The sequence below is a fragment of the Aquarana catesbeiana genome, linkage group LG01 (assembly GCF_042186555.1).
Source record: "Aquarana catesbeiana isolate 2022-GZ linkage group LG01, ASM4218655v1, whole genome shotgun sequence".
Lineage (NCBI taxonomy): Eukaryota > Metazoa > Chordata > Amphibia > Anura > Ranidae > Aquarana > Aquarana catesbeiana.
The window spans coordinates 105413271-105557449 of NC_133324.1; the positions used below are offsets into that span (position 1 = coordinate 105413271).

Here is a 144179-nt window from a genome sequence, read left to right on the forward strand (position 1 = left end):
TCTCAATGAAATACCAGGGAACTGTTAAGCTCTCCAGGTAGTTCATTGTGTCTTCTTGCTTGTACGAGACACGAGCAGACAGCTTACAGACAGTCTGTAGGAGCCCGAGACTGCACCTGCAAAAAAAAATGTGCATTCATTTTTTTTTTAGAAAGGTGAATTTATCTTTTAAAAACTTAGATTGTATATTCCATTTGTGTTAGCAAATCTATCTTCTTGTGGGCTGGCAGACAAACTCAGATAATGATGCATTACCAATACAACTACAGGTTTATTGTGGCATGAAATGTGCTTTAACTACTACTGATGTACAACAGGTATTTGATTTGATCATTGTAGACTAGAAGTACTAAATAGTTTTTTTGGTTGGGTTTCTCAATTGATAAAGTTTCACATGCAAGCCAAGAAAATGTCTGATCTAAACAAACAGGGATGAAATGAATGTATGCGATGCTGTATCAGATAATAATTGCCATCTTTCTCTTGTACACTGCTGCTGTCAACATGCATTGTGTGTGCTGTCATCACAATGCCTTTTCCATAGATAAACAGCTCTTACCTTATCTTACATCCTGTCTAGACTTCTGGAACACCCTCCTCTGTGCAGTTTTATTGAAGAGATTAGACCTTTTCCAATGTATTATGAAGACCGATGCCAGGCTAGAAATGGTACTCCAGCCAAAGCAGTTTTTTGTTTTAGATGGCATGAGACAGGGCTGACTTGTATTGCTGCCTGTATCCCTGCTGGGGAAATATCCCTTCAGATACTATTTCAAGGACAATGGTCTTTGACATAGGAGGATAAGGAAATCACCTGAGTGGTGGCAGCAAAGTAAAAAGTAAAGTAAAAACTAACATCAGGTTTTAATCTTGTCCCATATTGTTAAAAAAAAGTTTGAAATTACATAACAAAAATTACATCATAACAAAAAGGTGTGCAAAATTTTATGATTCATTTTTTTTAGAAAGCAGCCACAGCCTGAATAGAGAAGCTGCCAGCATGCTGCAGAGAAAGACCCTTTCTATCAGTGCTCTCTTTGCAAACGTGTGATATGCCCCTGCTTTGCAATCAGTAAAACTTGTGTTCTTGCTGATTAGAGAGTTCTATATCTGACTCAGCAGCGGTTGGTTGGACTTCAGCAGAGAGACCACATGGCTTTAGGCTGGCCATAGATGGTTCGAATTTCGGCTGATTCAGCAGGAACTGGCCAAGATTCGATCCATGTATGGGCAGGCTGAATATACCAAGTTGATCTTGGGTACAGCAAGCCAGCCGGATCTTATATGCGATTATCACTAGTGGCTGGTATAGCCGCTAGCAATAACAAATGCCTTCTTGAGGTGGGGACAGCTTCCCCCCGCTGGAAGAATGCGACTCGGCGGGAGGGATTCCCCTGTCTACACTGTCTGTGGTTGCAGGAAAGAAATTGCACCTTTGTATGGTTGGCTTTAAGATGCCTATACAAAACATACACCAATTGTTTAACAGCAGTGTACATACAGTATATATCTCTTTCATGACTAAGCCTATTTTTGACATTTGGTTTACAAGTTAAAATCCATATTTTTTGCTAGAAAATAACTTAGAGCCCCCAAACATTATATATATTTTTTTAGCAGAGAATCTAAAGAATAAAATGGTGATTGTTGCAATATTTTTTATCACACGGTATTTGTGCAGCGGTGTTTTAAACGCAACTTTTTGGGAAAAGGGACACTTTCATGAATTTAAAAAAAAAAAAAACAGTAAAGTTAGCCCAATTTTTTTGTATAATGTGAAAGATGATGTTACGCCGAGTAAATAGATACCAAACACGTCACGCTTTATAACTGCACGCACTCATGGAATGGCGACAAACTACGGTACCTAAAAATCTCCATAGGCGACACTTTAAATTTTTTTTTACGGTTACCAGGTTAGAGTTACAGAGGAGGTCTAGTGCTAGAATTATTGCTCTAGCTCTGACGAAACCTCACATGTGTGATTTGAACACCGTTTACATATGTGGGCGCGACTTCTCTTTGCTGCGCGAGCTCGCGGGGACGGGGGGGGGGGGCGCTTGAAAACATTTTGTTTTTCTTATTTATTTTTATATTTAGAAATTGTGTTTTTAAAAAAAAAAATGTTTTTGATCACTTTTATTGCTGTCACAAGGAATGTAAACATCCCTTGTGACAGTAATAGGTGGTGAAAGGTACTCTTTATGGAGGGATCGGGGGTCTAACAGACCCCCGATCTCTCCTTTGCACTTCAAAGTATTCAGATCGCCGAAAACGCTGATTCTCAATACTATATATTTTTTTTAAAAACGGCGCCATTGGCAGCCGAGTAAACGGGAAGAGACGTCATGATGTCGCTTCCGCGTTTACAATTAGAAGGCTGGAACGAAGCCGCTCACGGCTTCCTTCCAGACTGTGAGCAGCCGCCGGAGGCGTCGGATTGGGGATCGGGTCTCCCAGTGGATTGGGACATTAACTTTCTTTCAAAATGTTTTTTTTTTTCAAACGCTTCGAAATGCAAACGTGGCTAAACATGGCATGTAAACGCAGCAAAACGGACGTTTTAAATGTGGGTTACTATCTGTCAAGTTAAATCGTTCAGAAGAGGTTGTAAAAACGTCCCGTGTATATTAAGCCTTATAGTGGACAGGAACACAAAGCTCATTCACCCTGTGTTTGTAGGAGGCGTGCAAACACCCACAGCAACCAATACCCAAAGAGAGGACATCCTCCTAAGGGTAAACACCTTGTGGCCATCTGCCAAAATTATAGCTGGTGTCATGGCGGAACCTGAGTACATGGTGTAGCTTTACAGACTAAATGAAATCTGCTGTAATACTCCTGGGAAGACTAAGGTGTGCCTACTGCATCATCCCCCACCTGTTTGCGCTCCCTCCCTGGTATCTGTTGATGATGGCACCTGGGAATACTTACACAACCACCCTATAGCTGTCCATTTAGGGGGACCTGCAGCATAGCAGGCTGCATTCTGCCCTGGCTTACCACAGTTCACCTGCCTCAGCAGACAAGTGCCCCTCTCCCCATCTGGAAGTAGTCAGGGACTCTGGATGCCTCTGCTCCAGCCATGCAGTACTCCCTCCAAAGAGATTTGGGGAAGCCATCGGCCGTGATCCATCCATATGATCAGCAGCAAACATCGGGAGCTCAGCCAGCTAATGAAGATATGGTGGTTGACCAGATGTGAGTAAGGGAGGGCTACCTAAAGCCTCGGTTCCCACAAGGCTAGCTGCTTCTCCTCCAGCAGAGAAGGAAGCTTTGTGAAAATTAAGACAATGTTTGCCATTTGTTTATCAGCGCTCTCTAGGAATCCTTTTAAAGAGTGTTGCAGCACTGAAGCTGGTGTCCAGGCAGTAGATAACCTGTACTTGCAGGCTGTGCATCTGTCCCTTAGGCGGTTCCCCTTTTGCTCTCATCCCTTGACCTACGGAGAGAGGAAACAAGGTGGTATGAGCCTTGTACAAAGGAGAGACAGGGTGCGGACGATCAACCTATGACCAGCAGCCAGCTACCTAGGAAGACCCAAATGAAGCCCCACCACCAGTAGGCCCCACCACCTGCTGGTCTGACGATAGTACAGAGAATCCACACAAAACCCCTTGTGTCCCCTAAACCAGGGAGTAAGAAAAGAGGGACCCCCATTTGCCTTTCTTACCTTAGGGCCAGAGTCTGCAGGTGTCCCAGACCTGCTTCACTGCATATAGTCTCCTCCCTGGTGACTTACCAGCATAGGACAAAATGGCTTACACCATCCTCTCTGTAGTCCTGAAAGGTCGAGCAGTGAGGATCCCCAGTCTGGCACTGTGGATTGGACATCCTCCCCTGAAACAGTGATGAAGCTTGTAGCCCCGGCCATCTGATCGGCGTTTTCCTACTAACATGTCTGCCCTGCAAGCATCAGGACACCATGAGTCTGCACTGTCCCCTGGAAGACTCACCTGCATCCAAATCCCACACTGCCAGTGTACCTGAGCCTAGAGGCATCTGCCGACGAGAGAGAGAGAGAGAGAGAGAGAGAGAGAGAGAGAGAGAGAGAGAGAGAGAGAGAGAGAGAGAGAGAGAGAGAGAGAGAGAGAGAGAGAGAGAGAGAGAGAGAGAGATATCTATATATATATATATATATAGAGAGAGAGAAGGTTCATTGCCCCAGTTTTGGGATGCTGTAGCCATGAGGCCCCTGCCGCCTAGCACGAAGGTCTAGATAAAAAAATAAACTTCTTCAGAGTTCCCGTCTGGCCGAAGGAAACGCATATACTGAGGGGCCATGGCATATGGGCAGTCTTTCATAATGTGGATCATGTGTTCCCTGTGCTAGGTGGGAGAAGCCTCTCTGTAAGCCGTCTTGGAAAATGACTGGGAAAAGGAAGATGTAAGGAAATACAGTGCAGACACTTCTGTTCTGTTGCAGTGGATTTGCACAGAGCAGCCCTGATCCTCCTCTTCTGTGATCCTGGCCCCTCCCTCCTGTTGAGTGCCCCTACAGCAAGCAGCTTGCTATGGGGGCACCCGAGCCGAGTCACAGCTGTGTCTGTCCATTCAGACACTGAGCCCCTCCCCCTCTCTACCCTGATTAACTAACTGACTTTGACAGCCGTGGGAGCCAATGGCACCGCTTCTGTGTTTCAGCCAAATCAGGAGGAGGGTCCCAGATGGCTAAGACACTCGTGGACATCGCTGGAGAGAGATGGGGCTCAAGTAATTAGGGGGTGCTGGGAAGGCTGCTACACACAGAAGGTTTTTTATCTTAATACATGCATTAAGATAAAAAAAAAAACTGACTTTACAACTCCTTTAAGGCTTTACTTTTCATGTGAAAAACAGAAATACTGTTTTTGTTATCTGAGGTGCACAAATGGAATCAATGCCTGGCAGCAAAAGTGTGAGAAGAAACCTGTGCTGTAAAATGTGGAAACTGCCATTGCTTTGTGCTGAAAATGCCAATTGCCTGGTTGTCTTGCTAATCTAGGCCTTTGTAGTATCGGAGCCAGATCACATCTGCATGGTGCATCCTCTGTGGGTTTTTCATGCGTGTATAGGCTAGTCACCATTGCACGGTGTACATTTTGATGAAAGCACATCAAATCTGCAGCATGGAGGGCATTATTTTAAACCATCGCAGCTAAAACACCCAGGGGTGAATGGGGCCTGAGTCACTGACCTGTAAAAAGCATGTAGCAAATACAGTCAAGTATTAAATGACATTATGCCAATATAACCAGAGAACTAGCAGTTTCAGGAGAGTTCAGCAACAGCAGAATTCACCCTTTTCTCAGCATCAGTTAATTCCAAACCCTCAAAATATTTTTAGTTCTTTCATGTAGCCTAGAAAGCACAGCACAATACACATGCAGCAGATGGTATTGGTTAACTTATTAATGCCATAGTTGGATTTGAAATGGAAGAATTTGAGAGTTGCGCATCCAATAGGAACTTTAAGGTCAACTGTTGCTGGGAGTGAGCAAAAAGTAAACCGTTTTATCCCATTACTACAACATGCAGGGGCAACATTCCTACAATAATTATATTTCACTCCACACACAAAAAGCTCTATTAAAGAAACAGACAATAAATTAAATCTCTGGATTATTCAACAATGAAACGTAATTCTGAAAGTTTTGTTCCGTTTGTGAATAGTGCAGTAACCTGAAGTAAATCAACTGCATGAACAGAAAACTCCAGACAGCACAAATTAGGTTATGGATATGGAATACACAGCATGTGCCAGGGTGTATACACCATCACCCCCCCACCAAAAAATATAGCTGGTTCACACCCATTTGATTATTGGAAAATCTGTCTGCGTGATCATGAGATTCATATGCTTGGAACCCTTTATTGCCGCTCTTATGTTAACTCCTACGTGGCTTATTCATTGCACAAAACATTGCTGCTTTGCCCCTCCTCCTACCAGCCCACGCCTTTGAAGGGCAACTCCACTTTTGCGGAAAAGAATATAGCACATAAATTAAAAAAAAAAAAAAATGCATATACAATTGCAATGCAAGCCATATTGTAATTTAAGGTGGTATTGAAAGAGAAGTATGGAGTTTGAAAAAAACAAACCCACATACTCAACTAGGTGGGTGCAGCATCGATCTGATGCTGCATCTGTCCCCTGACACCGCTAAGACCAAGAATTGAGAGACCGAAGACCACTGATCGCTCGGTTCTTGGTCTTGAGTGAGCCGGTGGCTATCAGTCACCGGCTCTCTGCTCTGCTCCTCCTGTGCTCTCTGGAGCATCAGCCTGTGGAGGGGGTGGGAGTGGCTGGCTCAGGCTCTCAGTGGTGCACTGAGAGGCTGAGCCAGCTGCTGCTCATGCATGCGGTTGGATCCCAAAATAAGAGTCAGGATCTCTCCAGAGTCTGGACTGGCTGAGTGACATCCGCCAACAGAGGACTTGAGGCCACTCCTGTGACCTACAGAAAAAGTAGAAACAAAAAAGCTTTGGGCCTATTTCACCTTTAAACCCAAAAGCAAACATTTATTATATTGCAGCTTACTAATGCTTTGATTTGATGGTTACATTCATTTTTCTTTTTAAACTTTCTTCTGGGTGACCTGGCCAGTACCCTGTTTCCCCAAAAATAAGACCTAGCGTGATTGTCAGTTATGGCTGCTGCAGGTTGCCGAGTTATGTAACATTGAGTCCCTAAAGTCCAGCCAGGCAACTAGCATTTTAAGAAGCAGAGTTAGGCAATTGAAGCCAACAGATTTCTTTCAACACAGATCCTGCCTAAAACCCAACTCGATCACCAACACCTTTTTTTTTTTAATTGCTGTATATGTGCTTTTAACTCTGCAGTGATTTATCCAGTCCAGTGATATCACAGGTCCGTCCTAGAGGTCGTCCGATAAGGGTTTTTCTCCGGCCGATGCCGATATTTAGAAATCATGGCGGCGGATGGCCGATATACAATGCCAATTTTTTTGGACCGAAATGTTAGGCCGATTTTTTTCTCCCCCCCCCCCCCCCCCCCTTTTATCTCATAAAATCTAAGTTAAATAATAAGTGAGACAGAAAATTTCTTAAATTAAACATTCATTAAAACACAAGCCTCTAATCAGTGCACTTGTATAATTTAGATTAACCATAGCTGGCCGCCCACTGTCATATGACTGTGGGACGAGGCAGCGCTCGTTCTGGGCGGACGTCATATGACGTGACCACCTTCCCGAGCCACTAGGGGGGCGCGTGCGCTCCCGCCGCATCCCTGGGGACCCGATGCGCGTGCCCGGCAGCCACGATGTCCGTCGGGCACCCGCGATTACCCAGCAACCGAGCAGGACCGTGGATCTGTGTGTGTAAACACACAGATCCACGTCCTGTCAGAGAGGAGAGGAGACCGATGTGTGTGCCTTGTACATAGGGACACCGATCGGTCACCTCCCCCAGTCAGTCCCCTCCCCCCACAGTTAGAATCACCTCCCTAGGACACACATTAACCCCTCGATCACCCCCTAGTGTTAACCCCTTCCCTGCCAGTCACATTTACACAGTAATCAATGCATTTTTATAGCACGGATCGCTGTATAAATGTGAAAGGTCTAAAAAATGAAAGCTTATTGCGATTTTTTTTTTACCAAAAATATGTAGAATACGTATCGGCCTAAACTGAGGAAAAAAGTTGTTTTAAAAAAAAAAAAAAAAATTGGATATTATAGCAAAAAGTAAAAAATATTGTGTTTTTTTTAAACTTGTCCCTCTTCTTTTGTTTATAGTGCAATAAAAGGTGAGATGAGGTCATAAGAGGTGATCAAATACCATCAAAAGAAAGCTCTATTTGTGGGGAAAAAATGATAAAAATTTCGTTAGGGTGCAGTCTAACATGACCGCGCAATTGTCATTCAAAGTGCGACAGCGCTGAAAGCTGAAAAATGGCTTGGGCAGGAAGGGGGTGAAAGTGCCCTGTATTGAGGTGGTTAAAAAAACTAAATATCTTAAAATATTAAATACACAAAAAACAGGTAATCAAAACTTTGATGAAAAAAATGGGCCAACTTTACCGGTTTTTTTTTCATTCAAAAGTGTATTTTTTTCCAAAAAAACTGCGTTTGAAGGACCGCTGCGCAAATACCGTGTGACATAAAATATTGCAACAACCGCCATTTTATTCTCTAGGGCAGTGATTGCGAACCTTGGCACCCCAGATGTTTTGGAACTTCATTTCCCATGATGCTTAACTACGCTGAAAAGTGCATGAGAATCATCTGGGGTGCCAAGGTTTGCCATCACTGCTCTAGGGTCTCTGCTAAAAAAAAAAATATATATATATTATATATATATATATATATATATATATATATATATATATATATATATATATATATATAATATGTTTGAGGGTTCTAGGTGATTTTCTAGCAGAAAATACTGGATTTTTACTTGTAAGCAACACGTCAGAAAAGATTTAGTCTTTAAATGGTTAAACTATGATCTTCTATACACCAGAGTTCAATCCTTTGATAAGTAGAAACATTGGGGTTGATTTACAAGTGCAGTCGCTGTAGATCTGAGGGGAAGCTCTGAAATGAGGGGAAGTTCTGCTGATTTTATCATCCAATCATGTGCAAGCAAAAATGCTGTTTTTTATTTTCCTTGCATGTCCCCCTCAGATCTACAATGACTGCACTTCCAAGTGTACTTGCAGTGCAAAGTGGATTTACCTTTAGTAACTAACCCCCATTGTATATCTTTGCTTCTTTTATCAGCAATATTCTCAGACTTGATGGGCTGCTCAGATAGGAGAGGGACGCAAGTCGCTCCAACAGGGAGACTTCAGGCGACTTGCATTGACTTCTATTACAGAAATCATTTGCAAGTCGTGCTGAATCGCCCCGCAAGTCGGATCGCCCCTGTGTGAACTGGCTAGTGCATAAATTAATCGGCCTAATTTGCAGCACAATCGCTGGATGAATTCAAAAATACCAAAAATCGGCTGACCTCTAGTCCTTCCTCCTGCACTGAACGGTGCTCTCTTAACCACTTAAGCTCCGAAATGTTTTACCCCCTTCATGACCAGGCCATTTTTTGCTGTTCAGCACTGTGCTACTGTAACTGGCAATTGCGCGGTCATGCAACACAGTATGCAAATTAAATTTAAATAGTTTTTTTCCACACAAATAGAGCTTTCTCTTGTTTGCATCTGTTCATCACAGGGTTTATTTTTTAATTATATAAACAAAAACAAGACACAAAAACAAAAACAAATTTTGAAGGAAAATCAAAACAATATTTTATACTTTGTTATAAAACATTTTCAATAAAATCTAAATTTCTTCATAAATTTAGGCCAAAATGTGTTCTGCTACATGTCATTGGTTAAAAAAAATCCTAATAAGTGTATATTAATTGCTTTGTGTGGAAGTTACCGCACCTGCAAACAATGGTATATATCAGTGATGGCGAACCTTGGCACCCCAGATGTTTTGGAACTACATTTCCCATGATGCTCAATTACACTGCAGAGTGCATGAGCATCATGGGAAACATAGTTCCAAAACATCTGGGGTGCCAAGGTTTGCCATCACTGGTATATATAGTTGAAAATGTATCAGTCCTGATTTCCCGACTGCCCACCTAATTTCTTAAGGCCTTCATGAGGTTTATGACAGCACCATCATGTGACAGGTGTGAAGGTAATCAGGAACAGTGATGAAAGTATGTAAAAGAACAATAAAAAACTTTTTTTTTAAATTTTTCTTTTTTTGCAATTTGTTTTTGTACAGCCAGTCATCAGAGTAGTTTAGTGTTTCATGTATACAATTGTGTTACTAGCTGTGACCATGTGATTAGCTGTGGCCAATTACAGTAATACACAGTGTCTACACACGGTCATTTAGTAAAAATATATATGGACTTTACTGGATTATTTATGAATGCTTTTAACACATTATTATTTACAGTTTTTAATATATATGAAGGTTTACTTGATTGTTATGAATGTATGCACTTTATATTGATAGCGCAACATGTTCTTTAGTATATTATGTGATATGTCTTAAAGGGGACAGCACAACATATTCACTTTATAGATTTACTTTTTTGTACTTGGTTTTAAAAGGGTAAAACAAAGGAAAAAGTGCATTATTGCAAAGATGTACAGCATATTTTTTTTGCCTTGACATATTCTTAAAAGGGTTAGTTCAGCTTTTCATAAAAAGAAAAAAAAAAAATGAAAATGCAAACTAACCCATAGCGCCCTTTCCACACCCCCAGTGTTTGCTGCACTTACATTTTTCCAATGATCATCCTCTGCCACTTATGGCAGCCAGTGTAGCAGTCTGTGCATTTGAAAATTACAGTACACAAAGGGGTTGATTTAATAAAACTGGAGAGTGCAAAATATGGTGCAGTTCAGCATAGAAACCGTTCAGCTTCCAGGTATTTTTTTTTGGCAAAGCTTAATTGAACAAGCTGAAGTTAGAAGCTGATTTGCTACCCTGCACAGCTGCACCAGGAATTTGCACACAGTTTTAATAAATCAACCCCAGCATGTACGCTGTGTAGAATCACAATGCTAGCAATGAGGAGTGAGCAATGGTCAGTAAGGATGAGCTCCGGCATGTTCGCACAGCCTACGTGCAGAGCCTGCCAGGAAGTCAGCACTGCGCTAATCACAGGCAGTGAGACATTTTCCGATCTCTGCAGCTGCGCATCAGGACAATGTCTCACTGCCTGTGATCAGTGCAGTGCCGACTTCCTGGCGGGCTCTGCATGTGGGCTGTGCGAACACGCTGGAGCTCATCCTTACTCTGCACGTGGGCTGTGCGAACACACTGGAGCGCATCCTTAATGGTCAGTGCCTGCATGCGACTGTTGACCAATGAGAATCTCGTAGAGCCCTCTTAGTTCTGAGATGCCATCCCAAAAGAAAGAAGGGTGCAGAAAAGTGCAGTTTTTAAATGCCAGGACCACTTCATTAACCAACATGGGCAGTGAAATTTAATCTTCCAAAGAGAGGGATGGGGAGGGTGTTGCGAGTTACCTTTTTTTTCTTTTACAACCAAAGCTTTCATTTATGATTTCCCATTTTACATGTTTTGTTATAAACACTACAGTTTTAAACATTATAAAAAAAAAAAAAAAGTCTAAAAAAAAAAAACGTCTAAAACACAACTCCTAGAAAAACTGCATATCATGTGACTTCTTAGTCAAGTACAACAAGTGCTACAAACGGAAATTCTACTATAATTGTTGTCAGGGAATAGACAAATGAAAATAGAGTTCCAATTGAGCTCAGCCATTGCGGCATACTATTCCCATGACTCACAATCACAAGTTTTAATCCACAGGCATCACTACTATATTTCATAAAGAGAGGCAGGTTATCCTGTAAAATAAGATGTGAGCTCCATCTGCTGTTTGCTGGAAGAAATGAAACACAACGGAGGTTTTTTTTCCCCTTCTATTTTTTTATAGAACACTATAAAAATGAACATTATCTTGAATAAATAATTTAAGGCTGAAACTGTATTAAAGGCTGCCATGTTACAGTTTGCATTGAAAGAAGTGTTAAAAACAAATGCCTACAAGGATGAATAGTTCAATAGAACAGAATACAGAAAGGTCTTTGCAGCAGTGCTAATACAATTTACATGATTACAAACACAATAAAACAGGAGTAGGTATGAGGGGAATGACAATAGGACCTGGCTCACTGGGTGCCTCAGTGCAGAAATCTCTAAAGCCTTCTTCACATGGCCAGTTATCTGCATTCTATGGATTTCAGCGATAGATTCCTAAGGGTAGAATGACCAGTTCATGTTAATAGCAGTGGCCAGTCAGCCTATATAAACTAATTACTGGATCACAGTGGCTGCTGATGTTCGCATGTAGCTGCATGCCATGCAGTCAGCTGCGTCCAGGCTCGGATTTCTGCAGGAAAACGCATGGTGTGAATATGTGAACAGCAGCGACCACTCTCAGCCTGTAACTAGTTTATATAGGCTGACTGGCCGCTGCTATTTACATGACCTGATCATTCCACCTGCAAAAGTATCGCTGGAATCCAGAGAATTCATCCAGATAACCAACCATGTGAAGGAGCTCTAATGGTCACTTTCCTCATTGTTAGTGGTAATTCAAGGTACCTGCAGGCGAACACCCCAACATTCCAAGATTTTAATTTTCTTGCCAAAAACTCAGAAAACTTACTGACAGACCAAGTTTACTGGAAACTCCACAATAACCCATAGCACATACCAATTCACCAATATTACTTGTACCTCACTCAGATATTTAGAGATTTCCTCAAAATTACTGCCCAGTGACAAAGGTTTTACTAAACAGGAAGTAATGGAAAATCTGCAACCAGTACAAAGATAGTAAAAATTTTTTTTTGGTGTCAGAGACCTTCTTTCATTCCTGTTCATTGAAATGGCTGTCATTGGGACAATAAGTGAGGTTCAATTTCTTTAATGGAGACCCACAGATCAGTAAAACCAGACGAGGGTTCTTACTTTTCCCCACCAACATGCTGCAAGATTTCTCTAGAGACCACGGACATGCTGCATCCGTAATATGCAGACCCCGGTCATGCAGCATCCAACAAATTGAGACCACGGACATGCTTGCATCAGACGAATAGAGACCACGGACATGCTTGCATTGGACGAATAGAGACCACGGACATGCTTGCATCGGACGAATAGAGACCACGGTCATGCTGCATCGGACGAATAGAGACCACGGTCATGCTGCATCGGATGAACAGAGACCACGGACATGCTTGCATCGGACGAATATAGATCACGGACATGCTTGCATCGGACGAATAGAGACCACGGTCATGCTTGCATTGGACGAATAGAGACCACGGTCATGCTGCATCGGACGAATAGAGACCACGGTCATGCTGCATCGGATGAATAGAGACCACAGTCATGCTGCATCGGACGAATAGTGACCACGGTCATGCTGCATCGGACGAATAGAGACCACGGTCATGCTGCATCGGACGAATAGAGACCACGGTCATGCTGCATCGGACAAATTACGTGCAAATTAAACTGCAGCGGTGCAGAATGAATATTAAAGTGACAGTGCTAAAAATGTCAGTCTTCTGAAACAGATGTTTACCAAGCATTGAAGCAGCTAGCTCAGGACATATAGAGGATCAATGCACAAATGATATTATTTTTACCAGAAACTGTCTGTAACCAACACACTTTGTCTAATAATCTTTTTAGAACATACAGTGCTAAAATCTAGTTTACAACTTATAGTGATCTGCCAGCACAGTACAGACATGGTTAAATACGGCACACATTTACTCCCCAAACCCACTTTGTATTCCCATGGAAAATTCAGTTCTCGAGTAAAATGTAAGGGCAAGTCAAAAGCCAAGCAGCCATTTTTTAACGTTATACTATGTAACTGTGAACATGTAACATATATATGTTACCTCAATATAGCTACAAAAGTGGAAAATTTAAAATTAAAGTGATACTAAAGTCTCTTTTTTTATATAAAAATAAAAAACATGTAATACCTGCTCTGTTGCAGTAGTTTTGCACAGAGCAGCCCAGACCCTCCTCTTCTCGTGTCCCTCTTCAGAGTGCCTGGCTCCTCCCTCCTGTTGAGTGCTCCCCACAGCAAGCAGCTTGCTATGGGGTAGCCGAGCAGTAGCTCCCTGTGTCCATTCAGACATGGAGCAGCGGTTCGGCCCTGCCCCCTCTCCCCCCCCCCCGATTGGCTGACTGACTGGAGCCAATGGTGTCGCTACTGTGCCTCAGCCGACCAGGAGGGAGAGTCCCGGACGGCTGAGGCACTCATGCACATCGCTGGAGAGAGAGAGACCTCGGGTAAGTATTAGGGGGGCTGCTGCACACAGAAGGTTTTTTATCCTAATGCACAGAATGCATTAAGATAAAAAACCTTCTGCCTTTACAATCGCTTTAAGACCCCTGACACCTTACTAATTACCAGATGATCTTTCAACAAAAAAAAATAAAATACAGTAAGACATGCTTTGATCTTATTCTTCAAACTCACAATATTACCAGATCGATAGTTTATGTACAGCACAAAATATTTTATTTGTGCAGTAGTGCTGTCCAATCGCTATTGAAGATGTAAAAGCACGTAGTGATTAAGGCCTGACGGCCATAGAAAGTCCTGCAATCACATTAGGATCATAAAATAAATAAATACATGTCAGTAGTTCAATGTTCCAGCTATCAAAGCAAATCAAACACTTTAAAAAACCTTCATGTGAAACATCAACACAAACCTGTCAATAGTGGCATTAAAAATGACATGGCACAAATATTTATCAGCGATGTGCAGTCTGTTATACAAAACAGTCATTTAGTAGTCCAATACCAACAAAGAGGTAGCATGAAAAATGACTGCTAATCTGAGCCCCCGTTCACACCGGTGAGGCTTTGAAATCACACTACTTCAGCACGATTTCAAAGCTGCACATCAGTGAGACTTGCACTGCCAATTTCAGAAGTCTATGCAAGTCGCATTGAAACTGGCAAAAAGTAGTGCAGGAACCTTTTCAAAGTCTCTGCAACATAAGTCGCAACAATTTGAATGGTTCCATTGCCGATAATGGGGTGTGACTTGTCATGTGATTTGGAACTGTCAAATCGTACAAGTGTGGATGGGGGCAAATACACACACACACCAGTATGCAGACACCCTGTTTTTCAAAACATAAAAGACAAATACATACGATAAAAGTAGGGATGCACTGATACCGAGGATTTGCACGAGTACTCGTGCAAATGCTCCAGTACCCAAAATCGATACCTTTGTGGTGGGCTCAAATCACACTGCAAAGAATCGTATACAATTTAAATAGGAATGTAGTGTGATTCCTGTTCGAATCGCATGCGGTTTGCTGCATCGCTCACGTGAACCCATGCTTGTCATAGTGACTTCAGCCTGGGTTCACACAAGAGTGGTGCTGGAAAGCGCACAGCATTCCTGTTTAAATCACATGCAATTCTTTGCAGTGGGATTTGAGCTCATTCATTATTTATGGGTTCAAATTGCACTGCAAAGGTAAAAAGGTACTTGGTATTGGCAAGTGCTTGACCGAAAATATTGGTACTTGTACTCGAAGGTTAAAAAAAACAATATTGGTGCAAACCTAAATCAAACCTGGAAAATTTTTTAGAGGCCTGATAGCCGACACATCTAAAAAAAGCACAGCTGACTTCTCTATTTAAGGCAAACGCATGATGCTGATTGGCCTACAATAATCTATTGACTCCTAGAATGGACCGACCGCCTTCTAAAAACTACAGTAATGTATGCACCTTGTGAATATAATGGCTGTTTTGGTAAATACCAAAAATATACATATTTATAAAATATATTAGTATAAAAAAGTTTAAATGAGTACTGTTTGTTACACCCAATACTGATTATTTCTAAGGGTGGGATTTGTTTTTCGGCAATGTTGTATCATTTCTGGATCCATCTGCAACCAGGTCTTCTGATCAGTGTTGGCACCAAATGACGGAGCAGAATTTGCAAGTAAATGGCCATGCCTGGGTGGCAGCAGTGGGCTTGCAGAGCAGTAATCATTGGGTTTTTGTAGGGGGGTTACAGTCACAGTTGGCACAGTGGTACTTCTCTCCATGTATGGTGAAGGAACCTGAGGAACCATGCTGTATGAGTGACTTCTAACATGTGGTGGAGCCTTTTTTTCCCTTCGTTTCTTAAGAAGAAACCAAACAATAAAAATGACGACCAGCAGCAGGACAGCAACAACGACCAAAGGGATTATGATTGAAAGGGGATCAGTTTGGCTAGGCTCTGCTTTAGGATCATCTGTAGTTTGTTTAATTGTGGTTTTGTGACCAGAAGAACTTGTGGTTGCTATTTCCAAAGGAAGAGTTGGCTCGTCATGTCTTTGATTTCCCCATCGATTTTGATTGCCAAATCTCCTTATGGGAGCTTCTGTAATATTTCTGTGCAGCCAGTGGCTGGTTGTCTTTTTCTCATGGCTCAGGCTGGTGTACAATAGAGCAGCTGTGGTAAATGAAAAAGATTCTGCAGTTGGAGAAGAGTCCACAAGTACTGGATCATATGGAACCACAGAATAGGCAAAGTATCCCAGAGCAGGAGGCACATTATTAGCGTTTAACATGAAAGCAAATGAATCGTTGATCATTTCCTGATCTGTCACATTGGCGTCAACATCCAACAGTATTTGTCTGGCTTCAATGTCGCTATGTGTGAACTTTTCAATCTCTTCATACTCCTCTTTTTTAAACGTCTTTCTTCTTACAAGTTTACCATAAGCTGGTGCATCAACAACATAATATTCTGGGTCACTGCTGGTCCGATTTGCTAGCTCTGTTGCATTCAGGTCCCCAGTTTTTAGGGTGTACTTTAAGCCCGTTGGTATTTTTAATCCAATAACGACATTTACTAGAGGCTCCACAGTGATGTTCAGAACCTGTCCTGTCAGATTACTTTCTGAAGTAAAGACCATTAATTCTAAACTGTCTTGAGATGCAGTAAAGTTGTTCATGTGATATACTACTTTGCCAGACTCTATTTCTCTCTGATCAAAGTTCGTCACCAGTGTGTTGTGAACTAAAATCCTGCCAAACATGGGTGTCTGCGAGATCGCATAATGAATCACTGGGCTTTTTCCATCTGTGGTAGCTGCTAGATTTTTTGTTGTAATTGTGGCATAGGTCTGTCCTTGGACAAGGACAAGATTTGTTTTGTTAACTAAAGTTATGGAAACAGGGGTAACATCTAAATTAAAAAGTTTATATAATGGTTTGTGTTTGCCATCTGTCACACTGAAATAGAACACGCCTGAGCTTGGGCTTCCATCTGGTACAAACCACAGGTCGCCATTATTAATATCTGCTTGTGTAAAATGCTGAATGGATTCATTAAGGTTGTCCAATTTGGCTAAGAAGCCATTATTTGGTGCGCTTATAACAGAGTATGTTATATCTTCTGGTGGATTATCCAGATCTTCAACATTCAGGTTCTCTGGGCTAAATGCAGCAATTTTTCCTTGCAGAACTCTCAGATTGGGCCGTTTTGTTTTAAGCTCCGGTGGTTGGTCATTAACAGGTATTACAGTGATATTAAACATCTCCTCTAGAATATCAAAATCTGGCTTAATAGCAGATTTACTTTTTAAATTGAGCCATGTGGCAAAAGTGAAGTTATCTGTAGGGGACTCTGCTCCATTGTGCGCATAGGTAATCCCAAATTTATTGACGATGTACTGGGAAAAGTTGGGCTTGTCTTTCGTAATATTCCTGTCTCCAACTATGATCACGCCATGTTTGGGTAAAATTGTCACCTGGAACCAGACTTCATACGCAGCTCGTTGTGTTTCTGGCAGCCTGACTAGAAGGTTGGAGGCATCCAACTTTGTTTTGTCTATTTGAATTTTTTCTCCTTCCAAAACAGAAGCACCTATACAAAATAACGAAAAGTAAATTAGAAGGTGGACAGCTTAAAAGGCAATACTAAAAAGGTAAAAATGATTTAAAAAAAAAAAAAAAACAAAAAACCCAAAATAAAAAAATAAAATACATGTTATACTTACCTGCTCTATGCAATGGTTTTGCACAAAGTAGCCCGATCCTCAGGTCCCTGCCAGTGCTCCTGGCTCCTCCCTCCTGCTTGGTGCTCCCATAGCAAGCTGCTTGTTATGAGTGAAGTCCTGCATGCTCGCTCCTGAGCCCCACTCTATGTCCATAAGACACACAAAGTGGGGCTCGGTCCTGCCCCAATCTCTTCACTGACTGCGATTGAGAGCAGCGGGAGCCATTGTGTCTGAGCCAATGAGAAGGGAAAGAGACTCTAGAGCAGCTGCTCTCGTGCACATCCCTGGATTGAGATCGGGCTCAGGTAAGTATTGGAGGGGCTGGGGAGAGAGCTGCAAACCGAAGGTTTTTTACCTTCATGCAGAGAATGCATGAAGGTAAAAAACCTCTAGCCTTTACAATCACTTTAAAAGCAGAATTCCAGGCAAAATGACAACTGTCTTAAATAGTACACCCCACCCCCCCTCATTTTTGGATGTGTTTTTTTTGGGGGGGCTTTTTGGTACCTTTTCTGCTCTTTTTCTTCTGGACTTCCATCCTATGTCGCTGTGGCGAGGTACGTCATTTCCGCGATTGCATAGTACCCTCCTCCTTCCTCCTGCTGCCTTCTGGGACCTGTGTGTGTCCCAGAAGACGGGACCATTCAGAAAGTGCCGCACGACTCTCACATGCGCAGTAGGAAACTGGCAGTGAAGCCTGAAGTTTTCTCTGCCGGTTTCCTTTACTAGCAATTCAGGCGCCGGCACCAGGAGCGGATGGACTGATTGGCTTGGGGTGCCCACATCGTAGGCTCCCTGGACAGGTAAGTGTCCTTATATTAAAAGTCAGCAGCTACAGCTAAAGTTTTTTTTCTCCCCAGGCTGGAACTCTGCTTTAAAGAAAGACCCCACAAGAGGTCATATAAATCACACAGGAAATACAATACAGGTAAACCAAGTGCCTTGCAAAACTGAGAAGAAAACCAAGGGCCTTTGAGCAGATAATTCTTGAGAACCAAAAAAAAAAAGGCAAAGGAAATGCAAGGCTACAGAAGAGAAAAAAAAAAAAGAAAAAAAAAATGAAAAAAAGAAGGAGTTCTTGTTTTGAGCTGCATGCCCATTTCTTTTTTAACTCTGTACTTCTTCTGTGACCGTCTTAATTGAATAAAATTGAAACAGGCTGAGGAAACTTCGCAAATAAACATTTATTGAAGGAGGCCTGATTTTAGACACAATCAAGGTGGTGAAATATTTTCTATCTGGTTGAAGAATACCTTTGAAAAATATGAAACATAAAAAGTTACCAGTATTTGCAATGAGACGGGTTGGCCTGTCCGGATCGTCAATCTCATATGATATAGTTATGAGGAACTTCTGGTTTTCTAGAACAGCTGGAGGTGAAGAGACTGTGAAGGAGAAGGAATCCTGTGTACTCCAGACCAGAGCTTCTGTATCTGTATGTTCATAGAAGATCACCGCGTTATCCACCTGTACAAAGACAGAAAACATCTTTTCAAATGAAAGGTAAATGAAACAGCATTGTCAAAGAAAATCATTGTCAAAGCAATACTTTGTCAAATGACAGTAATCAAATGCTTACAACGCAGGATTGCGTATGTACAGTATGTGACTATAATGGAGGGAGATAAAAGGGATAGAAGGGTTCCTCCACCAATACAAATGTTGCCCCTTACCAGCTCCTTTGATCTCTTGTTACGGAGATCATACAGGCGTGTGGCTATCTAACCAGCCTCGGGTCTTGGTAAGGAGGGATCCCAATGTATCTCTCCACCATAGATCTTCTAAGCAATGGTTGGGCATGCTGAGCCTCTGACCTAGAATAAAAGACACGAGCTGTACATTCACTGCACTTTCACTGGCAAGCTGAAATGAGGCCCCGGGGTTCTGCAGCCTCATAGGCAATCAGGGGAGAAAGAAAACTCCTCCTACATGCTTTAACCAGACACTGAAAGAAGTCATAAGACTCCTCTAATTGCCGATGAGAAAAGTTAAATGGATACAATCACTGGGACTTAAAACAAAATGTGCAGCCCCATATTTATGGCTTAATGGGGAGTTGACAACACGAAGATGTGTGTGTATAGGTACACAAGATGGGGTTATCGTAACATTTCAGCTTGCCAGTGAAAGTGCAGTGAATGTACAGCTCGTGTCTTTTATTCTAGGTCAGAGGCTCAGCATGCCCAACCACTGCTTAGAAGATCTATGGTGGAGAGATACATTGGGATCCGTCCTTACCAAGACCCGAGGTTAGGTAGATAGCTACACACCTGTATGATCTCCGTAACAAGAGATCAAAGGAGCTGGTAAGGGGCAGCATTTATATTGGTGGAGGAACCCTTCTGTCACCACGTTCTTCTGGGTGTCATAGTCGTATTACTCACATCGCATGGATGCTTGTCTCACCCATCTCTGAAGGAGTGTTCTGCCAGTGAACTTTTTCCCTTCCCTTTATACTTTTGAATGGACTCAATTCTCTCATTTTTCCATGTTATATTTATTTTGTTTGATGTGGTTCAAATAAGTTTTCTCACTATTTGTCACTACATATGGGTGTATAACCCTCACATTGAGAGGTGACTTAATTGTTTCATCCTCATTCATTATTTAAGCTTTTCAGCGCAGCTACTTTTGATTATTATAGTGTGGGTGTCTCACATTTTCTAGTTGCAGCTTTGTGTTATTTGATTTCTTATACTCTGTACACTTGTTGTATACAGGTTTTATGGGGATAGCGCAGTAATTTTTTTTTGACATAGATAAAAGGCATAGCTCCTTTTGGAGGAGAGTTTGGTGAATATCTGCTATAGCGGCTCCAATGGTAGGGTGACCTTTAACCACTTCAATACCGGACACTTTCGATCCCTTCCTACCCAGGCCAATTTTGAATGACAATTGCACGGTCATGCAACACTGTACTCCTATGAATTTTTTACCGATAGAGCTTTCTTTTGGTGGTATTTAATTACCACTGTTTTGTTTTTGTTTTTTGCTAGACAAACGAAAAAAAAAAAGACCAAAAATTTTGACGAAAAAAAAAACAACATTTTTTCTTGGCTTGCATTGGCAAACAAGTAATTTTTCTTCCGATGGGACTGCACTGATAATCAGTATAAATAATGTACTGTCTGTTTTTCTGCTTAACAGCTCTCCTTTCCTCACACAGACACACACACACAGCTTGAGGAAAGGAATGCTGATAACCAGCAAGTCTGTATACATGTGACCAACTGTGATGGGGCACTGTGATTGGCCCTTTACCGTGATCAGCTGTGTTCAGAGCGTGCTGGATGCATGCCCCAGGGGGCGTGCGGGAGGTGGGGTTCTGGGAGGATGTCCATGTACGCCCTCCCAGAACTGGAAGCATGCGCTGTAGCTGTCTTTTGGCTATAGTGTGGGCAGGAAGAGGTCAATAGGGCCACTGGGGAAGAATGCTGTTCAATCTGGGCCCATAATTTATATTGTGGCGAGGTGCACCACATCATAACCCTAGACAAATATGAGGCCATATAATAAAGGGAAAGGTGAGGAAGGCCAATGCCGCTGTTTATTTTAGGGATAGTGAGGAGAGCAAGTCTCATCCAGGCTACTTGGTCTCCCCATATAAACTTGATTAACATGGTGCACAGAGAGACAAAAAACGATTGTATATGGATAGGTAACACTTGGATTAGGTTAAAATTTTCAAGCAACTATGTAATTTTGTAGGTGTTACATCAACTGAACCAGGAGAGAGTTAGGCCCTGCCATTTTCAAAGAACTAATCTTTTTGTCAGCAGGGGGCTTTAGTTGGCCTCATATAGTGCAGACAGATTCTAATTATCGTTGATGCAAACGTATCTCATGGCGGACAAGGTCCAATGAAATGGGTAAGATTTCTGTAAATGTGCCACTCTATACCGAGTGAATGTTATATTCAAGGCCTCAAATTGATTGAAAAATGTGAAAGTTCCCCATACTGTGAAAACAAGTTACATAATGCTGGTAGGGAGGACTCGGGCTCTGTAAGGCAGAACAGGAAATCTTCTGCATAGGCAGCAGATGGGTACAATTATCCCCCCCCCCCCAAATCTCCCCTTACATAAAAGCAGTTCAGGAGTCAGTATAAAAATTTAAAAAAAAAACAAAAAAAAAAAAAAGGGACATCCCTGTCAAGTCCCATTGGTTTAGATCAGGTTTCACTGATCTTCACTAGGGCTGTAGGGTGAGAGTACAGTGCCGAGATCCATGCCATTATGTGACTGCCCAGGCCTATGTGAGCCATAATGGATCATTATGAATTGCCAGTCCACCCGATCAAGGGCCATCTCTGTGTCAGTAGGTTAGTCAGTTAGCAGTTTTATAAACCTGTAAATATGATTAAATACTATAATAACTTAAAAGAGAAGTATGGGGTTTGTGTTTTTTTCAGATTCATACTGTTCTGATGCTGCATCTCTCTCCTGCCAGCTCTAACACTGAGAGCCAAGCAACCAAACACCGGTGATCGCTGGGTTCTCACAGCACTCTGCTTTAACCCCCCCCCGACTCACTGGAGCGCTGGGCTGTGGAGGGGGCAGCTCAGGCTCTCAGCAGCTCGCTTAGAGGCCGAGTCAGATGCCAGTCCAGGCATAGGCACAGATCCTGACCATATGGCCGCGATCCTGCCCAAGCCTGGACCGGCTCAGTGATGTCAGCCAGCCCGCTGTCCGCTGAAAATGGGTCACAGGAGTGCAGAATGAACGACACACCTGTGATTCACAGAAGTACAGCCTAACAAGCTGTACTTCTCCTTTAAAGCAGTACTAAATACCAAAAAAAAACAGGCAGCTTAAGTCATAAAAGACTATTATGCACCGCATATTAATTAGCCCATTATGACAGACTTGCCTTAAAAACGAAGCCCTCCAGCAGTGTGATGTTACCATTGTTGCCACTTCCAGCTTCACCGTTCTTCTTTCTGTGCTTGTGTTCTCCAGCTGTTTAAAATGGCTGGACCACAATTACGTCACTCCTGTGCATGGGAGGCAGTCACCATTGTTGCCACTTCCACTGTTCCCAGTGTTCTCATTCAGAGCACAGTGCGCATGTGTTGGTGATGTCATCGGCCACTACAAATGTGAATATCTCCTAAACTGTACACATTTAGGAGATTTTCACTGTACCTACAGGTAAGCCTTATTTTAGGCTTACTTGCAGATACAAGTCATAAAGCAGAGTTTACTACCGCTTTAAAATCATGTACACTAGGCTGTACATGTTCAATGCATCGCTTTGCACCACACTGCATAGTAACACAATGCTGCTTGTATTTTTATTGTCTGTTCCTTCTGTGTTGGCAGCCAATTTATATTAACGAGCAACACAAGAACAGCAAACTGTTAATGGGTCTTTGTATAAGGGAAAAAAAGACTAGATCATTTAAACCAAGTTCAACAGAAAAACAAACACTCTACTCAAAACTCACCAATAATTATTGGATATTCGATTTACAACCCGCTGATCATACAACATACTTTAATCTAAAGATAAAAATTTTTCTGCAGAGGTTTTCTCAACCAAAAATTTTGAGAGTTCATTCAAGGCAAAAAGCCTTTGAAAAATACTAGAGTCTATTTAAAATACTAGGGTAAACAAAGCAAGAAAGACAGATTGAACTAAAAGTACATCCCATGATAGTTGACAGTTCGTCCATGACAGTTAAAATCTAGTTCTCTAAACTCAACAAATTGGATGGGCTGATTTCAGAAAGAACTAACTTTTCATTATCTCTTTTTTATATTCAATCAATAACGAACAGTGATTAACAACAGTGGTGTTGTCCCATACCAACAAATCAGATTACACCAAGGAACAGGCGAAACCAAGGAATCTGTATGCTATTGGCAACAGATCAATTTCTGCTCCGACTTTATTTTAACTTATTCCTCAAAAATCACCACCATGGCCTGACGTGTTTTCAGATCAGCTTTGTATTTTTTGCCCCCACAATAATGTCTTTAGTAGAAATGGCATATAAACTGTTACTTACCATTGACTGGGTAAAGGTTGCCACTTCTGATGTTGCATTTTCCTGTTCCAATTTTAGGATTCGCCCGTGTTTAGGAGGGCTGGACACTTGGAACGTTATTGTCCTGTTATTTATGTCACTCTGGTCATTGGTTACAGCTTTCAACAACCCTGAAGAAAGGACCCTTCGTGTTCCTGGACAATGTAAAAAAAAAAAAAAAAATCTATGAATCCATGCGGCAGTACGTACAACAAAAAGGTAGATGAGGACAAAAGTAGTAAACAGATGAAGCACAACAATTATATAAAACACAAAGAAATTTTTATCTATCCCTTTCAAGACCGGATGTCATTAAAGCTTAGACACCCAGGCCAAAATTTAGCAGCATCCGTCAACTTGACTATAGCTCTATGGCTATCTGTCAGTGAGGTCTGAGAACTATACTATATATAGTGGGGTCGTGAGATCAGCTTCTGTTAAACAAGGACCTGTATACACGGGCCAAATGTTGGCCGGTGTCTATTGTACCGGCTGATTGCGAACAATATTCCACCCATGTGTATATGGCTTAAGACTGCCAGATTAAATGTTTTAGCTGGACCTACTGCTATTAGTCTTGAACTGAATCCCCCCCCCCTTTAAGATTATTTGGTCCTATGTGCTACATAATTATGATAAATAAATATTATACATTTAACAGAACATAGCCTATTGTACTATCCAGTACTAGCAGTAATGAGGTTAAAGCAGCCAGACATCTCTCCCCTGGATAGCTGGTTGCAATGCTCTTCGGCTTTTAATTCCCCTCATATACTAGGAGGCTCGAGACCATCTGGAGTTACATCTCCCCTGTGTACAGAGATCCCCCATGTGCACCCCTCATACTAGGGTACTGGCGTCTGTGGTAATCCTCACAGGCTTGGCTTGCGCCTATCTGCACCCCTCGGCGTAACAGAGCGGATTGAGCCACCACTGAAGAGATTGTTTGACCAACCGAGGGACAGGAATGGACATTTCTAAGGATGATGGATCACCATCCCACTGGGTAAAAATGTGATTCTGTAGAGACCTCATGTGGAGCTGTGCCCAGGTGATGGCAGGGATCGAGGACATCATCAGTCCTAGCACTGCCTCGTTCTTTTCTTCCGTATGGAGGGTTTTGGTTACTCTGGCGTCTAGTACATAAACCAAGTATACCACCTCTGGCTTGGGGTCAGCTACAATTTTTCTGTATTTACTATACACCCCAGGTTTTGTGGATAGGAAATACCTGCGCAGAGGTTGTTTTTTAGGTTCTTTGCTGTATCTGCAAAGAACAGCAGATTGTCTAGGTATGTTATCACGCCTATGCCTTGCTGTCTTAGGCCCTTTAGCGCTTCTGCTATAATCTTTGAGAAGACTCTTGGCACAGAAGAGATGCTGAAAGGCAAAAGATGTGTGCAGCAGATGCAGGGTGGCCACCGGCCCCTGGATCGTGAACCTTCGGTATCTTTGATGACTTTTCTTTATGGGTACATACAAGTATGTGGAAGATAAACCAGATAATTTCTGCGCTGCTCACAGTGTTTAGCAGCTAACACACCACATTGAAAAAATGGTAAACAAAACTAGTATATCAAAGTGTAGCGCTGAAAAATGATGTACCCTAGTGCAATCTGGGCACAACTCAAAAATGACACTAAAATAACAACATGTATATACAAAATATGATGATATACACAGTCAAAAAATAAGTCCATAAGTAATGATAGATGTGAATCTATTCGCAATGGGGTGCGGAGAAATCTTGTAGACAGTGAATATGTATACACTTGTGAAGAAAAACCACCACCGGATATAGGGAAGGCTTACCAGATCCCCACTGCTGCCTACATTGATTTACAGCGCTGTTTTTACGTATTTCCATGTGAGTTTTTTTTTTATTCTAAATAAACGTATCCTTGTTTTATGGAATTACGCTATAGTCCTTTTTCGTTTCCTTTTTGATATTCTCCATATGCCTATGGATTTTTGAGCTTCGATCTGCCTGTGGTACTACATTTCCCATGATTCCATCTGACTGCCATCCACATACATCTGTTTGACGGTATCAACCCATGGTGCATCCATTATATATCAAGCCTGTTTGACACACAGAGCGTATGCTCTAGTGTGTTCAAACGATCTGGTAAGCCCTCCCCCTATATCCGGTGGTGGTTTTTCTTCACAAGTGTATACATATTCACATTCTCCGCACCCCACTGCGAATAGATTCACATCTATCATTACTTACGGACTTATTTTCTTGACTGTGTATATCATCATATTTTGTATATACATGTTGTTATTTTAGTGTCATTTTTGAGTTGTGCCCAGATTGCACTAGGGTACATCATTTTTCAGCGCTACACTTTGATACACTAGTTTTGTTTCCCATACAAGTATGCGTCTTGCAATTCTATTGTGGCCATGTATACCTCCGTTCTTCTGTTGAGCAGCTTAAATCTCCTGGAATGACAAAAGGGCGCCTTCCCCTGCTTGTTTTTTGCTTGGGGGGGGAACCCTTTGTTCTTCGCTGCAGTCCTGTCCAGGACCGTTTACAGGTCTGGCTCGAACAGAAAATTTCCTGTGAATGGGATCCCACACAGCCTATTCTTGGAGGCGATGTCCCCTCCTATGACTTTCAGCCACAGGGCTCTCTTCCCTAAAACCGTGGCCCTAGAAGATATACCATTTCAGCCGAGGCATCTGCTAGAAAAGCTGCCACTCTGGTTAGTGTGGGAATGGTCCTCACTAATTCTTCCCTTGGCGTGTCTCCTAGCAACGCTTGCCGTTGAGACAGCCAGCTAATAGGGTGCGAGCTGTACCGGTGGAAGCCATTGCCGGATTCAAAATCGCCTCCCCTGTTTCTCATGCTCCGCATCATCAAAAGCCAAGTCGAATTTGTTTGCAACTCTCACAAGGGAGACAGCCACTTTGGGACATTTTCGCCCTAGTCTTGGTGTCTTCCTCTGCAAATGGAAACCTGCGCTTGACCGCATCTGGTATAAAGAGCTTCTCCTGGGTTTTCTGGGCTGCAACCCCTTGTATATTTTGTCGTGCAGGGAAAGCCCTGCAGCTTTTTGCTCGTTGATACCCAGTGTGTCTGCTATAGCCTTTAGGCTAGGTTCCACTATTGCAACCTGAAAGTCGCATGATTTTTTGATGCAATTTTGCCGCGATTTTGATGCCATGTCTTGAAACCATGTCTGTGTATTATTGAGGTCTATGGACCTCAAGTCGCATCAAAGTGGGACCAAAGTAGTGCAGGGACCACTCCGAAGTCGCACAGACATGAACGGCACTCACTGGAAGGAACGGGGTATGACCCGTCATGTGACTCTACAGTTCCAAGTCGCATCAGATGAGACCGAGCCTTGGAAAATTATCTGTGTCTTCTGAGGGAAATAGGGTGCCCTCTGATGCCGAGTCAGCCTCCTCGGAATCCCAGTATAAGCCGTCCTCTGAGTTTTGTTTGGAGTCATCCGAATCGACTAGATAGGGTACTGTACTGGCTTGGCTAGAGTTTGCTGGCACCTCCAGCTTCTCTACTGCTGAGTGCATTGGCCCAATAGTGCTCTTTATTTCCTTTTTGAAGGAGTTTAGCATGTCCTTAAGGAAGCCTTTTTACTCCTTAGCCACCATTTTATGCATTTTTGGCATAGTGGCTTTTTTCACTCAGGGAAAAAACGGTGATCGCAGAAGGCGCATGCCTTGTTCTGGTCTGCGCCCTTTTTTCCTCTGGGGCCTTTGCCTGCAAGTAAGCACAAAGGGCCTGAGTGAGGTTGGTGGTGTACAATGCAATTGTACGGTTTGTAGGGAGGTAAAGACAGAGGTGGCTCCAGAGTGCTCTGGCTTACCTTGGAGCTGTCCTGACATGCAGGATCTGCAGGGCAGGGTGGAGAAGCGTCCGACCTGGCCGGCCACTGGGATCCTCTGTTTAGAGAGCCCTTTCTGCTTCCTGCTTCTGCTCCCCATGCGGGTTGGTGGACACACCTGTACCTGCCACGTCCTCTCTGGCGTCCTCCTTCCTAGGTTTCCAATAGGGAGGGGGCACATTAAAGGCCTTTTCCCTGGAGGCTCCAGCCTCCACCAAGATGGCCGCTGACCGGACGATCAGAAATGATGCGCCTGGCCTCTCTTGCCATACCTCCCAGGCCCGCAAACGAGAGAATCTTGCAGAGATGCTTGTGGGATGCGAGCAGAATACGATCGGTGAGCAGGAGGGTCAGCGGCCAGGTCGCCTGCACAGCGAGGGAACCTCTAAAGCACCTGGAGTGCAGGGCTCAGACAGATGGCCCTCCACCATCGAGGAGCAGTAGCTGTGGGGAAAAATGCCGGCGGCATGTAGTGCAGCTGTGGGGATAGTTACATACCCCTCTGTAGGGGCGAAACGTCAGGCAGAGCCTTAAGGCTCAGATTGCTGCCCCTGCTTGCCCTCCCAAGGCTCCCTGGGCTGAATAAGATGCTGGTCAGGGAGTCCCCAGCACAGAGACTGGATAAAATAACAAACGTTTGCAGCTCCTGTGGGTCCGGAGGAAACCCAAAACAACTGAGGCACACAGGTGAGACTAACAAATTTATAATGGTGGACTAATGCGTTTCCTGTTGCAGGAAGGAGGAGCCTATCTCGGATGCTGCCCTGGAAGATGATTGGAGAAAATAAATATAATATATATATATATATATATATATATATATATATATATATATATATATATATATATATATATATATATATATACACACACATACACATACACACATACATATATATATATATATATATATACACACACATATATATACACATACACACACACACACACACAGTGGGGACGCAAAGTATTCAGACCCCCTTAAATTTTTCACTCTGTTATATTGCAGCCATTTGCTAAAATCATTTAAGTAAATTTTTTTCCTCATTAATGTACACACAGCACCCCATATTGACAGAAAAAACACAGAATTGTTGACGTTTTTGCAGATTTATTAACCACTTCAATACCAGGCACTTAAGACACCTTCCTGCCCAAGCCAATTTTCCGCTTTCAGCGCTGTCGCAATTTGAATGACAATTGCGCAGTCAAACACTGTATCCAAACAAGCTTTTTTATTATTTTGTTCCCACAAATAGAGCTTTCTTTTGGTGGTATTTGATCACCTCTGCGTTTTTTATTTTTTGCGCAACAAATAAAAAAAGACCGAAAATGTTGAAAAAAAAAAAAAACAAAGTTTTTCTGTTTCTGTTAAAATTTTTTGTAAATAAGTACGTTTTCTTCAATGATATGGCTGCACTGACGGGCACTGATAAGGTGGCACTGATGGGCACCAATGAGGTGGCACTGACAGGCATTGATGACGGTCACTGATAGGTGGCACTGATAGGTGGCACTGGTATGCTGCACTGATGGGCACTCATAGGCGGCACTGATGGGTACTTATGGGTGGCATGGATGAGCACTGATAGGTGGCACAGATGGACACTGATGGGTGGCACTGATGACATTGATGGATGGCATTGCTGGGCATCACTGCTTTATAATGGTGCCAGTCAGTGCCCATTTGTGGGCACTGATTGGCACAGACTGGGCACATGTGGATGGCCATGGGGTACATACCTGGCCATCCACATGTTGCCCGCTTCCCCGGTGGTCCTGGTGGCTTCCCTGGTGATCTAGTGCAGGCATCTGAGGGGGGGCTGCGCTGATAAACAATCAGAGCAGACTCCCCCTGTCAGGAGAGCCGCCGATCGGCTCTCCTCTACTCGCGTCTGTCAGACGCGAGTGAGGAAAAGCCAATCAACGGCTTTTCCTCCGCCGGAGGCTCTTTACCAAGATCGCTGTAGCGGTATGTCAGACTGACACACCGATCGCCGTGGTGCGTGCCCCCTCGGGCGCGCGGCGGCTGTTATCCTGAAGAAAGTCATATGACGCCCAGTCAGGATAACTGAACCACCGCCCGGTCATCAATCTGCTATAGGCCGGGCGGGAAGTGGTTAAAAAAGAAAAACTGAAATATCACGCGGTCCTAAGTATTCAGACCCTTTGCTGTGACACTCATATATTTAACTCAGGTGCTGTTCATTTCTTCCGATTATCCTTGAGATGGTTCTACACCTTCATTTGAGTCCAGCTGTGTTTGATTATACTGATTGGACTTGATTAGGAAAGCCACACACCTGTCTATATAAGACCTTACAGCTCACAGTGCATTTCAGAGCAAATGAGAATCATGAGGTCAAAAGGAACTGCCTGAAGAGCTCAGAGACAGAATTGTGGCAAGGCACAGATCTGGCCAAGGTTACAAAAAAAAAAATTTTGCTGCACTTAAGGTTCCTAAGAGCACAGTGGCCTCCATAATCCTTAAATGGAAGACGTTTGGGACGACCAGAACCCTTCCTAGAGCTGGCCGTCCGGCCAAACTGAGCTATCGGGGGAGAAGAGCCTTGGTGAGAGAGGTAAAGAACCCAAAGATCACTGTGGCTGAGCTCCAGAGATGCAGTCGTGAGATGGGAGAAAGTTGTAGAAAGTCAACCATCACTGCAGCCCTCCACCAGTCGGGGCTTTATGGCAGAGTGGCCCGACTGAAGCCTCTCCTCAGTGCAACACATGAAAGCCCGCATGGAGTTTGCTAAAAAACACCTGAAGGACTCCAAGATGGTGAGAAATAAGATTCTTTGGTCCGATGAGACCAAGATAGAACTTTTTGGCCTTAATTCTAAGTGGTATGTGTAGAGAAAACCAGGCACTGCTCATCACCTGTCCAATACAGTCCCAACAGTGAAGCATAGTGGTGGCAGCATCATGCTGTGGGGGTGTTTTTCAGCTGCAGGGACAGGACAACTGGCTGCAATCAAGGAAAAGATGAATGCCAAGTACAGGGATATCCTGGATGAAAACCTTCTCCAGAGTGCTCAGGACCTCAGACTGGGCCGAAGGTTTACCTTCCAACAAGACAATGACCCTAAGCACACAGCTAAAATAATGAAGGAGTGGCTTCACAACAACTCCGTGACTGTTCTTGAATGGCTCAGCCAGAGCCCTGACTTAAACCCAATTGAGCATCTCTGGAGAGCCCTAAAAATGGCTGTCCACCAATGTTTACCATCCAACCTGAGAGAACTGGAGAGGATCTGCAAGAAGGAATGGCAGAGGATCCCCAAATCCAGGTGTGAAAAACTTATTGCATCTTTCCCAAAAAATATCATGGCTGCATTAGATCAAAAGGGTGTGTCTACTAAATACTGAGCAAAGCGTCTGAATACTTAGGACCATGTGATATTTCAGTTTTTCTATTTTTATAAATCTGTAAAAATGTCAACAATTCTGTGTTTTTCTGTCAATATGGGGTGCTGTGTGTACATTAATGAGGAAAAAAAAAATTATAATATATATATATATATATATATATATATATATATATATATATATATATATATATATATAAATTTATTTTTAATACTGGTAGCTGCTCTAACCTCATTACTGCTAGTACTGGATAGTACAATAAGATATGTTTATTCTGTTAAATGTATAATCTTTATTTATCATAATAGCATATAGCACTAAATAATCTTAGCGGGGGTGGGGGAAGGTTTCAGTTCAAGACTAATAGCAGTAGGTCCAGCTAAAACATTTGATCTGCCAGTCTTAAGCCACATATACATGAGTGGAATATTGTTCCCAATCAGCCGGTACAATAGACACCGGCTGACATTTGGCCCGTGTGTACAGGTCCTTGTTTAACAGAAGCCGATCTCATGACCAGCTTCTATCAAATGCTGGAAAACCAGCAGCTGATGGGCATCTGATCAGTGCTCTTTGCCAATAGCTGGGAGCACTGACTGGTGTGTTTTGGCAGGGAGGCATTCCCCCTCTCAGAACACAATAGTTTAGCGGGGAGATCGCTGTACTAACATTGCATCGCTAGTACAGGACCTCCTTGCAAGCTCCTCAGTTCTTTTTTCTTTCAGCCCAGTGGGGTTTATACTTACCGTGTGTACCAGGGCTTTATAGTACGGTGATACAAATACAGGCAGTCTGTTACTGTTGGTAATGCAAAAATCTTTTAGCAAACAGCTTACTAATATGCGGTTTTAAAAATCTAACAGATTCCTTCAGCCATGCTTACAGCATGGATTGATAAATCCCTTCTGCTGGGCAATTGCATTCTGACTGCTGTCACTGGCAGTTGTCAGAACACCTGAACAAGAGATGCATCCAATTAAATAAAGCTGCTGTTCGGCTAACAATTTTCCATGCAGCATCTTCAATTTTTGAAGGATGTTGGGTGGGAGGGGCCTGAACAGGGCCGGAGAGAATGTCAGGAAATTCATTGAGAACTGACTAAAATTCAAACAGCTTATGGTTTTTAATATCAATATATATCAGCATGTCAATTTGGAGGATATAAGCATGTATTTGAGAGGGTGAAAAAGGGTCTGCTAAGAATCCAACCACAGAAGTGCCACCCATGATTATCTTTAGACAACCAAAACATCAGAAACCAGATTTCTATATTAGTGCATCTGTTTTAAAATGAAAAAAAAAAAATAAAAATAGGGGGACATCAGTCCATCCAGGTTGAACCTTACCAACTATGATAATATGCAGTTGCAGTACTTACCTGGAAATACAGCAAGACCTTTATTTACTTCCAGATTTATAACCAGGGTTCTTGCAGTGATACTAAAAATTTGTCTAGGTGCAAAATTCAAACCATCTGTAACCTGGAAGTTGAATCCACCAGACATTGGTCCTGAAACAAGACCATCAAAGAGAACAACATCAGCAAGGGTACAACACTACCTGTTTTACTTCCAAAATAGGATTCAGTAGAACATGGGGTTGATTTACTAAAGGCAAATAGACTGGGCACTTTGCAAGTGCAGATTCTCCAGAGCTTAGTAAATGAGGGGAAACTCCACTGATTTCCATCATCCAATCATGTGGAAGCAAACACGCTTTTTACATTTTATTTTCTTTGCAAAGTGAAGCTTCCCCTAATTTACTAAGCTCTGGAGCAACAGCACTTGCAAAGTGCACAGTCTATTTCCCTTTAGTAAATCCACCCCCATGACCATTTCTACACTGTAAAAGGGACTGTCACATCTTTCTTAAATTTCCACTAAATTACATCTTTATTCTCCAAAAATAATTTACACACGTTAACTCGTTAATGACCCTACAATCTATTTTTCATGAAATAGTCTCTTACCATGTTTTTTGCCACCTCTGTGAGCTCATGAACCTCTGCTTTTTCCCCTCTTGTTTGGAACAAGCAATGCAAGTTAGTTGCACTGCTCAATGCCATAATGCCTAGTCCATCTCAGAAGTGAGCAAGAGAGGGTGGCTATGTTCCTACATGCAGTAAGACCATGGAGAACAAACGTAAAATATAGACATATGTCCTATAAAAGAGTGGCACTCCTCAAATGCTACTATGCTTGTGTAACCAATATTTCACACTATAGGACATGCATGTCCCTGTAAATCCAGCATAAATTAGAACATTTTTTAAATCTTCATTTGCTCACCATTGTGTACAAACACCAACTGTCCATTATTTATGTGCTGCTGGGTGAAATTGAGAATGCTCCGATCTGGATGGGATTTCAGTGAGAGGTGGCCATTGCTGGGGGGAGTGATGAAGAACACCAGATCAGCTGGTGAGGTGTCCTTATCTTCAGCCAACAGATCATTAGAAGTCACTTCAGTCACAGAGCCAACCCAGACCTAAAAGACACATGAAACACTTTAATGCAAGGCCAGTCTTTATGGATGAATGGCACGGAGATTTATAACCTACTGTACTCTTCATATTACCAGAGGATTGCCTTTGTAGAAGACATTAAACTGATTATGCTATAATCAATTCTAGTATGATTCTAGTAACATTTAGTTATGCTTACTTTTATTAGGCAATCCATTTTTTTCTGAATAGATTCTACCATGTTCTTAATTTTATTTATTTTACTAATGAATGGTAATGTTTTAAAAAGCTTGTTTCTTTGATCATTTTGAAAATAAATACTGTATGTATATAGGGGAAGCCATATTTCTTGGACACGGATTATCCTTCGCTGTTCTAAAGTCTGTCCAAAAGCAATTAACCACTTCACATCCGCACTATGGCCGAATGACGGCCACAGCGCGGACCTGAATTCCTGAACGGCCTCCCCTGTGCACGTGCCCTGCGCGCGCCGAGATCACCGAGTCACTGAGACTCGGGTGATCACCGATCTAATTAAGGGGCTGGTCCCGGCCCCTTACCATGTGATCAGTTGTCAGCCAATGACAGCTGATAAACATAATGTAAACAAAAGATCAGTAGTTGTTTTTTTTTTTCTACTCACGCTGACAGCGTGAGTAGAAATAAAAGCCGATCACTGGCTGGGATGTGAGGGACATCGGTCCCAAAGTGGAAGAGGCACATCTGCCTCATCAGTGCCACCTAATAGTGCCACCTAACAGTGCCCACAAGTGCCAGCTATCAATGCCCACCTGTAGTGCCAATCAGTGCCACCTAGCAGTGCTGCCCATCACTGCCACCCATCAGTGCCCATCACTGCCGCCTCATCAGTGTACATCAATGAAGAAGAAAAATTACCTGCTTTAATTTTTTTTTATAACAAAATATAAAAATATAAAAATTTTTTTTTTTTTTAATTCAGTTTTTACATTTTTTTAACAAAAAGTAAAAACTGCAGAGGTGATCAAATACCACCAAAAGAAAGCTCTATTTGTGCTGAAAAAATGATAAAAATTTCATATGGGTACAGTGTTGTATGACCGCGCAATTGTCATTCAAAGTGCGTCAGCACTGAAAGCTGAAAATTGGTCTGGATAGGAGGGGGGTTTAAGTGTCCTGTAAGCAAGTGGTTAAAGCTGAGCTCCACCCAAAAGGGAAAGTTCCACTTTAAGCACTCCTCCCCCCTCCAATGCCACATTTGGCATGTCTTTTTTTGGAGGGGGGAGCTGGTACCTAGTTTTGACAGGTACCTGCTCCCACTTTCACTCGGGCCTCCTAGGTGACTCAAGCTGAAGGTCTCCTCTTACCCTCCCTGCAATCTTCTGCGACACGTCACCGGTCCCAGAAGATTGTCTGGCCATTGAGGAGGCGCAGGCCATTGGTGACACGCGCATGCGCACCCAGCTGTGAAGCCGCAAGCAGTCGAAGCTGGGTGCCCACACTCGTAATGCCGGCACCGAGGCGAGGGTTCGGGCGGCCGCATTGCTGGATCTTGGGACAGGTGAGTGTGCGTTTATTAAAAGTCAAGAGCTACACTTTTCGTAGCTGCTGACTTTTAATAAACACAAAACCGTCTATAACTCCGCTTTAAGTGATGGGTCTACCCTATATCTAGTTTCCTCTAAGCTAACCTCTCTCAAACATCAAAACCCCAGTAAGAATAAAATTCTCTATAAGTGATGGTCAGTTTTGCTAGTCTAGATGGTTGCTTTATTTTTTTATAATATTTTAAATATAGCTTTATACATCACATTTCTTTGAAAGGGCTCTGCAATTTGGTTCTCTGCCACTAGATGGAGTATGTGTATTCCCTCTTTCTCGTACTACCCAACCTATGTCCCTCTTTCATGCTACCGTATAACTCATGGACCCAATAACGCTGGACACATACCAAAAATAATCAGGTCCTGCACCCTTAGGGCTTGTATCTGCACAACTTTGTTGGGTATCAGTGATTGTCCTTACTAATTCAAGATATGTGGCTGTTATATTGTATATCGTTTGGCTTCATTGCTACCTACTTGCACCTCCGGCGCTGCACCCCTGATTTAAGGAGCTATTGTGCTTTAATTTTTCTTTTTGTCAAACTTATCCTGTGACAGGATTTTCCTTTTATATACAGTATTTCTTGTACCTGTTCTCTTTCAATAAAATATTTAAACAAGGCGTATATAAAGATTTATTTAGTTGTATATATACTGAAATTGATTAATTTTTAGGCATTTCATACTTTGCCATGACATTTTTAGAATTCTTTATAATGCCATAGGCATGGAATTCCGGATAACATATATAAATTTACTTTTTGTACATTTTAAATTTTATTAATAGAATTTAACTCTTACTGGGGTTTGATGTTTATGATTTATAAGATTATATTTTGATGTATGATTTATTTGTTTCCATTGTAGCAGAGCGTCCCAGAGAGCCAGGAAAAGTCCTGTTCGGGGTTTATACATCTCCCAGGCTCCTCTCATACACGTTCAGGGATCTCTGATTCATGGTCCAGTTCAGGTCTTGGTCCTCTCCCCCAGGCTAATTTAAGCTCACCTGAGCAGACAGCCTTTGCTCTTGGCCTGGGAACCTCAGACAACTTCTGTGTAGGAGAGCAAAAGGTTGGTGGAAGCTATTAAGCTTTGAATGTGGAAGCTGACAAGCTGTAGGCTTGCTCAGCCTGGTAGTTAGGATCTGTAAATATTGTGTAGTTAGTGCCGAGACACGGCTAGGTTTTGTTTTGGCTATTTTTTGTTCCTATTTGTTTTTGGAACACTGTACAGCACCTGTATATAGACATATATATCACAAATAAACACTGCACTGTTTGTCACTACTTCACTGGATTTGGTATCTGTGCCTGAAAGACTTCTCATCCCAGGGAGCTTTGTACCTGCTACCTGTCCCCCAGGTTACATATGGTGGAGACTGCGACCAGCTGTAGTAAGTTACTACTTAAAAGGCCAGTACCTAGAGTGACTAAAAATGGAGGAAATCCTAAAACAATTGGTGATATCCAATGCTGCACAGCAGCAAACAAACGCTATCGCACAGGAGCAAACCAAGGCGCTGTGCCAACAGATTAGTGCTGTGCAGGAGCTATCGCAGAGGCTGTTTGAACAGCTAGCCGCTGATGCAAAAGAAGAGATAAGAAAACCCTGGCTGGGGTTGTGGAGACGCTAGCACAGTGGCCACCTGCTAAAGTTAATGTTGTTGGAGACAAGCCCTCAGCCATCCATGTGGGTCGCTTTCTTTCTAAGATGACTGCAGATGATGATCCAGAGGCCTTTCTCCTACGGTTTGAACGGACCTGCTGAGAGGGAAGGTTGGCCAAAAACCCAGTGGGCAGGACTGGTCGCCCTCTTGCTGTCTGTAGAATCGCAGAAGGCCTACTATGATTTGGAGTCAGCAGAAGCAGGAGACTATGAGAAGGTCAAGCGGGAAATCCAGGCGCAACTTAGTGTCACCTTGGCAGTTCGAGCACAGCGGGTCCACAGCTGGTTCTTCCAAGACGAGAGGCCCCCAAGATCGCAGATGTTTGACCTAATTCACTTGGTGAGGAAATGGCTACAGCCGGAGTCCCTGTCTGGGCCACAAATAGTGGAGCGTGTGGTCATGGACCGGCTCCTGAGGTCACTACCAGTTCCCCTGCAGAAGTGGGTGAGTCAAGGAGACCCCAACTCGACGGACAACCTTGTGGAACTCATTGAAAGGTACTTTGCTGCAGAGAGCCTGGTCACCCCCCCTACAGCCGCACGGACTTTCCACCCAAAGCCATGGTCTCCCCAGGCAACCGGTAAGACTGTTCCAGGGGAAGTGGGTGGTAAGCATGGCAAGGAAATAGGGGGGAGGATTTTTGGTGCTAGGACTGAAGTTTGGTGTCCCAAACAAGGGAAGCTACTGCCTGTCAGCAAACCAAACTGAGGAAACATCAGGATTGTCAATCCTGTCCTGTGTGTCAGATGTCAGCCCCACTACAACATTTCCGAAGTCCTTTAGTGCCCTTGCCCATTATTGAAGTGCCCTTTGAGAGGATTGCCATGGACCTTGTGGGTCCACTCCCCAAGTCTGCCTGAGGTCTGCCCGAGGTCATCAGCATATTTGTTTGTTTGCTGTTTGCTTGCTTGCTGTTTGCTTGCTTGCTGTTTGCTTGCTTGCTGTTTGTTTGCTGGGTTGCATTTTTGGGGCTTTTCCTTTTAGTTTTTAATTTGCCTTTTGCTGTCACTTTTTAAATAGCTTTTTTTTTTTTTTATTTCTTTTTTTTATATATGCGTTCCTTGATCATCCGATCGAGGGCGAATACTGCTGTGCAAAATGTAAGCACATTGTTTCCCTGGAAGCCCAGGTTCTAAATCTGGGGAAGCAACTGTCAGCACTGAGAAGTCCCTCCATACTAAAGGTGAGCCAGGAACGTACACGGCAGGTGCCAGCACAGAGGCGGGTGGAGACAAAGAGGTGCAGGCACTAGCAAATGTACATGGGTGACAGTCAGGAGGGGTAGAGGGGGAAGTGCCAGAGAGGCCGATCCAGGACTGGAGCATCCCAATAAGTACGCTCCATTGAGTGACATTGGTGAAACCAGTCAGGGACCAGCACTGCTGGAGATGAGGGACTCTCCTAGCTGCCAGGGGAAGAACTCCTCCAGTGAGAGTGGGGGGGCAGCAAAGGGAAAGGAAAGACAGATTCTGGTGGTAGGGGACTCAATTCTTAGAAGGACAGAGAGGGCAATCTGTAACCAAGACCTGAAGCGCCGAACAGTATGTTGTCTACCGGGCACCTCGGGTTCGGCACATCACGGATCTTGTGGACAGATTACTGGGAGGGGCTGGGGAAGACCCGGCTGTCATGGTGCACGTTGGCACCAATGACAAAGTCAGAGGCAGATGGAGTGTCCTAAAGAACGATTTTAGGGACTTAGGTGCTAAATTGAGGAAAAGGACCTCCAAGGTAGTGTTCTCAGGAATACTACCGGTACATCGAGCCACACCAGAAAGGCAGAGGGAGATTAGGGAAGTAAACAAGTGACTGAAGAGCTGGTGTAGTAAGGAGGGGTTTGGGTTCCTGGAGGACTGGGCCGACTTCTCAGTCGGTAACCGGTACTATAGAAGGGACGGACTGCACCTAGATGAGGAGGGTGCAGATCTGCTGGGAATGAAGATGGCCAAAAAGTTAGAGGGGTTTTTAAACTAGGCGATGGGGGGGAGGGTCCAGAGACAGTGATAGCCAGCGCGGAAGATATTCCAGAGGGTAGTATTGGGGGCATTAGTGGTAGGTTAACCAAAGCACAAAAACACAAGGTGAGTATAGTAGCAAGTCCTAGTTGCAATCTTGAAACACCCAATACGAGGACAATATGCGACCGGTCTAAACTATGTGGCATGTTCACCAATGCCAGGAGCATGGCGGACAAGATGGGTGAACTAGAGATACTGTTGTACAAGGAGGATTTGGATTTTGTGGGAATTTCAGAGACCTGGTTCAACAGCTCTCATGATTGGCTGGCAAACATTCAAGGGCATACCCTATACCGCAAGGATAGAGAGGGTAAAAAAGGGGGAGGGGTATGCCTATATATCAAGAATAATGTACAAGTGAATGTGAGAGATGACATCACTGAGGGAGCTAGGGAGGAGGTGGAATCCTTATGGTTAGAGCTCCAAAGGGATGAAGCTAAGGGGAAAATAATACTGGGAGTATGCTATAGGCCCCCTAACCTGAGGGAGGAAGTGGAGACGGATCTCCTATCACAAATTGGATTAGCAGCCAGGATGGGAAGTGTTATCATAATGGGGGATTTTAATTATCCAGACATAGACTGGGCGGAGGGAACCGCGCATTCATTTAAGGCTCGCCAGTTCCTTAATGTCTTGCAGGACAATTTTATGGGTCAGATGGTAGACGCACCAACTAGAAATAAAACATTACTGGATCTACTGATTACCAACAATACAGACCTGATCACAGATGTGGAAATACGGGGCAATTTAGGTAACAGCGATCACAGGTCAATTAGTTTCAGTATAAATCACACAAATAGGAAACATGAAGGGAACACAAAGACACTGAATTTCAAAAGAGCCAACTTCCCTAAACTACAAACCTTGCTAAAAGGCATAAATTGGGATAAAATATTAGGAACAAAGAATACGGAGGAGAGATGGGTTTGCTTTAAGGGCATATTAAATAAGGGCATTAGCCAATGTATCCCATTGGGTAATAAATTTAAAAGAGTGAACAAAAATCCTGGATGGCTTAACTCCAATGTAAAAATGCATATAAAAGCAAAGGAGAAGGCCTTCAAAAAATACAAGGTTGAGGGATCATCCTCAGCATTCAGACTTTATAAAGAATGCAATAAGAAATGTAAGGGTGCAATTAGGACGGCTAAGATAGAACATGAAAGACACATAGCGGAGGAGAGCAAAAAAAATCCCAAGAAATTCTTTAAGTATGTAAACAGTAAAAAAGGGAGGACAGACCATATTGGCCCCATAAAGAATGAGGAAGGACATCTGGTTACAAAGGATGGGGAGATGGCAAAGGTATTGAATTTTATTCTTCTCCCCAGTATTCACGAGTGAATCGGGGGGCTTCAGTAACCAAAACTGCAGTGTTTATCCTCATGACACAACAGAGGAAGCACCTACATGGTTAACAGAGGACGGAATTAAAATTAGACTTGAGAAACTTAACATTAATAAATCACCGGGACCAGATGGCTTGCATCCGAGGGTACTTAGGGAACTCAGTCAGGTGATTGCCAGACCGTTGTTCCTAATTTTTATAGACAGTCTATTGACTGGAATGGTACCAGCTGATTGGAGAAAAGCCAATGTAGCACCAATATTTAAAAAGGGCCCAAAAAACATCCCTGGGAATTACAGACCAGTTAGCCTAACATCAATAGTATGTAAACTCTTGGAGGGGATGATAAGGGACTATATACAAGATTTTAGTAATAAGAATGATATCATTAGCAGTAATCAGCATGGATTCATGAAGAATCGTTCTTGCCAAACCAATCTATTAACCTTCTATGAGGAGGTGAGTTGCCATCTAGATAAAGGAAGGCCCGTAGACGTGGTGTATCTGGATTTTGCAAAAGCATTTGACACAGTTCCCCATAAACGTTTACTGTACAAAATAAGGTCCGTTGGCATGGACCATAGGGTGAGTACATGGATTGAAAACTGGCTACAAGGGCGTGTTCAGAGGGTGGTGATAAATGGGGAGTACTCAGAATGGTCAGGGGTGGGTAGTGGGGTTCCCCAGGGTTCTGTGCTGGGACCAATCCTATTTAATTTGTTCATAAACGCTGGAGGATGGGATAAACAGTTCAATCTCTGTATTTGCAGACGATACTAAGCTAAGCAGGGCAATAACTTCTCCGCAGGATGTGGAAATCTTGCAAAAAGACCTGAACAAATTAATGGGGTGGGCGACTACATGGCAAATGAAGTTCAATGTAGAAAAATGTAAAATAATGCATTTGGGTGGCAAAAATATGAATGCAATCTATACGCTGGGGGGAGAATCTCTGGGGGAATCTAGGATGGAAAAGGACCTGGGGGTCCTAGTAGATGATAGGCTCAGCAATGGCATGCAATGCCAAGCTGCTGCTTATAAAGGAAACAGAATATTGGCATGCATTAAAAGGGGGATCAACTCCAGAGATAAAACGATAATTCTCCCGCTCTACAAGACTCTGGTCCGGCCGCACCTGCAGTATTCTGTCCAGTTCTGGGCACCAGTCCTCAGGAGGGATGTACTGGAAATGGAGCGAGTACAAAGAAGGGCAACAAAGCTAATAAAGGGTCTGGAGGATCTTAGTTATGAGGAAAGGTTGCGAGCTCTGAACTTATTCTCTCTGGAGAAGAGACGCTTGAGAGGGGATATGATTTCAATTTACAAATACTGTACTGGTGACCCCACAATAGGGATAAAACTTTTTCGCAGAAGAGAGTTTAATAAGACTCGTGGCCACTCATTAAAATTAGAAGAAAAGAGGTTTAACCTTAAACTACGTAGAGGGTTCTTTACTGTAAGAGCGGCAAGGATGTGGAATTCCCTTCCACAGGCGGTGGTCTCAGCGGGGAGCATTGATAGCTTCAAGAAACTATTAGATAATCACCTGAATGACCGCAACATACAGGGATATGTAATGAAATACTGACACATAATCACACACATAGGTTGGACTTGATGGACTTGTGTCTTTTTTCAACCTCACCTACTATGTAACTATGTAACTATATCCTTGTAATCATGGATTATGCTACCCGTTACCCCGAGGCCATTCCCTTACGCACCGCGTCTGCTAAAAACATTGCCAAAGAGCTGTTTATGGTGTTCAGTCGTGTTGGAATCCCTAAAGAAGTCCTTACAGACCAGGGCACCCCATTTATGTCACGAATAACTAGAGAGCTGTGCAAGTTATTTAAGGTGACGCAATTGCGAACCTCGGTGTACCATCCTCAAACGGATAGCTTGGTGGAACGCTTCAATAAGACATTAAAGAGCATGTTAAAAAAGGTTTTTGACAAGGATGAGAAAAACTGGGACTTCCTGATCCCATACTTGATGTTTGCCATCAGGGAGGTTCCCCAGTCCTCCACGGGGTACTCTCCATTTGAGTTGCTTTATGGGAGACACCCTCAGGGACTCTTGGACATAGCCAAAGAAACTTGGGAGGGGGAGCAGACACCCCATAAGAGTGTCATTAAGCATATCGCTCAAATGCAGGACAGGATTGCAGCAATCATGCCGATGGTAAAAGAACACTTAATGCAGGCCCAAACAGCTCAACAGAGGATACACAACAGGGGGGCCCAACTCCGTATTTTCTCACCTGGTGATAGGGTCCTGGTGTTAGTTCCCACTGTTGAGAGCAAGTTCCTGGCTAAGTAGCAGGGTCTCTTTGAAGTAATTGAAAGAGTTGGGGAGGTCAATTACAAAAGTATATCAACCAGGAAAAAGGAAACCCGAACAGATTTACCACATAAACCTGTTAAAGCCCTGGAAGGATAGACTGGCGTTAACTGCGAGGTCCCTCCCGGTAACGCCTAAGGGTACTGAGTCCCCTCTGATCCCTGAGGTCACGATTCCAGACACCCTGTCATATTCCCAAAAGCAGGAAACTAGAGAATTCCTGATAAGAAATAGAGAGAAATTTTCAGAGTTACCTGGCACGACTTCAGCAGTTCAGTATGATATTGTTACTGAACCTGGGGTCCGTGACAAGCTCAAACCGTACCGAATTCCTGAAGCGAGGAGAAAGGACATCAGCGAGGAAGTTAAAAGAATGTTGGAGCTAGATGTCATTTAGGAATCCAATAGTGACTGGTCTAGCCCCATCGTGTTAGTCCCAAAACCGGATGGCACTTGGAGGTTCTGTAATGACTTCAGGAAGCTTAATGCAGTGACAAAGTTTAACACGTACCCAATGGCCAGAGTGGACGAACTTATAGACCGACTTGGCAAGGCTCGCTATCTGACCACTTTGGACCTGACAAAAGGTTATTGGCAAATACCCCTGACTGGTAGCGCCAAAGAGAAGACTGCATTTGTGACCCCGGAGGGTTCCTTTCAATATAAAAAAATGCCTTTTGGGTTGCAAAATGCCCCCTGCGACATTTCAGAGGGCCATGGACAGGACTCTAAGACCCCACCGACAATATGCAGCAGCATATCTAGATGACCTAGTGATACATAGCATTGACTGGGAGTCTCACTTGCCCCGTGTCCAGGCTGTCCTTGATTCCCTCTTCAAAGAAGGTTTTACGGCAAATCCAAAAAAATGTGCCATTGGTTTAGAGGAAGCCAAGTATTTGGGCTACACTATTGGCCATGGTGTCATAAAACCTCAAGTGAATAAAATAGAAGCCATCCAGGAGTGACCACGTCCTGCAAACAAGAAGCAGGTCAGGGCCTTTCTTGGCATTGTGGGGTATTATAGAAGATTTATCCCAAATTTTGCAACTATAGCTGCCCCACTGACAGACCTTACGAAAGGGAAAGACTCTGTAATGGTGAAATGGTCCTTAGTATCAGAGGAATCTTTCCAAGTCCTGAAGAAGGCTCTTTGTGCACAGCCAGTACTGTACTCCCCCCGATTTTTCCAAAGATTTTTTGGTTCAGACAGATGCGTCTGATGTTGGTATCGGGGCAGTACTGTCACAGGTACACAATGCGGAAGAATACCCTGTGGTGTACCTAAGCAGAAAGCTCAATGACCATGAGAAAAGGTATGCAGTCATTGAAAAGGAGTGTTTAGCCATAAAGTGGGCCGTGGACGCGCTCAGGTACTATTTGTTAGGGCGTCAGTTTGAGTTAATAACTGACCATGCTCCCCTGAAATGGATGGCCCAAAAGAAGGAGACTAATAGATAGGTGAACCGGTGGTTTTTGGCTCTACAGGATTACTCATTCACTGTAAAACACAGGCCAGGTGTTGAGATGGGGAATGTAGATGCCCTGTCCCGTGTTCACTCCTGTTGGGCTACAGGTGTTCCAACCCTGGGGTTGAAACAAGGGGGGAGGATATGTAGCAGAGCGTCCCAGAGAGAGCCAGGAAAAGTCCTGTTCGGGGTTTATACATCTCCCAGGATCCTCTCATACACGTTCAGGGATCTCTGATTCATGGTCCAGTTCAGGTCTTGGTCCTCTCCCCCAGGCTAATTTAAGCTCACCTGAGCAGACAGCCTTTGCTCTTGGCCTGGGAACCCCAGACAACTTCTGTGTAGGAGAGCAAAAGGTTGGTGGAAGATATTAAGCTCTGAATGTGGAAGCTGACAAGCTATAGGCTTGCTCAGCCTGGTAGTTAGGATCTGTAAATATTGTGTAGTTAGTGCCGAGACATGGCTAGGTCTTGTTTTGGCTATTTTTTGTTCCTATTTGTTTTTGGAACACTGTACAGCACCTGTATATAGACTTGTATTTATCAGAAATAAACACCGCACTGTTTGTCACCACTTCACTGGATTTGGTATCTGTGCCTGAAAGACTGCTCATCCCAGGGAGCTTTGTACCTGCTACCTGTCCCCCAGGTTACACCATGTTAAGACTATCAGCAGCGTGATATTTTTTAATTTATACAAAATTGGAAACTTTACTGTGGGACAATACAAACAGTTTTGTATTAGGGTGCAGCCTCTTCTCTATTTTACATACTTACTAGAAATATGTTGCTGGATGTTATCACTGGGTATTCATCATTTATGGGTATAACAGACACAAATATGGACCGCGGGAGACTTTGTTTGGAAACTTCTGTATTATTCAAAATTATTGTAAAATTATCCTGCAAGGTTTCACTACCATCATGGGCATAATAGATCAGTTCCTGCTCCACCTTTAAATAAACAAAAAAAAAAATAAATTACTTGTGTATACATACTAAATGGCATACTACACAATACATTTGTGATAAGTAAACCATAGTTCAGTTATATATTCCTTCAAAATCATTTAAAGAGGGAGTAAACCCCCCTGTATTGTTTGCACCTATAGGTAAGCCTATATTAAGGCTTACCTATACTGTAAATATCTTCTAAACTTGCACCGTTTAGGAGATAATTACTGTATATGCCGCCGATGACGTCTTTCGACGCATGCGCTCTGAAGGAACGGCGACCAATGCCGTTTCTTCAGAGCCCTGTGCCGTGACCGGCGGCTCGCAGAAGTGATGATACACGGCTTCGGCCAGTCACACAGCCGGAGTCTGCGGACCTGGAAGGAAGACAGGCAAAAGATGGATGCGGCCTCCAGCGGTGACAATGAGGGCTTCGTTTGCAGGCAAGTTTCACATAATGTGCTAGTATGCAATACATACTAGCACATTATGCCTTTACTTTGCAGGAAAAAAAAAAAAGGCAGTGTTTACTTCCGCTTTAATATTTTTTAGATATTACTAAAAGGCACAGTGATTTTACTAGGTTCAGAGGTGTTCGTGTGCCTTTTTTTCAGACAGCTGCAGAAGAGTTTAGTTTTTCCTACAAATATTACAGCTCATGCTGTAACTAAAGCCTGGTACACACTAACTTTTTTCGTACAACCCAGTGGGATGAATGAAAAAAAAAAAAAAAAAAAAAAAAAACAGACTTTAGAGCTCAGAAAGAGATCCTGTACTAACAATTCAATGTTGGTAAGCGATCTCCCCCACTGAGCTTTCGTGTTCTGACATGGGGACGGCCCCCTTGCCAGAACCCCCCTAATCAGCGCTCTCATGCCCCTTCGACAGGCTTCTGTTGGATCTGCTGCTGTGTACACACAGGCCAGATGTTTACCATTTTCTATTGAACCAGCCAATGCCGCCTGACATTAGGCCCGTGTGTATGGCCCTTAAGGCCCACTATGGATAGGAGCAGTACAGATCTCTTAAGACACCAGCCATGGTGTCCCTTCTCCATCTGGCCATTCACAAAATGCACATCCGCAGACTGTTGTGTGCCAACAAGATGCTTGGAGTACCATTCAAAATTATTGGTATCGCGATGCATCATTTACTGCTCATAACCGTAATGCATTTCAGTACATCCTGCCTTAAGGATTTAACATAAAACGGGGTCCTATGTAGTCTTGCAGCTAAATGCTTCAAGTTAAGGTTTTAAAAGAGAATTCCAGGTACAAATATTTTATATTGTTACATTGGTCCAGCTTGGATTAATGTAACTATGCATACCTGGCTGATGCCCCCGGAAGCAGGAAACCAAATCATTAAACACCGCTACTCCAGTGATCTCCACTTGCTTCTGGTTCCTGCGCCGAGCTGCTGCCTTCTGAACACAGGAGGTTGGCTGCTCGGCAACATTCAGAGAATGTTTAGCATTTTCTGAATGAATGTAAAGCATTCTCTGACTGGAAGAGGTGGAGAGCGTGACGTCACCATCCCGCCTCTCAAATGCAATTCGCAGATTTACTAATATGCCAAAAATTACCAAAATCCTGTAATCAAAATTTATGAAATTAAGTAGACATTGCACTCTTAACAACCAATTGGATTTTTTTTTCCACTACTGAAGACTCCAATAAACTGAAATCCGATTGATTGTTGTGGGTTAGGGCTGGTTCAGTTTTACATTTTAAAAACGCTTTAACGTTTTTCTTCTGTATTATTCACCCATCTCTGCATTTATTTTATAGGATGGAGGTTACTTACTGCATTGTAGAAAGTTTTCAGTTTGCATTAGTCAATGGCTAAAATGGTACAGTACTACTGGACTTTCTGCATTAGAATGATTTAGTCCTCTATAATGCAGATGTGTTTTTGTGAAAATGCTGCCCAGGTGCTCTTTACAGGACTTTGAAAACACAGTGAATTTATAATGCTCATATGATAATAAACTATTAAATTTAATAAACTATTACATCTTAATTTTTCTGTGTGGAATTCTGCTTTAAAGGCAACATGCTGAGGTATAAAAATACAGTTGCACGTCTGTTTTTTACTTCTCTATTTTCTAAGGGACCTGAAACACCCAAGCAGCAAGTGAAGTCATAGCTCCTGACATGTAGACTCTTTCAAGTCAGTGACTGGGGAAATACTGAATCCACTGGACTGGCATGACACCTAAGAAACTCTCCATATTTTTTTTTTTTTTTTAATTACACCAAAACCATGAGCTTAGAGTTTCAATTTGGAAATTACCTGTTTTTTGGTGAAAGTGGATAACTTGATTCCAGGAAATCTAGTGTTTTCAATGTAGCCATGAGCAGGGGGGTCAACCAGGACAAACGCAGAATTGATATTCTGGAAATGTTTGCTAGGTATACGCAGGTATTCCTCTGTCAATGCTTTGGATGCCCCTTCCTTGACAGTAATATTTTGAACCTCCAGTGGAATCTGGATTGGGATTATGTCTACAGACACGGTTATACCCATTATCTCCCGTACACCGTTGGTCACATCTAATGTAAAGTTGTCTTGCAACTGACCAGCCTCAGTTTGCACATACTGAATGTCACCATTGTTAATATCTTCCTGTGTAAACACCATCACAGCCAGGTCATCAGGAAAACGGTGCACCAGGGACTCAAATCTGCGTATATATCCATATCTCGGAGGGGTGACCACAGTGAAAACTATTTCACCGGGTGCGTTATCTTCATGGACAACCTGAATTAGAGAAAATAAAAATATGAAAATCAGAGCTACATAATGTCTGAATATACTGTACTTCAAACCAAAGATTTTAAATTTAGACGCTAATAAAAAAAAAAAAGACTTGCAATCAATGAAGCCTTGTGGAGTGTTATTTATGGCCTGTGTCAATGAGGTTTGGACTTCTGCAAATACGACCTGCTTTCTGATACATAGGGGTTGGTTTACTAAAGGCAAATCTACTTTGCACTACAAGTGCACTTGGAAGTGCAGTCGCTTTAGGCTGGGTTCACACCATTGAGAATTGGATGCGGAATCTCTGCATCCAATTCGCAATAGCAGAAGATTTTGACCGGTTCTCTATGGAGCCGGTTCAAATATCATCGCAGCAGGTCCAGTGCGTTTTGCAGATCTTTTGGTCCGTTTCAGGTGCGAATTCAGCCCAAAATTCGGGCTGAAATCGGACCTGAAACGGTGAACCAGCACACACCGGACCCCTGCTGTAAGACGGATCCATCTTAGGTGTGAACCGAGCCTTAGATCTGAGTGGAAGATCTGAAATGAGGGGAAGCTCTGCGGATTTTATTATCTAAACATGTACGAGCAAAAATGCTGTTTTTTGATTATTTTTTTTATTTTCCTTGCATGTCCCCCTCAGATCTACAGCAACTGCACTCCCAAGTGCAAAGTGGATTTGCCTTCAGTAAACCCCCCCCCCCCCCCCCGTTACATAGTCTGGTTGGAAAAAAAAAAAAGAAAAAAAAAAAGACACAGCCATCTAGTTCAACCAAAAAACATACAATCCCATATCCACAGTTGATTCGGAGGAAGGCGAAAAACCCCAGCAAAGCATGATCGAAATTGCTACAGCAGGGTAAAAAATTCCTTCCTGATCCCCCGAGAGGATATTCCCTGGATCAACTTTACCTATAAAATGTTAGTACCCAGTTATATTACGGTATGTACACCTAGGAAAAAAAACAGGCCTTTCTTAAAGCAATCTACTGAGCTGGCCAGAACCACCTTTGGAGGGAGTCTATGCCACATTTTCACAGCTCTTACAGTGAAGAAACTTTTCGTATTTGCAGATGAAATCGCTTTTCCTCTGTAATGACCTTAAAGTGAATAACTCAACACCAAGTTCACTATACGGACCATTTATGTATTTGTATATGTTGATCATATCCTCCCCCCTTAATCTCCTCTTAAGAGAGAATAAATTCAGTTCCGCTAATCTTTCCTCATAGCTGAGCTCCTGATACAGAACTCTTGCATCTGAGATCAGTTTCAGAAGCTTCCGAGATCATTCAGAATTTGACAGGAGAATTTGGCATAAAGTTCATCTGATCTGCATCCGCATGATTCTGATTTTACCTCAAACACCAAATCACCAAATGGATGAAGGTGCTAAAAGTAGCAACTGGGAACCACAAAAAGAACCATGTGCTTGAGACAAATTACTGGCTTTATGTTTGGTAAATATAGATTTTGCCATCATTTAATATCAATATATAAATAATATACGTATTACTAAACCCACATCATAGAAACCTATCAATAAATGGTGTATTTACATGCTGTTCATAGTCAATCACTATTTTTCATTTTCTGTATTCTGCAAAAAACGTGGTTGTTCCTGCTGCTCTCTACCTCCACCTTCTGTTCAAGTCCCCAATTCAGCTAGAAATTTTGCAGCTGTGGTGGCAAATCTGCACATGCTCAGATTTCAGTTAGGGAGGAAATGCTCAGCATAGAAACTATCACATCTGAGCAGCCCATGTGACTATAGAGTCACACGTGGGCGTAAACACAGTGGTAAATGACAGCCCACTTCCTCCCTCCTCCTCCATGCCCACTAACCAGCTGAACGCATAGGGGATGGGATATTATATGTAGATTAATGGAGGCTTTACCTCTCTCATTCTAAGACACAGATTGGAGGGTCGCGATACAGCATGTGACTGGTCGAAATCCACCCACACCATGGTATTTCCACAAAATAATAAAGATTTGATTTCAAGTGTATATTTGTATGCCAATTTAAAACAGTTTATTGATATTTTTTACCCTGTATTCCAAAGGCTTTTTTTTTAACCAGCAGCAGAGGACTAAAAGCTCCTCCTGCTTAGGTTTCCCTGTAGACAGGCTGGGAAAGATCTGGGTCTTGTGACAGATGTATATCGATTAGGAAAAAAGTACTTAGATTTTTTGTTTTGTATTAAAATAATTACAGTGCCATCATCCACATACAGAAATAGAAAGGACAATGTAAATTAAACTGTGCGTTTAGTAACCGTTTAGGATAAAATATACTAATCCCACAGTCCAACTTCAACCCAATGTGCCTGTGTTAACTTATATTGCATGTAAAAAAAACAAACAAAAAAAACCACCCCATATACATATCCCTAATGCTTTTTCTTAAGCTCTGGCAATTATGTTTACACCAAGCTACATTACTCTTTTCCACCATGTGATACACAGGAACACACACCCCAGGAATGTTTATGTGTATCAGCACTGCAGAGATATATTTCACCCCCTCTCCTATTTCAGGAGAACAACAGCTTATTGGGGGAATAAGATTTGGTTAGACTGTTTTTTTCAGCAGAGTACTCCTTTAGAGCAAAATAAAAGGAAACATCGGTCTGGCCAGCAACAGGAGCTTTATTGTAAATCAAGCAATTAGAACAGATCATCAAGCCTTTGTGTGATGTCTGCTGACGCCTGTGGTTTGAGCTATAATAAATTCCTTTTCTTATGTGACTTTTGTGGACCATTTTCCCTTTTTTCACAGTGTGTCTACAGCTAGGCAAGGCTGAGGCCCTGCAAGTTCTTTGCAAAGTGGCTAGTGGGCAAGTATATATTGGTGGTAACACAAAGTATTTTACACAAGCCCTGCTTCAGGGCACTAAGCCCAAGATAACTACAAAATAGTGGAAGTGCAAGTACACTGCAGGTACGTATGGTCGGATCCAGATGCAAAAAGCTGTTGACTCAGAACTGATTTTTTTTCTTAGCTAGAATTTGGAAGGAGGAGGATTCACCCACACTCTTCTTTTCTCTCCCGAGGACTGTGGCAGAGATATTTTTTCGAGTTCCGAGCCCTACCCACACACCCACTCTCATCATTGCAAAGGGATCTCCAGATGGATAATACAATAACATCACTTAGGAGGAACTGTTCTAGGACAGAGATGCTGCTTGCTGCATCCTAACCACTTGCCAGTCCAGCGACGTACGGATATGTAGCTGGATTGGAAGGATGATGTTGTGGACATCGATGCAGCAACGATCGAGATTTTTTTTACGGCTGGTGATTCCCATCAATGTAAAAGTAATCCTAGCAGCTAAGAAACCACTGGATTGCTTTTACAGGTGGCAGAACCACCCCACCCCCCCTCCCTTTACCAGGCTCTCCCATTTGATCAGGGAGCCTGGTAAGAATGTGACTGGTGGCATCCGGTTCATGGGACATAGTGAGAGGGAATTGATGTTGTACCTCCCCACTGTATGACATCAGAAACCTGAAGCAACAAGGATTTAGTCCGGTTTATGTCTCATGTAAACAAGCCTTTACAAGCATCTCATCAAAACGATCTTTGATCAGATGCTTTAGAGAGCAGAGGAGAGGTCTGGACCTGTCATGGCCCATGCTATCACAAGAGATGTTGTTCATCCCTTCTGACAGCAATAGATGATTAAAAAAAATAAAATATAAAAGTGCCCCTTTACGAGTCCCTCTTAAAGACATTTGTGTGGGGAAATAACAGGCATAAATTGGCATGGCAAGCCCTCAAAAATCCAACTGATCTAGGTGGCACTGCTCTACCCGATTTTAATCTATACTACATTGCAGTACAGTTATCTCAGCTTTTTCATTTAGACAAAACCGACAGTGAGAGGTTTCTTACGCTCATATGCCCCAAATGGGCACAATACACCAAAGACCCGATATATGCAATAGCGACGGGCAAGGGAGGGACGGAACTAGGAGATAGAAGACATACCATACTACACCACTACAGGAAAATATGGAATTTAGCAACCTCTAGACTTGACATCTCACAGTTTAACGATTACACACCGCTATGGCACAACAAAAATCTTCAGGAATTTAATAAAATACAGGACACATCTATATGGTCCACACAGGGAATATTTTACCTACATCATATACTAAAAGATGGACAACTCAAAACCTTTGACTTACTCAAAGAAGAATTTACAATACAGGATCAGATGTTCTATAGATTCTTACAAATCCGTCACGCAACACAATCACAATTCCCTGACTCTTGCCCAAGTCCTACACCTAATGTACTTATTGCCATAATTAAAAGTACAGACTCTCAAAAATTGATCTCTGCATTCTACAACTTGCTCTTAACCCCTATAGCTGCTAAAATAGCATATGGGCTTAAACCAGGATGGGAGAGGGAGGTGGGACCAGTGGGGGATGAGGAGTGGGGGGAGGCATTGGAGGCCTGTAAAACTGTATCCCCTAAACTCTCAGATCGTTTGACCCAGCTCTATGTTCTCCATAGGGCATATTTCACGCCCCTCAGAGTTGCAAGATACAAGCGCACACAAAACACCACATGTCAAATGTGTGGGAGAGAGACAGGTACCTTTTTCCATCTCATATGGGCATGCCCTAAAATAAAAGGCTTCTGGGAACAAATTGTGGCATTTCTACACGATACGATGGGCTCACCTTTAACCCTAGACCCCAAACAGTGTCTCTGGGGTATAGTTCCAGATATAACCGACAAATATACGAAAACCTTCTTGCATGAAACACTCTTTGCAGCAAGAAAGGTTATAGCCAAAAAGTGGATGAGACAAGAGGCCCCCAAAATTGTGGAATGGAAGGTGGAGATAAACAATACATTACCATACAAGAAATGTATATATATCAATAGAGGTTGCCCAGCAAAATACAGTAAGATCTGGGATAGATGGCTTCAAGAATCTTCTACCTGTGTCTAATGCAATTGTATGACCGTACAGTGATATATAGGTATAAGTATGGTTGGACAGCATTAAAAACAAAATATGTATACTTTGAAAGTCAAGATACGCCAGAAATGTTTAAATTTAATGATATATAGATTTTTTCTTTATTTTCTTTTATTTTCAATGACAATAATTACAATACTGTTATAGTATCAACATGACAACGTAATCTTTAATTTTTCTTCTTGTATGCACTGAATATTCAATAAAAACCTTGGTTTATAAATAAAAAAAAAAAAAAAAAGTGCCCCGTTACCACGTGCTCACACACAAATGCAAAATGTAGGTCTCACATGCATATGTAAGGCCCCTTTCACACTGGGGAGGGGTCGGTGGTAAAACGGAGCTATTTTTAGCGCCGCTTTACCGTCGTTTTAGCGGGAAAGGGTCAAAATCACTGCAAAGTGCTGCTGCAGCAGTGCTATGCTGGCGGTATAGCCATGCTGCCCCACTGTTTTCAATGGGCAGGAGCGATGTATACACCGCTCCAAAAATCAAAAAGCAAGTGCAACAGCACAATACTTTGACTATTTTATGTTTCTTTATGCATCCCCAATGATAGTTAGGGGGAATACCCTGTAACATGGCAATACAGTATGCAACTGTCTTACACCTGACATTTTATGATATTTTAAAAGAAATCAATATAATAAAAGAAATGTACTTCACTTCAAGCAGAACAAAACCCTTCCATCCTTTACAGTTAAAGGCAATGTCATCTTGGCCTCTATTTAGATGTGCAGTTGCCATGTACTGTACACATGACCATCTATGACACTGAGCATCTGAGGGCTTGAAGTTCCAGTTGAGAGCGGACATATACGTGAACTGGCAACTGTGACAGTTATGACCAGAGGCATGCATTGAAAGTAACGGCTTTGTGAAACACCTAGGTTTTGTTCTTTTTTAATACTATCTATTCATAAAAGCAATGCGGTATCTACAAGTGGTACCAGTTCCCTCTGTTCTCCAGTGGTCCAATGCTCCCTGGATATCTAATGGTTAGAGTGGTGAGGGGTGGGATCTGTGTGAGAGAAGCACTGACTGGCTGCCTCTGCCAAAAATGCAAATCAGTACCACTCCCACACACAGATCTGCACTCGTCAGAGCTATAACTGTAGAGGTGCTTGCAGGGAAGCATTTTACTGCTACTTATTTTTATGAGCATTTACCAAATGGGAAAAAGAGGTTGACTTTAGGCCACTTTACAATAACCATCCACATGTTTTTATGCATCTCCCAAAGTCTTTCACAAAATGTACTTACTTGCAACTTGTCTTTGTCTATTTTAACCGGCCTTCCTTCTTCGACCATAAGGGACTTGAGGTTTTGCACTGTTGGAAGTCTCTGATGACTTTCTAAATAGACTCGAACTTTAATTTCAACTTCTACAGACATGGTATCAATTTTCACAGTGACAGTAAACGCGTCAGATAGATGATTGCCGTCATTGTGCTTATAAGCCACATGTCCATTTTTCAAGTCTTCATGTGTGAACGATGTTGAAGCCTGTTTTCCTCTAAAAATCTTTCCATGTTTTGGTGGTAGACTTATGCTATAACGAATGTCACTCTCACTATTTACATACATGTTTGTTGCAATGCTAAAGTTGGCTGTTGTTATTACTTTATCCTTTCCTTTCTGGACCAACAAACCAGTATTGTTTATTATTTTAATGAAGGGCTCGGATGCTGTAATTTCTAGCAGCGAGGATGTGTAATGTTTTCCATCAGTTACAAATAAGACAAAACGGCCATAGGCCCCACCCTGGTGAGTGAAAAGGACGCGTTTATTCTTCAAGTCATCCTGGGTGAACTGGTAAAGCTTTTTAGAAGTATCATCAGATGAAACAAGATCTCCATTTGGAATACCACGCCTTGTATATAATAACTGTGCATCGTCAAAATCAGTATCAGGATCATGGTAGCACAAATCTTCCAATGTTAGCAACCTCTGACCATTTCGGACTACATGAAAAAGTTTATCAACCACACGGATAGGCTTCTCGTCATTCTTCAACTCTATGGATATGTTAAAAGTAAATTCAATCTGAATTGGATTAGCAGGGGTTTCTGATTCAGAAGAAGCAAGAACAACAAAGCCATCTGACAAGGTTTCTGAATCGTCATGGACATACATGAGGCGTTCACCCAAGATATCTTGTGTGGAAAAGACAGTGATGTTATCATTGCTCGTTAGAGAAGTGGAAAAATTAATCAATTTGAGTTTACCATTGAGTGGACTCCTCAAAACCTTGAAAGAAAATGTTTTATTATTTAAAGTTTGTGCAAACAGCTCATCTTTTGTTATAAGTTTTGTCTCACCCTCTCCTAATGACAATCCTTTGTTTGTTAGAATGATGCTATTCAAGTCTGCCGTAATAAGTATTCTAATATTATATGTCTTTGATTGGGCATATTTTGTGAATATAATCAACTTGAAGGAATCTTGGGCATCTTCACGAGGTTGGTCATTTAATTTGTATTCAATATTTCCCTCTATAATATCAATCTGACTGAACACACTATTTTTACTTAAAACCTTATTTTTACTTAGAATATTTCCTTTAGTGGGCACAGATTCTAATTTAAAAAAAATGTGTTTATCATCTATACGAATTCCCTCTACTATGGCACGTAGGTTGTCAACACCAAAAATAGTCTTCTCTGTGTTCTCAATCTTCAAAGGAATATTTTTAAGCAATGTATATTTAAGCCACTGTACTTTAATTGGAAATATTAATTCTTCGCTAGACTTATTGGCTACTGTGATTTTAAATTGAAACTTTTCAATCACATCAGCTTCCTGGATCTCTTTGTATGTATTAAGGTATCGTATTCTGTCTCGTTCCAGAGAACGCTGAGTAAAGGAGACTGCTGGCTTCCATTCATTTGCAGAACTTCGTCTCTGGATTTGACCAAACTTTGGCATTTCTGTAACATCAAACTTAATTTCTATGTCCTGGTTTACTGCATTGGTTTTCACTGCCAAGTTTCTTGGTTGAATTAAAACATTTCCCCCTTGAATCACTTCAATGCCAGTGTTATTTTCCACTTTAAATTCTAGGGGTATGGCCAAAATTCTCAGCACGACTGTATTACTCACTTTATCACCATCGCTAACTCTTAATACAAGTCTTGAGTTCTTAACTCCACGGTGGACATAATATATGTGGCCTTCAAGCAAATCAGAATAAGAAAATGTGGTAATGGCTTTTTCAGGATCTTTAACATTTTCTAAAAATCCAGCATCTACATTCAAGTTACCGAGGATTACCAGATGTAGGTTCTTTGGCTCAGAGTCCACATCGGAAATATTTATCAGATTTCCAGTAAGGCATTTCTTGGAGTTTTCCAGTAGGGTGAACAAATTTCCTTCTGGCAAAGAAAGCTCTGGAGCATCGTTAGAGGGTGTCACAGTTATATTGAGAACGTACAATGTTTCCCCACGAAGATAGGGAGGCATCTCATTCTTGCTATTTGTAGTAACAGAAAAGCTAAACTGATCGCTTGATCCTTCGGTGCCATCATGAGCATAGGTAATTCTTCCATGCCACAGATCTAGCATGGTAAACATACCCTTTTCTTGTGAAGAGACATCAAACTTTAACTGGCCATGTAGTGGGTACTCAACAACCTTAAATAAAATTTGAGACTGACGAATACCAAGCTCCTTAAAATTTAAATTCAATTTTATGTGTTTAGATTGCAGAGTGCTTTTACTACCTTCCTGTACCACCAAATTATTCAGGGTGAGGAAGACATTTTCATTTTTCTTGGTTACTACTGTAGGGACATGAGAAGTAATAGGAGCTAATGTCAAAAGAACAGTTTTTACTTCCAGTGTTGGAACGGTGCTCAGTGCAGCTTCAGTTTTGCAACCAGGTGAAATATCTTTAGTGGATAGAGCATTTCTATATGCAAGCTTACCTGAATTCACCTTTATGTTTTTAATACAGCCTTTAAATGATCCTCCTTTTGAATGCTTCCCAGAAAGTGACGTCAGACGCAAATGCTTTACATGTTCACGTGAAACATCACTGACACCACCCACATACATGGGACCATGAGTTTTAACACGGGATGGGAGCAAAGCTTTCTCAGTCTTCTCCCCTACTGTAAGATGAAAATGCTTTGATGTGATTGTGAGTTTGATGTATTGCCATTTATTCTCTGTGATTGAACTTGGGAAATCAAGATGTGCTATATTGTTCCCCTTGCCAATGCTGGCTCTTACAACCCAGTCTATTATTTCTAAAGAAATATAATATTCGCCTTTTCCCGATTGATACATTAACAAACCTCTTCCAACTGAAGGCTGAAGAAAACATTCCCAGACAGCATCATCCTCCATATTCCAGCGTGGGAAAGCCAAGTATGATTTGGAACTAAATAAACTGATAGGATCCTCTTCACTTATAAAGAACTCATCACTGCATCCTAGAGATACCTCATGAACATTTTTCAGACCAGCGTATGGCCTAAGGTTTGAGAGTAGATCATATTCATTGAATATCACATCATCCAGACATCCCCTGAAATAAGCATGCATATCTTTTGCATAAGGGACTTTAAGGCTGCCAAATCCACCAACATAGAGACCATGTATGTTGAATGTATTGGATCCACCAACAATAATATCAGATTTGACATGCGTATCCACTGTAAGGGTAATATTTGTGTCTTCATGGCTTATTTTGATTAAGTGCCACTCCAAGTCATCTAAATGTGTGCCTTGGTCAAAAGAGAGCACCAGTTCACCCTTTCCAAAATTCATTTTAACCTGCAAAACATAAGGATATTGTTATCTCATATCTATGATCAGACATGCTTTCATATTATTAATTCATGATATACAGTAACTAATCACTGTTCAATGGATGGATTACAAATATATAGATCACAATGCTGTGATTATTACAACAAATTTTGAGAATAGCCAATAAATAGAAAAGCAGGTACTGGACCACTGGAGGATAGAAAAAAAAATTCACAAAAAAGGCATCTCATCTTACTGTCAAGTATAATACGTAGAAATCTACCGCTGCATAATTTTAGATAAATTATGATTGCAGCCAGGCTATGGAAATGTCATTGTTACATAGTCTTAAAAGCGTAGATGGGTTTTAAAACAAACCCTCACCGGCCTCTGCAGCTGCAGGCATTGTGGATTAAATTCTCAACATTGACATCAGAAGCATTAAAGTCCTTCTCTAAGCCTGCTCAGCTCACCCTGCTCCTCGCTCAGTAGTAAACTGACAGCCTTCCAGCTTTCCAATCCGTTACGTGAATACAGAGCAAGATGGGGAATGGGGATGGGTAAGGTCTGATGAGATGCTGAGACAACTTGAACAGCTTCTGCATTGAACTTTGAGAATAAATTGCTCCACAGCGCCTGCAGGCGCTGCAAGTTCAGGGAAGGGTGGTTTTTTATTAAAAAAAAAAAAAAACACAAAACAAAACAAAAAGGGGTTTTTTTTATTGCAGAAGAAACATACAATGGGGTTGATTTTCTAAAACTGTAGAGTGCAAAATCTGGTGCAACTCTGCACAGAAGCCAATCAGCTTCCAGTTTTTTTTTTTAAAGCTTAATTGAACAAGCTTAAGTTAGCAGCTGATGGGCTACCATGCACAGCTGCACCAGATTTTGCACTGTCCAGTTTTGGTAAATCAACCCTAATGTCTCTTCTGCAATAAAGACTTACCTTATTGTCCGTAATCTTCCTTAATGTGCACACACAGCTGCGCATGCAGAATTAAGTGTATAATCCTGGCATCTGTGAGGGGTAGGGATCAATGAACTCCTGTGCGCATGCATAGGACCTGCTGCATCCTGGCTGGCAAATCATAATGGCTGAAGATGACGAACCCAGAAGGAGCTGGGTAGAAGATATTTCATCGCTGAAGAGGAGGCGAATATAGTTCTGCTTTAGGCTGGGTTCACACCTCCGACAGATGCGGCTCGCAGCAGGGGTCCAGTGTGTCCCTGTTCTCCGTCTCAGGGATGAATTTTTGCCTTTATTCAGCCCTGAAACGGAGCCAAAGACACACACTGTTCCTGTGCAAGCCACAACAGAGATATGTGAACCGGCTCCATAGAGAGCCGGTCACAAACTCCTGTCATGTGAATTGGATGTGCGGAAACCCACATCCAATTCGCATAAGTGTGAACCCAGCCTTAAAGTTAATTTACTGCTTAAGGGTGTAAATACTTCAATGTTCATAGCTTGTCCACAAGTTCACTTTAAGGTACAGTAAAATATCAGTTCAACAAGCTGTACGAGTTATAACCAAGTTTACCATTTTACATCATGTTTTTTTTGTCATCAAAATGTTTGATTATTGTCCCTAAATATTATCGGGCTTTATTTGAATTTTTTTTCCAGTATCAACATTTAACCTTGCAAAAAGTTTACTCTACGCCTTAGTGCACATTAAGTGGCTTAATTTTCTCTACTCTTTATCATGTCAATGAACCTGACAGCGAATATCAATAACGTAACAAGAAATAAAATGCATGCTGTAAATAAATCTGACTGCGTAATCTGTGCGAGTAGATAGAAGGAATAATAAAGAATCACATTTTTAAAAACATTTGCTTGTGGAGAATGAATCACTCCCTTTTAAAACACATGCACCTGGATGTTTGTGAAACTCAGCTTTATAAATAGACCTCTAGGTCATAGCTGACATTGTGAGCCACTCTGATTGGTTTCTGATCCTTGATAAAAGGACCAGAGCTGTCAGTGATAGCCGGATCTGACAGCAGCCACGCGTACTGTGAATACGCAATGTAGGTTTACAGTAGATACCATAAGCATGGGGCATTGTGCACAGAAACTTTAATCTACAGATTGTGGAAAGGAAGGTTCAATATAAAATCTGTGATGTTTATAATATCTTACCTGTACACGACCTGCATGTAATCCAACCAAAAAATAATCATTCTTCCCAGCTGCCAGAAAAAGTAGTCCATCTGCCTTGCTGGTTCGGAACCGTAACTGAAGAGATATCTTTGAGAATGATTCCACCTTCTTCAATTCAACATAACTTTCACCATAAAAAGAAGCTATGAAGGAGAAGAAAATAGACAGTCAATCAAAATACAAATATCACCAGAGACACATGCTCAAGATTCATTAGATATTAGACAAAAGCTGCAGGAGCATTGTAATCACAGATGAGTTGCAGGGCTCTTTAGGAAAAAACGCTTATGCCCCGTACACACGGACGGAAATTGATCGGACATTCCGACAACAAAATCCATGGATTTTTTTCCGACGGATGTTGGCTCAAACTTGTTTTGCATACACACGGTCACACAAAGTTGTTGGAAAATCCAATCGTTCTGAACGCGGTGACATAAAACACGTATGTCGGGACTAAAAATGGGGCAGTAGCCAATAGCTTTCGTCTCTTAATTTATTCTGAGCATGCATGGTAATTTGTGCGTCGGATTTGTGTACACACGATTGGAATTTCCGACAACGGATTTTGTTGTCGGAAAATTTTATAGCCTGCTCTCAAACTTTGTGTGTCGGAAATTCCGATGGAAAATGTTTGATGGAGCCCACACACGGTCGGAATTTCCGTCAACAAGGTCCTATCACGCATTTTCCGTCCAAAAATCCGACCGTGTGTACAGGGCATATGAATGGGTCAAGAACTTAAAGTCGTTTTGTGCACTCTGTCCGTTACTAAAAATGCCAAGTTTGTTTTATTCCTACACTATGAGAAAGCACTGTTTGACCTTACCCTTGTGGAGGTCAGACATGGAGGTGAGAGGCTTTATTGAGAGGTGGTGGATCGCACTGGTGGAACATGTTTTTTTGTGGAACATTCACGGCATGTATGTTTGTAAATGGATGCATGTATTCTTACAATAAAAACACATAATTTATAAAAGTCAATTGCGGACTGTGTTGTTTTTGAGAATCTGAGTTTCATATTGATTATTTATTCATTTAGTGATTATTCATATTTTATGGATTGTTGATGTTGTTTGTTACGCACACATACTGGAGATTTGGGGGAATATTGCATTTTGGTGATTTGGCACAGTAGGATCATATTAGCATTTACTTGTTGCACTGTACTTTGAAGGTTTATATTATTTTATGAGGTGTGGGAATGCATGACAGTAACAAGCTGTACAATATATAATCTCAGACAGTTTTTGTTTTATCCAGCTGTATTTACTAGTGCACCTTATAACATCGAAGTGAAAGATATAAACACCAACATGCCAGAAAAAACAAAAGTTATTCAAAAACAGAATCACTAAATAGGAAAAAAAAAAAAAAAAAGAGAGAGTCTACCCCGTCAGTATTTTGTTGAACCACCTTTTGCTTTAATTACAGGCTTTAGTCTTTGCAGAACTGCTCAAGTTCAGTTAAATTTGATGGTGACAGTTTGTGGACTGCAGTCTTCAAGTCAATCCACAGCTTTTCAATGGGGTTTAAGTTTGGGCTCTGACTAGCCCATGCAAGGACATTCATCTTTTTCTCCTTAAACCACTGTGTGGTCATGGTCATGTTGGAATTTAAACCTTCTCATTGACAACTTTATGGCAGAGGGAAGCATATTTTCCTTAAGAATTTAATGGTATTTTGCCCAATCTGTTTTTCTTCTATCCCGACAAGTGTTCCAGTCCCTGCTGCAGAGAAATACCCCCATAAAAGGATATTACCACCTCCATGCTTTACTGTAGGAATGGTGTTAATTGGATGGTGAGCTGTATTGGATTTCTGCCAGACATATTGTTTGGTGTTGAGGTCAAATAATTCAATTTTAAAGTCTCATCTAATCATAACACCTTTTTTCCATGTGGTCTCCAAATCTTCAAGATGCATTTAAGGTGGTCAGCTGAGACTAAAATTGAATTTTTTGGCCTCAACACCAAACATAATGTCTGGCAGAAATCCAATGCAGCTTTTTTTAATATTTTTTTTTTTGTTGGTCTGGCCAGTCCTCAAACTGCTGCCCTTGCCACCCTGTGTACGGGTGTCCACTTTAGCTAGCCAGCTGCTAAGGAGACGCTTGTGTGTCCACACTCCTAGCTGGGGCTGTATGTGACCATTGAAACAGCACCTGGTAAGCCACACCCCTGCCCCCTCCTTTCATAAAAACTTCAAATGCAGGAGACTATCGCATCGCTACCCTCATTGTCTACAACCCAGAAGTTCGGGGAATGGCGCAGATCGACCCGGACCCAGTGGTGGTGAAACACAGTAGCATTTGTAGTGGCAGAGCAGAGTAGGACTGGCTAAAGATTGATTAGACGCAGTTGGCCAGCTTAAACATGTATTGCAATAAGTGTGAACTAAATATCCCTATTTTTTACGGCAAAGTTTGCTAGTAAGAGTATAGCAGAGTGCAGAGGGTTTATCCAATATTTTTAGATGCAGGAGCCTATCACATCCCCACCCTCATTATCTACAACCCAGAATTTTGGGAATGGTGCAGATCGTCCTGGACCCAGTGGTGGTGAGTAGTGTTAATTTTGGCAGCAAATTTTGATTTCGTTTTAGTTTAATGCCGCGTACACATGAGCGGAATTTTCGTCGGAAAAGCCTTGGATGGCTTTTCCGACGGAATTCCGCTCAAGCTTGTCTTGCATACACACGGTCACACCAAATTCCGACCATCATGAACGCGGTGACGTACAACACGTACGACGGGACTATAAAACGGAAGTTCAATACCCAGTGCGCCACCCTTTGGGCTCCTTCTGCTAATCTCGTGTTTATCTCGTGTTAGTAGAAGTTTGGTGAGAGACGATTCGCGCTTTTCAGCCTCGTGCTTTTCATTCCGTTACTGCTCTTCAGTTTGTGCTTGTGGGTTTTTGTCTGTTTTTCAGTGCGTTCTTGTCCGCTCGTTTCTGATTTTCAGCTCGCTCTTCACAGGCCTTTTGGTTCTTCAGTGCGTTTTGTTAGTTCGTTCTGACCAGCCGACCGTTTTGAAGCCATGTTGCGGGCACCTACTCATCGTAGAGTTCGTGCTATGCGGGGGCCTGGTGTTGGGGTTCTTGCTTTGACCCAAGCCCAGTCCATGAACAGGGTGGGGAGGAGTTCATGGACCAAGAATTGGTTACTCCAGCGTGACCAATTCTCTTATATACCTTTGCTGCGTGAGATCCAGGAGAATAATCCTGATGATTTCAGTAATTTTCTCCGAATGACGGACCCCGTTTTTCACAGTCTGTTGGCTTTGCTGTCCCCTTGTTTTTATCGCTGATGAAGCATTTGGTCTGGGTGATCACCTGATGAGGCCATTCCCCCAGAGGACCCTCACTCCGGAGAAGAGGGTTTTTAATTACCGGCTGGCCAAAGCCAGAAGTGTCGTGGAGAATGCCTTTGGGATAATGGCCAGCCGGTTCCGCCTATTTCTTATGGCAATAAATATGGCGGACAAATTGAACCACATAGTTCTAGCATGCTGCATACTTCACAACAACTTTTTAAAAGAGAAATACTCCGAATTATGTTGCCTCAGGACTTCCAGAAAATACAATGATGGCCCTGGAAGCTGGCCGTCCTGGCTTGCCCCCCCAAAGCGCCCGTCAAGTGCGTCAAAAATATTTTGATTTACTGCTTGTGTTTCTTTTAGCTGTCTCCTAGTGCACTTGTAGTGCCAAGTGGTTTTTCCATTATTAAATAACACCCACTGTCACTGTAAACACCAACTTAATACAAAAACTGGTATTAAGCCTTGAAAGAAGAAGCCACACATTGTTGAGTATAAAACCTTTTACTCCATGCACATTCACATGTGCGTTGTAAAACATTTTTTGTTTAAAAAAAAAAAAAAAAAAAAAAACAAACACATCTTCGTTTTATAAAGTTTTACCTTGAAAATATTTTTTTAGTACATAAACAGGCATGTTTCAAAACATAACATACACAACTCAGGAACTTACAAAGTTCAACATTGAAAACTGAAGGCAATATCAGACATTATAGTGTCAAAAATCCGTTGATATTGCTTTCATCAGATGGGGTAATGTCACCCCTGTAAAAGCCAAATTTTGAAGATGCACACAAATTGTGAGTCAAACTGGGGATTTCCCTTCTGATCCAATGCCTAATGTCAACATGTGCCATCTCCCATCATGGGGGATCAATGGATGTGTTTTGGGGGTGCAACCACATCCTCCCACCAACTTGAGTTACGAGGAAGGGGTTGCACCCACAAAACGCGTACATTGATATCCCCTGATGGCAGATAGCACATGTTGACACACTGTGTGCATCTTCAAAATTTGGCTTTTAAAAAGCATCAAAAATTTTTAAAAATTGGTCACAAAAAATATAAAATGGTGTCATTTTGTTGTTATTTAGATTCTTCCTAGTACATCAATCATGTTCTTCAGTTTTTGTTCAACCTCATTTGGTTTTTGCTTGATGATGTCTAAATCCTGACTACAAAACATTATGTCCTGGATTAGTCTTTGTGCACTGTCACTGGTGAAATGAGGAGATTGTTCTTCCACGACATGCACATCACCTAAAAGAAAAAATACACACCATGTATTATAAATATGCAGGCTATTACCTGAATCTGTGGTCTCGGACACTCACCTGTTGTGGTGACAAATTCAACCACCTCTCCTTCCTCCACATCCTCTGGTTGTGGTGTCCTCTGTTCCCCTTCTTCAGGAGGTGGGGGGTTCCTGGTGTCCTCAGGCGTCCCGAGTCTTCTCTCCCCTATGAGAATGAAGCAAAAGGTATACTTAGCACACTGATATTTGAGGCCAGAAATAGGAATATGTAACATTGCTTGGAAGTGGGGTACAATTGTCTGTTTAGGCTAAGTTCCAAGCTGAAGACATGATTTGTTTCCTTTATCAAAGCTGGAATACTTACCTTTTTTGGACAAGTTTCACACATGGAGACACCCCAAGTATCCACTGGAGTTTGTTCCTGTGTCCCACACTAGTGCTCCTGAGTCCAGATATGTAAACAGCTGCTGAGTGTCCTCTCCTTACATTACACTGAATCAAGTTTGCAATTCTTTGTAGTTTCAAACACATCTAGACAACAAATGTCCTAAACTTCTTTTAATACAAATTGGCATGACCCAATGTAGTTAACCCAGTATCTGCCAAAAACATTGTATTTAGTTGGCAAACGAACAATGTTTACTGCGACCGATTACTGTGCCCACGAACATGAAAGTAGCCATTTTAAACTGTACAACAGTAAAGAAAAGCACATGGAGCAGCATGCATTTCATAATAACAATAGGAACACACGACAACTACTTACTTTTTAGAAGCACTTTCTTGATCATTCTGTACTGATCCTGCTCCCTCAATTTCAGGTCTGACCAGCGTTTCCTCAACTGCTCCTTGGATCGTCATACCCCAAAATTCCTGTGCAGACTCTTCACAACTTTAGACATGATCTTGGCCTTTCTCACATTTGGGTTTAGGTAAGGTCCATACTTTCCGTCATAGTCGGCCCTCTTCAAGATGTCCACCATCTCTACAAAGGCCATATTTGATGCCTTAAATCTCCTGCGAGATCATGACGTTTCTGGCTCTGGGCTTTCCTCTTTGTTACTGCTATTATGCACCTGCTGTGTCTCCGCCATGTTCCTCTCCCACTGCGACAAAAGAGAAGGGGGCAGGGAATATTCTAGAAAGAACGTCAGGGGCGACGCGGGCAGAGTTTCACGCATGCGCAGTGTATATAAAAGCTAACACGCATGTGTCGTACGTACGATCTGTGAGTGGAGGAAGTGCCGATCGTGAGAACGAAGGTAACATTTTAACTTGGGACATCAGTGGCCTATACTGATTCGAGATTGAGGCCTATATTGGGATAAGATTAGGAGAGTTTAGCCTAATATTAGTGTTTTTGTCTTGTGTTTTGTCTTGCAGCAAATATGAAACAATTCAAAGACCCAGAATTCATAGACCAATACAGGGTTATGAGAAATTTTTGGGAGGTTAAAAACCCCTTATATCGAAATAAACAAGCTAGGAAGGCATCGTTGGAGAAGCTGCTGCAATTTGTGAAGACGCAGGTCCCCGGAAATATCGAGTTTGTGGATAAGAAAATTGGTAGCTTGAGAAGCACAAATAGGAAGGAGCTTAAGAAGATCAGGCTTCCATGAAATCAGGAGCAGCAGCAAAGGATGTGTATGTACCCAGTTTGTGGTACTGTCTACAACAGGATGCGGTTTCTGGAAGACCAGATTAAAGCCAGGGAACCACTTTCTACACTTCCATCCACCCTTCCCTCAACCCCAGCTGAGGCTTCTGAGGACCAACCTAGCCCTTCCATCCTGTGTGTGATTGATGAACCAAAAACTAAAACTATGTCCCTTTTTCATACACAGGAAGACTTCAGCCAGGATGAGGCTCTGGAATGTGGCAGACAGGAGGTGGCCAGGCCCAGTAGCCTCACCCAATCCCAGGTGTCTCTCCTCCGCCTTACAACAAAAAGGGCCAGGAAGGGGAGTAATGTGGAGGAGGCAGCACTGGGCCTCATTAAGGACGCTAATGCGATCCTGAAAACACCCCCCGACGCTGTAGAGGCCTATGGCTGCTATGTAAATAGCAGCAAACGGGGAAGGGCCCACGCCTCATGTGTGAGAATATTATTTTTTAGGCCCTTCAGAAGGGGTTGAGGGGGCCAAATTAGTGATAACATGCACATATGTGCGCTCGACCATCCTCCTCCTCCTGCCACAAGTCCACCTCCAGAGCCACAGCCCCCAAGGAAGGCTGCAGGGAAGACATGAAAGTGATGGCCTGGGTTCAGTCTGGTCTGACAGAAGTCGCAGGCTGTTGTAGTACCACAGCCTGGGGACATACATGTCATCTGCTGCTGTTCCTGATCTCTGGGAGTCCTGGACCAGATTGTGCTCACTATTATATGGACTTCTCAGGCTACTAATTTTTATTTACAAAGAGTTGACGTGTGCCCTGGGGTACAAAGGCTTTGCAAATTCAAGCAGTTTCTCCAGCGTTGCCTTCCTCTTTATTTTGTTAGGAGCCAGAATAAATGGAGATTTTTTTATATGAAAATACTTGCCTATGTGTTTTTATTCAAAAAGGACAGTTTGTTTGTGAGTAGGCAGGTACATTTCAAAAATACAATGTCAAATTAACAAGGAACAACCAACCTCCCTGAGCTTTAAAAATACAAGATAATAATGTTGTTGTGGAAACTTGACACACACAAAAAAAAAAAATAAATAATAAAATTATGGAGATCACTAGAAAAATATATAAAAATAATAAAAAAAATAATATGACTATAAAAAATAATTATAAACATTATTTTGGAGATCTGGCTTTAAAAACAAAAAAGAAAAATTATTCAGGAGATCATGAGAAATAATAAAGAAATACTTTGGCAGAACTCTGTGTGAATGTCAGCAGCAAAACAAATTCATTCGTCTAGCATTATAAAGAACAAAAGAATGCGCTGCATTAAAAGATCCAAAAATTTACAGCGGGACGAATGTGCTATCTCCATTATGAACGCTAGTTTTACCAGACCGAGCGCTCCTGTCTCGTACTTGATTCTGAGCATGCGTGATTTTTTTTGCGCGTCCGAACTGCATACAGATGAACGCATTTCTGGATAGGAACTTTTTCCGACCAAAAAATAGAGAACTTGCTCTCAATCTTTTGCTGGCTGGAAATCTGCCAGCAAAAGTCCGATGGAGCATACACATGGTCGCATTTTCCGACCAAAAGCTCTCATCGGACTTTTGCTGGCGGAATTTCCACTTGTGTGTACGGGGCATTAGTCTTAGGACTAAAATTAGCATTTTAGTTTTAGTCCTGTTTTAGTCTTCTGCAAGTGTTTTAGTTTTAGTCGTATTTAGTCGACTAAATGTCCAGTTCATTTTAGTGGACTAAAACTAATTTTAGTTGTCTAAAATCTAATGGGTGTAGTTAACCACTTGAGCCCCGGACCATTATGCTGCCTAAGGACCAGAGGTCGTTTTCCAATTTTGGCACTGCGTCGCTTTAACTGCTAATTGCGCGGTCATGCAATGCTGTACCCAAACGAAATTTGCGTCCTTTTCTTCCCACAAATAGAGCTTTCTTTTGATGGTATTTGATCACCTCTGCAGTTTTTATTTTTTGCGCTATAAACGGAAAAAGACCGAAAATTTTGAAAAAAAATGATATTTTCTACTTTTTGTTATAAAAAAAATCCAATAAACTAAATTTTAGTCATACATTTAGGCCAAAATGTATTCGGCCACATGTCTTTGGTAAAAAAAAATGTCAATAAGCATATATTTATTGGTTTGCGCAAAAGTTATAGCGTCTACAAACTAGGGTACATTTTCTGTAATTTACACAGCTTTTAGTTTATGACTGCCTATGTCATTTCTTGAGGTGCTAAAATGGCAGGGCAGTACAAAACCCCCCCAAATGACCCCATTTTGGAAAGTAGACACCCCAAGGAAATTGCTGAGAGGCATGTTGAACCCATTGAATATTTATTTTTTTTGTCCCAAGTGATTGAATAATGACAAAAAAAAAAAAAATATTTACAAAAAGTTGTCACTAAATGATATATTGCTCACACAGGCCATGGGCCTATGTGGAATTGCACCCCAAAATACATTCAGCTGCTTCTCCTGAGTATGGGGATACCACATGTGTGGGACTTTTTGGGAGCTTATCCGCGTACGGGGCCCCGAAAACCAAGCACCGCCTTCAGGATTTCTAAGGGTGTAAATTTTTGATTTCACTCTTCACTGCCTATCGCAGTTTCGGAGGCCATGGAATGCCCAGGTGGCACAAAACCCCCCCAAATGACCCCATTTTGGAAAGTAGACACCCCAAGCTATTTGCTAAGAGGCATATTGAGTCCATGGAATATTTTATATTTTGACACAAGTTGCGGGAAAGTGACACTTTTTTTTTTTTGTACAAAGTTGTCACTAAATGATATATTGCTCACACAGGCCATGGGCATATGTGAAATTGCACCCCAAAATACATTTAGCTGCTTCTCCTGAGTATGGGGATACCACATGTGTGGGACTTTTTGGGAGCCTAGCCGCGTACGGGGCCCCGAAAACCAAACACCGCCTTCAGGATTTCTAAGGGTGAAAATTTTTGATTTCACTCTTCACTGCCTATCACAGTTTCGGAGGCCATGGAATGCCCAGGTGGCACAAAACCCCCCCAAATGACCCCATTTTGGAAAGTAGACACCCCAAGCTATTTGCTGAGAGGCATGGTGAGTATTTTGCAGCTCTCATTTGTTTTTGAAAATGAATAAAGACAAGAAAAAACTTTTTTTTTTTCTTTTTTATAATTTTCAAAACTTTGTGACAAAAAGTGAGGTCTGCAAAATACTCACTATACCTCTCAGCAAATAGCTTGGGGTGTCTACTTTCCAAAATGGGGTCATTTGGGGGGGTTTTGTGCCACCTGGGCTTTCCATGGCCTCCGAAACTGTGATAGGCAGTGAAGAGTGAAATCAAAAATTTATGCCCTTAGAAAGCCTGAAGGCGGTGCTTGGTTTTCGGGGTCCCATACGCGGCTAGGCTCCCAAAAAGTCTCACACATGTGGTATCCCCGTACTCAGGTGAAGCAGCAGAATGTATTTTGGGGTGTAATTTCACATATTCCCATGGCATGTTTGAGCAATATATCATTTAGTGACAACTTTGTGCAAAAAAAAAAAAAAAAAAAAAAAAAAAATTTGTCTCTTTCCCGCAACTTGTGTCGCAATATAAAATATTCCATGGACTCGACATGCCTCTCAGCAAATAGCTTGGGGTGTCTACTTTCCAAAATGGGGTCATTTGGGGGGGTTTTGAACTGTCCTGGCATTTTATGCACAACATTTAGAAGCTTATGTCACACATCACCAACTCTTCTAACCACTTGAAGACAAAGCCCTTTCTGACACTTTTTGTTTACATGAAAAAGTTTTTTTTTTTTGCAAAAAAATTACTTTGAACCCCCAAACATTATATATTTTTTAAAGCAAATGCCCTACAGATTAAAATGGTGGGTGTTTCATTTTTTTTTTTCACACAGTATTTGCGCAGCGATTTTTCAAACGCATTTTTTGGGGAAAAAAACACACTTTTTTAAATTTTAATGCACTAAAACACACTATATTGCCCAAATGTTTGATGAAATAAAAAAGATGATCTTAGGCCGAGTACATGGATACCAAACATGACATGCTTTAAAATTGCGCACAAACGTGCAGTGGCAACAAAATAAATACATTTTTAAAAGCCTTTAAAAGCCTTTACAGGTTACCACTTTAGATTTACAGAGGAGGTCTACTGCAAAAATTACTGCCCTCGATCTGACCTTCGTGGCGATACCTCACATGCATGGTGCAATTGCTGTTTACGTTTGACGAGAGACCGCCGCTTGCGTTCGCCTTAGCGCGAGAGCAGGGGGCGACAGGGGTGCTTTTTTTTTTTTTTTTCTTTATTATTTTTTTGCTTTTTTATCTTATTTTTAAACTGTTCCTTTCATTTTTTTTTTTTTTTTTATCATTTTTATTGTTATCTCGGGGAATGTAAATATCCCCTATGATAGCAATAGGTAGTGACAGGTACTCTTTTTTGAAAAAATTGGGGTCTATTAGACCCTAGATCTCTCCTCTGCCCTCAAAGCATCTGATGACACCAAGATCGGTGTGATAAAATGCTTCCCCAATTTCCCAATGGCGCTATTTACATCTGGCGAAATTCATAAAATGCTCGTAGCTTCCGGTTTCTTAGGCCATAGAGATGTTTGGAGCCACTCTGGTCTCTGATCAGCTCTATGGTCAGCTGGCTGAATCACCGGCTGCATTCTCAGGTTCCCTGTTTAGACAGGAGAGCCAGAGAAAAACACGGAAGACGGTGGGGGGGGGGCATTCCTCCCACGGCTTGTAAAAAACGGTCTAGAGGCTAATTAGCCGCTAGGATTGCTTTTACATGAAAGCCGACCGCTGGCTGAAAAGAATGATACCAAGATGATACCTAAACCTGCAGGCATCATTCTGGTATAACCATTCAAATTCGTGAATGGCGTACCTGAAGACAAAAAAATGGTTAACAATAAAGCACAGTAAACGGTAAAGTATAAAAAATTGCATACCTGAAAAGCAAACATGATAAAACATAATAACAATAAAACATTGCAGAATAGAATACAGTAAAAAAGAGCAGAACAAGAGAGAGAGAATAGAGAGAGAGAGAACAATAAAACGACAACTATTTTTTTTTATTTTATATATTTTTTTTTTTTTTTTTTACACTTTTTTTGTAACTAACTTTTATAACGGTAACCGGTTCCAGGTTCGGGTCTCTCAAAATGCGATGGCATCTTGGGAGACCCTGTGAAAGTGTGCCTAGTCTGTGCAATGCTGTACCCTACGCTAATACTCAACTAATGAATGGTAGCGTTCAAAACATTCACCAATGCAAAGACCAGGATTGTCAGGACAGGAGGGACAATAATAGCAGGTGTCACGCCTATATCCGCGCTTGCTGCAGACACGACATCTTTTTTGGGGGTTCGTTGGGTAGGGGTACTCGGGAGGACATAAAGAAAATGCCTCTCATGCAGCCGACTGCATTTGGTTGGGGATGTGAATGGGGGAAGTACGGGCGCTGCAGAAGTGGTGGGTCCCCAATTAGGATTGGCGAATGCAGCAGGAAGGGCACTATGGGCACGACGGGCCTGTGTTTGTCTTTTTGGTGGCAGCGGGACACTACTTGTGCTTGCCACCTCACCAGCTTGAACTGCACTTATGGGACTCGCCACGTCACCAAGTGTTACTGCAGTGCTGGTTTGACTACGACCGGGGTGTACTAGGCCGCTGGCGCTTGCCAGTTCAATAAAAAGCTACCAAAAAAACTGTTAGCGATCGCAGGGATCAGGCCTGACTCTGCGAACACTGCAGTTATGCGTTTAGTGTTTTGTAAGTGACAGTGATCGATCGATACTGCACTTGGGTGGGCTGGGCCGGGCGGAGGGGCAAAACGCAGGTGCTAGCAGGTATCTGGGCTGATCCCGCTAACACTGCGTTTTTGGGAACCCTAAACTGCTGGGGACGCTAGTATAGATCTGATCGGATCAGATATTGAACCGATCAGATACTATACCACTAAGGGAGGTGTATGGTGCGTGCGTGGGTGTTAGCGCTACTGGCGCTAACCTGACGCTGCCTGGGGATGGTGCTTGCCAGTTCACCAAAATGCTACCAAAAAAATGTTAGCGATCGCAGGGATCAGGCCTGACTCTGCGAACGCTGCAGTTATGCGTTTAGTGTTTTGTAAGTGACAGTGATCGATCGATACTGCACTTGGGTGGGCCGGGCGGAGGGGCAAAACGCAGATGCTAGCAGGTATCTGGGCTGATCCCGCTAACACTGCGTTTTTGGGAACCCTAAACTGCTGGGGACGCTAGTATAGATCTGATCGGATCAGATATTGATCCGATCAGATACTATACCACTAAGGGAGGCGTATGCTGCGTGCGTGGGTGTTAGCGGTACTGGCGCTAATCTGACGCTGCCTGGGGCGACGCATATCACCACCGGGCGATCAGGGGGCTAAACCTTTATTCGGTAATAAACGGCGGGTGCCCTAACACTAAAAAAAAATAAACAAACTAACCAGCGTCACCCGTAACACTTATACGGTGATCAGTGGTGAAAGGGTTAACTAGGGGGCCATCAAGGGGTTAAAACATTTATTAGGTAGTATATGGGGGTCCCTGTCGCTATAAAACGCTGACGGCGAACCTAAATATTTAGGTCCCTAACTAGCGTCACCAGCGACACTAATACAGCGATCAGAAAAATGATCGCTTAGCGACACTGGTGACGGGGGGTGATCAAGGGGTTAAAACTTTATTAGGGGGGGTTAGGGGGGTATCCTAGACTTACAGGGGGCTAATATTCATTGTCCCAACACTGTAACTGTCACAAACTGACACCAATGCAGTAATCAGAAAGAAAAAAAAAAAAAAAACTGCTGGTGTCAGTTTGTGACAGGGAGGGGGGGGTGATTGGGGGGGGATCAGGGGGCGATCGGGGGGGGGATCGGGGTGTTTTGTGTGCCTGGCATGTTCTACTGTGTTGTGTAGTGTTGGTGCACTCACAGTGAAGTCTTCTCTCCTCGGCGCTGCAACGGAATACCGAGCCGAGGAGAGATGACATCATTTCCTTTGCTGCTGTTTAGCATACAGCAGCAAAGGAAGTGATCTGATTGGCCGGCGGCGATCGCGAGGGGGGGGCCACGAACGGATGGCCTCCCCCTCACCTCTGATCGCCGCTGGACAAAAGACGACCGCCTCGGGCACCGGGGGGGGGGGGGTCCGATCGGACCCCCCACCCGCGGAAGGCAAATCACATATATGTACGTGATTTTGCCTGTCCGTGCCACCTTGCCGACGTAAATCGGCGTGAGGCGGTCGTCAAGTGGTTAAATTATAATGCATTATTTAAGCATTTCTCTACAATTTCCAAACTCATTATATACTGCTGCTGGAGTGAAAAATCAAGTATGTTGTTTTTAATGGTTAGGTCTGAACATGCACTACAGACACAGATTTAGTCGTTATAGAACGTCTTTATTTAAATAAAACCATTTCGTCAAGAATATTGCTGTTTTCACAAAAGGTAAACGAAAAAATACCAAACAAAACCCCCAAAAAATACGAACACTTTGCGTGACTGTCATGCCAACAGTAAAGCATCCTGAGACCATTCAAGTTGTGCGGTTGGCTGCTTTTCAGCCAAGGGAGTGGTGGGCCCACTCACAATTTTGCTTAAGAAGAACACAGCCATGAACATATGGTACAAAAACATCCTCAGGCTCCGAGAACAACTTCTAACCATCTAAGAACAGTTTGGTGATGAACAACAATGCCTTTTCCAGCATGATGGAGCTCCTTACCATAAGGCAAAAGTGATAACTATGTGGTTTGGGGAAGTGGGAACAAAAAACTGAAATTTTGGGTCCACGGCCAGGAAACTACCCAAATCTTAATCCCTTTAAGAACTTGTGGTGGACATGGTCAATCCGACCTCAAGAGGCCGGTGAGGGTGAGGGAACCAAAAAAACCCCACAAATTCTGACAAGCTGCAAGCATTGATTATGCAAGAATGGGCAGTGCCACTGCCAGTCCGGTATAAATGGCATGCAGTTTGTACAGTACACAAGGTGCTGGAGCCAGTGGATGGTGGTCTGAGGGGATGGCCTATAATAATCGACATTTGCAAAAAGGCCTGGCCCTGGATGCCAGTGCCACTGCCTGTCAGAGGAGGCCTGCACTTTTGCACAGGTGGTCGTCTAAGGGCAGTGAGGGGAGGGGGGAGGCCTCAGGCCTGTTGTATGTACCACAATTATGTACTGCAGTGCAAAGTACTGCACTAAGACTAGCTCTGCTGATGTCTGCTCTCTCAGCCGAAGTTCTCTGCCTCTGGGCGGTGGGCGCGGCATCAGGAGGAGTCGGATTTGGGACTAGGGAGTGCTCTCTCTCACAGTCGCCTCACTCACACTGGCGTCGAACTCGTCATGGTGGTGCTGGAAGCGGATTGTGTAAGTAGGCGGAGCTCTGTAAAAAAACGGAAGTTGGTAAACGTCCCTCCTTGCCATTTTCGTCTCGTTGTCGTCCGATAACGAAAACGGATCCAATTTTCATCATAGTTTTCGTCAGTGAACGAAAATGTGCTATGCTTTTCGTTCCGTTATTGTCACTGTAAAAATGCCGCTGACGAAATAGTTGATGAAAACATTTTCGTGACAAAAATTTACACTGGTGGTTTATTTCCTAAAAAAGTTTCTCTTTTAAATGTTATCAATACAAAATGATGGCTTTGCAAAATGACAGTCTAAAAGATGTTTACCACAGTCCAGAGTGCAAACTAATTGGAAATAACACAGTTACTCGTTGATGCCAGGAGTTGCATAAAACTAAAAAATGTAGTCCCATGTATTCACTTATGATCTTTGTATATTCTTTACATTTCCAGAGATTATTTGTTGAATCTTCCAGAAATGCCCCCATCTATATCTAATCACTGTCAGGCATTTGAGTCTGCTGGTGTGATCCTTAACCAGAACAGCTGCCTTCAGTTTGTGTGTAGGCTACACATAGGGGAGGAGGTGGAATGTGCAGATAACTTCAGGTTTTTCAGGGAGAATATAACATCAGACTAGGTTCTCAAACCTGTCCAGAAAGCTTGGCCAGTGTTGTCTGTGGGTCCTGAACAAAAATGACAAATGTTGAAAATGGATTAGAGTGTCATCTCAGGTTCATGGGTTCTAGTAACAACTTTGGGCTCATTTCTCTTTGTTCCCAAAACAGTATTAAAAAAAAAAAAAAAAAAAAAAAAGTAAGAAGCAGCTCAGTACGAAATACAATTTGGAGCTTTCCTCTGCAAGACTTCTTTTCTGCCACAAGATTTCCTCTGCACTGAATGACACCCAGAATCACTCAACCCTAAACAAATTGAACGCTGGCATTATTGGCCTGCCCCAAGAAAATATTTTCATGACACCCTGCAATCACTGTGTACTGACATAATCATGCTAGAGAAGATGGGGGAATCTAAGGGTCCAAAGCATTGTGTGACCAGCCCAAAGACATAAGAAAAAAAAAAAAAAAAAAAAAAAGCATAACATATACACTGGAGGGCCTCTGGGAAGGAGATGTCCTTGGGGTAAACTGAAGTGCAATGTCACTGGATCTTTGTTGCAAGATTTTGTACCTGGACCACCCTCCTTTAGTAATATTACCTTAAGGGTCCTTTCACACGGGACGGATCCGTGCTGATCCGCCCCGTGAACATCCACTTGCTCAGCGGGGATCGCTCCGTGGATCCCCGCTGAGCAGGCAGATGACAGGTCTGTCTCTGCACACTGTGCAGGGACGGACCTGTCAGAGCGCCGCTCTCCCCTATGGGGGATCGGATGATGATGGACCGTAGAGTCCGTCGTCACCCGATCTGATAATGGATGGAAAAGTAGGTTTTTCTTCCGTTACACTTTTTCGGATCGGAGCGGGTCGGATGTCAGCGGACATGTCACCGCTGACATCCGACGCTCCATAGAGGTCTATGGAGGGTCCGTTCAGGTCCGCCTAAAAAACTGACAGGCGGACCTGAATGGATCATCAGTGTGAAAGAGGCCTTATCTGTACTGTTTTTGTTCTGTTTGGAAAACCATAAAAACATATATTTGTCAAAAAAATAATAATTACTGTTGTGCATGACCTGAATGGAGAGATTACATCCACATCTAACAGTGTGTAAAAGTAGGACATAAATTGGTGGAGAGAATGTCAAGAAAGAAAAACAAAAACAAAAAAAAAACAGTAAGGATAAAAACATGAGAGGATCTAACCCTTCATTTTACTGAAAAATGGGTTTTGTTGCACGGGAGATATTTCCCACCACTTCCTGTCCTGACAGAGAGGAGTAATCCCCACAGTGGTGACTCAATGTCAAAAACTAAAAAAAAAATTTGGCTTGAGTTGGCCTCTAACTATAAAACATTTGATAATAAAATGAATAAGTGCTTCAAAATTTGAACCCCTTCACGCCCGCGCTATAGCCAAATGACAGTCTACTGATGTCCTCCCATGATTGTGCACGCCGCAGGGGAGTCCTTCGGACTCAGCTAGTCAAAAATAGGGTTAAAGGGCCAACCACAGAGGCCTTTTACCACGTGATCAGCTGTCTCCAATGACAGCTGATCACGATGTAAACTGAAGCTGGTTATCGGCTGTTCTCTCTTCATGCTGCTAGCGTGAGGAGAGGCGGAGAGCCGATAACTGGCTTGAGTTATAGGGACATCGGACTGATCATCAGTGCAGTCCCAAAAGTGCTCCAATAAGTGCCCACAACATCTGCCAATCAGTGCCACCTGTCTGTTCCACTTATCAGTGAAGGAGAAATAAATTACCCAGTTACAAAATGTTATAACAGACTATGAAATGTATTTTTTTTCCTAAATTTTTGGTCATTTTTCATTTGGTTAGCAAAAATTAAAAAGCCCAGTGGTGATTAAATACCACCAAAAGAAAGCTCTATTTGTGTGAAAAAAAATTATTAAAATGTAATCTGGGTATAGTGTTGCATAACACTGTGCAATTGTCATTCAAAGTGCAACAACACAAACAATTGGGCATAGCAGGAAGGTGGTGAAAGTGCCCAGTAGGCAAGTGGTTAAACAGAGCTGTTTGCGGTATTAAAAACAAATTATACAGTTTGTGCACTGTGTCAGCACACAGGTTTCTTGTTATTTCTAATAAAATTCAAGTGAAAGAAATTTATATCACCTGTTCCCCATCATACTTGGCAAGTTTCTCAAAATATTTATGTATAGTACTTTAACTACTTGACATTCTGTGCTGCAAAAACTCCCCTCTTATGCTCCAGTATTTGTATTGCTGTCTACATGGAGCTCATAGACCAGATAGAGCTGGAACCAGAGAATTGGCTAGGCTGGAATTTTAAAAGCTCCGATTTGGGGATAGCTAAACATTTACAGTAGTTAATAGGACAGTCAGGGCTTGTTCACACTTGACTAAATTTCTAACGCAAAAGCAAATCTCCTATAGCATTAATGCACTTTAGTATGGGCGTCAGAATCATGGTAATGCGCTTTACTCTTTAGTATAGGCGTTAAACTGGCTTTTTTCAAACGTTAATAACGATTTCAAAAACGCTCCTCAAATGCCCTATGGGCAGTGTTGACACATTTCGGGTTAAAACTGCTCCAAACGTTTTTTTTTAAGAAGGGAAGTGATATAATAAACAATTTGAGGTGTGGCTTGTCATAGTGAATGTTTCCTGAGCATACTCCATTAGCAGGGAAGGCAGCTGCATGAATTATCTCATGTTTGGTCTCCTGCAGATGATACTGATGTATGAGCAATAGGCTGAGCAGAGGGTATCCAGGTGCTATTGGGTACATCCAATCTTGTTCTCTGTGAAGAAAACAAATGCCTGGATTAGATTAAGGCTGGGTTCACACTGGTCCGACAAACGCTCCGACATTGGGAGCTCATGTCGCATGACGTGTGAAATTTAATGTTTCCCTATGGGAGCCGTCCTAACTGGTCCGACACAAGTCGTTCCGACTTTAGAAATGCTCCCTGTACTACTTTGGTCCGACTTTGATCCTACTTCAGCCTATTGTCTATCATTGAAGAAGTCGGATCAAAGTCGGATTGCCGTCTTGCATGATCCGACTTTGGCACGCGACTTGTGCTCAGATGTTCTTGAGGGGGAACTCCGCGCCAAATTTTAAATAAAAAACCGGCATGGGTTCCCCCTCCAAGAGCATACCAGGCCCTTGGGTCTGGTATGGTTCTTGAGGGGAACCCCCTACGCCGATAAAGGCGGCGTGGGGGTCCCCCCCAATCCATACCAGACCCTTATCCGAGCAAGCAGCCCGGCCGGACAGGAATGGGGGTGGGGACGAGCGAGCGCCCCCCCCCTCCTGAACCGTACCAGGCCGCATGCCCTCAACATGGGGGGTTGGTGCTTTGGGGGAGGGGGCGCGCTGCGGCCCCCCACCCCAAAGCACCTTGTCCCCATGTTGATGAGGACAAGGGTCTCTTCCCGACAACCCTGGCCGTTGGTTGTCGGGGTCTGCGGGCGGGGGCTTATCGGAATCCGGGAGCCCCCTTTAATAAGGGAGCCCCCAGATCCCGGCCCCCCACCCTATGTGAATGAGTATGGGGTACAGCGTACCCCTACCCATTCACCTAGGAAAAAAGTGTCAATTTAAAAAAAAACACTACACAGATTTTTAAAGCATTTTATTAGACAGCTCCGGGGGTCTTCTTCCGACTTCGGGGGTCTCTCCGGTTCTTCTCCACGCTCTCCGGATCTTCTGCCGGGCTCCTCCGCTCTCTTCTGCTCTTTTGCCGCTCTTTTGCTAAAGCGGAGGAGCCCGGTCTTCAATCTTCTGCCTTCTGCCCTCTTCTCCTGATGTTGACACGACGCTCTCCCCGGCTGGAATGCTCTCTGTGCGCTCTGCTCTGACTTATATAGGCGGTGACCCCGCCCCCTTATGCCGTCACAGTCCCTGGGCATGCTGGGACTGTGACGGCATAAGGGGGCGTGGTCATCGGGTGATGACCACGCCCCCTAAAACGTCACAGTCCCAGCATGCCCAGGGACTGTGACGGCATAAGGGGGCGGGGTCACCGCCTATATAAGTCAGAGCAGAGCGCACAGAGAGCATTCCAGCCGGGGAGAGCGTCGTGTCAACATCAGGAGAAGAGGGCAGAAGGCAGAAGGCAGAAGATTGAAGACCGGGCTCCTCCGCTTTAGCAAAAGAGCGGCAAAAGAGCAGAAGAGAGCGGAGGAGCCCGGCAGAAGATCCGGAGAGCGTGGAGAAGAACCGGAGAGACCCCCGAAGTCGGAAGAAGACCCCCGGAGCTGTCTAATAAAATGCTTTAAAAATCTGTGTAGTGTTTTTTTTTAAATTGACACTTTTTTCCTAGGTGAATGGGTAGGGGTACGCTGTACCCCATACTCATTCACACAGGGTGGGGGGCCGGGATCTGGGGGCTCCCTTATTAAAGGGGGCTCCCGGATTCCGATAAGCCCCCCGCCCGCAGACCCCGACAACCAACGGCCAGGGTTGTCGGGAAGAGGCCCTTGTCCTCATCAACATGGGGACAAGGTGCTTTGGGGTGGGGGGGCCGCAGCGCGCCCCCTCCCCCAAGGCACCACCCCCCATGTTGAGGGCATGCGGCCTGGTACGGTTCAGGGGGGGGGGGGCGCTCGCTCGTCCCCACCCCCATTCCTGTCCGGCCGGGCTGCGTGCTCGGATAAGGGTCTGGTATGGATTGGGGGCGACTCCCCACGCCGTTTTTTCGGCGTAGGGGGTTCCCCTCAAGGTCCATACCAGACCCAAGGGCCTGGTATGCCTCTGGAGGGGGAACCCATGCCGGTTTTTCATTTAAAATTTGGCGCGGAGTTCCCCCCTAAAGATTCATACCAAACACAGTGCCGGCATTGGCGGGGATCCAAGTCGGATCCCCGTTCATTGAAAGTCGGACACATGCCGGCTTCATGTCGCAGGGCAAAGTCGGATCCAAAGTAGGACGGCTGTCGTGTCGCACCAGTGTGAACCCAGCCTTAAGGCTGGCCTGGCCTTGAATTGAAATTTGAACCAACTGCTCTTTGTTGGAAATGTTTTCGAGGTCAGCACTGCAGTCAATTAGAAATCAGAATCCATTTCTGGATGGAGGAAATGGGTCAAGTGAATGCATGGGCTGTTGTACCCCCAACATGCACACACAAACGTGCACCCACATATGTGAACCTAGGGGGGGAGAGAGACACTCAGTCTATTATAATAGGATATAGCTTGTTGGAATTGTACCCCATTTGACAATGTCTGAAGCCTTTAAAAAAATATTTCTCAGATTTGTACAGCGCAGGAAGGTTTTATTTTCCCTAAATTAAAAAATGGCAATGTAAGGCTACTTTCACACTGGGGTAGGGGCGTTAGCGGTAAAGCGCCGCTAGTTTTAGCTTTTGACCCCTGCTAGCGGCCGAGGAAAGGGTGAAAAGCGCCAGAAAAGAGGCGCTGCCAAAGTGCTTTGCAGGCGCTTTTCCCATTGATTTCAATGGCAGGGACGGTTTAGGAGCGGTGTACACAGCGCTCCTGCACCGCCCCAAAGATGCTGCTTGCGGGACTTTTTTTCCCGTCTTGCAAGCACACCGTCTCAGTATGAAAGCACTCGAGCTTTCACACTGGGGCTACAGAAGAGGTCGTTTACATGCGCTTTTCAGGCGCTATTTTTAAAAAGGGGTCCAACTGCGTTTGTATCAATCTAAAAATTAAAAATTCCTCCATGGAACAAAATGAAAGAGTAAAAAAATAAACAGGTGATATCCACATTCCAGGCACTACTTGCTCAGGCATGTATGCAGTTCTCATTTCCTGTAGTAATACACACAGGGAAGAGTCAGCAAATAGAGTAATTTTTTTTACCGTGTGTATTCTACACCATACTGTTGTATAAATATCCAATAGGATTTAAGCTCACTTCACACTGTCTGGAAAAGAGGAGATACAGACAAAAATACCAATATGCAGACACACAGGATGGGCATACAGGCAAATGGACAGGCTGGTTGAAAGCAAGAAAACAGAAAAAAAAAGAAAGACACGAACGGAGGCAGAACAGCAGAAAAATGGAGTGAGAGCCCATTCACATCAGAGTCCACTGTAATATTTTAACAAGTGTTATGTTACAACTCCACCTTTTAGACCAGGTTGTACACATATTTAGGGAGTAATATGTAACATGGTTGCAACCCCCAAACCCCAAGACAGCGGGTGCGGGTTCTTCTCCCTCAAACCAGCTAACACTTTTGCATGGCTCCACATGCACAGCTACGTACAATTCCCTTTCACCACCGCTGCAGATGGACTTGTAGTTCTCAGTGGAACACAGGTGTGGTCATTATTGGAAGTCCACTGACACTTCCTCCAGCTCTCAAAGTGAGGCCGGGTTCACACTGGTGCGACACGACAGCCGTCCTACTTTGGATCCGACTTTGCCCTGCGACTTGAAGCCGACATATGTTCGACTTTCAATGAACGGGGATCCGACTTGGATCCCTGCCAATACCAGGCACTGTGTTTGGTATGAATCTTATGGGGGAACTCCACGCCAAATTTTAAATAAAAAACCGGCATTGGTTCCCCCCCAAGAGCATACCAGGCTCTTCGGTCTGATATGGATTTTAAGGCGAACCCCCTATGCCAAAAAAACGACGTGGGGGTCCCCCAAAATCTATACCAGCCCCTTATCTGAGCATGCAGCCCGGCCGGTCAGGAAAAGAGGTAGGGACGCGCGAGCGCCCCCCCCTCCTGAACCGTACCAGGCCGCAAGCCCTCAACATGAGGGGGTGGGTGCTTTGGGACATGGGGGCGCCCTGCGGCCCCCCACCCCAAAGCATCTTGTCCCCATGTTGATGAGGACAAGGGCCTCTTCCTGACAACCCTGGCCGTTGGTTGTCGGGGTCTGCGGGCGGGGGGCTTATCGGAATCCGCGAGCACCCTTTAATAAGGGGGCCTCCAGATCCCCGCCCCCCACCCTATGTGAATGAGTATGGGGTACATCGTATCCCTATCCATTCACCTGGGGGAAAAGTGTCAATAAAAGAAAAAAAAAAAAAACACACTAGACAGGTTTTTAAAAGGAATTTATTAGGCAGCTCCGGGGGCCTTCTTCCGACTTCGGGGGTCTCTTCCGCGCTCTCCTGCCTCTTCTGCCTGGCTCCTCTGCTATCTTCTGCTCTTTTGCTAGCTGTGGCCCAGTCTTCTCCGTCGTCTTCTTCCCTTCTTCCGATGTTGACACGATGCTCTCCTGCTGTAATGCCGTATGCGCGGTGCGCAACCACTTATATAAGCATGGGGCGTGGTCACCGGGTGATGTCATACAGTGACCCTGCCCCTAATGACGTCACCACCCAGGGCATGATGGGACTGTGACATAAGGGGCGGGGTGACATCACCCTGTGACCCCGCCCCATGCCTATATAAGTCGTTGCGCACATGGCATTACAGCGGGAGAGCGCGTTGTGTCAACATTGGAAGACGACGACGGAGAAGACCGGGCCACCGCTAGCAAAAGAGCAGAAGATAGCGGAGGAGCCCAGCAAAAGAACCGGAGAGCTGGAGAAGAACCGGAGACTGGGAGAAGAGGAGGGAGAGCATGGAGAATAGGCCCCCCCAAGTCGGAAGAAGACCCCCGGAGATGCCTAATAAATTACTTTAAAAACCTGTCTAATGTATTTTTTTATTGACACTTTTTTCCCTAGGTGAATGGGTAGGGGTATGATGTACCCCATACTCACATAGGGTGGGGGTCGGGATCTGGGGGCCCCCTTATTAAAGCCTCCCGCCCGCAGACCCCGACAACCAACGGCCAGGGTTGTCGGGAAGAGGCCCTTGTCCTCATCAACATGACAAGGTGCTTTGGGGTGGGGGGGCCGCAGGGTGCCCCCCTGCCCCAAAGCACCCACCCCCCCATGTTGAGGGCATGCGGCCAGGTACGGTTCAGGAGGGGGGGGGCGCTTGCTCGTCCCCACCCCTTTTCCTGACCAGCTGCGTGCTCGGATAAGGGCCCGGTATGGATTTGGGGGGGACCCCCACGCCGTTTTTTTCGGCGTAGGGGGTTCCCCTTAAAATCCATACCAGACCCAAGGGCCTGGTATGCTCTTGGAGGGGGAACCCATGCCGGTTTTTTATTTAAAATTTGGCGCGGAGTTCCCCCTCGAGATCATCTGAGCACAAGTCGCATGCCAAAGTCGGATCATGCAAGGCGGCGATCCGACCTAAATGATAGTCAATGGGCTGAAGTAGGATCAAAGTTGGACCAAAGTAGTACAGGGAGCATTTTCAAAGTCTTCTGTCGGACCAGTTAAGACGGCTCCCATAGGGAAATATTGATTTTCACATGTCATGCGACATGAGCTCCCAATGTTGGAGCGTTTGTCACACTAGTGTGAACCCGGCCTGAAAGTCCATACCATGGTATGGATAGAGAGATGGAGGAAGAGTCTGCTCTGCAGAAGCTTGTGTATTGCACCCATGATCCAGCAATTGCAGGTGCAATGCTTTGCAGGCTCATTTACAAAGCAAGGAATTTTTTGTAGCAAAGATGATTGCATTTATTATTTCTAGCAAAAGCTGGAGTTAGCCTTTAGGCTCCGTTCACACCTAGGCATTTTTGAGCTCTAAGGCTCAGCTCTAAAAACACCCAACAAGAAAAATCGCTCAAAAAAGTACAGGCTTTTTTTTACATTATTTTACCTTTTAACCGTGAACACGCCTGTACAAAAATAATGCAAAACTGCAAAAACACCAGAAAAAAACTCCGGAAAAAAACAGCAAGGCCTAGGTGTGAACGAAGCCTTAAAGCAGCCTATTCATTTTAATGCACTGCCAATACACCACAGCAGACCAAAAAGAAAAAAGGCGCGAGAGCCTATTCACTAGGGGTGCACTGAATGGAAATTTTGGTGCCGAAACTGAAAATGTAGGATGCTCTTTGCCGAAAAGCGAAAATGACAGTTTTTAAAAAAAAATGTATATTTTTATTTTTATATAAAAAAAAGCAATATTTTTTAATTTTTGCTATAATAAATATCCCCAAAAATATGTATAAAAAAAAAAAGTGTTTTCCTCAGTTTAGGCCGATATGTATTCTTCTAGATATTTTGGGTAAACAAAATCGCAATAAGCGTATATTGATTGGTTTGCGCAAAAGTTAAAGCGTCTGCAAAATAGGGGATAGATTTATGGCATTTTATTATTATTTTTTTTTATTAGTAATGGTGGCGACCTGCGATTTTTATCATGACTGAGACATTGCCGTGGACACATCGGACACTTTTGGCACTATTTTGGGACGATTGTCATTTATACAGCGATCGGTGCTATAAAAATGCACTGGTTACTGTGTAAATGACACTGGCAGGGAAGGGGTTAAACACTAGGGGGCGATCAAAGGGTTAAGTGTGTCCTAGGGAGTGATTCTAACTGTGGGGGGGATGGGCTCACTACAAGACAACTGTTCCCGATGACAAGGAGCAGTAGATCTCTGTCATGTTGCTAGGCAGAACAGGGAAATGCCTTGTTTACATAGGCATCTCCCCATTCTGCCGCTCCATGACACGATCGTGGGACACTGGCAGACAGAGTCCGCAGGACCCGCCGGCGCACCCACTAGCCCCACAAATTAAAGGGGACGTACAGGTATGCCCATTTGCCCACCGCTGCCATTGTGCTGACGTATATCGGCGTGTGGCGGTCGGCAAGTGGCTAAAATATGCATTTATTGTTGGCCATTATTGGCACATTTAGTGCAAGAAAAGCTCAAGAAAAATGCAGTCTGCAGTCTCTGACCAATGTATTGTATGATGTCTGCAATCTCTTAAACACATTGCTAATAGTATTGGCAAAATTTCTATTTGGTGCACCTCTAGCAGACATGGTACAGGAGATGGTCAGAGACTGCAGACATTAAACAAGAGATCAAAAGCAGACTCGCCAGTGCCCATCAGGTGCAGCCCACCAGTGCCCGGTAGTGCAATCTCATGGTGTGTCACAGAGCTGGATCTGAATCGCCCTGCAGCCGTTGTAATGATGTCCTGCCTCCTATGACACATGGCACAACGATTCCCGGCACTGGATCAGTGAGCCATCTATCACAAAAGGCGGTCTAGGAGGCGGGACATCCTTAAAGCGGCTGCACGACGATTCAGATCCAGCTCTGTGACACAGGGTGAGATCGCATTACCAAGCACTGGTAAGGCTGCATCTCATGACACTCGGGAGGAGGGAGGACTCCGACTGGGGCGCGCCAGGATGACATGTGTGGCACCCGGCGGGGTGGCCCAGCCCTTTTTTCGGCTCCATTATCAGCACTTTTTTCTTTTGGCCGTTATGTTTCAGCCGCCGAGATCTCGGTGCACCACTACGATTCACACCAGGAAAGTACATGGTGGAGCATTAAGGCCCCTTTCACCCAGGCCGGATCCAGTTTTGCTCAGCAGGGGATCCGCCTGCCGATTGGAGTGGAGCAGACAGATGACAGGTTCATGTCCGCTCTGCTTATGCAGAGCAGACACGGACATAGCCCATTTTGCTCAATGGGCAGTAGAATGTAAAACGAACCAGTTGTCCGTTTACACCCGAATGCCCTCCAATCCTGGCAGTAGCTGGGTGTAAATGGACACAAGTCCATTACATCCGACTGCCCACAGAGGAGAATGGAGTGTCCAATCGGGTACGACTGAAAAAAAGGGGCCTAAGTCACAGGTTAGTGTGCCTAGAGTCCATTCATTTTAACTCTCAGCAGACCTATATAAAATTGACCTGCACCAAGTTTGCATACTGTGCAGTGCACTGCAGCCACTCAATAAATGGAACACCATCGCATGCAACAATAATGTTATTACAGCATGTAGTGGTAAAGCAGTGCACTGGTGTGAATGAGCCCTAAAAAAAATACACACAAATGGACACAAAGATAAATAGGTAGAAAGGCATACTCTTCAATTCACACACAAACAGGAAAGTAAAAAAGTTGAAAGAGAAGAAAAAAAAAAAAAAAAACCCAAGACCTAGGACAAATGGGAATGAGTTAAGGTTGCTGGATACAAATGAATGATTGCAGACCTGCACTTCTGTATATTTTAAGGGGGTGAATGGGTCTCAGCTGTTGGTATTTAAAGTAGTAAATGACATCTGCTTTCTAATCCCGAACACTCCTCCACACATAACAGCTTTCCCAACATGATCGAGTAACTGCAGTAGCCCCAGCGTCTGCAGATAATCATATGTTTATCAATGCAATGGGCATGTCATGTCTGAGCACACTCGTTTCCAATAATAATGATTATTATACAGGATTTATATAGCGCCAACAGTTGGCACAGCGCTTTACAACATGAGGACAGACAGTGGAGTTCCAATACAATTCAATACAGTAGGAATCAGAGGGCCCTGCTCTTTAGAGCTTACAATCTAAGCATAATGAATATATAGGAATACTGCACCATTGTATACTGTAGAATTAGAATGATTTAAAGTGCCGCTGTATTGTGCAATAATTCAATGTTACTGTTCATAAAAAAAATATAAGTTTTAGAAACTTTTCAAACAAATCTGAAATAGTGAGCAGTGATATTTTAGGTCACATAACTGACTTTCTAACCAATAATTACATATAACAAGTCCATGTCTAAGTAATATCTCAAACAGGCGTTGTATGCTGGGTTACACTAGCCACTGGCTATATATATATATATTTCATTTGTTTATAACTTTTTTTGAAATGCGTTTTTCTGGATTTTTTTGTTGTTATGCTGTCTCTTACAGTTAAAATAAACCTATCGTTAAAATTATAGACTGATCATGTCTTTGTCAGTGGGCAAACGTACAAAATCAGCAGGTGATCAAATACCTTTTTCCTATATATTATACACACACAGGGCTTGACAAATTTGCCTAGAATCTAGGAGCCAGCTGAAAAAGTTAGAAGCCAGTTTTTTAAATCAGCTGCCCAGAACTTAAAGTGGAGTTCCACCCACTTTTACAACTCTTCAGCATCCCTCACTAAACTGTGCACTGCAAACGAATTGGATATTTTTGAATTTTTTTTCTCAGCACCTACTGTATATCTGCTGTATTCATTTTTCACTTCCTCCTCCATGGCCGTGGCTCATCGCATCATTTCCTGTTTACAATGCCTTTTGGGAAGGGGCGGCAACTTCCTCTGACACTGCTGTTGCTATGGAAACCTGACCTGAAACCTATTACACTGCTTGTGCTGCACTGAGCATGTGCGAGATCTGCAAGGATGAGATCCAGGAAGAAATACAGTCTGGCTTCAGATGCCCACACTTAAGATGGCCACGGCCTGCTGTAAGTTTATAAAATAACAAACTGCTGCTATAAACGAACAAAACAGACCTTAGTTTACAGTCTAACTTTACTAGAATACATTAAGCTTGTGTATTATATGGGTATTTTTATTTAAAAAGTGTAATTTTGGCCGGAACACCACTTTAATGTCCAGGGCGTCGGGCAATAATAAGAATTGCTCACACCTGATGTCAAGCGAAAAAAACCCAAAACAAAACAAAAAAAAAAAAAAAAAAAAAACACGGCGCTGATAGGCTGCACTGATCGGCAGCTGTCAAACTGAGAGGATGATGTCAGAGGGTGGTGGGCAGTGAGAGCGAGCAGCGCTCATCACAGCCCCGCCCCCCTCAGGAGGGCGCAGGCTCGCAGAAAGGAGCGTGTATCTCGCTCCAGCAGGCCGCAAAGCCACAGCCTCAATTTTGCCCAGCCCGACCTGAGTCCGCGCACTGGGCGTGTAACCCCAAAGCACAAGTCTCCAGCTGGAGGGCACAGACGAACTGTTCAGCCACGCTGCGGACAACCTGTCAAACTGAGAATCTGACAGCTGCTGCGGCTGGATGGTGCACTTGGTGGTTTGTACATGCGATTGTAGACATTGCATGTGATTTGCACCGCATTTCTATGCGCATCACAAGCACTGTCTGTGCGATGCAAATTCAGCCATACAGTCTGTATGGCTAAAATCGCATCACATTCGCATCAAAATGGTGCAGGTCCTTTTTTTGGTCTACGCTGGAATCGGATTGCATCGGAGTCGAGACCCATGTGATCCAATTCTATCCAATTACACAGTTCGCATTGCATTCTGCGAACCAATTTGGGGGTATCATTAACTTTATATCGACACCCGCAGCAGTTCGCAGAGAGAAGTGTGAACTGCCTGCGAGTCAGATGAGATACGGGATCCCGCACAGAAATCAATGTGGTTCCCACAACGCACCAGTGTGAACCGAGCCATAGGACAGTATGTATCCAGGGAATAGTGCCCAGAACATAAGAAGTCTGCGTTCCAAGCATTCATCCTTGGGTACATACTGCTCTAAATCTACAAACCACCGGGTGCACCATTCAGCAGCAACAGCTGTCAGATTCTCAGAGTTTGACAGGCTGCTGGCAGCGGGGCTGGACAATGCACCTGTGTCTTCCATCCACAACTATACCCCAGAGCCTCACGTGCTGGAACTAAAGGCCTAGTGTGCATGATCCTTAGAAAATTTAAGAGGATTACCATGATCCCCATGCAAAGGCTGCAGTAGCCGTGCAGACATAAAAGTTTAAGGGCCCTTTCACACTGGGGCGAGGTCGGCGGTAAAGCGCCGCTATTGCAAGCGGCACTTTACCGTCGGTATGCGGCCGCTAGCAGGGCGGTTTTACCCCCTGCTAGTGGCCAAGAAATGGTTAAAAACCACCGCAAAGCGCCTCTGCAGAGGCGCTTTGCCAGCGGTACAGCCGCGCTGTCCCATTGATTTCAATGGGCAGGAGCGGTATACACTCCGCTCCTTCACCGCTCCGAAGATGCTGCTAGCAGGACTTTTTTTTACCCATCTGCCAGCGCACCGCTCCAGTGTGAAAGCCCTCGGGGGTTTCACACTGGAGACAAAGCAGTGGCACTTTCGGGTCGGTTTGCAGATACTGTCACGTTAGCGCCTGCAAACCACCCCAGTGTGAAAGGGCCCTAACGTGACAGTATCTGTGTGAAGCCCACCCCTTGGTCACTTCATACTTACTGTACCTCTCCAGTGCATTGCCAAGGCTCCATTCTGTTATGTGAAAGTGTTCACACCCAGCAAGCGGCTGCTAGGTCAAAGCACTGCAGCACATGCTCCCCTATACTTTGCAGTGGCCGTGTTCACAGACACTGTGTCTGATGCAGAAAGCATTGCACCAGGCTGAGCAGTGCCAGCACATTTCAATAGATTACAGGAGTACCATGCTGTCGGTTCTTAATGGGTGCTGATTCTGTGATCAGTCTAATCCTTTCTTTATAAATGAAAATATTGCACAAGGAAGATGCACAGCAAAGTTATATACTTTAAATGTCCAATTACATAATATTCTGTGCATGCTGTTCAGCTGGGTCTAACTCCTTGTGATCTTATGGACTTTGGCACCCTGCTCTCGTCAGCAGCTGTTTCTGTGAGTTCTTGCAGGATCCTATTCACTATTTCCAATGCAGTCTAACCATCTTCAGTGAGATAAAGAGTTTAAAGCAGATCTATAGTTAAAATATAAAATCATAAATTCATTTCCACATTGCATTTCAGTGCCGATATGATACTGACATTTCGACCACCGATATTGTGTGCCGATATCTGTACATTTAACCACCTCCCACCTGGCCAGTGCACATATACAGCAGGGTGGGCACTTCCTCCTTTTGAGTGGACGTTCAGGAATGTCCCTCAGAAGGAGGGGGATCGCGCGTGCTCGCGCAGCGGCACAATCCCGATGCGCTCGTGTCACCAAGACACGGCGCATCTCCGATCGGCAGGAGGGCTCTGTGATTGGCCCTCCTGATCACATGATGACTGTGTCCAATCACAGCCGTCATGTGATGTAAATAGAGAGCCGGTTGCTAGGCGCTCGGCTCTCCTCACACGGAAGTTGTCAGTGAGGAGAGCAGATCGCTAAAGCCAGCCGGTGATCAGTGAGTACGAGCTATTTTTTTTTTTTAAACACACTTATCACCGGCCCAGTGTCCCCACACAATATAAAATCACAATGTCCCCTGTCCCCCACATATGTAACAGTAAAATCATATGTCCCAATGATCATCTGCACACATCTGTCCATGATCACACAAACCAATTATACACTTAACGAGATTTTTTTAAAACCAAAGACATGTAGCAACATTTTGGCTTAAATTTATGACAAAATTAGATTTTATTGGATTTCTTTTAAAACAGAATATATATATATATATATATATATATATATATATATTATATATTCTGTTTTCTGGTATTTATTCACAAAACTGTTTTTTTTTTATTTTTTTGCGATACAAGTGAAAAAAAGAGCAGAAATGTAAAAAGAATATATTATATTTTCTTTTTAAATTTCCGCTCTTTTTTTCGCTTGTATCGCAAAAAATTTAAAAAAAACTGGTTTTGTGAATACCACCAAAAGAAAGCTCTATTTGTGTGAACAAAATGATAAAAATTTCATTTGGGTGCGAAAGTGCCCAGTATTGAAAAAAAAAAGAAAATTTACACTTTTTTTATCACGGTTATTGCTGTCACAAGGAGTGTAAACATCCCTAGTGACCGTAATAGGCAGTGACAGGTACTCTTTATGGGAGGATAAAAAAAAAAATCAGATGGGGAGGAATCAGATGAGCTGGAACTCCGCTTTAACATCATAGATAAAGGGAAGTGGGGTACGTTTTTCTTTTTATCTACATTCAGATTCTGCAGGGTACAAAATGACTTTAAAGCAGAGCTCCACCTAAAAGGGGAAGCTCTGCTTGTTTGTACACCCCCCCCCCCCACTGCCACATTTTTTTGTTTTGGGGACAGGGGAGTCTTCTGGGACATATCACAGGTCCCAGAGGACTACAGGACCATTCACAAGGTGCAGCAAGGCTCGCACATGTGCAGTAGGAAATCAGCTGGGAAGCCCCAAGGCTTCACTTCCCCTTTCTCCTACTAGAGATGCTGTCTTGTCAATATGCCAATTGCACACCTTCCTGGAAACAAGAAATGCAATGATTACCACTGGAGGTCTTAAGCTAGAATTATTGCTCTCGCTCTAACCTTCGTAATGATACCTCACATGTGTGGTTTGAACGCCATTTACATATGCGTTTTCTTCTGCATGCGAGCTCACGGGGGCACTTTAATTAGTTTTTTATTTTTACACTTTCCCTTTAAAAAAAATGTTTTTGATCACTTTTATTCCTATTACAAGGAATGTAAACATCCCTTGTAATGGGGATAGTGCGTGATCGGTCCTCTTTATGGAGAGATGTGGGGTCTATAAGAGCCCTTTCACACTGGGGCGGTTTGCAGGTGCTATTGCGCTAATAGCAGCGCCTGCAAACCGACCCGAAAGTGCCGCTACTTTCATTCCAGTGTGAAAGCCCCGAGGGCTTTCACACTGGAGCGATGCGCTGGCAGGACGGGAAAAAAAGTCCTGCCAGCAGCATCTTCGGAGCGGTGAAGGAAAATCAAAGGGACGGCGCGGCTATACCGCCGGAGGCGCTTTGCGGTGGTATTTAACCCTTCCTCGGCCGCTAGCGGGGGGTAAAACTGCCCCGCTAGCGGCCGCATACCGACGGTAAAACGCCGCTAATAATAGCGGCGTTTTACCGCCGACGCCGCCCCCGCCCCAGTGTGAAAGGGCTCTAAGACTCCACATCTCTCCTCCAGGCTGAAAAGCATCAGATGAAAAAAAAAAAAAAAAAAAAAGTAACGATCTAATGCTTTCTAGCCGAGATCTCAGCTTTGTTTACTTCCGGCGGCCCGGACGCGACGTCATAACTTCGCGCCCGGGCCTCCGAGAGTCATAGAGATTGCCAGGGACCGTCTGTCCCTCGGTTTTCTCTATGACTGCCTTCCGGCACCGGCGGATTCCTTCTTCTGGGTCCCCGATCGCACGGAAGAGCCCGCAGAAGCACCGGAGGGTGGATGTCCCCTCCCATCGCCGGTAAGAACGATCAAGCGGCTGAACTGCCACCATGATTATTCTTATGGTGTAGGGAATCGCCGCCTGAAAAAAATGATAACTTGATGATCATTCAGATATCACCAATGAAAGCCCAGGACATCATATGATAGGCTGCGGTATGGAAGTGGTTAATTAGCACTACTGAAGTCGCTCCGACTTTAGAAAAGGATCCTGTACTACTTTAAGATGACTTCTATCCAACTTGTGCCCACAGACTTTATTGGAAGTTGCCTCCAAGTCGGGTCCTTATATTAATTGATGTCATTTGGATCTGACATTACAGGAAGAATACTTAGACATTCCATGAAGTTGCCTGGTAAAGCCGACTTTCAGGTTGCGGCAGTGTGAACCGCTTCTCCTCTTTTATACTCTGTAGCTCCTGAAGTGCAGGTTAATTTGTTTTATTTTTACAGTACACTTTATACTGTATTTTGTATTACTTTAATAATTTTTAAAGGAATAAATGGTTGTGGAATGAATCATCAGAGTTTCCATTATTTTTTAGGCGGAAATTCACTTTGACATACGATTGCTTTCGATTACAAGCATGTTTCCGGAACGATTTATGTTCGCAATCCAAGGTTTTACCGTATACGCTTAGTTTATTGGGGAAAGTGAAGCCTATTACATGCTATTAGAAAATCGGAAGAACAATTATTCTTTTTGGTTGGCATAATAGTCCCATATCAAAAACAAGAATGCCATTATAAGGTATGAATATTCTCATATGACAGAATACAACTTCAGTCTATGGGGTTGGTTTACTAAAACTGGAGAGTGCAAAATCTGGTGCAGCTCTGCATAGAAAACAATCAGCTTCCAGGTTTTTTTTTTTTTTTTTTTTTTTTTTTTTTTATTGTAATAGCTTAATTGAACAAGCTGAAGTTAGAAGCCGATTGGCTATAATGCACAGCCGCACCAGATGTTGCACTCTCCAGTTTTAGTAAATCAACCCCTATGTCTAGTCCCCTATGGTTACAGTTTGTTTCTGATCATGCAAAGACTTGCTCTTTCAGGTTTTTATAGAAAGAATACTGTTCTAATTAAAGAAAAAAAAAAAAAAATTATCAGACATTACGATAATAAGAACAATTTTCCAACACGTCCCTTCGGAAACTTTCTTCTGAACAGTCCATATTGGCTCTCGAAAGCAGTGTACGAATGAATAGAAAATCAAACAATTTGAATATGGATAATTTCCTCCATTTTTTTAATAGTGTGCATTAGGCTTTATGCTGACTTCCAACATCCAATCATGTGCAAGCAAAAATACTGTTTTTTTTTTTTTTGTGAGTGGGTATTCTTTGCAAAGTGAAGCTTCACCTCATTTACTAATAGAGCACTTGCCCTTGCAGAGTAAACGGTCTATTGGCCTTTAGTAAATCCATCCTGATGTGTACACAGAGGAGGCTCATCCAGAATACATCTCATCTCCCATACTGCAACCCATGTCACTGATAAGCCCCGTCACTGCTCCTCTCATTGTTATTACTGATGAGGATAATGCTACAGAAGAGAGCCGAAGCAGCATATCCTCGGTAATCACTCAGTATATGAACAGATACAATGTACACACCTGATAGTATGGAGGAAACATCTGAGTAAAAAGTAAATGAGTCACACTGTCCTGTCACACTGAGGTCTGGATTGTACACACAGGTACATCTACACTGGGAGTTGGTGGTACAGGGGGCAAAGGTACTAGTTGTTAGGAAGCAGATTCTGCACTGTTGGTTGTTGGAAAAAAGTATGGTAGCAGAGTTGTGCACACTGTTAGTTGTTGGGGAGCAGGGCACAGTGTTGGGTGGGGAGCAGAGCACAGTGTTAGGTAGGGAACAGTGTTGGGTAGGGAGCAGAGCACAGTGTTGGGTAGGGAGCAGAGCACAGTGTTGGGTAGGGAGCAGAGCACAGTGTTCGGTAGGTAGCAGGGCACAGTGTTCGGTAGGTAGCAGGGCACAGTGTTGGGTAGGGAGCAGGGCACAGTGTTGGTGTCAGTGTTCCTCTTACCGGCTCGGACGTGTAGTAGGGCTCCCAGCACACACAGTGCGGTGAAGGTGACACCCGGGGTCATGTCTGCACGGTGTACAGCATGGAGCTCCGTCTATACTCTTCTCACCCTCATCACAACCCCATCCCCCCGGCCACTCTACACTACACCGACCCCAACAGGAGTCAGGACGTAGAGCGGGGTGACGTCACGGGAGGGGGCAGAAAGTTTCCTCAGTCTGAGCCGAACTCTCCGGAGATCTCATTCCTCCCGGGGGGGCGGCTGTAGGGCGGGACAGGGAGGAGGGGAGCAGAGGATTATTCCCTCAGGAGGGAGAGCTGTGTGTGCCATCTACTCCATGTCTACTCTGTACAGGAGGGAGGGAGGCTGTACAAACTATATACACATTATATTACCGGATATATATACCAGTGTACACTATATACACATTGTACAATCTCATTTATAGTTACACCTAGGTACATGTGGTAGACACGTGTTTCTCAACCTTGTTTTTAGTCAGAGAACTTTTAGGCCTCACATACCGGTGTACACTATATATACATTGTATGACCGGATATATACACACCTGTGTATACTATATATACATGTTTGACCGAATATATATAAATCTGTGTACATTATATGACCTGATATATATATATATATATATATATATACACACACACTGGTGTACATTATATGACCTGCTTTATGCACCTACATCTGGGTACATATGGCAAACACATATTTATCAACCTTTTTCCAGTCAGGGACCCTTTAGGCCTCATGCACAGTGGGGCTTTTGTAAACACTTTACTACTGACAGGAGAAAAGCAGCTCCAAGAACACGCCTAAGCCACGTTTTTGCAATTTCATTTGAATGGGCTGCCCTGCACACGATACGCCCAAATGTAGCTCCAAGATCTTTTTGGTTGTGGAGTGTCAGGTATTTTTTTTAGTGTGTTTTTGTATTGCGTTTTGTCGCACTAAAAAAGCGCAACACCGCACATCTGCTACCCACGCTTGTCAAATTATCGGAGCGTTCAGCCTGCTGAATAACTACAATGCACTACGCCACTGCACAGTGCATTGGAATCCTTGATTGGCTGAAGCAATGAAAGCTTTGCCCAATCACAGCACAGAGCACCGTCAGAGCCGTGATTGGAGAAAGTAATGATGACTCTATCCAATCATGGCTCATTACTCTTATAGGGCGTACACACGGTCGGACTTTGTTCAGACATTCCGACAACAAAATCCATGGATTTTTTCCGACGGATGTTGGCTCAAACTTGTCTTGCATACACACGGTCACACAAAGTTGTCGGAAAATCCGATCGTTCTGAACGCGGTGACGTAAAACACGTACGTCGGGACTATAAACGGGGCAGTGGCCAATAGCTTTCATCTCTTTATTTATTCTGAGAATGCGTGGCACTTTGTCAGTCGGATTTGTGTACACACGATCGGAATTTCCGACAACGGATTTTGTTGTCAGAAAATTTTATCTCCTGCTCTCCAACTTTGTGTGTCGGAAAATCCGATAGAAAATGTCCGATGGAGCCCACACACGGTCGGAATTTCCGACAACAAGCTCCGATCGGACATTTTCCATCGGAAAATCCAACCGTGTGTACGGGGCATTAGTCCTGCCACACACTATAATAATATTCTCCCCATTGTGGCCCATTTGCAGTGTGATATTGCTATGGGGAGAGATAGAACAGTTCTGTTCAGCGCTACTAGCGAGTTAGTGTACTATAGTGCGATTCTATTGTCAGTGTAGAATATCAGTTTAGTGTGTATGTAGTGATAGTTCAGTGTAGTATGACCTATCATTTTTACTTTAGTGTGAGTTTAATTTATCACAACAGGTTTCCTACAGTATTTATCAGTGCGTTACTGCATGTTTAACACAGTGTATATCAGTGCGTTACTGCACATCTAACGCAGTATATATTAGTTCATTACTATACGTTTAGCACAGTATATATCAGAGCATTACTGCACGCTTAATGCAGAATATATCAGTGCCTTAATGCATGTTTTACGCAGTATATTTCAGTGTGTTACTGCACGTTTAATGCACTATATATCAGTGCATTACTGCACGTTTAACGCAGTATATTTGAGTGCGTTGCTTTACGTTTTATGCAGTATATTTCAGTGCGTTACTGCACGTTTTATGCAGTATATTTCAGTGCATTACTGCATGTTTAAAACAGTATATTTGAGTGTGTTACTGCACGTCTAACGCAGTATATATTAGTGCATTACTATTCATTTAGCGCAGTATACACTCGTGCATTACTGCACGCTTGATGCAGTATATTTTAGTGTGTTACTGCACTTTTAATGCAGTATATTTGAGTGTGTTTCAGCATGTTTTACACAGTATATTTGAGTGTGTTACTGCTCATTTAACGGCGTATATATCAGTACGGTACTGCACGTTTAATGCAGTATGTATCAGTGCATTACTCTACATTTAACGCAGTATAAATCAATGCATTACTGTACGTTTAACGCAGTATCTTTGAGTGTGTTCCTGCACGTCTAATGCAGTATATATTAGTGTGTTACTATACGTTTAGCGCATTGTATATCAGTGCGTTACTGCACGTTTAACGCAGTATATTTGAGTGCGTTACTGCATGTTTAACGCAGTATATTTGACTGCATTACTGCACGTCTAACACAGTATATATTAGTGCACTAGTATTCGTTTAGCGCAGTATATATTAGTTCGTTACTGCACAACTAACACAGTATACATCAGTGCATTACTGCACGCTTAATGCAGTATATTTGGGTGTGTTACTGCACTTTTAATGCAATATATTTGACTGCATTACAGCATGTTTTACACAGTATATTTGAGTGTGTTACTGCTCATTTAATGAAGTATATATCAGTAAGGTACTGCACGTTTAATGCAGTATGTATCAGTGCATTACTGCACGTTTAACGCAGTATATATTAGTGCATTACTATATGTTTAGCACAGTATATATCAGTGCATTACTGCATGCTTTATGCGGTATATATCAGTGCGTTACACGTTTTACGCAGTATATTTCAGTGTTTTACTGCATGTGTAACGCAGTATATATCAGTGCATTACTGCACTTTTAATGCCGTACATAGCAGTGCATTACTGCACGTTTAATGCAGTATATTTGAGTGTGTTACTGCACGTTGAATGCAGTATCTATCAGTGTGTTACTGCTCATATAACACAGTATATATCAGTGTGTTACTACATAATTAACGCAGTATATATCAGTGCATTTCTGCATGTTTAACGCAGTATATTACGCCACGTTCAACGCAGTTAATATCAGTGCGTTACTGTATGTATAATGCAGTATATATCGGTGCGTTACTACACGTTTTACCGCAAAGTATTTTAATGGGTTACTGCATGTTTAACGCAATATGTATCAGTGTGTTACTGCAAGTTTAGCGCAGTATATATCAGTGCAATACTGCACGTTTAATGCAGTACATTTTAGTGCGTTACTGCACGTTTAACGCAGTATATTTCAGTGCGTTACTGCATGTTTTACTCAGAATATATCAGTGCGTTACTGCATGTTTAACACAGTATATATCAGTGCGTTACTGCACGTTTAATGCAGTATATTTGAGTGCATTATTGCACGTTTAATGCAGTATATTTGAAAGCGTTACTGCATGTTTAACGCAGTATATTTGCGACTGTTACTGCACGTTTAACGCAGTATATATCAGTGCGTTATTGCACATTAACCGCAGTATATTTAAGTGTGTTATTGCAGGGTTAATGCTGTATATATATCAGTGTGTTACTGCATGTTTAATGCAGTATATTGAGTGCGTTACTGCACATTTAAGTATATATCTGTGTTTCTGCACGTTTAATGTAGTATATACAGTATTAGTGCGTTACTGCATGTTTAATGCAGTTTATGTCAGTGCATTACTACACGTGTAACACAGTATAAGTCAGTGCATTTCTGCACGTTTAATGCAGTATAATTAAGTATGTTACTATGTTTAGTGCGTTACTGCATGTTTAACGCAGTATATATCAGTGTGTTACTGTAGGTTTAGCGCAGTATATATCAGTGCAATACTGCACGTTTAATGCAGTATATATCAGTGCGTTACTGCAGGGTTAACGCAGTATATATCAGTGCGTTACTGCACTTTTAATGCAGTATATTTGTGCGTTTAAAGCAGTATATATCAGTACATTACTGCACGTTTACCACAGTATATTTAAGTGCGTTACTGCACGTTTAAAGCTGTATATATCAGTGCGTTACTGCATATTTAACGAAGTATATTTAAGTGCGTTACTGCAGGGCTAACGCGGTATATATCAATGCGTTACTGCATGTTTAACACTATATTTGAGTGCGTTACTGTACATTTAATGCAGAGTATATCTCCATTTCTGCACTTTTAATGTAGTTTATACAGTATAGTGTGTTACTGCATGTTTAACGCAGTTTATGTCAGTGCATTACTACACGTGTAGCACAGTACATATCAGTGCATTACTGCACGTTTAATGCAGTATAATTAAGTATGTTACTCCACGTTAAACGCAATATCTGCATGTTCAAAGCAGAGTAGTTTAGTGCATTACTGCACGTTTAATGCAGTATGTATCAGTGTGTTACTGTAGGTTTAGCGCAGTATATATCATTGCAATACTGCATGTTTAATGCAGTATATATCGGTGCATTACTGCATGTTTAATGCTATATATTTTAGTACATTACTGCGTGTGTAACGCAGTATATATCAGTGCATTACTGCAGGGTTAACGCAGTATATATCAGTGCGTTACTGCACATTTAACGCAGTATATTTGTGTGTTACTGTGCGTTTAATGCAGTATATATCAGTGCGTTACTGCACGTTTAATGCTGTATATATCAGTGCATTACTGCTTGTTTAACGCTGTATATTTTAGTGCATTACTGCATATGTAACACAGTATATATCAGTGCATTACTGCAGGGTTAACACAGTATATATCAGTGCATTACTGCACATTTAATAAAGTATACTTGAAGACGTTACTGCATGTTTAATGCAGTATATTTTAGGGCATTGCTGCATGTTTAACGCAGTACATATCAGGGAGTTACTGCACGTTTAATGCAATACATTTGAGTGCGTTACTGCATGTTTAATGCAGTATATACAGTATCTGTGCGGTACTGCACATTTAACGCAGTATATATATATCAATGCGTTACTGCACATGTAATGTGGTATACTTTAGTGTGTTACTGTGCGTTTAACGCAGTATATATCAGTGTGTTACTGCGTGTTTAACGCAGTATATATCAGTGCATTACTGTATATTTAGCGCAGTAGATATCAGTGCATTACTGCACGTTTAACACAGTACATATCATTGTGTTACTGCACGTTTAGCGCAGTATATGTCAGTGCATTACTGCACGTTTATCACAGTATTGTCAATATCTGTGCATTACTGCACATTTAACACAGTATATATCAGTGTGTTACTGCATGTTTAACGCAGTATATGTCAGTGCATTACTGCATGTTTAATGCAGTATATACAGTATCTGTGCATTACTGCACATTTAGCGCAGTATATATCAGTGCGTTACTGCACGTATAACGCAGTATATGTCAGTGCATTACTGCACGTTTAACGTGGTATATTTTAGTGTGTTACTGCATGTTTAACGCAGTACAGTATATGTCAGTGCATTACTGCACGTTTAACGCAGTATTTATCAGTGCCTTACTGCATGTTTAATGCAGTATATACAGTATCAGTGCATTACTGCACATTTAACGCAGTATATATCAGTGCGTTACTGCACATTTAAATATATTTTAAGGCGTTACTGCACGTTTAACGCAGTACATACAGTATCAGTGCGTTACTGCATGTTTAACGCAGTATATATCAGTGCATTAGTGCACGTTTACTACAGTATATTTCAGGGTGTTACTGCATGTTTAACGCAAGTGTGCTACTGCATGTCTAATACAGTACATTTCAGTGTGTTACTGCCCGATTAGCGCAGTATATATCAGTGCAATACTGCACATTTAACGCAGTATATTTCAGTGTGTTACTGCACATTTTACTCAGTATATTTAAGTGCATTACTGCACTTTTAACGCAGTATATATCAGTGCGTTATTGCACATTTGAAGCATATATAATAGTAGAGTATAATAGTATAATACTTGAAGGCAAAACTGCATGTTTAACGTGGTATATTTTAGTGTGTTACTGCACATTTAACGCATTATATATCAGTGCGTTGCTGCATGTTTAATGCAGTATATGTCAGTGAATTACTGCACGTTTAACGTGGTATATTTTAGTGTGTTACTGCACATTTAACACAGTATCTATCAGTGCATTACTGTACATTTAACGCAGTATATTTTAGTGTTTTTCTGCACGTTTAACGCAGTATATATCAGTGTGTTACTGCACGGTTAACTAAATATATTTTAGGAATTTACTGCACGCTTAATGCAGTACATACCAGTGCGTTACTGCACGTTTAACGCAGTATATACAGTATCAGTGCGTTACTGCATGTTTAACGCAGTATATATCAGTGCGTTACTGCACGTATAATGCAGTATTTATCAGAGCGTTACTGCAGATTTAGCGCAGTATGTATCAGTGCAATATTGCACATTTTACTTAGTACATTTCAGTGCGCTACTGCACGTTTAACGCAGTATATACAGTGGGGCAAAAAAGTATTTAGTCAGCCACCAATTGTGCAAGTTCTCCCACTTAAAAAGATGAGCGAGGCCTGTAATTGTCATCATAGGTGTACCTCAACTATGAGAGACAAAATGTGGAAACAAATCCAGACAATCACATTGTCTGATTTGGAAATAATTTATTTGAAAATTATGGTGAAAAATAAGTATTTTGTCAATATCAAAAGTTCATCTCAATACTCTGTTATATATCCTTTGTTGTTTTCTGTAATGCCGCGTACACACGACCGGACTTTACGGCATACTTTGCCCGGCGGACTTTTCAACGGACTTTACGACGGACTTTCCGAATGAACGGACTTGCCTACACACAATCAACCAAAGTCCGACGGATTCGTACGTGATGACGTACGACCGGACTAAAACAAGGAAGTTCATAGCCAGTAGCCAATAGCTGCCCTAGCGTCGTTTTTTGTCTGTCGGACTAGCATACAGACGAGCGGACTTTTCGACCGGACTCGAGTCCGTCGGATAGATTTGAAACATGTTTCAAATTTAAGTCCGTCAAACTTTTTATAAAACAAAGTCCGCTGGAGCCCACACATGATTGAATTGTCCAACGAAATCCGGTACGCCGGACCAAGTATGCCGCCAAGTCAGATCGTGTGTACGCGGCATAAGTCTTCACAAGGTTGTCACACACTGTTGCTGGTATGTTGGCCCTTTCCTCCATGCAGATCTCTAGAGCAGTAGAGTTTTGGGGCTGTCGCTGGGCAACACGGACTTTCAACTCCCTCCAAACATTTTCTATGGGGTTAAGATCTGGAGACTGGCTAGGCCACTTCAGGACCTTGAAATGCTTCCTACGAAGCCACTCCATCATTGCCCGGGCGGTGTGTTTGGGATCATTGTCATGCTGAAAGACCCAGCCACGTTTCATCTGCAATGCCCTTGCTGATGGGAGTAGGTTTGCACTCAAAATCTCTCGATACATGGCCCCATTTATTCTTTCATGTAAACGGACCAGTCGTCCTGTTCCCTTTGCAGAGAAACAGCCCCAAAGCATGATGTTGCCACCCCCATGCTTCACAGTAGGTATGGTGTTCTTTGGTTGCAACTCAGCATTCTTTCTCCAAACACAACGAGTTGTTTGTACCAAACAGTTCTACTTTGGTTTCATCTGACCAAATGACATTCTCCTAATCCTCTTCTGGATCATCCAAACCTCAGATGGGCCCGGACATGTACTGGCTTAAGCAGGGGACACGTCTGGCACTGCAGGATCTGAGTCCCTGGCGGCGTAGTGTGTTACTGATGGTAGCCTTTGTTACGTTGGTCCCAGCTCTCTGCAGGTCATTTACTAGGTCCCCTCGTGTGGTTCTGGGAATTTTGCTCACCGTTCTTGTGATCATTTTGACCCCACGGGGTGAGATCTTGCGTGGAGCCCCAGATGGAGGGAGATTATCAGTGGTCTTGTATGTCTTCGATTTTCTAATTATTGCTCCCACAGTTGATTTATTCACACCAAGCTACTTGCCTATTGCAGATTCAGTCTTCCCAGCCTGGTGCAGGTCTACAATTTTGTTTCTGGTGTCCTTCGACAGCTCTTTGGTCTTTAGATTTTTTTGATTTGATATGGGATTTGTACTGCGCCGAATGCTCTCCATTAGGAGCGCGTCTACTTTGGTTTCATCTGACCATATGACATTCTCCCAATCCTCTTCTGGATCATCCAAATGCTCTCTAGCAAACCTCACCATAGTGGAGTTTGGAGTTTGACTGTTTGAGGTTGTGGACAGGTGTCTTTTATACTGATAACAAGTTCAAACAGGTCCCATTAATACAGGTAATGAGTGGAGGACAGTGGAGCCTCTTAAAGAACAAGATACAGGTCTGTGAGAGCCAGAAATCTTGCTTGTTTTTAGGTGACCAAATACTTAATTTCCACCATAATTTGCAAATAAATTCTTTCCAAATCAGACAATGTGATTGTCTGGATTTGTTTCCACATTTTGTCTCTCATAGTTGAGGTATACCTATGATGACAATTACAGGCCTCTCTCATCTTTTTAGGTGGGAGAACTTGCACAATTGGTGGCTGACTAAATACTTTTTTGACCCACTGTATCAGTGTTTTACTGCACGTCTAATGCAGTACATTTGGGTGTGTTACTGCACGTTTAACGAGTGTGTCTGTGTAGTGAGTACTCAAGTTAAAGTGCACCAAACACCACTTTCCATTGATTAAAGTGCATCCACATACACATTTCCACATCTTTTTTTTTAAAAAGCGCACCCCCCCATCATGTCTGTGAGGTCAACCAGGAGAGGCAGACGTTCCCATGGCACTGTGAGGGGCCAGCAGCATCTGTGTCCACAAAAAAAACAAAAAGCCCAAAGGCTGAAGCTGCGCTAAAAATAAAACACAAAAATTAAAATAAAAAGTGACTAGCAATGAATAAGTGACATAATAAAATAAAAGCTGCCAGCCCCTGAAAGTCTAGTATCAAACTCCAAAAGTACAATTATAAACACAAAAGATGCAGCGCTAAAAATATGTGAAAAAATTGTGACTGAAGAAAACTAAGGCAGAGTCCCATAAGCATATCAACATGTGATCAATGGTGAAAAATTCATATGAAGCAAAATCTAGTAAACAATGATAAAAGAACATATATGAAACTTGACATATATAAAAAATGCAAAAAGAAAAGTCCCATCAAAGTATTAGTCCATGAATAAACAAGGAAAAAACACCCATCCGTGAAAATGCAAGGAACCAGAACAAGAAAAAGAAAATCGACTTGTAGCTTCACACCCTATGTGAGTATTTTAATCTGCTTACCAGATGGCGATGACTGCTGTTACGGCAGTCTCGCCCAGCTCAGGGAAATCGGTCTCCCCAATACCAAAAGCACAATACCGGAACAGCAGCTAGCGGTGGATAATTCAGATGGCGATGACTGCTGTTACGGCAGTCTTGCCCATTTTAATCTATGACCATTGAACCGTGATCTATGGTGTCAGCAGGTGGATTACATCACAGCACTTTTTTTCGTAATTTTCCTTTCCTGGCCCGTCAGCACAGGACTCCCTCCCTAGTGGTCTGTCGCAGGCTAAGTTATCGAACTCGAAATCTGTGTCCACAGGCAATGGTGGACATGATCCGTCCTCAGGCAGGGCATAATTTCCTCTGTTTAGTGATGTTGCCCATGCCATCCTGCCACAGCATGCAGAGGAGGTGGTGGACTGGCTTATTAAACCATCATCATCCTCCGTCAACCAAGCAGAGACTCATGTGCAATCCACTGCAGTTGCCAGAGCGGCTTATTCTGCCTCCTTGTCCACAGCTACTCCTGCTATAGCCCCAGCAGCAGGCATGAAGAAGGTATGTTGACCAAGGCAAAGGCCACAGAAGATCTGATCCAAGGAGTTTATATAACCAGCAGCTCTAGCTGATGAGCAGGAAATGAAGACCAGGTGAGTCACTGTGGAAGGAAGAGTCTTTGGCAATTAAGCGGCAGCTGAGCACAGAGCTCTGAAAAGGAAGGGCTGAGCCCAGCCCTGACAGTACCCCCTCCTCAATGACCCCCCCCCCCCCCCCCGGAGGACCACCAGGTTTGGGGAAAATGTCTATGGAAGGCATGGAGGAGAACAGGAGCATGTACATCTGAAGATGAGACACAAGAGCGTTCCTCCAGACTGTACCCATTTCAATGAACCAGGTACTGTATGCGCTCACGGAAGCTACAGGAATCAATGATAGATTGTATCTCATATTCCTCATGGTTCTCAACCTGAACTGGGTGAGGACATGGTACCGAAGTGGTGAAACGATTGCATACCAAAGGTTTTAATAGGGAGACTTGAAATACGCATATTGGAAGGTCTAAAGTGTAAGCCACTGGGTTGATCCCATGTAGAATACAGAAAGGTCCAATAAACCGTTGTGCCAGTTTTAATGAGGGAACAGAGGTTCAGAGGTTGCAAGATGACAGCCAGACCCTGTCCCCAAGTTGGTAGGAAGGCGCAGGTAGGCCGAATTGAGTCTGTACCTATCATTGGCATGTTGCAATGACTCTTGGACCTGTATCCAAGTGGAACGAAGACCATGGAGATGCTCCTCAAATGCAGGAATGCTCTGAGGAACAAATAAGTCAGGCAACATCAATGGTTGGAAACCATTATTCGCCATGAATGGAGACAATCGGGAAGCAGTATTGACGGCACTATTGTGAGCAAACTCCACCCAAGGTAAGAGGTCTGACCAGTTGTTATGGTAGTCAGAAATGTTGCAATGTAAAAACTGTTCCAAGGACTGGTTGGCTCGTTCTGCGGCCCCATTGGACTGCGGGTGATATACAGAGGTGAAAGAAAGCTCATTTGTGACATGCCCACTATGTGAAACTCGACTTTGGCAATGCTGCAGTGACTGCACATGCACGAGTACCTATGTGAGTATAGGACAATAACAGGCTCAGACCGGCTCAGCTTTTTTCCCACGTCAATGGCTGCTGATAAAGGATGCATGCACTGTACTGTCACCATTGGAGGAGGCCACAAGAATGGTGAGCCGTGACAACGCATGCATCAGTGACACAATCCCTGTTGTGTTCCTGCTGGAGCAGACTCTGTGTGGCATTATGGACAGGGCAGTCGAGGTAGAGCAGCGGGAGGAAGAGATGGAATTCCTTTCCGCTCAAGGCCCACTTTATGCAGACACCATTCTTCCTACGCAACAGAACACAAAAGAGGAAAGGGAGGAAGGGGAGGAGGAAGATTCTGGCAGCTTTGGAGGCATTGAAGCAGAGCGAGACAAACGTCAACCCTTAACAGATGGTTTTCCATCTCCAGAATCCTTGGAAGTAATACGTGGCTGGGAGGAGGCAGTTCGAGATACTGTAATCCTCAGTGACCCTGAGGAGTCTGTTTCTCATACCTCCGCAAACTTGCGGCTCATGGGCTCCCTCATTCTTCAAAGCCTGCGAAAAGACCCGAGAATACATGGCATCAAGGAAAAGGATCACTATTGGTTGGCAAACCTTCTTGACCACCGTTACAAGGGGAAAGTCTCGGAACTCATCCCATGCCCACAGAGGGAGCAGAAGATGAAATCTCTTGAGGACACCTTAAAGAGGAGTTTATGTAATGCCTTTCCTGACTCTGGTAGGTTACAGTCTGGTGGAAAACATTGTTTTGAGGCTTCCGTTGGTCAAGAGAGGAGCGGTGGAGAAGGGGGCCTCAGTGATGCCTTTCAAAAAATGTTTAGTCCTCGCTACCCAGGGCTGTGCGCTTCCACATCCTATCGGCAGTGTCTTCATCATATGGTGGGAGATTATCTAGGGGTGAATACAGTTATGGAGAGCTTTCCAGTTGATGATCCACTGGGTTACTGGGTAATGAGCAGAGGTGTAACTATAACCTTCAAGGCCCCAGTGCAAGAAACCATGAAGGGCCCCACTGACCCCCCCTTCCATCCAAGCCCTGGGCTTCCCGTTCTGGGAGGGCATCCATGCACATCCTCCTAGAACCCTACTTCCCACGTGCTGCCTGGGGCGTGCATCCAGCACACTCTGTGACACAGCTGATCACAGATCACGTTAAAGGGCCAACCACAGCGGCCCTTTACCATATGTTCAGCTGATCATATGTAAACAGATTTGCCCATTATCTGCAGTCCTTTCTTCCCACGCTGTGTATGTGAGGATGTGAGGAAAGGAAAAACCGTTAACCAGCAAGACTGTTAGTATATTGTTTACACTGGTAATCAGGGCTCTGATCATCAGTGCCCTGATTCAATGCAGCCCCATCAGTGACACCTATACAGTATCTCACAAAAGTGAGTACACCCCTCACTTTTTGTAAATATTTTATTATATCTTTTCATGTGACAGTGCTGAAGAAATTACACTTTGCTACAATGTAAAGTGGTGAGTGTACAGCTTGTATGATAGTGTAAATTTGCTGTCCCTTCAAAATAACAACACACAGCCATTAATGTCTAAACCGCTGGCAACAAAAGTGAGTAAACCCCTAAGTGAAAATTCAAATTGGGCCCAAAGTGTCAATATTTTGTGTGGCCACCATTATTTTTCAGCACTGCTTTAACTCTCTTGGGTATGGAGTTCACAAGAACTTCAAAGGTTGCCACTGGAGTCCTCTTCCACTCCTCCATGATGACATCACGGAGCTGATGGATGTTAGAGACCTTGCGCTCCTCCACCTTCCGTTTGAGGATGCCCCACAGATGCTCAATAGCTATAAGGTCCCTCAGCTTCTTTAGCAAGGCAGTGGTCGTCTTGGAGGTGTGTTTGGGGTCGTTATCATGTTGGAATACTGCCCTGCCTTGGGATCATGCTCTGCTTCAGTATGTCACAGTACATCAAAATGGGGTTGAAAGAGAAAGGAAAGCAAAGACCTCTCCAATTAGGTCCTTCCTCTTTCAGGAAAATTGGGACTATTACGGTACCAAAGGGATGTAAACAAACTTTTTTTAAAAATAATTGGTTTATTTAAAGATAAAATTAAAAAGTCCTACACAGGACACATAATATACACCATCACAAATTAACATAAACAAAAAGTAATTGTTACAGCAATGTTGACACTCAGTTAGTAAGACTAATGCCCACACAGATGCATGGAAGCAGGTTATATAATACTTGCAGACGTGACCTCTACAGTTTCGCGGTCACAGCCGCTTCTTCAGGAGGCGTCTAATAGTATATAATCTACAAGATGGAAAAATAATACAGTATCAACACTACAAACGGGAATATATACAGATGTCATGGGAAGGTTCACTAACAGAAAACGCCAGTAAGCTGGTGGATACCTTTCTATTACCTCACGTATTGAGATTGCCCTCTTATATTAGGGATACTACTGACCTTTTAAAACACATTGAAGGAGTCCAGGTCCCTCCGGACGCCCTCCTCGTGGCTGTTGATGTAGATGCTTTGTACTCAAGCATCCCCCACGAGCAGGGCGTCCGAATGGCTGGCTCCTTTCTCATGGAACAGGACCAGCACACTTGGCCTACTAATACCTTTATTCTAAAACTCTTAGAATTTATTCTGACCAAAAACTATTTTTTGTTTATGGACCAAATGTATCTTCAAATCCAAGGCGTCGCAATGGGCACGTCTTGTGCCCCCTCTTACGCGAATTTGTATCTCGGTGGTTGGGAACGGGCTGTTTTTGGTGACGACCTTATGGAACCCTTTTTGAACTATGTTCTGGGATGGTTTAGGTTCATTGATGACCTTCTGGTCATCTGGACAGGCACAGAGCAACATTTGAAAGCTTTTATTCAAAAGCTCAACATTAACCCCTTCAATCTCCATTTCACTTTTTCTTACAATATTCAGAGCATTCCCTTTTTGGACGTACAGATCATTAAAAACTCTACTGGACAATTAACCACGGACTTATATCGCAAACCCACTGCGGGCAACACTTTGTTGCATGCTTCTAGTCTCCATCCCCGTCCTCTGGTTCGCAGTATCCCTTATGCTCAGTATCTCAGACTGAGAAGGAACTGCACAGAGGACGGAGATTTTTATAGACAAGCCAATGCTTTACGCACACGACTCTTGGCTAGAGGCTACAATCGTACCATTTTGAGGAAAGCTTTCAATAGGGCCTCAGCCCTTGACCGACAAACATTACTATTCGGTCCTCCACGTCCTAAACAACCTTATATGACTAAAATCATCACCAAATTCTCCACCCACCACCATCAATTACGCAATATATTATCAAGCCATTGGCACATTTTGACCGACCACAATACGCTTAGAAAATACATTAAACCAACCCCTGATTTGGTCTTCAGGAGGGCCACTTCTTTGAGGGACAGACTTACACATAGTCATTATAAGATCCCCCTTTCTGGCCCGCTAGAACCCAGAGGCACTTTTAAGTGTGGCAATTGCCCACACTGCCCCTGGATCCAAGAGGGACAACATTTTTTACTTCCGAATGGGGAGATGTTTTTTCCTAAACATTCAGCCCACTGTGGCACACGTGGCGTAATTTATCTTATGACCTGCGCCTGCAGCGCCTTTTATGTGGGAAAGACAATCAGGGAGTTACGGCAGAGAATGGGTGACCATCTGTACGCCTCTACTAATGGCAAGCTCACTACTGTGGACCACCATATTGGCATTCATCACCGCTTTATTCTTGATTACATTAGATTTACTGTTCTAGAAGTTGTCCCTGAAGACCCCAGAGGGGGAAATTGGGACCGCCAAATTTTAAAGCGCGAATCGCTCTGGATTGAGCGACTCAACGCTTGTGTCCCTCCTGGTATTAATGAGGCACACTCATATAAGTATTTCCTTGAATAACTTCTCAACAGATCTACCAGTCTCTGCCGTACCCCCCCTGTAGACATTTGTCCAGTGTCTTCTCCACATCACAACATACTCGGTATACATTGTATTATACTGTAATTGTCAACTTTGTTTTACCTGTCTTCTCTCTCCCCCCTTTTTGTTCCCCCCTTTTTATGCATAATCAGGTCTTTCCTATGATTGTTTGTAAGTGGACTCTCCACACATAGTTGTCCATACTATGTATCATCCATATCTTGACTTGTTTTCTTTTTGGCTGACTACAAGTACTCAGTACATTACATGCTTTGTAAAAACTGCTATGTATATTGAATTGTTTTATTTTTTGGTATGGGGCTGTGATGCACATATCCTTGGCCATGGGTCCCTATGTGTCCCCGTTGCCGGCGATCTGGCATTCCTTCCCCCTTTGTTTATTCATTGTTTATATCATTTTCACCCACCCAACTACTGTGACTTGCACTTGCTTTCCTTCCTTGGAGGGATGTGAGGAGTTAATTCTCCCCCTTCGGTGGGCTTGCGTTCCTCCGGCAGCAGGCGGGGCTCCACGGAGCCCAGTTGCTGCTTCTCTCGATTGACGCTTCGGCGCCGATCACTATGGAGCTGTGCGCCTGCGCCGGATGGTTTTCTTGCGCTTGCGCAGCAGAGGAGGACCGGACCCGGAAGAGACGGCAGCTGTTGTCTTCAGCGCTGCTCGACTTCCGGGTTAGAGGCATTTAAGACGCCCAGACTCATCAGCTAGCCCTGACAGGCATACACCCAGCAGTTCATCAGCGCCACTTGGAGCTCCTGTAAGTATCTGCCACATGCTATGTGGGAAGGATGGGGGTTACTATTATACTACCATTGTACTATCCTTCTCTTGCCCTGCAAACTTTCCTCTCTTTGGCAGTAATGCTTTGCAATTCATGCAATTTATTAAAATTACTTTCTAATATCTTTCCCTCATGCATCTACTTCTCTTGTAGTGGCTCCCTATGGCATTGCGGTCCGGCCCACCGGCCACCAGTTCCATCATTCATTTACCCAGTGTGTAACTGGCTCTTGAGTCTAGCTTTTAATAATACAGCAACGGTGGGTATACTTTATTGATACAAAAAAACCCCCGCCTTCTAAAGCTCCTTCTCGCTCATTACCCTGAACAGGTGGTAGGTTTCTTCTCCTCCCCCTCTTTTTCCCCTCTCCTTTTATCATCCCTGTTTTTCCCTTCCCTTTTCCTTCTCTCTTCCTCTTTTCCTCCTTCTTCTCCACTATAATCCCTACTCCTGCTTTCTGTTCTTCCCTCCTTCCCTCTCCCTATCCACCTTTCATCGTCTTTTGACTTGACACACCTGGGTGGTTTCTGCGTTTTCGAGTAGAACACGCAGTTTATAAACTATAAATCCTTATGTATTGTATTTCTTTACAATAGTATCACCCTAAATTGCCTCCCTGGCACGCCCCCGGGGGAACGCCTCTTGAGGGCGTCTCACAGTACCGCTCCAAAACCCTTGTGATTATAGGTTGGTGAGTGCAACTTTTAAATTTAAATTATTTTCTCCAATATCAATTCTGTGCTTCCCATGACATCTGTATATATTCCCGTTTGTAGTGCTGATACTGTATTATTTTTCCATCTTGTAGATTATATACTATTAGACGCCTCCTGAAGAAGCGGCTGTGACCGCGAAACTGTAGAGGTCACGTCTGCAAGTATTATATAACCTGCTTCCATGCATCTGTGTGGGCATTAGTCTTACTAACTGAGTGTCAACATTGCTGTAACAATTACTTTTTGTTTATGTTAATTTGTGATGGTGTATATTATGTGTCCTGTGTAGGACTTTTTAATGTTATCTTTAAATAAACCAATTATTTAAAAAAAAGTTTGTTTACATCCCTTTGGTACCGTAATAGTCCCAATTTTCCTGAAAGAGGTAGGACCTAATTGGAGAGGTCTTTGCTTTCCTTTCTCTTTCAACCCCATTTTGCTTTATTCATGTTTAGGATGATGGTACCTATTAATGATATTATATCTTATCTCTTTAACCATGTGGCACACCTTTGAACTATGTCACAGTACATGTTGGCATTCATGGTTCCCTCAATGAACTGTAGCTCCCCAGTGCTGGCAGCACTCATGCAGCCGCAGACCATGACGCTCCCACTAGAAATTTGTTTTGTTTCGTTTTGATTTGTTAATCTAGCTATTTTGTTTAGTTAAATTCGGTTGATTCGTTCAATTCGTTTTTGGAATTCGTATTCGGAATTTACAAATTTTCTTCAAATTTACCGATTTTTTCGTTTCGACATGATTAAATCGATACATTTTCGAATTGGTCGAAATGAAAATGTTATATTGTTTTCAATTCGAATGCAGCAAAGTGAACAAACAAAAGAAAAATCTTCATCAAATGATTACAATTACTCTTTAAATCAGAGTCTCATAAAGATACCAGCATAGATCAATGGTGAATAATCATATGAAATATAATCTTGTGAACAATGATAAAGAAGCACATATATAAACTTTACAAGTGAAATATAAGAAGAAAAAAGTCCCATTAGATATCAGTCCTTGAATAAACAAGAAAATAACACCCATCCGTGGAAATACAGTAAAAACAGGAAAAAGAAGGGGTATCTTCCGTATGACTTCACACACAAGGTGAGTAATATAATCTGCTTAACAGATGGCGATGACTGCTATTACGGCAATCTCGCCCAGCACAGGGAATCACCAAAACCCAGGGCACAGTACCGGAATAGAAACTAGCGGCGGATAATTCTCGGGAATATGAAACAAAAAACTTCCATAGTGCAGTATTGTACAAAATGGTGATTTATTTAAAATAAAAAGAATTACACTTACAATGTTGCAGTCAGTTAAGAGCTGTACATCACTTACTCTGTCCGTTTGTTAGCCCATCCAAAAACATAATGACGTCACCATCGCAGGCTCCTCCCTGGGGCACCACCGACACCCAAAGACTTATTTTTACGCACCTGTTTGACAGGTACATATCATTGTAATTTTTTAAAGCAAGGCCAATTCTTGCTTTCATCAAGAGTACCTCTATAGGGTCATGGTGTGAAGGCACCAATTTTTCCGCACCTGTCACTTCTACCCAAAGTCTGCGAAAGAGACACCAGAATTTATCCAAAAACCTCCAATCCTCTGAGTGCACTAAAGTGTGGCCTCATCATACAGACTGGCTCCCCAAGCCGTTGTTTATAAAATAAAGAAAGCTTGAATGGAAAATGTCATTTTTTTGGCTTTATAAATGTCATTATTGCTGCAGCATGTTCTATACAGATGTGCCACTTTACAGGCAGACTAAGGGGATCCCCAGGCACTATATTTAAAGGAATTTTTCATTATTTTTATTGTTATTTCTCATTTTGATGGTTTCACTTTATGCATCAGTAAATCACTGCTCATTTAAAAATTTTCTTTGAAACATGTTCCCCAGGGCAGTACCCAGAACCCCCAACCATTCATACCCAATTACTTGCATATAAGTATTCAAAATTTAGATTTTTCCAGATCGGGTCCCATAGACTTCAATGGGGTTTGTTATTCTGTTCCGAACATTTGCGATGTTTAAAAGCTCTGCCGCAAATCGAACAGGGGGTCGTTCGGCCCATCTCTAATCGTTAGTATACAGTTTTTGAGAGCCGATCAAGGCAAGTTGTGCGAAATTATCTGATGGGACAAGCACAACATTTTTTCTCATACAATATTCATCTGAAAATACAATACAACACATTATGTCACTTCCGAATTTTTATTCTGTCGTACGAGAATTTTCGTAACTTTAGTAACCTCATAATTTTCGATATGGAGACTAGCATGCAAAAAAAAAGACAGACAGACGTAAGTTTGAAAATCTTATTGTTTGTACCAGGCATTAGACTTTAATTTGTTAGTCACTTATGTAAAGTCCATCTAAATCTACCAGTCCATCTAACACTACCTACTTGAGACAGTTCTGCTGCCTGTCTATTGCTAATCCATAGATAGAGGAGACACCCTAAGACAGGAAATGTGTTACTGGTCGGATCACCAGGTTAAAATAAAGGAAAAACATTTTTTTTTATCCCCCTCTCAATGTTTGACTCATGTGCTCTTAACTGCAGCCCTTTTTCCTGTTACTTCCATTTAAATGAGTAGGAGTAGTGCATATAGTCACTTGCATGGCACTAGTACAAATTCTTTATGCATTGCGTCTATGATCCTAATGTGCATGCACTTTTAAAGTAATTCATTCATTCACTGCAAAGTATGTGGCCAGTGATTTTATAAATAGGGGGTTTTTGTGCAGCAGTGATACATGCTGGCTCCAAATGCATCCTCATGTACTGTGTTCCTGGAGTTCATGTCAGGAGTGAGCAGAGGAGCGTGGCCACATTCCCATAATTCAGTGGGACCATGTAGAGCACAAGCATCAAACACAAGGCCCACCAGGTCATTTTGTGTGGCCCTCATCCCCAGGGATTTTTTTCAGCCAGAACGTGTCAGAATTCAGTTCCGCCACCTCCAGCTTTCTCCTTCCACTCCCTGCACACCACTATCACTTGCAAACACAGAAGCTTTCTGTGTTTACAACAACAGCTTTCCTCATGGCAATGGCTCTTACAGATCCCTGCCTGCCCTGGGTTCACTGCAGGGACATGGGAGAAGCAGGTGCAGTCAGGAATAGGGCATAACGTGGCAGACTGCTCTGTGATCCCCATCTGTGACCGGGTGCAAAGATGCTGACCAATGATTTCCCTGCAAGTGAGAGAGAGGGGCTGCTGGGAGGTACTAGAGCCAGGCTGGGTAGGTGACATGCAAGGAGGCTTTTTTGGGGGTTGAGGGAGGGGGGGGGGGACGAGGGCTGTGGAGAAAAATGTGTACAGAGATGGGGGAGAGGTCAGAGCCAAGGAGGAGTGAGACAGCCTGTGGAAGAGAGCTGATCCCTGCACACTAAGCATAATGCACTCCTAAACCTTGCACTCTGCATGTAGCACACTCCTCAACCCTATGTAGAGCACCTCTGAACTGTGCATTGTGTTCGTAGTGCACCCCTGAACTCTGCACTTTGTGCAAAGGGCACCCCTGACACCTGGACTCTGCGCAAAGAGCACCCCTGACACCTGAACTCTGTACATAGCTCATCCCTGAACTCCACACACAACGCACTCCTTGTTTAGTTTTAAGATTCTCCCCTGTTAATGTAATCTGGCCACACCCACCCATCAATGCGCTTGGGGGGGGCGTGGGTGAGTTCCTGCACCTATTCTCTGAGAAAAAAAGCCAAAGGATAAATTTATATAGTCTTACAAATACAACAGGCCCATTGAGGGCTACCATAATGCTAATGCGGACTGCAATGAGATTGAGTTTGACACCCCTGGTGTAGAGTAAAAGTTGCTTAGCTCATCAAGGAAGCTGTTGTAAATGTATTCTTTCTTTCGGACTATGAACATTTGAAGGCACATGAACAATAATTAAAATATAGGTTTACCTTTTATAAATAAAATAATACATGCAGATCTTAAAAATAATAAAAAAAGTGCAATATATTTACTATATTTTTTTATCTGCAGCCTGTAAGGCATTGCACCTGTACTAAGCAGCTCGCGGTTGCAATGCCAGGCTCCTGCAGACTCTCAGTCAGCTGTCTGCCTGTATACTGCAGGCAGATACTAAAGTGCAGGAAGAATGAATAAACTACGAGCGTGATCACTAGCACCCTCATAGTTTATTGAGCATTACAAGCCTACCGTAGCGGATGACTGTATTTGTAGTTCATTCATCCACAAAACCCCGTGAATTAATGATGCTGCTGTATGAGCAGAGTCCTGCACAGCCATGCTGTTTTTAAAAAAGGGACAGCCGGTGTGGGGTGAAGATCCCTGCCCGCTGTCACGGGAGTGGGGGATTGGGGAGTGCAGGCAGGTGTTATATTGTAACATGTTACACCCTAAATACAGGTGTAACATGTTACAAAGATAAACTTATCCTTTGAGGTATGGAATTTGTTTGGGGGGAGGTGTAATTGGGTTTAGTATCACTTTAAAGTGTATTTTCTTTTTTGCAGTCATATTTCAGAAAATCCTAATATATGTTTGTTATGTGTTCTCATTCACACACACGTATCTAGAATAATTTTTAAAAAATTTGGAGGGTTCTTTGGACAAACTCCAATCTACAACAACTTCAAAGTCTATCCCAAACAAAGACAAGGGATAGGCCTAGTTTCCACTCCTTCACATTCGTTGCAGAAGCCAATCTAGTGTTCAAATTTAGTTTACAACTGATATGAAAAAAGGGGGGAGAAGAAGGAGTTCTAGGGACTTTGGGGAAGCCCAGACCTGGTAAGGTCACGTATTTCCATCCCTAGGGGACTTTAATTGAAATCATGACCTGGTAAGGTCATATATTTCCATCCCTGACAAGTCAAAACAAAGGAATTGGGGAAATTAGGACTTTAAATGAAGCACTTGGTAGCACATAGATAGTTGAGCTGAACAAGGGAACTTTATTTTGTGTACATTGTTGGTAACCATACATATAATGTTGATATCAAAGCAATGGGTAAGCATTAGGGTACATATAATTGACCATAAAATGATAATACACATGTCTCAAATGCGATCATTGGTACAAGTTTAGACAAAATAATAAGAATAACATGGTATATATGATGATACAAAACCATGAGTATAACCATAACAAAATTCCCAAAGTTCAACCAGAATTGGGTTGGATACAATTATGGTTACGAGATAATACCTGCAGGACCTGAGGCCTCACTTCAACCTGTAGAGGTACACTTTACATAAAAAGTTAAGGCTCTGGATGTAATTGAATGAAAACAGCGCATCAATTTTCTCTACGCATTTCGTGGCTAATCCGCCACTCGTCAGGAGCATGCGTGTGATAATCAGTTGAGGTCCATCGGTTACCGGTACATTGACAGGGCACCAAGAACAACAGGCGGCACTCCCTACCAGGGGCCGTGGTGGACAGCCCAGCGGGGGCAACCAAGCAGGCAGCAATCAGGGCAGCCTCTCTCCTTACACTCTACTTCACACATTGGACTCTCTCTCTTCCTTTGGTTCCTCGTCTATACAGAGATGCCTGTTGTTCTTGGTGCCCTGTCAATGTACCGGTAACCGATGGACCTCAACTGATTGTCACACGCATGCTCCTGACGAGTGGCGGATTAGCCACGAAACGCGTAGAGCTAACTGATGCGCTGTTTTCATTCAATTACATCCAGATCCTTAACTTTTTATGTAAATTGTACCTCTACAGGTTGAAGTGAGGCCTCAGGTCCTGCAGGTATTACCTCGTAACCATAATTGTATCCAACCCAATTCTGGTTGAACTTTGGGAATTTTGTTATGGTTATACTCATGGTTTTGTATAATCATATGTACCATTTTATTCTTATTATTTTGTCTAAACTTGTACCAATGATCGCATTTGAGACATGTGTATTATCATTTTATGGTCAATTATATGTACCCTAATGCTTACCCATTGCGTTGATATCAACATTATATGTATGGTTACCAACAATGTACACAAAATAAAGTTCCCTTGTTCAGCTCAACTATGTGCTACCAAGTGCTTCATTTAAAGTCCCACTTTCCCCAATTCCTTAGTTTACAACTGATGGTGAGATCTTTTGGCAGAGTACAGATAGGGTTAATAATGATAAACAATAGCTCGAAAGCCCCTTCTTCAACATAACATAACAGGGGAGAACTTTCATTTTGGAGTTTTCAGAAAAGAGCAAGCAAAATGTAAGCAGCAATTTATTTTTTATTTTTTGTGCTGTGTGAATGAGAACATGTAACAAATATAAAGAAGGTGTTATCCCAATTTTTGGAAATACACTTTAACGCACTGTCACTCGGTCCTAAATGTGCAATGTGATAGTGTCTTTTTAAAGTGCTAAAACATCACAATGGTGTGAAGGGGTTCTTAGTATTTGTTGACCTCATTTTACCATTTTACTGAGACTCAAAAACTACACTTCTCTGTAATTGTACAAATATTTGATGAACAAAAGAGGCCAAGAATGTATTGTGAAACCACAGACTGAACTGCTCATCTCCGATTACAAAGAAGGGACAGACAGATATTTCATCTCACCTACGCATTGTAGCCTGGAAATCAATAAGGAAAGATTTTACAACATGGGTTGGTGTTTCAAGCTGAGACAAAGCATTGTAATTACCTGCTCATAACTTTTGCCATTACACTGAAACAGGAGCCACCGTTCTTCCTAAAAGTACTAAGCAGATTTTAGTGGTGAAAATAAACTGCATTCTTAAAAACAAAATTATAGAAATTTTTTTACTAACACTGCAGTTGTTCAAGTACTAGTGGGAAAAAAACACACTTAAAAGTTTCTTCTTGGTGATGGGAATGGTGCCCAGACTATTATTTTAGTTTGTGGTGGGAGGTGATATGAGATTTTGTATTTATAGTCTAAAGCAGTGGTTCTCAAACTTAGTCCTCAAGTACCCCCAATGGGCCATGTTTTGGGACCTTCCCTTAGATAAAATAGCTCTTATCATTACCATGTCATTGATATTGATTTAAAGCAGCTGTGCAAAATAAAGGAAAACCTGAAAACATGGCCCGTTGGAGGTACTTGAAGACCAAGGTTAAGAACCACTGGTCTAAGGCAGTGGTCTCCACACTGCGGCCCTGGGGGCCACATGCGGCTCTTTGCTTGCTTTTATCCAGACCTTGGGGCAATATTCCCCCCACAGTCAGCAACAGTGGGGTATAGTTCCTGCCACTGTAGTCCTCCCACTGATGCCAATGATGGGGTACTATTCCTCTCACCGATAGACATGTGCGGTTCGTTTCGTTCCGAATTAATATTCAGACAAATTTTTAACTATTCAGAGATTTGGAGATATCCGAATACCCGAATTACAGTATGAAGTATTTTGTACAAATGTTATGTTATTTTATTGTTTAAACATATTCTTTTGGATTTATGTTTTCTATGTATTTTACTTGTGAAATTGTAAATAAAAGAATTAAAAAAAAACCAGTATGACGTTTACCAAATGCTCCGAATAACGAAACAAAATTCGTCCAAATGTCTGAAATTCAAATTGAAATTCGAATTTAATTTTTCATCTAATTCCATTCGAATTCGAACTGAAAACATATTTCTGAAATCAAAGACTGTGTGTGTTAATAGAGTACCATTTCAAAATAGTGCTATGTTTGTTAAGTCAAAGGTGATTTTACCACTTCAGCCCCGGAAGGATTTACCCCCTTAATGACCAGGCCATTTTTTGTGATACGGCACTGCGTTACTTTAATGGACAATTGCGCAGTCGTGTGACACTGTACCCAAACAAAATCGATGTCCTTTTTTTCCCCCAAAAATAGAGCTTTTTTTGGTGGAATTTGATCACCTCTGTGGTTTTTATTGCTTGCGCTATAAACAAAAAAAGACTGACAATGAAAATGCACTAATCACTGTATAAATGGCGCTGGCATGGAAGGGGTTAACACTAGGGGGTGATCAAGGGGTTACGTCTTCCCTAGGGAGATGTTTCTGTCAGGAGGAGTGTACTAACTGGCAATAGAGACAGATTGCTGTTCCTAATCATTAGGAACAGTTGAGCTCTCTCTCTCCTCCCCTGTCAGAACGGGGATTCGCCTTGTTTACGCAGGCAGGTCCCCGTTCTGCCTCTCTTTACCATGATCGCAGGTAGCGTGTGCCCGCAGTACCACATGCACAGACCGAGGTTCAGGAACGTCGGTTTGCACAACCAAGCCGCCTTGCTGCAGTATATATGTGGAAGGAGGTCAGCAAGTGGTTAAAGAGTCATTGTAATTATTTTAAGAAGATGTTTCTTTTGTTTGTTCACTTTGCCACATTCAAATTGAAAAAAAATATAATATTTCGACCAATTTAAATTTTTTTCGATTCGAAACGTTCAGTGAATTCAAAGAAAATTTTTAAAAAGACAAAACAAATTCCGAATATGAATTCCGAATATGAATTGAATGAATTAACCGAATTTAACAAAACAAAATAACTAAATTAAGGAATCTATACAAACCTTTTTTTTTGTCATGCACATGTCTACTCACAGACACCAATGATAGGGCACTATTCCACCCACTGACACCAATAAAGAGGCACTATCCCTCCCATTAATACCAATGATGGGGCAACTATTCCTCTCACTGACACCAATGATGGGGCACTATTCCTCTCACAGACACCAGGACATTTTCTACTGCCAATGGCCACAGTCCAGCTCCTCCAAAGGTTTGAAGGACAGTAAACTGGCCATTTGTTTAAAAAGTTTGGAGATCCATGGTCTAAAGCAAGTCATAGATTATGCAATTTACTTTTCTTCAACCACGGCTTGATTCAATCAGTATTGATGGGGGAGTTCCTCCCGCTGTGCTATTGTATTCCGACAGCTGGAGGTTTACCCACCATCAGGATATAATGATCACTGCAAGCAGCTATAGCCGCCGGCAGTGATGACACAGGAAGAATCTGACAGGTTGATTTACTGAAGATTGACTGCTGATACAAAGCCCAGTTGAAAAACTACAGCTGTGAAGTACCTCCACCAGTACTGTCCCCTGATTATGTGTTTGACAGAATGCTAGAAAGTTCTACTCTTACAAAAAAGAGAATCTCTGTCTATAAAATGCTGAGCCATGTAGAAGTATCACTGAACGGAGAGTGCTGACTGATGTGTTCTGGTGGGGATTGTTAGTACAGCAGCTCCTCCCGATCTCTTCATTTTTTTTTTTTCAGCCCACTGAGTTGAATGAAAAAAATTATCTGTTAGTGTGTACCAGGCTTGAATCTAATATCAGTGAGCTAGCTATGCAGTCCAGCAGATATTGTTGCCATTCTAAAATTAGAACATTACATTTCTGTATTACACAGCAAGATTCCAAAGAGCACCTCACTCGGTCACTGGAAGTATACTACCTGAAACCTGTGCTCTGTAAATTCTGTTGTCTCTGCTTATTGGATTATTCATTAGGACACTTTTGAATCTCATTGATGATTGTTATAAACTTCTTAATACAGATAATTGTTTTATATTAGATCATATGTATATAGAGTGACTTGGTTAAATTGATGATAGGCAACTCCTATCCTCATATTGATTAGTGGTTCCAAATTAATAATAACTACTGCAGTAGGGAACAGACATCAAAAGATACGCTCCGCATCTTTCCAAATAACTGTTCTGCTTTATTATGACGCAATTGAAGGTTTTTATGCACATGATTACGTAGGTATCACATTAATATTACAATTGTAGGTTTATCGTAACAAGGGGCGTTACATAGGCAGGCTTATTCTAATCAGGACTCGAAAGAATGTAAACATTTACTGAAAACATTATTAGTGCTGTTGCACAGTGAAGGCAATGTGCAATACATACAAAATACAATAAAATTATATACAGAACTTACAAATTTCCATTACAGTCTCCCCTCTTTTGATCAATATTTTGATCACTAACCATACCTGCTATCGCCTTTAACCTGGAACCTCCACACGCTTAGGTGGAGGTAGTCCTGGCCAAAGAGGCAAAAAAACTCCATTGTGGAGAAAATAATAGCTGAGCAACTTTTTCATTACAAAATGACTTTTCATTGTGAAAAACAGATGATTGATAAGACATATTTACAGAGTACTGGCTGTACACTCCTGTGGCCAGAATGGCCTTCTAGCTGAATTGTTGGCATGCTGACTTATCAGCATATGTAAACACAGACAATTCTACATAAAATAGAAGACGTACAAAAGACAAATATGACTTCAACATGGCTGAACTACTTTTCAAATATATATATATATCCCTTACAATTAAAGTAATTGAATCAAAAAGTACCCTAGACTGTGATCACAAGAGGGAAAGAAATCAAACACAGAGATTTCTTTAATTTAGTCATTTTTGCAGTGTCTGGTGTGGATCCAGGCGACTTTTCCTTCAAGATTTGCACAACTTGTACATGAAATAGATGCTGTATTGAGTCTCCAAACATTTCCTTATATATAAATGTCTCTTAACAATCCACAAGTCACCTGGCTTTAGTTTTAGATACTTCCAAACTTTTAGGATCTGGAATTGGGGAGAAAACACATAAATGAGTTTGTCAAAAAACCTTAAAAGATCAGCAACATTCTCTGTGAGATCCGAATGGAGGACTTCAGCTGCTGAGACAAAATATATGCAAGTGAGTAACACACTCCCAAACCAAATCCCATAGGGAGAGAGTCCAACATCCCCCTTAGGGGCTTCATAAAATATAAGAAAACATTCAGGCAAAAGTTTTCTAGTTTCTTACTCTACTTTGTCCACTACATTGTAGACAGTGGGGGTGTAAAAATAAAACCTCAAAACTTCTAGTAAGGACTCTCCTATAAAAAATGATTTCCTCTGTTACTCTCTGTACTTTCTGGCACTCTGTACTTACAAACTACTTCTGATAACACTTTTTACTGTGGCCTTTGCAGTAGCATTTGCCACTGGACATCCAAAAAACATGTCCATACAGACAAAATGCATACTTGTAAGATCCTGACTTGGACATCTGGATATATCTTTTTTGTGATCTCTGGAAGGGATGTTCAGCTTTTGGTAACACCTTTGGTAACAGGTAAAACAAGAAGTGGTATGTTATAAAAACAACTGTGGAGAACCCTGGCTCTATCCCATGCTCATTTACTAAGGCAGCCATAACTTCTTGTGACTGATGACACGGTCCATGTGTCAAACTGAAAGGAAAAGAGTGGCTGGCAGACATAAATAATCACCTTTTCCAAAGTCCTGTTTCATAAGAAGTTGCCCCCTGTGGACCACTTGTTCTTCTCGTTCTGGGGTCCTTAAAGTTGAATTATTAATCCCAGCTATACTGGGCCAGAACTAGGGTGGAATCTGTGAGTTGCACAGACCCATCAAGTGTCCGGGTCTGTAAATGTGTGTTCTCCGTATTCGAATGGGTGACGCACATCCGGCATCCCGTTCTTCCTATCCCCACGGATGGGTGGCTAAGCTTCAAAACGAGGCTTGAACCGCTATCTATCTATTGCGGTCTGTGTAAAGGGAAGTGACGTGGTTTCACCCCACCGGAATGGGTGACGCATGTCCGGTATCTCGTCTGTTTTCCCCACCACGATATAGTGAGAAATAACAGCCATATATTGGAAATATTCTCACTATGAAATGTTTTCCGTTTCTATTATACTCTTACTTTGTCCCTACACTCACAATCTGATTACATTTTACAGGAATCTCTCAGTATACATGTTGGAACGCATGTACACACATTTAACTGAGGCGTGGAACGCACGCGGGTCCGCCATTTTGGCTAAACCCGGAAGTGCTTTTGAAATTTGGACACGAGCTGTATCCTCATTAAGGGGGCTTAGTTTCCTATATTAAGGGGTATGGCAGCAGTGAGTGAGCACCCCAGAAGAAGTCTTTTAAGACGAAACGCGTCGGGAGACTCCACTGCCTGCCATAATTTTAACTTGAAGCGCTTTTCTTATTACTGGAATGTAAGTTGAATACTTATTTTAATAAATCTGTTTCCTTAAACGGTATGCTATGTGGCTCCCCTTCTTCATTTCTATATGGATTGTCTATCTGAGATGACCCGCGGGAAGGTTTGCTATTCATTTTGAGTACCGTCAGAAGTATGGATATGTATTGAAGCTTTATCACCGTCCAGTTGTGAAGTTCCCTTTCTTTGAATACCCATTGGGGTCACAAGCTTGATTGACTCATTGAACGTATGTTCTTATGAGTTCAATCCCTCTGGTAAGCCTTCATTTTGTCCGTGTGTGGAGGGTCCATCACATTTTTGCATGTGTTATCCACGTGGTGAATAAGGGACTTTATATACCTCTTGATTAACATCAGTCCTCCTCAGCTTTTTAAGCATTTAAAAACATCTGAAGAAATACCAGAGACTTTATTATTGTTTTTGTTTATTTTATATATCTGTCAAGCTATCTTATATTGCAAATGTTGGGGTTTGATACAGATATTTTTTACCTTTGTCTTATATCATCTTTAATTTTTATAATCCCATAACTCATAGCGCTACACTTGTATTTGCATTTGTAATCTGACAAAAATCCTAATTTGTTGTGTGAGCTGCTTCCACATTGGGTAAGCGCAGGGTTATATTTATATTTTTTCTGGTTTACAAGCTATTTTGGAATAAACACTGCAGCTGCCCTTATCTATAGTGGCTTCTTCTGCCAAAATGGATATTTTTGATTACCGAGCCGCCCATAAGGTTAACACCGAGGGAGTATTTGTCACAACCGGGAGTGACACTGAGGTTGGAGGTCTGTTCCTGAGATTAAAAAACATCTTAACCACGGAACTCCATCTCCAGTGGGATTTAGTATTTTTACAACAATATATCTCTGAACAAATGGTACCAAGAAGCCTCAGGTGGGAAGTCCAACCCCAACAGGGTGAAACTGATTTGGACTCCTGGTTCAAATATTTTAATGATGCTGGTATTAATTTTTTGAATGTACTCATCTCCAAGAAAAAGAATAGATTGGTCTCCCTAGATAGGGAAATCAAGGATTTGAAAGACAAATTACTAGCGCATAAAAACACTCAGGAATATAACTCTTTGTCCTCTAATCTCCAGAGTCATCTCGAGAAAGAGGACAGAGATCAGAAATTTAAAAAACAGAAGAAATATTCCAGGGATGTTGGAGACTATAGAAATAATGGGGTTTTTGGGTGGCAGAAACTTTTTTTGGTTGCTCCACCCATGGAAGTTTCAGCTGGCACCAGTGAAGCGACCATGTCAACAACTGCCTCTATACCTCCAACAACTCTAGCCTCCCATCCCCTTGCCACCAAGGGTTGACCCTCTAGAGACACGGAAAGGTACAATGAAGACTTTTACAAATCTCAACCAAGAGTCCGTCACTACAGCCCACATACTCCCAATAACTTCTCAAGGGGTAGGGGCAATCATAGAGGTAAGCGTGGAGGTAGGAGAAACCCTAGAGGGGATACACACCACTCTGCCACACGTCCCCAGTGGGAGTATGATAATCAGTCACAACGCCCCTCTTCTTCAAGACACGAGACACGTCCCAATTTTCCTTATTATGACGAAAGTCCCTATTATCGGTACCCTTCCTCCCCAATTCGCACCTATAATAGATACTCACCCCTCAGGGACACCAGGAGAGACAGCTATGTCGACCCTCCATATATTCAAAACCCTACGACCTACCATAATCAGGTTTTTCACGAGGACCGACACACCACAAAACGGGGTCCAGATCCAAGAGAGGGTGCCGAGGGGGGAGGAGAATACAGAAAAGAAAAGAGAAAAAGAGTGTAGTAGGACAAGGGGTATTTAATTTGAGCACCCAGACACTTACCCAGGCTGAAATATCAGTGCTCGATAAGGGTCTCAAATATGCCCCCCCCAAGAAACTGAATAAATTTCATACATTTATTGATGTTCATAAATTCATACGCAAAATCAACATCCAAAGGTATTTGATTTCCAATCCCACACGAACTGAATACCCAGCAGCTACCTCAGGTACTGTACACTCGGGACTATCTAACCCTTCTTTATTCGTACCTCCGGTCCCTATCACCCCTGCAGTGAAAATCTTTAGAGATCTCGTTCTTGATGATCTCGCAAGACTGCCAGAAAAACATATTCGAAATTCATCCTTGCAAAAAAAAAGGATTACAATCCTTATGCGCACGGAAGGATTTAGTTGTCCGCCCTGCGGATAAGGGAGGAGGTATAGTTGTGTTGGATAAAAGCCAATACGTGAAGGAGATGTATCGAATACTGAGAGAACCTGATACTTATGTAGAACTCTCTAATAACCCCACGAGTATTTATAAGAAGCAACTACAGACCCTTATAACCAAAGGCTATGATTCCAAGATCTTAAACAAAAAAGAGAAAGCCTTTCTGGTACCTTCTGCACCAAGAATCCCCACCATCTACTATTTGCCAAAAATCCACAAACATCCAACGTGCCCTCCAGGGAGACCCATCGTGAGTGGTATTAATTCTATTACATCTAGAATAGGCAAATACATTGATTTTTATTTGCAACCTATTGTTTCAAAGACACCTTCTTTTTTGAAAGATACCAGCTCTACCATTAAACGTTTGGAGGGGATTCAGTTGCAGCAAGGTTTTATTATGGCCACAGCGGATGTGGCCTCGTTATACACGTGCATACCGCACGAAAGAGGCATAGAGGCTGTTAGACACTTCTTATACCGGGAAGAATCCCTGGCTTCTTTTCAGTGCGATTATTTAATAGAGTTGCTCGAATTCGCGACCAAACACAACTACTTTTGGTTTGATCAAAAGTACTATTTGCAACAACGTGGAGTGGCCATGGGAGCGAAATTCGCTCCGAGCCTTGCGAACCTCTTCATGGCCAAGTGGGAGGAGGATGTCGTCTACACCTACGGGACTACTTCATTAGTCTTGTGGGCTAGATATATAGACGACATCCTCCTCCTATGGAGTGGTACTCCAGAATCATTGAAACAATTCTTTGAACATCTTAACAATAATGATATAGGTATTTCCTTATCATATGAAGCGAGTGAAGAGGTAATCCACTTCTTAGACCTAGAAATCAGGATTGTTAACAATCAATTCGAATTCAACACCTATTTTAAGCCAACAGATCGAAACAGTTTCATCCCCACAGACAGCTGTCACCACAGATCTTGGCTTAACGCAGTTCCCCGTAGCCAGTTTCTACGTCTCCGTAGGAACTGTACAAATGTGGAAGTATTCATAGAACAAGCAAACATTCTAAAACAACGGTTTCTAGACAAGGGGTATGACAATACCACTTTGGAATTGGACCTTCAGAGGGTTATGAGTATCGATAGAAATACCCTGTTTGAAGTTAAAACCGACAGAGAACCAGATTCCACTTACAAGTGGGCAATGTTAACTTCATATTCAGTGCAACACAAACAAATTAAAAATATTGTAAAAAAGCACTGGGGGTTGTTGAAGCAAGATAATATTCTAGCTAAAATGCTACCGGAACAAGCCAAACTAATTTTTAAAGGAGCACCATCCCTACGTGGCTTAGTAGCACCTAATGTTACGAACCCTCCAGTTCGTCCCTCTTTTTTTCATAATCTAACTGGATTTTTTCCATGCAAGAAATGTGTTGTATGCCAGCACAATACATTAATGGGGCGTAAAACCACACACTTTATGTCGACAGTTACAGGGAAAAGGTACACCATCAAGCCTTTCTGCACATGTAACTCTAGATATGTGGTATATTTGATTACATGTCCATGCGGCCAACAATATGTTGGCCGCACAACGAGAACTTTTACTAGAAGAGTGGGTGAACATATTGCCCTAATTAAAGGGAGGAAGTCCAAACATAGTGTACCTAGACATTTCAAAGAATTCCATAACGGTAACCCACTAGGTTCACAATTTTTAGTCATTGACCAATACACTCCACCCTGGAGAGGCGGTGCTAAGACCAGGGGTGTCTCCCGTTTAGAGACTTTCTGGATACATGAGCTACAGTCCCTCTCCCCAAGGGGTATGAATATGGAAATTGACATCAATGCATTTATCAATGATTCCTAGTTTCTTTTTGGAGTAAGCATGAGTTTTGTATATTGGTGTTTAACTGTAATGAACTTCTTTTGAGAATATATCTCGGGTCCATTGAGATCAAAAAAATTTTTTGTGCACAAGAAAAATCTTTTGTACACATATATACAAAGGCTTCACTGATATGTCACCATTTAGGACTTTCCACATTTTAGATTGAATTTTGATTCACATCATAATATTTGAAGATTTTTATACAAATTTTTCTTTACCACTGCACATCCACTCTTATTCACTTTTATTTGTTCCTTTTCCTTTTTCTTCTTTTTTCTCTCTTTTTTCTTGTTTTTTCTTTTCTCCTTTTTTTACCATTTTTATTCTTATTTTTATTTTTATTTTTATTTTCATTTTTTTTTTTTTTTTTTTTCATTCTATTTTAGTTTTATTTTTTATTTTTTATTATTTTCTATTTTTTATTTACTTTTTATTTTTTATTTTTTATTTAATTTTTTCAACATTTCTTTATTATTAATTAATTTTTTTTTTATTCTTATTTTCATTTTTAATTTTATTTTTATTTTTTATTTTTTATTTTCACTTTAAGGTTATTTTTTATTTTTAAATTTATTTTTATTTTTAATTTTATTTAATTTTTTATTTTTAATTTTATTTAATTTTTATTTTACTTTTAATTTCAGCTTTCTCTATCACTATGCCATTATCTATATCAACAGTCAGTATATCCAATTTTTATTCATTTATTCACTAACATATCTGTGGCTTAGATTTTATGCCACTGCACATTGTCTTTCTCCACTGTTGTTCACATAGGGTCCTTCACTGATGTCACTATGTTGTCCGCCACTAAAATTAGGCCTGGCTTCAGGTTTATATATTCCTTTAATTGTTTATGTGATAGGGCGGTACATACTTCCGCCTTGCTCTGAGGTGGCAATATATGCCCTACTGTAACATTAAAATGAGGCTTGAACCGCTGTCTATCTGTAGCGTTACACATGAAGGGAAGTGATGTGTGTTCTCCGTATTCTAATGGGTGACGCACATCCGGCATCCCGTTCTTCCTATCCCCACGGATGGGTGGCTAAGCTTCAAAACGAGGCTTGAACCGCTATCTATCTATTGCGGTCTGTGTAAAGGGAAGTGACGTGGTTTCACCCCACCGGAATGGGTGACGCATGTCCGGTATCTCGTCTGTTTTCCCCACCACGATATAGTGAGAAATAACAGCCATATATTGGAAATATTCTCACTATGAAATGTTTTCCGTTTCTATTATACTCTTACTTTGTCCCTACACTCACAATCTGATTACATTTTACAGGAATCTCTCAGTATACATGTTGGAACGCATGTACACACATTTAACTGAGGCGTGGAACGCACGCGGGTCCGCCATTTTGGCTAAACCCGGAAGTGCTTTTGAAATTTGGACACGAGCTGTATCCTCATTAAGGGGGCTTAGTTTCCTATATTAAGGGGTATGGCAGCAGTGAGTGAGCACCCCAGAAGAAGTCTTTTAAGACGAAACGCGTCGGGAGACTCCACTGCCTGCCATAATTTTAACTTGAAGCGCTTTTCTTATTACTGGAATGTAAGTTGAATACTTATTTTAATAAATCTGTTTCCTTAAACGGTATTATGCTATGTGGCTCCCCTTCTTCATTTCTATATGGATTGTCTATCTGAGATGACCCGCGGGAAGGTTTGCTATTCATTTTGAGTACCGTCAGAAGTATGGATATGTATTGAAGCTTTATCACCGTCCAGTTGTGAAGTTCCCTTTCTTTGAATACCCATTGGGGTCACAAGCTTGATTGACTCATTGAACGTATGTTCTTATGAGTTCAATCCCTCTGGTAAGCCTTCATTTTGTCCGTGTGTGGAGGGTCCATCACATTTTTGCATGTGTTATCCACGTGGTGAATAAGGGACTTTATATACCTCTTGATTAACATCAGTCCTCCTCAGCTTTTTAAGCATTTAAAAACATCTGAAGAAATACCAGAGACTTTATTATTGTTTTTGTTTATTTTATATATCTGTCAAGCTATCTTATATTGCAAATGTTGGGGTTTGATACAGATATTTTTTACCTTTGTCTTATATCATCTTTAATTTTTATAATCCCATAACTCATAGCGCTACACTTGTATTTGCATTTGTAATCTGACAAAAATCCTAATTTGTTGTGTGAGCTGCTTCCACATTGGGTAAGCGCAGGGTTATATTTATATTTTTTCGGGTCTGTAAATGCAGCATCCTTAGTCACCTGGTCTGCTTCCATGTGTGAAAGTTAATATGGCTACCTCAGCAAGAACCTGGAAGGCTGAAAACAGCCGATCAAATTAACTTGGCATGCTTGGTTGGTTTACCTGCCGAAGTAAAAACAAACTTCTGGCCCTTTAAATGGAACCAAAAGCTCTCTATATCTCGACTATCTATATAAATATACACTCTTTTTATAGCTCACAGGCTTTGCTAAAACATGGAGCTCTGCTTCTTGAGCTGGGCAAAAAGGATCCAATGACTTTGAATACAGAGTATCCTTCTGGGTGATAAACTGCATACTCAAATCTACAAAAAAATTTAATATCTGGGTCTTCAGGGAGTTTGTCCTGCACTGGGCTTCACAGCAGCTGATTCCCACATCAATTTAACACACGTGTCTTCCTTTGTCTCCAGCCTCCTCCAATAGAGGCAATAAGGTGGCTGGATTCAAATGTACGCATTTTTCATTTTTATATTTGTACATAAACAAACTCATATTTTAAACCTTTCATTAGACAAACATTTAGTTAGCTGTATATTTGCTGCACAGAATGTCGGACCATTAAAAATTAAATGTTTGACCAAAACAATATCTAACTTTGTCTAATAGCACCTTTGCATAAAAGCTACAGCTCTGATATATCAGGGTGAACCCTTCATTACTGGGTCCAGCTTGCATAAATATATTACAATGGCTTGTTTTCTATCATGCTATTTGTGTAAGAACTCCAGTTTCATGTTTCAAAAGACAACTTCTTCCTGCCAATATTATAATAAATGATAACAATACCCTGCGGTCATGGAGAGATGCCCATAAATCCAAAATATTCTTCTGCTTATACCACTGTACTTACAAGAAAAAAGGGCACATCATTTCACAATCCACACATTCTGCTTTGGATTTCAAAAATAAAAATAAATAAAACAAAAGGATCAACAATCTGTATGATGGACCAGAAAGCATCAAAAACTATAAAACAACTGGTTGCAGGTGGCATCTATCCTAACAGGGTGTGTGGACTTGATGTGATGGGTCTGTTATATTTAAATTCTATTTATTATTACTCTCACATCATGGACCGCACATCAAGTTATTATCAAGAACCTTGAAAATTCATTTTTGTAGAAAAACTTCTTATGTATTCCATCCATCTTGGCTTTGTTAAATATTATGGCAGCTTTATTCAAAATAACAACCTCATCTTAATCTTTTTTTTCTCTCAATAAGGGCTTATTGTATAAATGTAAAATTACAAAATTGTTATCTTAATCTAAACTAATCTCATTCATCACAAATTTCCCCATTAACCTGAATTTCATTTCCAACCAAAGGTTGTCTAAACCAGTTTCAATATATCTATATTATTAATAAAATTGTTAAACTCATATTAGAAATTAATACTCATTATTACTTAATTTTACTTAATTTCCCTTTTTTAAATGCACTGTTTCCACTATCAAAGGATATTCAATTTGTGTAATACACGGTTAAATGTAACCTTCATTTTACCATGTTTGGAAAACAGATTCAAAATAATTGTGATCACATTGTTTACCATTAGATTCGTTAACACGGCACATGTTTTGTCTAAAAAACTGGAATTGGCATGGTGTCCTTCCAGCTTATCACTGACCACATTCTTTCAGGAGAGCACAAAGGAGGGGGTCACATCTGCGTACATGACACACACAAGCAATAGAACTAAAGGTCCCAGCATTCGCACACACATACACCAATATCTCTCTAAAATCGCTTACATTTTCCCATTTGTACACAACACATGCATATCATTCTCTCACTTTCTTTTAGCTCTTTAATATTTCCCTGCATAAATTCTGCATTCCTTATTTTGTTCAGATATCTTTTATATCTAGCTTCTATGATCAGACAGGCAGCCAGAGTACTCATCCCATCTTCCCTCTCTGACAACATATAAAGTATTCTGTTTTACCTCTCATTTCTCTGTTTCTGACTTTTACTAGTTGTAGTGCCTGACCCCAAATTCATCCCACAACTTAACATGAAAATGTCCCTTTCTGTCTAGTGTTAATGTTAGCCTTGATCCATCCTGCTCACATAGATAGCTGTTTCTCTAGCTGTTTACTCTGCATGATTCTTAGTCCCTGTGGACTTTGGTAACCCAGTTACCCATTGTGGATCCCTGTCCACTCTAACCATTAATCTAGGGGCTCAGTACAGGCGGAACCGCACCTTCGATTCATATATAGCGCTCCTCTTGCGCTGGGCATTTTTGAGGGTCTCTTACCCTTCATTCCCTTACTTAATTCAATGCCCATAATGACTGGCCAGTCTTCTCTCTTCTCTACTTGTGCCTATACCCTCTTGCCTCTAAACTACTTTATCTAGCAGATTTACTACATATACCTGTGAACAGCACTATTCTTCCCTTTCTTATTTATAACACTCCAATGGACAATAGACAGGGACAACATAACATATAACCACCAATCAATACAGTTCGATTAAGGGGAGTAAAATAGGTACCCTTTGTCCCGAAAATGCCTTACCGATCAAGGAAGTCTGATAACTCAAATGTAAGCAAAAGACTTACCTCAGCTGGCTGATTATCAGAAATTCCCAGATCGTTTCAAGCTCCTCGTTTCGGATACTCAGGGTCACCTGGAATCCCCTCCTGGCTGGCTCGCCATGCTGACTTGGTTAAATTGATGATAGGCAACTCCTATCCTCATATTGATTAGTGGTTCCAAATTAATAATAACTACTGCAGTAGGGAACAGACATCAAAAGATACGCTCCGCATCTTTCCACATAACTGTTCTGCTTTATTATGACGCAATTGAAGGTTTTTATGCACATGATTACGTAGGTATCACATTAATATTACAATTGTAGGTTTATCGTAACAAGGGGCGTTACATAGGCAGGCTTATTCTAATCAGGACTCGAAAGAATGTAAACATTTACTGAAAACATTATTAGTGCTGTTGCACAGTGAAGGCAATGTGCAATACATACAAAATACAATAAAATTATATACAGAACTTACAAATTTCCATTACAAGAGAAAACAAAGAGGCTGCATTGACTTAGGGGTAGTTCTCCTGAGCAAAACAGGGTTCTTTGGTCACCAAACTGCATACAAATGGGGCTCTAGAGCAGTGTTTCTCAACCTTTTTTCAGTCAAGGCACCCTTTAAAAATTATGGACAATCTCAAGGCACCCTTTAAAAATTATGGACAGGCTTGAGGCACCCCATTCTAAAAAGTAAAATCTATTCTAATAGTTTTACATAATGGGACAACATCCACACAAGTAGGACCCCCATTGTTAGAGGTGATTTATTCTTCCAAAGCAAATACACTTTTACAAACTGGTACTGACCAGTATTCCAATGCTTTTCTTCTTCTCTTCTCTTCTCTCTCACTCAGCTGATGTGACCCCAACGCTGATGGAGAGGGGTTGGGGAGGGTCAAACAAGGATGCTATGCAGGCAACTGACATTCTCCATATCAACTCATGATGTCATTGGTCATTAGAATGCCAGTATTCTATCAGATTACTGCTACCCTTCGTGTAACGGAAATTACGTTCCGAGCAAAAAATATCTACTGCATATGCGCTATGCGTTCCAAACACTTTGTGATCTGATGGGAAGTGGTAATCTGATAGAACACTGGCAGCTGGAAGGTTGTAATGGTGTACAATGAAAACCTATGGCTTTGTGTTACTAAAAGGCAGGCTTCATCCACACGCTTGTATTTTGGGCAATTTTTTGGCATTTTGTCAAGGCACCCCTGATAAAACCTCAAGGCACCCTGGTTGAAAAAGCCTGCTCTAGAGGAATGGTGCTCTTTTGCAAAGCCTGAATGAAAACCTAAGCCATTGAACTGGTCTTTATGTATGCATTTTTTATTGACTCCACCAAATACATGTCCGCAGAAATGCAATCAGTACTGTACTGACACTACCAGAAAACCCGACCAGAGAAACACAGTCAGTACTGTAATGATACCAACAGAAACTTGACTGGAGAGACACAATCAGTACTGTACTAACACTTCCACAAACCTGGAGAGAAACACTGTAAACAATACTTTAATGATGCCACCTGAAACCCATCCAGAGGGATACAATTGGTACCATGCTGACACGGCCAGAAATGCACAGGCTGAGACCATATAAGTACCATATGGTTACCGCTAGAAACATGTCACAGGATTTTAGTTCCTCAATAGGTAACAATACTGACTTGCACTAATTATTGAATAATCATGTAAAACACCCACAGATAGAAATGACAATTTTCAATTACTGCCCACAAATTGGATTATTCAATACTCTCAAAGGTGTTAGTCATTTTAAAATTCCCCGCTGCCTGGCTTACCGAATGTGGTGTAATGAGCATCCATGTCTCCAGTCATATTGTTGTCCTCCACATTATTCTTTGGTGTTATCCCCTCTGTACCAAGAAATTGGAGCACTCTACATTCTGTAGCCAACAAAAGGCTAGTTGGTCTATGTGGCATTGTCATTGGATTTCACCGAAGGTTATTGTGGAATATCACCCCACAACAAATCTGGATTATTTCACTTTGTATTGTTGAAAATGTGAAATAAAAATGTATTTAAAAAAAGTGTGTTTAATATTAAGGGCAGTATAACATTAGACAAAAAACCTGTCACATTAGCTGATAAGTGAACATCTACTGTGCGCAGAGATATTGAGCATTACAAATATGAATTCATTGCATGTTTACCTGGTTTCAGTAAAGCAACTAGGATTGCCCAATACACTGAGGCTGGTAATAAACTGAGCTCAAATGATTCATTAATAATGTCTAAAAGTGATGGCAAATGAAAGTCTTATATACCTCTGCTGGGATACTATCCCCCACCCCCACCCCCCAGAGGCTTTATTATTAGGAAGTGTTTCCATTTCCAAGTGTTTCCATTTCTCCTTATAGTTGTTCTGAAAATGAGATATGAAATATGAGAATCTAAAGCAGGCCAATGTTAAATAATTGTAAAAAATTACTGGATTCCCCCATCCACATACTCGATGTGCCTTTGTATTCTGACTTCCCTGCCATCAGAATCAGAGTACACTGATTGAACGAGTAAAATCCAACAGACTGGTTGTACAGAAGTCGATTGGTAGATGGACTTCTGTACAACCAGCCTGCCCATACATGAAACAAAATGTTGATCATGTATGGCTGATTTAATTATTCTATATCCTCCAACTAGGGACAAGCTTTAAGGTTTGTGTCCACCATAAGTTGGACCTTAACTTTAGCTATTCAAGAAAAAGGCAATGCCACCATAGCAAGCATTACCAATGTTGCAGTTTATAGTTTCTAAACTATGGTGGCTTGGAAGAACCAATCATGGGGGTTTTCTAATGTACCAGCCTCCCCCATATAAAACATAGGGTTCCCAAGAGCCTTTGTTCAGTGTTTGTTGTAACAAATATAAAGTAGTTAGGGAAAGCTTACAGAAAGTTAAGTGTTCACGCTCAGTGATCACTGCTGAAAACACCCCAAGTATTGTACCCAAATTTGAACTCTCAAAGACCATTTTTAATTCTAAAAATCAACATTACTGTTTTATTTATTTACTCCCCAAATCACAGCAGACTTCTGTTTAACAGGGGTTGACTCTAAAGTAACCTCCCTTATTTTTGCAATTTTTTCTTTGCTTTCTTTGCTTTTTTATTATTCACCTATAGCTTTCAGAATTTGTGAAAGCCCACCCCCAACCATATATTTTCTGAAAGCACATGGCCAGTAGAATAAAAGGAAGGTGCTACTGATTTTTTAGACCCCGCAGCATTTGCGCAAATGTTTATCAAACTAATATATTTGCAAAATAATACACTAATACCATTATTAGCAGATAAAAACACAGCAAATTAAAAATAAACCCTACTGAATATAAAAGCTTAACCTGCATTGAGTTAATAAACAACAAATATTTGTAACTTTTAAATTGCGCCTTTTTGCGAAATGGTGAAAATTGAACAGATGCAAAAGTTTAAATATCCAAATTTTTCTAAAAATCAGGTTTTCATTTTTTCCTTACAGCTTTCATAATTTGTGAAAGATCCCCATATATATTATCTGAAATCATATGACCTCTAGAAAAAAAAGAAGGTGCTACTGATTGTTTAGACCCCGCGGTATTTGCGCAAATGTTTATCAAACCAATATATTCGCATAAAATACGCTAAAACCATTATTAGCAGATAAAAACACAGCAAATTTTACAAAATTCCTGCTAAATCCCTACTAAATATAAAAGCTTAACATGTATGGAGTTAATAAATAACAAATATTTGTACATTTTAAAATTAGCAAAATGGTGAAAATCGAACGTACCCAAAAATCTCTCTAAAAATCTGGAGGTTTTCATTTTTCACTTACAGCTTTCAGAATTTGAAAAAAAACCCTCAAACTAGACATATTCTAAAAGCACATGACCTGTAGAATAAAAAAAAGTGCTACTGCTTTTTGGGCCCCACAATAATTGCGCAAATGTTCATCATATCGGTATTTTCACTTAAAATCCACTAAAATCATTAATATTGCACATAAACACAACATAACTTACAAAATTCCTGCTAAATTAGTACTAAAGCATAGTTCACATGTGGCATATTAAAGTGTACGCCCATGGGGGCCATGTTTACCCACACAGGGATGGACAGGTGTTCCATGCATCCCAGTACAGGCAGTCCAGTTTATGTCAATTGGGATGCAACGGCTGCATAGGCATATCTGCTGTTCCCAGTCTGACATCTGTGTGGGTGTGAGTAAATGACCTTGAAACGCAGACAGTGTGAGTTGAGGGACATGCATGCGGACCTACATGGATGTAAAATTGGGAGAAATGGCTCTGTTCGTGCAGTTGCTACATCCCAAATCATAAGGGAGCTAGGGAGGAGGTGGAATCCTTATGGGTAGAGCTCCAAAGGGATGAAGCTAAGGGGAAAATAATACTGGGAGTATGCTATAGGCCCCCTAACCTGAGGGTTAGGAAGTTGGATTAGCAGCAAGGATGGGAAGTGTTCTCATAATGGGGGATTTTAATTATCCAGACATAGAGTGGGCGGAGGGAACCACGCATTCGTCTAATGCCCCGTACACACGGTCGGATTTTCCGATGGAAAATGTCCGATCGGAGCGTGTTGTCGGACATTCCGACCGTGTGTGGGCTCCATCGGACATTTTCCATCGGATTTTCCGACACAAAGTTTGAGAGCAGGCTATAAAATTTTCCAACAACAAAATCCGATCGCGTCAATTCCGACCGTGTGTGGCCTGTTCCGACGCACAAAGTGCCACGCATGCTCAGAAGAAATTCCGAGACGGAACAGCTCGGTCGGGTAAAATTAGCGTTCGGAATGGATACAGCACTTTCGTCACGCTGCAATACAGCAGTTTCGTCACGCTGCAATGTTAAAAATGGTTTAATACAGCACACTCTCTTCTTCTTTATAATGTGAGAAGAATGAAGTAGTTTTGCTGCTCATATTCACACAGACTTCTCACAAACTTATTTCTTTACTATTTATCGGGATTCCCTCAATATATGTTGATTTGTCACATCTGACAACATTATTTTTGTGTTGTTTTTTTTTTTTTTTTTGGTTTTAAGGCAGATTATTTTTTGTTGGGTTTGTCTTTTTTTCAAGGCTGATCTTTGTTTTATTGTATTTTAATTTTTACTCCAGAATATTTTTGTGTGTGTTTTGTGTGTCAAGTTACCACAACACCATTGATATGTTGTTCTATTTAATCTGTAGAAGATTGTTTGGTGTTGTTGTCTCTTGTTAATTTCACATTGTACTTTCAAAATGTACCTGAATCCTCACCAACCAACTGTCCTTTTTGGATGAAAACACACATAGGAGAGTATAATTTTCCCCAAAAATTCATTTATTAAGGGCTCACAACTAAACAAAGAGGGAGGCAACGCTGGAGAAACAGCAGAAAGGGGTGAAGCCTTGGACCCCAGGGCACACATCAACTATTTTCAAGCAAAATTGGTGGCCTGAGGAGTCCATATGTAAGGGAGTGCAGTCTGGTCCAGAAGTCCCAGAGATGCGGAAAGCAGCAGATGACATCTGTGTCCCCAGGCTGTGGTCATACAAGAGACTGCAGCTTTTGTCAGACCAGACTGAACTCAGGGCCATCACTCTCTGGTCTTCCTTCCACGCTTCCTTCCACGCTGTGGCTATGGTGGTGGAGTTGTGGCAGCAGGAGGAGGAGGAGGAAGGTCCAACTCAATCACGTCGGTCTTGGGTGTGATTTCGCCACACACCCCCTTAGTTAGGACTTTATAAATAAGTTGCTCACACATGAGGTGTTGACCCTCCTGCATGCCCTGCAGTTTGGTGGCAACCATGCAGGCAAAGGCCTTTTCAGGAGTGGGTAAGGCTCTGAGGGACACAGAAGCCTCCTGAATGAGCCTGAGTGCAGAATCCTTAACGTGACTCCCCTTCCTGGGTCTTTTGTATGGAAGGCGGAGGGGAGGAACCTGCGATTCGGTCATGCTGCGACTGGTCCCAGGCTTCTCCTGGCTGACACTTAGCCCCGCCTCCTCCTGGCTGACACTAATCCCCGCCTCCTCCTGGCTGCCACATTCCACAGCCTCCTCCTGGCTGAGGTCTTCCTGTGTATGAAAAAGGGACATCGTTTTAGTTTTTTAGTCATCAATCACACACAATTTTCACCTCCTGACTGTTGCAAATTGAATGTGAACAAATATAACAGACTATCATTCTGAGCCCAGCATTTTTCATTCTTGTCCCAATTTTGGGTGCCCACTACTGTCTATTGATATGTAAAACACTTTTTTCAATCAGCAATTAGTGATCAATAATAACATCTAGTAAAGATCATTTATTTATTGACCAGAAATCTGTAGAAGAATGCTATACCTGACTCCAGCTGGGCTCCTCCACTTCTTCCTGGCTGGAAGGCCCAGGTTGGACATCGGAAGCCTCAGCTGGGGTGGAAGGAAGAGTGGAAGGAAGAGTGGAGAGGGATTCCCTGACTTCAGTGTGGTCTGACAGAAATCGCAGTCTCTCATAGTACCACAGCCTGGGGACATAAATGTCATCTGCTGCAGCTCCTGATCTCTGGGAATCCGTGACCTTCTTGCGCTCCCTAAGATAAGTGCTCCTCAGGCCACCAATTTTGGCTTTTAAATAGGGGATGGTTGATGTGGGGACCACCGGCTTCACCAACTCCAGCAGTTTCTCCAGCGCTGCCTGCCTCTTTTGTTTATGATTATAATGGGGATGTCTCACCTGCCACAGACAGGGCAGCTCCTTGTACTTGTCTATGAACAGGGGGAGGAAATTGTGGTCGTTGAAGCCATCCATTTTCAATGCAAGACACAACACAAGAAAAACCCTAAGGTCAGGCCAAACTCTCCTAATCTTGTTACAATATAGGCTTCAACTTCGAAGCAGTATAGGCCCAAGTTTAGATCTTACCTTCGTTATCACGATCAGCGCCTCCGATGCTCCTTCCTCCGCTCACAGATCGTACGTAATACGCACGCGTGTTACGCTTTATACACACTGCGCATGCGTGTAACTCCGCCCGCCCCTGACCTTCTTTCTAGTTTATTCCCCGCCTCTTTTCGTTCTGCGCAGTGGGGGAGAGCACATGGCGGATACACAGCAGGTGCGTGCTAATTACAGCAACGATGAGGAGGAGGAGGAAAGCCCGGTTCCGGAGACGTCCCAATCCAGAAGGAGAAGATTTAAGGCATCAAATATGTCTTTTGGGGAGATGTTGGAGATGGTCGACATCCTGAAGAAGGCCGACTATGATGGGAAGTATGGTCAAAAGTCTGCACCGGAATTTCGGGGTACGACGATCGAAAGATCAGCTCGGGAAGCGGTGGTCGGACCTCAAATTACTAGAACATGAGCAGTACAGAAAGATCCGGAGAGTGCTGCAAAAAAGTAAGTAGTTGTCCTGTGTTCCTATTCTTTTTGTGTTTATTACGTTCGTGCTGCTCCATGTGTTTTCTTAAAAGTGTACATTTTAAAATGGCAACTTTTATGTTCATGGGCACATTATTCGTTTGTATCAAACATTTTTCTTTCGGCCTATAAAACACCATTGTTTTGGCCATATGCATTTGACCACATTTTTGACGCCCTACTTGTATGAAACTAATTTGGTTGTGTAGATGGCTTTGTTACTAGAATGAAATGCAAACTAGATTCTGTGTAAGGAGAGGACACTGAGCAGCTGTTTTCACATCTGGACACTGGAGCACTAGTGTGGGACCCCAGAACACCATTTTTATTAGGGGGCCACACAGGTGCTTCAGTGTATACTATAGGGGGGTCTCCATCTGTGAAGCTTGTACCAAACAGGTAAAGTATTGCAGCTTGACAAAGGCCACTGAAAATGCTACATTTTTTAACTCGGCCAAAATAGACAATTGAACCCCACTTCCAAGCAATGTTTCCTATTTATAGTTCTGCCATCAAATATCTGTGTGCTAAGTATACCATTTTTGTTTTACATAGGGGAGAAAAGACTCGGAGGACACCCCTCATCCGAGGAGAACAGAGACCCCCCACCTCGGGAAGAAGGGGAAATACCCCCAACCCAAGCAGAGCAGGAGGAGGAAGAAGATGTGGTGGAAATTGTCACCACAACAGGTGAGTGTCTGCGACCACAGGTTCAGGTAAGAGATGGATGCCGGCATATTTTTGATACCTGTTTTTGTTTGGTTTCTCTCTTTTCAGGTGATCGTGATGTTGTGGATCCAGATCCTTTCACATCAGAAAGTGCACAGATCCTGATCGGGGAGATCATGGGGTGTAATTTAGAATTGGAAAACCTCAAGAAAAACATCAATGATGTTATTAAAAAAAATAAAAACATCATTGATGTTTTGGGGCAAGTTTAAAACCCCTCCAAATCCCTTTTTTTGTTGTGTGCTACAATCTTAAAAATGTTTTACCGATTTTTAGAAAAGCCAAATTTGGAGGATGCACACAGTGTGCCAACATATGTTATCTACCATCACGGGAGATCAATGGACACGTTTTGGGGGTGCAACCCCTTCCTCAATAATAAACTAGCTGAGAGGAAGGGGTTTCTCCCCCAAAACACGTCCCTTGATCCCCCGTGATGGCAGATAGCACATGTTGACATTCGTAAATTGGTGTGCATCTTGCAAATTTGGCTTTTCCTGGGGTGACTTCACCCCATCTGAACGCAATATCAAACACAGTTCCTAAATACTCATGTCTGATATTGCCTTCAAGTTCTACCAAATTTGAACTTTCTAAGTTCAAGATTTGTGTCTTTCTTGTTGGTTTTACACATGCCTGTTTTATCTTAAATGGACATTTCTATTTTTGATAATGCCACCCCAAAAATTGTTATACAACAAACATGTTGGTTTGTTTTAAAAACCTTTTCTAAATGCACATGTGATTGTGCAGGTATTAAAAAGATTGTTAATCAAGAATGTGTGGATTATTGTCTCAACGCTACAACACTTTTGTGGTGATGTAATTGCTGCTTTCTGTGAAAATGGGGCTTATTTCCTAAGGGCAAATCCTCTTTGCACTACAAGTGCAGTTTCAGTGCAGTTTCAAGTGCACTTGTAGTGCAAAGTGTCTTTGCCTTTAGTAAATAACACCCAACAGTGCTTTGTATAAGGTTACACAATCACGCCATTTTCCGGACTACCCACATTTCTGTCAGGGTCAGCTAAAACAAACACAAGCATTAAATGTCACCAAAGATTTTTTTTTTGGTTTTTATTTGATAAAGGCTTCACAAATTGTCTGGCATATTGATGGCCCCCTACCCGCAAAGAACTCAAGGTATCTTAACCGGACATCACGGGCACTCAGGGAGGGCAAGCCAGGACAGCCACTTTCAAGCGCCGTCAGTGTTGTTTCATTTAGAATTCCGGCCTCAGGCCCAACTGAGCCAGCATAGTTGGCAGAATGTTGCCGTAAAAAGTTATGTAGAACACAGCACGCCAGGATTATATGATTAAGTTTATACTCCGCCATATGGATGGGTGTCAGAAATAGGCGGAGCCGGCTGGCCATGATTCCAAATGTGTTCTCCACCACTCTTCTGGCTCTGACCAGCTGGTAATTAAAAACCCTCTGTTCCGGGGTGAGGGTCCTCATCGGGAATGGCCGCATAAGATGGTCCCTCAGCGCAAAGGCTTCATCCGCAACGAAGACGAATGGGAGTCCTTCCACATTGTCTTCTGGAGGTGGCAAGTCCAAGCTGCCATTCTGGAGACGCCTGTAAAACTCCGTCTGGGCGATGACTCTACCATCGGACATCCGGCCATTCTTCCCCACGTCCACATACAGGAACTCGTAATTAGCCGACACCACCGCCAACATCACAATACTATTGAACCCCTTGTAATTTTAATAGTACGACCCCGAGTTGGGGGGTGGGACGATGTGGACGTGTTTCCCATCAATTGCCCCTCCACAGTTAGGAAAGTCCCACCGCTGGGCAAAGTGGGAGGCCACAGTCTGCCATTCCTGTGGCGTTGAAGGAAACTGTTGAGGAAAACAAAACAAACTTAGTATTTTTGCACATAAACATGGAAAGCAGATTAGACACAAACATTCTTGTCCAACATCCAGATAACATTTATTAAGGGGAATTTTACAACACCAAAGTATAAGGTACACCTATCATATTCCCCCTCCCACCCCTCTCATGGGCCATTTAGGGGGGGGGGATCTTGGACAGGTAACTTCATTGAGAGATGAATACCTAAATACAGGGTATTACTTGGAACAGCCCCTCCTTAGTTACACTATTGGCAGCCCACTGGACAGGTAAGAAGTGTCATAATTCAAAGATATAAATACAAACTGCACATTTGGACTTTCTGCTATTAACTATCAAGATAATAATAGGATACAAAAACTTTAAACAGTACCATTTGAAAGTATACAGGCAGGCCCTTGCACTACATGCTTTGGGGAATTCATCCATACATCTGACCACAAAAGAGGTGGGTATAGTGTGTATGGGTTTGGCAAAGTCAGCAGATAGATGATTGAGGATAGATAGAGAATTGGGATCAGCTGACTTAGCAGTTGGGGGGAGGGAGGGTTAATAAAAATGATTTGGGGACACTACAAAAAAAAAGCCTCTGGCACTCTGCCTGAATTTAAAGCACCAATCACATTTCAAAACATTTTAGAGGGTGTTTGGGGTAAAACACTACTATGGAGCTGATAAAATACATTGTTAAGTGACTACATGAGGTGAATATAGGGGCAGGAGAGCATGCTGGGGAGGTAAGTGAAGGCAAATATGTATGAGTGACAAAAAAATAATGACATAAAAATCCAGCATGCATGAGAACAAAGGGGACATTCACAGCATATTACAATCATGGTAATTAGGAAATGAGGAAAGAAATATATTACATTAGCAAACATTATATACAATAAAATGTGATATTAAAGGATAAAAATCTTACCTTCATATACTTCTTCTGCAGGACCTGTATGATGGCAGAACAGGTCTCTGGGATAATGATCCCCAGAGCCTGGGGGGAGATGCCTGTCGAGAACTTGAGGTCCTGCAGGCTTCTCCCTGTTGCCAAGTACCGCAGGGTAGCGACGAGCTTCTGCTCCGGAGTGATTTCTTGCCTCATGCAGGTATCCTGCCTGCTGATATAGGGGGTCAGCGAAGCCAGCAGACGGTGAAATACGGGGTCCGTCATCCTGAGAAAGTTCCTGAAATCATCAGGATTATTCTCACGGATCTCACAGAGCAAAGGCATATGACAGAACTGGTCACGCTGAAGCAACCAATTCTTGGTCCATGAACTCCTCCCCACCCTGTTCATGGACTGGACTTGTGTCAAGGTCAGGACCCCAACACCAAGCCCCCGCACAGCACGAACTCTACGAGGAGTATGTATACGCAACATGGCTAGAAAACGGTCGGCTGCTCAGAACGAAGTAACAGAACGCACTGAAGAACAGCAAGGTCTGTGAAGAGCGACCTGAAAAACAGTAACGAATGAACAAGAACACAATGAACACAATTGCTTGCACGCACTGAAGAGCAGTTACAAACCCACAAGCACAAACTGAACAGCAGAAAACGATCTGAAAGCCACGAGTCTGAAAAAGCGCAATTCATCTCTCAACAAACTTTTACTAACACGAGATTAGCAAAAGGAGCCCAAAGGGTGCAGCGCTTCGTTCTGAACTGGCCTTTTCTAGTCTCGTCGGACGTGGTTGACGTCACCGCGTTGTTGGCGATCGGAAATTCCGACAACTTTGTGCGACCGTGTGTACGCAAAACAAGTTTGAGCCAACATCCGTCGGAAAAAATCCTAGGATTTTGTTGTCGGAATGTCCGATCAATGTCCGACCTTGTGTACGGGGCATAAGGCTCGCCAGTTCCTAAATGTCTTGCAGGACAATTTCATGGTTCAGATGGTAGACGCACCAACTATAAATAAATCGTTACTGGATCAACTGATTACCAACAATACAGACCTGATCACAGATGTGGAAATACGTGGCAATTTAAGAAACAGTGATCACAGGTCAATTGGCTTCAGTATAAATGACAGAAATAGGAAACATAAGGGGAATACAAAGACACTGAATTTCAAAAGAGCCAACTTCCCCAAACTACTAACCTTGCTAGAAGGCATGAATTGGGATAAAATCTTAGGAACAAAGAACCCGGAGGAGAGATGGGTTTGCTTTAAGAGCATATTAAATAAGGGCATTGGCCAATGCATCCCATTTAAAAGAGCGAACAAAAGCCCTGGATGGCTTAACTCCAATGTACAAATGCATATAAAAGCAAAGGAGAAGGCTGTAAAAAAATACAAGGTTGAGGGATCATCATCAGCATTCAGACTTTATAAAGAATGCAACAAAAAATGTAAGGGTGCAATTAGGGCAGCTACGATAGAACACGAAAGACACATAGCAGAGGAGAGAAAAAAATCCCAAGAAATTTTTTAAGTATGTAAACAGTAAAAAATGGAGGCCATACCATATTGGCCCCATAAAGAATAAGGAAGGACATCTGGCTACAAAGGATGGAGAGATGGCAAAGGTATTGAATTTATTCTTCTCCTCAGTCTTCACGAGGGAATCGGGGGGCTTCAGTAACCAACACTGCAGTGTTTATCCTCATGACACATCACAGGAAGCACCTCCATGGTTAACAGAGGACAGAATTAAAATTAGACTTGGGAAACTTAACATTAATAAATCATCGGGACCAGATGGCTTGCATCCGAGGGTACTTAGGGAACTCAGTCAAGTAATTGCTAGACCATTGTTCCTAATTTTTACTGACTGTCTACTGAGTGGAATGATACTGATTGGAGAAAAGCCAATGTAGCACCAGTATTTAAAAAGGGCCCAAAATACATCCCTGGGAATTACAGACCAGCTGGCCTAACATCAATAGTATGCAAGCTCTTGGAGGGGATGATAAGGAACTATATACAAGATTTTAGCAATGAGAATGGTATCATTAGCAGTAATCAGCATGGATTCATGAAGAATCGTTCTTGCCAAACCAATCTATTAACCTTCTATGAGGAGGTGAGTTGCCATCTAGATAAAGGAAGGCCGTAGACGTGATGTATCTGGATTTTGCAAAAGCATTTGACA

The 144179-nt window shown here is 42.4% G+C and overlaps 1 protein-coding gene across 1 annotated transcript; it reads right to left on the reverse strand.

Annotated features, from left to right (window-relative positions):
• Positions 1-14032: 14032 nt before the first annotated feature.
• On the reverse strand, positions 14033-93792 carry LOC141133206 (chondroitin sulfate proteoglycan 4-like). The gene is made up of 10 exons (XM_073622430.1): positions 93528-93792; positions 59336-59499; positions 53698-57213; positions 46960-47427; positions 44488-44664; positions 33106-33304; positions 32196-32327; positions 23571-23743; positions 18844-19027; positions 14033-17427 (listed from the first exon to the last, which is right to left on the reverse strand). The coding sequence occupies exons 1-10, from the start codon at positions 93589-93591 to the stop codon at positions 15383-15385; spliced, it is 7122 nt and encodes a 2373-aa protein (XP_073478531.1). The 5' UTR covers positions 93592-93792; the 3' UTR covers positions 14033-15382.
• Between the last annotated feature and the right edge of the window lie 50387 nt (positions 93793-144179).

What these genes read in the sequence shown, in the direction of transcription:
- LOC141133206 (XM_073622430.1), bottom strand. Translation starts at nt 93,591, where the DNA reads ATGACCCCGGGTGTCACCTTCACCGCACTGTGTGTGCTGGGAGCCCTA. An exon ending in TACATGCAGGTCGTGTACAG is followed by an intron (nt 57,214 to 59,335) that starts GTAAGATATTAT and finishes TATGTTTTGCAG; the next exon opens with GTTAAAATGAATTTTGGAAA. An exon ending in CCGTCTCATTGCAAATACTG is followed by an intron (nt 17,428 to 18,843) that starts GTAACTTTTTAT and finishes TATTTTGTATAG; the next exon opens with GTGCTTCTGTTTTGGAAGGA.